This window comes from Pristiophorus japonicus, chromosome 2 (assembly GCF_044704955.1).
Source record: "Pristiophorus japonicus isolate sPriJap1 chromosome 2, sPriJap1.hap1, whole genome shotgun sequence".
Taxonomy (NCBI): domain Eukaryota; kingdom Metazoa; phylum Chordata; class Chondrichthyes; family Pristiophoridae; genus Pristiophorus; species Pristiophorus japonicus.
Genome location: NC_091978.1, coordinates 16,190,837 through 16,335,015, shown reverse-complemented (window position 1 = coordinate 16,335,015; position 144,179 = coordinate 16,190,837). Strand labels below are relative to the sequence as shown.

Genomic DNA, 144,179 nt, shown 5'->3' with positions numbered 1-144,179 from the left:
CTGTGCCAGCTCTTTGAACGTGTAATCCAATTAGTCCTACTCTTTTCCCATAGCCCTGCAGTGGGTGCAGCACAGGTTTACCGGAATGATAGTGGCCTGAAAATCCCGGCCTCCCCGGGTCCATATCTCCGGACCCGGGAAGGCATCACAAAAGCCAGTTTTCAGCGTACAATGCGCACGCGCTGAAAACCGGCTTTTCCGATCTGTCAAGCTGGAGCTTGACAGATCCAATGTATCTCGGGAGCGAGGACATTTGCAAGGGCAAGATTGCGGGATTTGCCCATATCTTGCCCAGCAAATGTCCTCAAAATTTTTGTGTGTAGCCCACTTTTACAGGTGTAAGAGTTTAAAAACACAAAAATATAGTTAAATTAATTTTTTAAAATACATTATTTTTACAAACTCTACATTACATTCATTTTTAATCATAATTACAAAAACTTCTTAAGAACTCGGTAAAAATGTTTTTCGCTAAGATATTTATTAACTTTAATTTCAATTAAATTTAATTGTGTGAGGTGTGCTTTTTATTTTTTATTATATATATGCACAGTGTGTTTGTTTTTTTTCTCATTAATAGCAATGAGAACTGGTAGATACGGAGTTCTCATTGCTATTAATGAGAAAGCTGTGGAACACTGTAGCTGATTGGTTGAGCACTCACATGTGACTGCACCTTCTGCGTGGGAACCTGGAGGACTGGAGCGCGCTTCACGTTCCTTTATCCTCAGGTAAATTCGTAGAAATGTTTTAGGTCGGAGGCAATTGCCCGCAGCAAGCCTCCGACCGCAATTTCAGCCCCATTGTTTATTCAAAGTATTTATCCAATTCCCTTCTGAAAGTTACCATTGAACCTGCTTCCATCGCCCTTTTCAGGCAGCGCTTTCCAGATCACAACAACTCGTTTGCCCACTGGATTTCTTTTGCCAATTATCTTAAATCTGTGTCCTCTGGTCACCGACCCTTTCTCCAGTGTAAACAGTTTCTCCTCACTCCCTCGAATCAAAACCCCTCATCATTTTGAAAACCTCTATAAATTACTCAGCTTAAAAAAAATGTTCGGCCTCTTTGAAAAATAAAAGGAAGGTGCAAAAGGAGGATGCCTCCAGCAGAGGGCAGCAGTGCGACTTACCACTGCTTGGCCTTCCTTGCAAACAACAAAAACACCTTGCATTTTTATAGCATAGTGAAACCTCCCAAGACACTTCACAGGAGTATTATGAGATTAAAAGCATTAGGACAGGTGACCAAAAGAGGTAAGTTTTAAGGAGCGTCTTGAAGGAGGAAAGAGAGGTGGAGAGGTTTAGGCAGGGAGTTCCAGAGCTTGGGGCCCAGGCAACCAATAGGCTACCAATAGTTGAGCGATTATAATCAGAGCAGAATTAGAGGAGCGCAAACATCTCGGGGGGGGGGTTGTGAGGCTGGAGGAGATTACAGAGATAGAGAGGGGTGAGGCCATGGAGGGATTTGAAAATAAGGATGAGAATTTTGAAATCAAGGCGTTGCTAACTGGGAGCCAGTGTCGGTCAGCGAGCACAGGGGGTGATGGGTGAGCGGGACATGCTGAGTTTTAGATCACCCCCAGTTTACGTAGGGTAGAATATGGGAGGCCAGCCAGGAGTGCATTGAAATAGTCAAGTCTAGAGGTAACAAATGCATGGATGAGGGCTTCAGCAGCGGATGAGCTGAGGCAGGGGCGGAGACGGGCGATGTTGCTGAGGCGGAAATAGGCGGTCTTCGTTATGCTGCGGATATGTGGTCGGAAACTCATTTCAAAGTCAAGTATGACACCGAGGTTGCGAACAGCCTGGTTCTGCCTCAGACGGAAGACGAGTAAACAGGGGCCGGAATTTACCGAGAGCGGCTGCTCCCGCCGAATGCTTGACGCAAAAGACCGCTCGCTAACGCGTCATTCCGGAATCTTCCATCTGAACCGACAATTTCTCTTGAAGAAATTCCCAGCAAGAATGTTTAAGGAGAGGAAAAGGACCATTGGTCCAGCTGCATCGATGCATTTCAACAGCACATCCCATCGTATCACTCAATCCATTCGCCCTCTGCAAACACTCCATTACCTCTCGAATATCTCCGGAAATTATCTGCTGCCAACTTCGATGTCCTTCCTACCTTGTCCGATAAACTCTGTTGCCCTTTGTGTGCAACGGTTCTGCTTGGCTTGCCTTCGAACTACCCCTAATATTTAAGGATGTGACTGCTGCCAACGAGGCCAGAAGTCGTTGTGCATGCGCAGTTCCAGTGTTTTATTTTTGTGGTCACTGGACTTCCCAAAATGAGGAATAAAGAATCGGAAACCAGAAAAAAACCTTGTTCGCTTGTAATTGAATTTATTAATTGTGCAAAGTGCAGGATTTATTCAGGGATGAGCCAGCTTGTTTGTGCACGAAATTGTGGTTGGCCAGAGCGGCAGCTTACAGGTGGGCGATAGTTTGGCCCCAGCACCGTCTTATTTTGCCTACGGGCAAAAATGTAACAAATCCACTGGCAGGATAGGCGCACCAACGTCAGCGTCCTCGCTCAGGCCAACATCTCCAGCATCGAAGCACTGACCATGCTCGACCAGCTCCGATGGACGGGCCACATCGTTCGCACGCCCGATGCTGGGACTCTCAACACAAGCGCTCGACTCGGAGCTCCGACACGGCAACGAGCCGCAGGTGGGCAGAGGAAACGCTTCAAGGACACCCTCAAATTCTCCTTGAGAACATTCCCACCGGCACCTGGGAATCCCTGGCCCAAGGCCGCTCAAAGTGTCCGGGAAGGCGCTGAGCACTTCGAGTCACTTTGCCAGGAGCACGCAGAAGCCAGGATCGTACGACAACCCAAGCTCCCCACCCACCCGTCCCTCCAGCCACCATCTGCCCCCATCTGCGACAGAGAGTGTGGGTCCCGCATTGGTCTCGTCAGTCACCTGAGAACTCATATTAGTGTGGAAGCAAGTCACCCTCGACTCCAGGGGGCTGCCTAAGAAGAAAAGCGTTAATATTTTGCAAATTACTGTTCTGAGACCAAGAAGCGTTCAGAGATTCCTGTAACAGTGGTGGGGATGGTAGATTGGGAATCTCTAACTTTAAGGGAACTTTATTAGTGAGGTGCTTCCGCACTTCTCTGTTCCGCCGCCTGCTGAGGTGAACATTATTTTTTGTAAATTTGAGACCTGACAGTTATCCGCAGAATCCTTCTGCGCAGCTTCCGGTAGCTTCCGGGTCGATGGCGGCAGTCACGCCGAAGTTTTAATGCATTTCCCCCCCAGGTCATGTGCCTTGTTGTTTGTGCGTCAGACTAAGGTTTTGGGGTTCAAAGCCTGACAAAGTTCACTCCACTTTCGTAAGAACAAGGTGTAGGCTATTCAGCCCCTCGAGCCTGTTCCGTAATTCAATGAGATCACGGCTAATTTCAAGGGAATGCAAGGCAGGCTTATCATAGAATCATAGAAATTTACAGCACGGAAGGAGGCCATTTCGGCCCATCATGTCCGAGCCGGCTAACCAAGAGCTATCCCACCTAATCCCACTTTCCAGCTCTTGATCCGTAGCCCTGTAGGTTATGGCACTTCAAGTGCACAACGAAGTACTTTTTAAATGTGATGAGGGTTTCTGCCTCTACCACCCTTTCAGGCAGTGAGTTCTAGACCCTCTGGGTGAAAAATCCCCTCTAAACTTCCTCATAATTACTTTAAATTTATGTCCACTGGTTGTTGACCCCTCTGCTAAGGGAAATAGATTCTTCCTATCCACTCTTTTATACACCGCAATCAGGTCTCCCCTCAGGCTCCTTTGTTCCAAAGCCTATCTATTGACTCTGGATCAGTTCCGAGGAACTGGAGGGTAGCTAATGTAACACCACTTTTTAAAAAGGGAGGGAGAGAGAAAACGGGTAATTATAGACCGGTTAGCCTGACATCAGTTGTGGGGAAAATGTTGGAATCAATTATTAAAGATGAAATAGCAGTGCATTTGGAAAGCAGTGACAGGATCGGTCCAAGTCAGCATGGATTTATGAAAGGGAAATCATGCTTGACAAATCTTCTGGAATTTTTTGAGGATGTAACTAGTGGAGTGGACAAGGGAGAACCAGTAGATGTGGTGTATTTGGACTTTCAAAAGGCTTTTGACAAGGTCCCACACAAGAGATTGGTGTGCAAAATTAAAGCACATGGTATTGGGGGTAATGTACTGACGTGGATAGAGAACTGGTTGGTAGACAGGAAGCAGAGAGTCGGGATAAACGGTCCTTTTCAGAATGGCAGGTAGTGACTAGTGGGGTGCAGCAGGGCTCAGTGCTGGGACCCCAGCTATTTACAATATATATTAATGATTTAGATGAAAGAATTGAGTGTAATATCTCCAACTTTGCAGATGACACTGAGCTGGTGGCGGTGTGAGCTGTGAGGAGGATGCTAAGAGGCTAGGAGGTGACTTGGACAGGTTAGGTGAGTGGGCAAATGCATGGTATAATGTGGATAAATGTGAGATTATTCACTTTGGGGGCAAAAACAAGAAGGCAGAATATTATCTGATTGGCGGCAGATTAGGAAAAGGGGAGGTGCAACGAGACCTGGGTCTCATGGTACATCAGTCATTGAAAGTTAGCATGTAGGTACAGCAGGCGGTGAAGAAGGCAAATTGTACGTTGGCCTTCATATCTACGGGATTTGAGTATAAGAGCAGAGAGGTCTTACTGAAGTTGTACAGGGCCTTGGTGAGGCCTCACCTGGAATATTGTGTTCAGTTTTGGTCTCCTAATCTGAGGAAGGACATTCTTGCTATTTGAGGGAGTGCAGTGAAGGTTCACCAGACTGATTCCCGGGATGGCAGGACTGACATACGAGGAGAGACTGGATCGAATGGGCTTGTATTCACCGGAGTTTAGAAGGAGTTTAGAGGGGAACTCATAGAAACATATAAAATTCTGACGGGACTGGACAGGTTAGATGCAGAAAGAATGTTCCCGATGTTGGGGAAGTCCAGAACCAGAGAACACAGCCTAAGGATAAGGGATAAGCCATTTAGGACTGAGATGAGGAGAAACTTCTTCATTCAGAGAGTTATTAAGCTGTGGAATTCCCTACCGCAGAGAGTTGTTGATGCCAGTTCATTGAATATATTCAAGAGGGAGTTAGATATGGCCCTTACAGCTAAAGGGATCAAGGGGTATGGAGAGAAAGCAGGAAAGGGGTACTGAGGGGAATGATCAGCCATGATCTTATTGAATGGTGGTGCAGGCTCGAAGGGCCGAATGGCCTCCTCCTGCACCTATTATCTAAATGTTTCTATGTTTCCTCATAACTAAAATTCTCCAGTCCAGGCAACATCCTCGTAAATCTCCTCTGTACCATCTCTGGTGCAGCCACACCTTTCCTGTAATGTGGTGACCAGAACTGCAGCTGGTGCTCACAATATAAACCTTTTAGCCCCGCCGGTATCGTTCTGGTGAATCTGTGCTGCGCTCCCTCCAAGGACAGTACATCCTCCCTGAGGAGCAGTGCCCAGAAGTGAAAACTATACTCCAGATGGGGTCTGATCAAGGCTGCGTGCAGCTAAAGTATCACTTCCTCCCCTCTGTATTCCAATCCCCTTGATATAAAAGCCAACACTCTGTTAGCCTTTTTGATTAGTTTTTTGTACCAGGCCACTCGCTTTTACTCAAGAACATAAGAAATAGGAGCAGGAGTAGGCCATTCGGTCCCTCGAGCCTGCTCCGCCATTCCACAAGATCATGGCTGATCTTCTACCTCAACTCCACCTTTCCGGCACTATCTCTATATGCCTAAATTCCCGTTCCAAAAAAGTATCGATCTCTGTCTTGAATATTTTCAATGACTGAGCCTCCACAGCCCTCTGGGGTCGAGAATTCCAAAGATTCACAACCCTTTCAGTGAAGAAATTTCTCCTCATCTCAGTCCTAAATGGTCCATCCTTTATTCTGAGACTGTGACCCCTTGTTCCAGATTCCCCAGCCTGGGGAAACATTTTCTCGCCATTAACCCTGTCAAGCCCCTTAAGAATTTTATATGTTTCAATTAGATAACCTCTCATTCTTCCAAACTATAGGAAATGTAGGCCTAGTCTATTCAAACTCTCCTCATAGGACAATCCCCCCATCCCAAGAACCAGTCTAGTGAACCTTCATTGCACTCCCTTACAGCAAGTATATCCTTCCTTAGGTAAGGAGAGCAAAACTTTATGCAATACTCCAGGTGCGGTCTCACCAATGCCCTGTATGATTGCAATAAGACTACTTTACAATTAAATATTGGGAAGACAGAAGCCATTGTCTTTGGTCGCCGCCACAAACTCCGTCGCTAGCTGCCGACCCCATCTCTCTACCAAGTATCTGTCTGAGGCTGAACTAGACTGTTCGCAACATTGCTGTCTTATCTGACCCTGAAATGAGCTTCTGACCACATATCTGCAGCATAACTAAGCCTGCCTATTTCCACCTCCTTAACATCATCCATCTCCGCTCCTGTCTCAGCTGCTGAAACCCTCATCCATGCCTTTGTTAACTCTAGACTTGACTATTCCAAAGCATTCCTGGCTGGCCTGCCACATTCTACCCTTCATAAACCTGAGATGACCCAAAACTCAGCTGCCCGTGTCCTAACTTGCACCCATCACCCTTGTGGTTGCTGATCTATATTGACTTTTGGTTAAGCAACACCTCGATTTTAAAATTTTCATCCTACGATTCATAAGAACATAAGAAATAGGAGCAAGAGTAGGCCAAATGGCCCCTCGAGCTTGCTCCACCATTCAATAAGATCAAGGCTGATCTGATCATGGACTCAGCTCCACTTCCCCGCCCGCTCCCCATAGCCCCTTATTCCATTATCATTTAAGAAACTGTCTATTTCTGTCTTAAATTTATTCAATGGCCCAGCATCCACAGCTCTCTGAGACAGCGAATTCCACAGATTTACAACCCTCTGGGAAAAGACATTTCTCCTCATCTCTGTTTTAACTGGGCAGCCCATTATTCTAAGATCGTGCCCTCTAGTTCTAGTCTCCCGCATTAGTGGAAACATCTACCTTGTCAAGTCCCCTCACCCCTCATTCTTCTGAATTTCAATGAGTAGAGGCCCAACCTACTCAACCTTTCCTCATAAGTCAACCCCCTCATTGCCGGAATCAACCTAGTGAACCTTCTCTGACCTGCCATCCTTTCATAAATATGGAAACCAAAACTGCACGCAGTATTCCAGGTGTGGCCTCACCATTACCTTGTATAGCCATAGCAAGACTTCCCTGCTTTTATACTCCATCCCCTTTACAATAAAGGCCAAGATACCATTGGCCTTCCTGATCACTTGCTTTATCTGCATACTATCCTTTTCTGTTTCATGCACAAGTACCCCCAGGTCCCGCTGTACTGCAGCACTTTGCAATCTTTCTCCATTTAAATAATAACTTGCTCTTTGATTTTTTCTGCCAAAGTGCATGACCTCACACTTTTCAACATTATACTCCATCTGCCAAATTTTTGCCCACTCACTTAGCCTGTCTTTGTCCTTTTGCAGATTTTTTGTGTCCTTCTCACATATTGCTTTTTCTCCCATCTTTATATCATCAGCAAACTTGGCTACGTTACACTCAGTCCTTTCTTACAAGTCTTTAATATAGATTGTAAATATTTGGGGTCCCAGCACTGATCCCTGCGGCACCCCACTAGTTATTGGTTTCCAACCAGAGAATGAACCATTTATCCTGACTCTGTTCTCTGTTAGTTAGCCACTCCTCTATCCATGCTAATATATTACCCCCAACCCCATGAACTTTTGTCTTGTGCAGTAACCTTTTATGTGGCACCTTGTCAAATGCCTTCTGGGAGTCCAAATACACTACATCCACTGGTTCCCCTTTATCCACCCTGTTCGTTACATCCTCAAAGAATTCCAACAAATTTGTCAAACATGACTTCCCCTTCATAAATCCATGCTGACTCTGCCTGACCGAATTTTGCTTTTCCAAATGTCCTGCTACTTTTTTTTAAATAATGGACTCCAACATTTTCCCAACCACAGATGTTAGGCTAACTGGTCTATAGTTTCCTGCTTTTTGTCTGCCTCCTTTTTTAAATAGGGGCGCTACATTTGCAGTTTTCCAATCTGCTGGGACCTCCCCAGAATCCAGGGAATTTTGGTAAATTACAACCAATGCATCTACTGTCTCTGCCACAACTTCTCTTAAGACCCGATGATGCAAGCCATCAGGTCCAGGGGATTTATCTGCCTTTAGTCCCATTATCTTACTGAGTACCACTTCCTTAGTGATTGTGATTGTGTTAAGTTCCTACCCCCTTATAGCCTCTTGACTATCCACTGTGGGAATATTGTTAGTGTCCTCTACCATAAAGACTGATACAAAATATTTGTTCAGAGTTTGTGCCATCTCCATGTTCCCCATTACTAATTCCCCGGTCTCGTCCTCTAAGGGACCAACATTTATTTTAGCCACCCTTCTCCTTTTTATATACCTATAGAAATTCTTGTTATCTGTTTTTATATTTTGTGCTAGTTTACTTTCATAGTCTATCTTTCCTTTCTTAATCATTTTTTTAGTCGTTCTTTGCTGGCTTTTAAAAGCTTCCCAGGCTTCTGTCCTCCCACTAGTTTTGGCCACTTTGTATGCACTTGTTTTTAATTGGATACTGCCCTTTATTTCTTTAGTTAGCCACGGATGGCTATCTTTTCTCTTACATTCTTTCCTCCTCACTGGAATATATTTTTCTTGAGGGTTGTGAAATATCTCCTTAACTGTACACCACTGTTCATCAACCGACCTACACTTTAATCTATTTTCCCAGTCCACTTTACCCAACTCTGCCCTCATACCTTCATAGTCTCCTTTATTTAAGCTCAGTACGCTGGTTAGAGATCCAACTTTCTCACCCTCCATCTCAATTTGAAATTCAATCATGCTATAATCACTCATTCCGAGGGGATCCTTTACTAGGAGATTGCTTATTAATCCTGTCTCATTACACAGGTCCAGATCTAAGATAGCCTGCCCCCTGGTTGGTTCCGTTACATACTGCTCAAGGAACCCGTCCCTTACGCACTTTATGAACTCCTCCTCAAGGCTACCCTGACCAATTTGATTTGTCCAATCAATATGGAGTTTAAAATCATCCATGATTATGGCTGTTCCCTTTTTACAAGCCCCCACTATCTCCTGGTTGCTACTGTTAGGGGGCCTATAGACTACGCCCACCAGTGACTTTTCCCCTTATTATTCCTTATCTCCACCCAAACTGTTTCAACACCCTTATCATTTGAGCCAATATCGTTTCTTACTATTGCAGTGATTCATTCCATCCTTTATCAGTAGAGCTACCCCACCTCCTTTTCTTTTCTGTCTGTCCTTCCGGATTGTCAAGTACCCCTGAATATTTAATTCCCAGTCCTGGTCACCTTACAACCCATCTCCCCCAGAAGCGGTCCCAATGCCTCAGGAAACTAAAGCCCTCCCGCCTGCACCATCTTTCCAGCCACGTATTCATCTGATCTATCCTCCTATTTCTGTACTCACGAGCTCGTGGAACTGGGAGTAATCCGGAGATTTCTACCTTTGAGGTCCTGCTTTTTAATCTCTCTCCTAGCTCCCTAAACTCTTCCTGCAGGACTTCATTCCTCTTTCTACCTATGTCATTGGTACCGATGTGCACCATGACCTCTGGCTGTTCACCCTCTCCCCGCTGAATGCCCTTCAGACGCTCAGTGATATTCTTGACCCTGGCACCAGGGAGGCAACATACCATCCTGGAGTCACGTCTGCTGCCGCAGAAACGCCTGTCTGCTCCCCTGACTATTGAATCCCCTACCACTATAGCTCTTCTATTCTTCTTCCTCCCCCCCACCCCCCGTGCAGCTGAGCCACCCGTGGTGCCATGGCTCTGGCTGCACTCCCCAGAGCCTCCATTGCCCCCACTGGTACTCAGAACAGAGTGCCGGTTGGAGAGCAAGATGGACTCAGGGGACTCCTGCATTACTTGCCTAGACCTCCTCTTCTGTCTGGCGGTCACCCACTCCCTTTCTGCCTGCACAATCTTAAGCTGTGGGGTGACCACCTCTAGAAACGTGATATCCACGTTGTTCTCAGTCTCGCGGATGCACCGCAGTGACACCTACCGCCGCTCAGGCTCCAAAACATGGAGCTCGAGTTGGTGCAGCTGGAGATACCTCCTGCACACGTAGTCGCCCTGGCTGCGCGAAGCACCCGGGACTTCCCACATGCCACAGGATGTGCAATCCACAGGGCTGAGCTGCCCTGCCATCCCTCTAGTTACACTCGCAACTATCGAGTAGAACTTAATTAGCTCAACACACCCAGTCGCTACTCAGCAAACAGCCGATTTAATTAACTGGCTCTCCTTAGATAATAAAGATCACATATATTTACTGGCAGATGCTACTTGCAACAATGCCAAAGGTTTCTGTTAGAAATGTAAACCTGTAAATACCTTGTTTAACCACCAGAGGGCTCATCCCCTGGAGTCCCAAGGAATCCCACAATCCCTTGGGAGCACCTTTACATAAGGAGGCCTCACAGGCTGGAGAGGCACTTTGGAGACCTGTAATAAAGGACTACAGTCACACCTTACTTTGAGCTCACAGTATCTGGTCAGACTCTTTATTCAATACATAACAACTGGTGACGAGATACAGATGACGAACCCCACTACAACCATGCAGAGAACAGTGGGCATCCTGAAGATATGATTTGGAAACCTTCGTGGAGCGACTCGACCAATACTTCGTGGTCAACGAGCTGGAAGGAGAAGCGAACGCTGCCAAATGAAGGGCGATCCTCCTCACCGTTTGCGGGGCATCAACATATGGCTTCATGAAAAATCTGCTCGCTCCAGCGAAATCCACAGAGAAGTCTTATGATGATTGTGCACATTGGTCTGGGAACATTTAAACCCGAAGGAAAGCGTTCTGATGGCGAGGTAGCGGTTCTACACGTACAAAAGTTCTGAAGGCCAGGAAGTGGCGAACTACACTGCCAAGCGAAAACGCCTTGCAGGACATTGCGAATTTGAAGGACACCTGGAGCACATGCTCAGGGACTTCTTTGTACTTGGCATTGGTCATGAAGTAATACTTTGCAAACTTTTGACTGTAGAGACCCCAACCTTGAGTAAAGCCATAGTGATAGCCCAGGCATTCATCGCCACCAGTGACAATACCAAACAAATCTCTCAGCACACGAGTGTTGCTGCAAGTACTGTGAATAAAGTAATGTTGTTTTCGAATCGTATCGTACAGGGCAGGCCTCACATGCCTGCGGTTGCACATCCACAGATGTCTCAGAGTCCACCATCAAGGGTGGTGAATACAAGGCCATTAACACTTTAATGGCACTGTTGGGGGTGATCATTGTTTCCATTCATGCTGCTTCAAAGGATACATTTGAAAGGACTATGGAACAATGCACACTTCCAATGCATGTGCAGGCGAGCTGCAAACCCTGCTAATCTGCAAACCACCATGTTGCAGAGGTGGACAGATCCATGGTGGATCACGACGAACCAGAGCCTCTGACCGAGGAGGCAGAGGTATATGGGGTGCACACATTTGCTGAATGTTGAATTAAATGGACTCCCAGTGTCAATGGAGCTGGACACGGGCGCAAGCCAGTCCATTATGAGCAAAAAGACTTCCGATAAATTGTGGTGCAGCAAGGCCTCAAGGCCAGTCCTGACTCCCATTCATACTAAACTGAGAACTTACATAAAGGAACTGATTCCCATAATCGGCAGTGCTACTGTAAAGGTCTCCTACGATGGAGCGGTGCACAAGTTACCACTCTGGGTGGTACTGACCCCACGCTGCTCGGCAGGAGCTGGCTGGGGAAGAAACGCTGGAACTGGGATAACGTCCGAGCGCTCTCGTCCGTCGACGACACTTCATGTGCGCAGGTCCTAAACAAGTTCCCCTCGCTGTTCGAACCAGGCTTCGGGAAGTTTCAAGGAGCAAAAGAGCAGATCCACCTGATTCCGGGGGCACAACCCATCCATCACAAGGTGAGAGCAGCAACGAGAGGGCATCATTTCGCCGATCGAATTCAACGAGTGGGCCAGTCCGATTGTTCCAGTCCTCAAGGAAGACGGCACCGTCAGAATCTGTGGTAATTACAAAGTAACTATCAATCGTTTCTCACTGCAGGATCAATACCCGCTACCAAAGGCAGATGACCTATTTGCGACGCTGGCGGGAGGGAAAACGTTCACGAAGCTGGACTTGACCTCGGCCTACATGATGCAGGAGCTGGAGGAATCATCGAAGTGCCTCACCTGCATCAACAAGCACAAAGGTCTCTTCATTTATAAAAGATGCCCATTTGGGATTCGATCAGCCGCGGCGATATTCCAGAGGATCATGGAAAGCTTGCTGAAGTTGATCCCGCGCACCGTGGTCTTCCAGGACGACATCTTGGTTATAGGTCGGGACACCGTCGAGCACCTGCAGAACCTGGAGGAGGTTCTTAGTCGGCTTAATCGCATGGGGCTCAGATTAAAACACTCAAAGTGCATTTTCCTGGCGCCTGAAGTAGAGTTCCTGGGGAGAAGAATCATGGCGGACGGCATCAGGCCCACCGATTCACAGACGGAGGCAATCGAGAACGCACCGAGACCATAGAACGTGACGGAACTGCGGTCGTTTCTTGGACTCCTGAACTACTTCTTGCCTGGTCTTAGCACACTGTTAGAACCACTGCACTCTTTACTGCGTAAAGGAGATGAATGGGTATGGAGTAAAAGCCAAGAAAATGCCTTTCTAAAAGCTAGAAAACTGTTATGCTCAAACAAATTGCTTGTGTTGTATGATCCATGTAAGCGTTTGGTACTAGCATGTGATGCGTCGTCATACGGTGTTGGGTGTGTATTGCAACATGCTAATGAATCTGGGAAATTGCAACCGGTTGCTTATGCATCCAGAAATCTGTCTAAGGCTGAGAAAGCCTACAGCATGATCGAAAAAGAGGCATTAGCATGTGTTTATGGAGTAAAGAAAATGTATCAATATTTGTTTGGACTCAAATTTGAATTGGAAACCGACCATAAGCCACTGATATACCTCGTTTCTGAAAGTAAGCGGATAAATACGAATGCATCAGCCCACATCTAGAGATGAGTGCTCATGTTTTCCGCATACAACTACGCCATCCGCCACAGGCCAGGCACAAAAAACTGTGCCGATGCTCTCAGTAGGCTGCCATTGCCCACCACATTTAGTTATGGTAATGGAAGCATTCAACAATGAGCAATCACCTGTTACCGCCCGACAGATTAGAACCTGGACAAGCCAGGACCCCTTACTGTCCTTAGTAAAAAACTGTGTGCTCCACGGGAGTTGGTCTAGTGTCCCATTAGAGATGCAGGAAGAAATAAAGCTGTACCAACGGCGCAAAGATGAAATGTCTACACAGGCAGACTGCCTCCTATGGGGTAATTGGGTAGTGGTGCCCAAAAAGGGCAGGGACACCTTCATTTGTGATCTCCACAGTACCCACCCAGGCATTGTAATGATGAAAGCGAAAGCCAGATCCCACGTGTGGTGGCCCGGTATCGATACGGACTTAGAGTCCTGCGTGCACAAATATAACACATGTTCACAGTTAAGTAATGCACCCAGGGAGGCACCACTAAGTTTATGGTCTTGGCCCTCCATGTCGACTATGCAGGCCCGTTCTTGGGAAAAATGTTCCTTGTGGTTGTAGATGCGTACTTCAAATGGATTGAATGTGAGATAATGTCGGCAAGCACATCCGCTGCCACCATTGAAAGCCTGCGGGCCATGTTTGCCACACACGGCCTGCCTGACGTCCTTGTGAGTGACAATGGGCCGTGCTTCACCAGTGCCGAGTTCAAAGAGTTCATGACCCATAATGGGATCAAACATGTCACATCTGCCATGTTTAAACCAGCGTCCAACGGTCAGGCAGAGAGCAGTGCAAACAATCAAGCAGGGCTTGAAGAGGGTAACTGAAGGCTCACTGCAGACTCGCCTATCCCGAATCCTGCTTTGCTACCGCATGAGACCCCACTCACTCACTGGGAATCCCCCCGCTGAACTGCTCATGGAAAGGGTACTTAAGACAAGGCTCTCGTTAGTCCACCCTGATCTACACGAACAGGTAGAGAGCAGGCGGCTTCAACAGAATACATATATTGATTGGACAAATGTGTTACGCGAAATTGAGATTAATGATCCTGTATTCGTGTTGAACTATGGACAAGGTCCTAAGTGGCTTCCCGGCACTGTCGTGGCCAAAGAGGGGAGTAGGGTGTTTCTGGTCAAACTTTCAAATGGACTCACCTACAGGAAACACTTGGACCAAACCAAACTCAGATTCACGGACTATCCACAATAGACTCTACCTTTTTTGACCCTCCAACCCAGCGGTTGACCATGAAGCAGAACGCATCACCCGCAGCAGCCCAGCAGGACTCACCGCGCCAGGCAGCCCAGCAAGGCCAGCTGCACAGCAGCCCAGCGAGGGCCCAACAAACAACTCACCAAAGCCAGCTTTCACACCAAGACAATCAACCAGGGAAAGAAAGGCCCCAGATCGACTCACCTTGTAAATAGTTACACTGTTGACTTTGGGGGGAAGTGTTGTTATATATGTAAACCTGTAAATACCTTGTTTAACCAGCAGAGCGCTCATCCCCTGGAGTCCCAAGGGATCCCACAATCCCTAGGGAGCACCTGTACATAAGGAGGCCTCACAGGCTGGAGAGGAACTCTGGAGACTACGGTCACACCTTACTTTGAGCTCACAGTATCTGGTCAGACTCTTTATTCAATACGTAACAGTTTCCAACTGAAAAGAAAAAGAAAAATACTCACCAATCCATCAGCCAATCACTTACCCACTTGGCTGTGATGTCACACTTCGATTTTGATTTTTTTTTTTACATTTTGTTCCTGGCTCCTCCGAACTGCTGCTGCCCTTTTTATGGGCCTCGATCTCCTGCTCCCACTCCTGTGGCTCCTCCCGAACTGCTGTTTCAAATCCCTCCATGACCTCGCCCCTCCCTCTCTGTCATCTCCTCCAGCCCCACAACCCCCCTGGAGATGTCTGCGCTCCTCTAATTCTGCCCCCTTGAGCATCCCTGATTATAATCGCTCCGCCATTGGTGGCCGTGCTTTCTGTTGCCTGCGCCCCAAGCTCTGGAACTCCCTGCCTAAACCTCTCCGCCTTTCTATCTCTCTTTCCTCCTCTAAGACGCTCCTTAAAACCAAGTTTTTGGTCCCCTGCCCTAATTTCTCCTTATATAGCTCGGTGTCAAGCCTTTGTCTTATAACACTCTTGTGAAGCGCCTTGGTTGGGCTGTTTCACTACGTTAAAGGCGCTGTATCAATACAAGTTATTGTTCTAGGCTGAGCTCCTCTCGGGATGTGGGGACTGAGTAATGCTTTCCACACTGTTGCATTACCTCCCGCTGTTCAGCAGTGGAAAGGAGGGCATCATCATCATAGACAGTCCCTCGGAATCGAGGAAGACTTGCTTCCACTCTTAACATGAGTTCTCAGGTGGCTGTACAGTCCAATACGAGAACCACAGTCTCTGTCACAGGTGGGACAGATGGTCGTTGAGGGTAAGGGAGGGTGGGACTAGTTTGCCGCACGCTCTTTCCGCTGCCTGCACTTGATTTCTGCATGCTCTCGGCGATGATACTCGAGGAGCTCAGCGCCCTCCCGAATGCACTACCTCAACTGAGGGTGGCCTATGGCCAAGGACTCCCAGGTGTCAGTGGGGATGTCGCACTTTATCAGGGAAGCTTTGAGGGTGTCCTTGTAACGTTTCCTCTGCCCACCTTTGGCTCGTTTGCCGTGGACGAGTTCCGAGTAGAGCGCTTGCTTTGGGAGTCTCGTGTCTGGCATGCGGACTATGTGGCCTGCCCAGCGGAGCTGATCAAGTGTGATCAGTGCTTCAAATGCTGGTGATGTTGGTCTGGACGAGGACGCTAATGTTGATGCATCTGTCCTCCCAGGGGATTTGAAGGCTCTTGCGGAGACATTGTTGGTGGTATTTCTCCAGCGACTTGAGGTGTCTACTGTACATGGTCCATGTCTTTGAGCTATACAGGAGGGCGGGTATTACTACGGCCCTGTAGACCGTCAGCTTGGTGACAGTTTTGAGGGCATGATCTTCAAACGCTCTTTTCCTCAGGCGGCACACTGGAGGCGGTGTTGGATCTCATCATCAATGCCTGCTCTTGTTGATAGGAGGCTCCCGAGGTAAGGGAAATGGTCCACGTTGTCCAGGGTCTTGCCATGGATCTTGATGACTGGGGGGCAGTGCTGAGCGGCAAGGACAGGCTGGTGGAGGACCTTTGTCTTACTGATGTTTAGCGTAAGGCCCATGCATTCGTATGCCTCAGTAAATACGTCGACTATGTCCTGGAGTTCAGCCTCTGTATGTGCGCAGACGCAGGCATCGTCCGTGTACAGTAGCTCAACGACAGAGGTTGGAGTGGCATTGGACCTGGCCTGGAGACGGCGAAGGTTGAACAGCTTCCCGCTATTCCTGTAGTTTAGTTCCACTCCAGCGGGGAGCTTGTCAACTGTGAGATGGGGCATAGCAGCGAGGAAGATTGAGAAGAGGTTGGGGCGATGACGCAGCCCTGTTTGACCCTGGTCCGGATGTCGATTGGGTCTGTGATGGATCCGTTGGTAAGGATCACGGCCTGCATGTCGTCGTGGGAGATACTGCACGCATGTTGGCATCCCTAGGTTAAATGTCACTGTGACACAAGAGCTCCTCGTGGCAGGAGCACATATCTGGAAGTCACAGATGCTCCCCAAATTGAGTGCGGCTATAGCACTTACCCTCTCATGTCTCGTAGCAGCTGTTGCCTACAGCTAATCTCTCGCATTGGTATTTGGACCTTACCCAAAGACAACAATTTGGGCCTGGTGCTGCCCATGCATTGCTTGCTGCGACAGAGACAGTGCTGAGCTCCCTCGAGTACCACAGACATTGAAATAACTTGCATTTATATAGCATCTTTGAAGTAGTAAAATGACCAAAGGCGCAAATGACAGGAGCATTAACAGACATAGTTTGACACCGAGCCCCATCAGGCGATATCAGGACAGGTGGCCAAAAGCCGGTCATAGAGTTAGGTTTTAAGGATGGTCTGAAAGGAGGTAAGAGAGGCGGAGAGGTTTAGGGAAGGAATTCCCGAGCACAGGGCCTAGGAAGCTTGAGGCACGGCCATCATTGGTTGGCCGATGAAAATCGGGGATGCTCAGGAGGGCAGAATTGGAGGAGCCCAGAGATCTCAGAGGGTTGTGAGGCTGAAGGAGATCACAGAGGTAAGGAGGGGGCGAGGCCTTGGAGGGATTTGAAAACAAGCGTGAGAATTTTAAAATCGAGGCTTTGCCGGAACGGGAGCCAATGTAGGTCAGCGAGCCCAGGGGTGATGGGTGAACGGGACCTGGTGTGAGTTCGGACACGGGGCTGCAGAGTTTTGGATGAGCTCAAGTTTATGGAGAGTGGAAGGTGGGAGGCCGGCAATGATACTCACTGAGGCACAGTTTCACCATAGCTGCTCACACTTCCTGGTACTTCACTTCAGCGACCATTCTTCATTTAGTGAAAGGAAATTTTAAAGAGGCCACTCGGAAAATCGTCTTTGTTCATCTGGGGTGAGCTATCGCTGTGTGACATCAACAACATCAAAACTTGTATTTATATAGTGCCTTTAACAGAGTGAAACTTCCCAAGGCGCAACACAGGAGTATTATGAGATTTAAAAAATTGACACTGAGCTGCACAAGTAGAAATTAGGGCAGGTGACCAAAAGCTTGGTCAAAGAGGTCGGTTTTAAGGAGCGTCTTGAAGGAGGAAAGCGAGGTAGAGAGGTTTAGGCAGGGAGTTCCAGAGCTTGGGGGCTAGGCCACAGAAGGCACGGCCACCAATAGTTGAGCGACTATAACCAGGGATGCTTACGGGGGCAGAATTAGAGGAGCGCAGACTTCTCGGGGTGGGGGGGCAGTTGGAGGAGATTAGGGAGAGGTGAGACCATGGAGGGTTTTGAAAAAAGGATAATGAATTCAGCAAAATGAATGCGTTAATGAGTCAAATGTCAACTTGATTCAGTGGCAGGACTCTCAGCTCTGAGCAGAAAGGCTGTAAAGTTCAAATTCTGTAATCTACGATCTAAAAAAGCTAGAGAAAGACGAGAAACGTTGGGCTAATCCTTGGCCTTCGCCGCCTGGGTGGTGATCAGTGAAATCGATCGTCTGCCTCTTGTAGAACCTACGTGATTTTGAAATCAATGGAATGAAGATCAGGTGGCTTCAGGTGATACGTTCCACCGGATAGATTATTGTCCAGAGGGCCCAGGCCAGAAGTTACATTATTGCGTCTGGGCTGACACTTCAGTGCCGTACTGAGGGAGTGCTGCGTTGTCAGAGGTGCCGTCCTCTGCAGGAGATGTTAAAACCGAGGACTCTCTACCAGTTCAGGTGGATATTAAAGATCCCATAGAATGATTTGACCTCAAAGGAGTCAACAGTATTTGAAAGACTCTGTCAGGCAAGGTGGTAGAACCAAGTACAGTGGGGGAGTCAGACACGGTAATGGGGGAGTGAGCATATGAGATAATGGGCAGAAAGGCCTTTTCTTATCCTTGGCTTTTCTGATGTTTGGGCCCAGACAGTGTGAGTCAGTCAGGTATTTAGGGTCACCAACCCTCTGGGATTGTGTTGGAGTCTCCAGGAATTACAGATTAATCTCCTGGACATTGCTGCGAACAACCTAGTGGGAAACATCACCGGAGCTTTAAACAAAATTGTGTTTTTTTCTTCATTTTCTTTCAACACATTCATTTATTACTAAAAATATTGGAGATGGAGGAAAAAAGGCTGTTTGACTGACAGTCTGGTGTCATCCAATCAGGTAACAAAGAGTCTGTTCGCTGTCCAATGGCGTTGGAAGGCGGTGCGTCGCGAGGATGGGTGTGTTGGACGGCTAATGGTGGGAGTGTGTGGGCGGGGCTGGTTGCAGCGGGAGATCATGTGATGAAACCTCCAGGAATATGTCCCATTGGAGTCGGTTTCTCTAAGGGCATTTGATTGCAACACTCCAACACTCATAGTCACACAACATCCTGACTTTGGAAATAAATTGGCCGTTCCTTCATCGTTGCTGGGTCAAAATCCTGGGACCCCCTCCCTAACAGCACTGTAAAAGTACCTTCACCACACGGACTGCAGCGGTTCAAGAAGGCGGCTCACCACCTCCTTCTCAAGGGCAATTAGGGATGGGCAATAAATGCCGGCCTTGCCAGTGACGCCCACGTCCTTGGAACGAATTTAACAAAAACTAGGGACGGCGAGAGAGAATCTTCGAGACTGAAGGACTTAGAATGAACCAAACCCATTGTGCCTCTCAATCACAATCCCACTGACAAGTTAAAGCAGTGCTTTATAATGATTCTACATGTAACATTTCATCCCGTTCCCTGCATCAGCAGCTCACCACAGATGAACATGATAAAGCCGTCACTTGTCTGCCAAAAACTATCTGCGGTTGTAGCAGCTTTTCCATTAACTGGGAATGTAAATAGTTACTTTGCAAATCTTTGGTGTCACACAGTCAATGGGAATTAATTGGACTCAATCGGACTCAGAATCTGTGGGCTCAGGAGGGAAAAATCAGCCAGGGTTCCCACCTCCGATGACCAGCCAGATGGTCCCCAGTGCCTTTTGTTTCTCCGACCCTATAGTCCATGATAGGATATGTTGTATTTCCCAGTCCTACACCCTCCCACCCACACAATCTCCCAGGCCTCCCTTCACCCCATCACGGGTGGCTGTGTCTGCAGCCACTTAGGTTCCAGTCTCTGCTTTTCCCTCTCATGCCCCTGCACCCCCCCACTTCCTTCCCGTCTGCTCGCTCAGGTGGACATAAAAGATCCCATGGCAATATTTTGAAGAGCAGGGCTAATATTTATCCCCCAATCAACATAACAAACCATGTAGTCATTATCACTTTGCTGTTTGTGGAAGCTTGCTGTTGCCAAGTTATCTGCTGCGTTTCCCACACTACAACAGTGACTACATTTCAAGAATACTTCATTGGCTGTAAAGTGCTTTGAGACGTCCGGTGATCGTGAAAGGCGCTATATAAATGCAAGTCTTTCTTTCTTTCTTCCTTTCTTCCTTCCTTCCTTCCTTCCCTCCTTTAAGAGCTGCTTTTAAAACCGGTCGCTCTGAACAATCTTTTGGTCACTGCCTAATTTCTGCTTCCTAGGCTCAGCGTCCATTTTTCCTTCTGTCTCCGTGAAGCGTCTCAGGGCCATTTGCACATTAAAGGGTCTGTAGAAATGCAAGTTGTTCATTCGGTTGTAGTTAATCTGTCTCGAGGGACGAGCATAACTTGCTTTCCTCCTCTCGCTCAGGAACTAAGAAGTATGCATAATAAAATAATATCAACAAACTAACGGACATAGTTGGCTCACAAGACCACAAAGTCCCGCAGAGTCGATGTCCCTTGGCCTGCTTGGGCTGGCACTTGTCCAGTTTGGCTCAGCTTCTGTTGCTTGTGGAAAGTGTCTCCTCGCAGACTTGATCAGTGAAACAGATGTGTGGTCCTTGTGATGCTTCTCAGCGATGCTTTCAACGGGCATGGGATTTTGTGGAACTTCGGAATCCAGTCATCCCTGCCTGCATCTATGGAAATATTCCCGCAACAATATCCAGCAGGACTTCCCAGAAGTGAATTCTGAATTCTGGTTATTTGCTATCTCATATATATAAAGGAGACTACAAAGGTATGAGGGCAGAGTTGGCTAAAGTGGACTGGGAAAATAGACTAAAGAATGGGACGGTTGATGAGCAGTGGCAGACATTTAAGGAGATATTTCATAACTTGCAACAAAAATATATCCCAATGAGAAGGAAAGACTGAAAGAGAAGGGATAATCATCTGTGGTAACTAAGGAAATAAGGGAATACAATGTGGCCAAGTCTAGTGGGAGGCCAGGGGTTGGGAAATTTTTAAAAGCCAGCAGAGAATGACTAAAAAAATGATTAAGAAAGAGAAAATAGATTATGAAAGTAAACTACCACGAAATATAAAAACAAATAGTCAGAGTTTCTACAGGTACATATGAAGGAAAAGAGTGGCTAGAGTAAATATTGGTTCCCTGGAGGATGAGACTGGGGAATTAATAATGGAGAACAGGGAAATGGCAGAGACGTTGAACAAATATTTTGTATCAGTCTTCACAGTAGAAGACACTAAAAACATCCCAGTAGGGGATAATCAAGGGGCCAAAGGTAGGGAGAAACTTAATACAATCACTATCACGAATGAAGTAGCACCAGGTAAAATAATGGGATTAAAGGCGATGTCCCCGGACCTGATGGCTTACGTCCTAGGGTCTTAAGAGAAGTGGCTGTAGAGATAGTGGATGCATTGGTTGTGATCTACCAAAATTCCCTGGATTCTGGGGCGGTCCCAGCAGATTGGAAAACCACAAATGTAACGTCCCTATTTAAAAAAGGAAGCAGACAAAAAGCAGGAAACTATGGACCAGTTAGACTAACATCTGTCATTGGGAAAATGCTGGAGTCCATTATGGAAGCAGTAGCGGGACATTTGGGCAAGCATGATTCAATCAAACAGAGTCAGCATGGTTTTATGAAAGGGAAATCATGTTTGACAAATTTGCTGAAGTTCTTTAAGGATGTAACGAGTAGGGTAGATAAGGGGGAACCAGTGGATGTGGTGTATTTGGATTTCCAGAAGGCATTCGATAAGGTGCCACATAAAAGGTTATTGCACCAGATAAAAGCTAACGGGGTTGGGGGTAATATATTAGCATGGATCGAGGATTGGCTAACTAACAGAAAACAGAGAGTCGGGATAAATGGGTCATTTTCAGGTTGGCAACCAATAATTAGTGGGGTGCTGCAGGGATCAGTGCTGGGTCCTCAACTATTTACAATCTATATTAATGACTTGGATGAAGGGACTGAGTGTAATGTAGCCAAGTTTGCTGATGATACAAAGATGGGTGGGAAAGCAAATTGTGAGAAGGACACAAAAAATCTGCAAAGGGATATAGACAGGCTAAGTGAGTGGGCAAAAATTTGGCAGATGGAGTATAATGTGGGAAAATGTGAGGTTATCCACTTTGATAGAAAAAATAGAAAAGCAAATTATAATTTAAATGAAGAAAAATTACAAAGTGCTGCAGTACAGAGGGACCTGGGGGTCCTTTGTGCATGAAACACAAAAGGTTAGTATGCAGGTACATAAAGTGATCAGGAAGACAAATGGAATGTTGGCCTTTATTGCAAGAGGGATAGAGTATAAAAGCAGAGAAGTCCTGCTACAACTGTACAGGGTATTGATGAGGCCACACCTGGAGTACTGTGTTTTGGTCTCCATATTTAAGGAAGGATATACTTGCATTGGAGGCTGTTCAGAGAAGGTTCACTAGGTTGATTCCAGAGATGAGGGGGTTGACTTATGAGAATAGGTTGAGTAGGTTGGGCCTATACACATTGGAGTTCAGAAGAATGAGAAGGATGTTATTGAAACATATAAGATAACGAGGGGGCTCGACAAGGTGGATGCAGAGAGGATATTTCCACTCATAGGGGAAACTGAAACTAGGGGGCATAGGCTTCGAATAAGGGGCCGCCCATTTAAAACTGAGATGAGGAGAAATTTCTTCTCTCAGAGGGTTGTAAATCTGTGGAACTCTCTGTCCTAGAGAGCTGTGGAGGCTGGGACATTGAATATATTTAAGGCGAAGATAGTCAGATTTTTGAGTGATAAGGGAATAAAGGGTTATGGGGAGCAGGACGGGAGTGGAGCTGAGTCCATGATCAGATCAGCCATGATCTTATTGAATGGCGGAGCAGGCTCGAGGGGCCAAATGGCCTTCTCCTGTTCCTATTTCTTATGTGCTTATTGTAAGAAGGAAAAGAAACAACTTGCATTTTTATAGCACCTTTCATGGCCTCAGGACATCCCAAAGCGCTTTGCAGTCAACAAAATACTTTTTCAAATGTAGTTACTGTTGTAATGTTCAGCCCAATCCTGAGCAACTTGCCACTCTCAAGTTGCTATCTAGTCACCTCCTGACGTGTGTGTGTGTGTGAGTGTGTGTGTGTGTGAGAGTGTGAGTGTTAGTGTGTGTGTGAGAGAGTGTGTGAGTGTGAGTGTTAGTGTATGTGTGTGAGTGTGTATGTGTGAGTGTGAGTGTTAGTGTGTGTGTGCGTGAGAGAGTGAGTGTTAGTGTGTGAGAGTGTGTGTGTGTGAGAGTGTGTGTGAGTGTTAGTGTGTGTGTGTGAGAGTGTGTGAGTGTTAGTATGTGTGTGTGTGAGAGTGTGTGAGTGTTAGTGTGTGTGTGTGTGTGAGAGAGAGTGTGAGTGTTAGTGTGTGAGTGTGTGTGTGTTAGTGTGTGTGATTGTGAGTGTGTGTGTCTGTGAATGAGTTTGTGTGAGTGTATATGTGAGTGTGAGTGTTTGTCTGTGTATGTGTGAGTGTGAGTGTGTATGTGTGTGAGAGTATGTGAGTGTGTGTGTGTGAGTGAGAGAGTGTGTGAGTCAGTGTGTGTGTGAGAGTGTGTGAGAGTGTGTGTGAATGCATGAGTGGGTGTGTGTGAGAGTATGTGTGTGAGTGTGTGAGTGTATGTGTGATGTGTGCGAGTGTGAGAGTGTGAGAATGTGTGTGAGTGTATGTGTGTGAGTGTGTGAGTGTATGTGTATGAGTGTGTGAGTGTGTGTGTATGTGTGAGTGTGTGAGTGTATGTGTGTGAGTGTGTGAGTGAATGTATGTATGAGTGTGAGAGTGTGTGAGTGAGTGTATGAGTATGAGTGTGTGAGTTTGTGTGCGTATGTGTGAGTGTGAGTGTATGTGTGTGAGTGTGAGAGTGTATGTGAGTGTGTGTGACAGTGTGTGAGTGAGTGTATGTGTATGAGTGTGAGAGTGTGTGAGTGTGTGTGTGTGAGTGTGAGAGTGTGTGTGAGTGTGTGTGACAGTGTGTGAGTGAGTGTATGTGTATGAGTGTGAGAGTGTGTGAGTGTATGTGTGTGAGTGTGTGAGTGAGTGTATGTGTATGAGTGTGAGAGTGTGTGAGTGTATGTGTGTGAGTGTGAGAGTGTGTGTGAGTGTGTGTGTGTGTGTGTATGTATGAGTGTGTGAGTGTATGTGTGTGAGTGTGAAAGTGTGTGAGTGTGAGTGTGTGAGTGTATGTGTGTGAGTGTGAGAGTGTGTGTGAGTGTGAGTGAGTTCGCTACCGCCCACCCAAGTATGATAAAAATTTTAATACAGGTTGAACCTTCCTTATCCTGCACCCTTGGGACCTGGCCTGTTCCGAATGAGGGATTTTGGCGGATGAGGGGAGGTCACGTGTTTGGGTGAAGTGCGCATTTAAGTGTTGTTGCTGGGGTAGGTATGTGCCGATTGGCTGGACCTACTGTCAGTCTGTCAGCCAATCAGTGTGCAGGGGCCCAGAAGAGCCGGCGTGCCTCAAAGCGTCGGCCCGACCCCCCGGAGGGAGCGCTGTGGGGAGGAGCGACCGGCCCGAGGACTGTGGCTGCAGGAGTTACAGCAGGGTGACGAGGAGGAGGCAGCCGATCGAGGAGAAAGGTTATATTGGTGAGTAGGATTTTGACCGACCCCGTTCTGCACATGTGCCACCCGACGGCCGGGAATGGTGTCGGACGAGGGGCAGTTCCGGATAAGGGAGTCCCGGATAAGAGAGGTTCAACCTGTACCTCCATCAGCCTCTGCACCGACCGACTTCCCATCCTCGGTGATTTCAACCTCCATCTCAATTCATTATGTTCTCTCTCCTCTGAGTTCACTGCTCTCCTGTCCTCCCTTAATCTCTCCCCAAGTCATATTCACGGCCACACCCTTGACCTTGCCATCTCTCCTGACCTCATTATTCCACCTGTGTCAATTACAGACAAGGCCATCTCTGACTACTTCCTTGTATCGCTGTCCACCCACATCCTCCTTCCCCCACCCAACCCTACTTCCTTCTGCATCCGCCTCTGGAAAAAACTCTCTCCAAACTCTCTTACAACTCCACTTATCAACTTCAAACAGTCCAGCCGTTGGCCCTCCATTCACCATGATATTTCTGCAGCCACTGATCTGCTCAATTACACCCTCACCACCACCTTTGCCCCAGTCCCTTTTAAAACTATTACTCTCTCCCACGCTGCCCATTCCCCCTGCTACAGCCCTCATCTTCATGCCCTCAAGTCCAAGGGGTGCAGACTTGAACGGATGTGGCGGACAACTGGTTTAGCCAACTGATGCATTCATAATAAAGGATGAAACTGAGTACTGTGAACAATTAGCAAGTGTGACCTTAGCTCCTTTAATAAGACTCCAGAATGCAGATACCTCGTGGGTGGTCTGCTTATATACCGTGCTCCCAAGGGATGCTGGGATCCCTTGGGACTCCAACAGATTGGTGGTGTAATACAGGTTACAAGGGGTTAAATACATAACATCATTCCCCCGTGAAGTCAACAGTACACTTATTTACAAGGTGAGACGATCTGGGGCTTTTCGCTCCCTTGTCGATCGTCTCGGTACAAATGCGGGTGTGGGTGAGTTGGTTAGTTTTTCACTGGGCTGCTGGTCAGCCGGCCTTGCCGGGCTGCGGGGGATGTTGAGTTCGGCTTCGTGGTCAACCATGAGGTGAGTTACCACTCGTGTGTGTGTTGGAGGGTCAAAGTTGGCGATGTCTTCATCGGGTTGTTCGTAGCTATTGGTGAACCGCAATTTGATTTGGTCCAAATGTTTTCTGCACGTTAGTCCATTGGCCAATTTGACCTGAAACACCCTACTCCCTTCTTTGGCTATGACCGTGCAAGCGAGCCATTTGGGACCATGTCCATAATTGAGTACAAACACGGGGTCATTGACCTCAATATCGCGTGACAAATTTGCGCGGTCATGGTACACACTTTGTTGATGCTGCCTGCCCTCCATGTGATCATGGAGATCAGGGTAGACCAGAGAGAGCCTTGCTTTGAGCACTCTTTTCTTGAGCAGCTCGGCTGGGTGATCCCCGGTGAGTGAGTGGGGTCTGGTGTGGTAGCTGAGCAGCACTTGGGACAGTCGGGTCTGCAGGGAGCCTTCCAACACACGTTTCAAACTTTGCTTGATGGTCTGAACTGCCCGTTCTGCCTGGCGATTGGATGCGGGCTTGAACGGGCAGATGTGACGTGTTTGATCCCATTGCGGATCATGAATTCCTTGAATTCAGCACTTGGTGAAGCACTGCTCATTGTCGCTGACTAGGACATCAGGCAAGCCGTGCGTGGCAAACCTGGCTCGTAGGCTTTCGATGGTGGCCGTGGACGTGCTTGCAGACATTATCGCAGATTCAATCCATTTTGAGTAAGCATCCACGACAACCAAGAACATTTTGCCTAGAATTGGGCCCGCATAGTCCACGTGGTTCCTCGACCACGGTTTGGAGGGCCACGACCACAAACTTAGCGGTGCCTCTCTGGGTGCATTGCTCAGTTGAGAGCAAGTGTTGCACTGGCGCACGCATGACTCTAAATCTGAGTCGATGCCGGGCCACCACACATGGGATCTGGCTATGGCTTTCATCATTACAATGCCTGGGTGGGTGCTGTGCAGTTCACAAATGAACGTTTCTCTGTCTTTCTTGGGCAAGACCACGCGATTACCCCACATCAGACAGTCCGCCTGCAGGGACATTTCAGCTTTGCGCCCATGGAGGACACAGTTTTTACCAAGGACAGTAAAGGATCCTGGCTGGTCCAGGTCCTGATCTGTCGGGCCATAACGGGTGACTTTTCGTTTTCCAATGCATCCATCACCAAGAGCAAGTCCGCAGGCTGTGCCATTTCCACCCCAGTGGTGGGCAATGGTAGCCGACTGAGAGCATCAGTGCAGTTCTTTGTGCTCGGTCTGTGGCGGGTTACAAAGTTGTATACCGACAGCGTGAGCGCTCATCTTTGGATGCGGGCAGAGGCATTGGTATTAATTCCTTTGCTCTCGGTGAACAGCGATATGAGCGACTTGTGGTCAGTTTCAAGCTCAAACTTGAGGCCAAACAAGTACTGGTGCATTTCTTTTACCCTGTAAACGCACGCCAGAGCTTCTTTTTCAATCATGCTGTAGGCCCTTTCGGCCTTGGACAAACTCCTGGACGCATAAGCGACCGTTTGCAAAATTCCCAATTCATTAGCCTGTTGTAACACACACCCTACCCCGTATGACGACACATCGCAAGCTAGCACTAATCGTTTACAAGGGTTAGACAAGACAAGCAGTTTGTTTGAACACAACAGATTCCTGGCTTCCTCAAAGGCAGCCTCTTGTGAATTCCCCCAATCCCAGTTGTCTCCCTTGTGCAGTAGCACATGTAGGGCTTCTAGCAGGGTGCTTAACCCGGGTAGGAAATTACCGAAATAGTTAAGGAGTCCCAGGAACGAGCGCAGGTCCGTCACTTTCTGTGGTCTCGGTGCGTTCTTGATGGCCTCCGTCTTGGCGTCGGTGGGTCTGATGCCGTCTGCTGCGATTCTTCTTCCCAAGAACTCGACCTCCGGCAGCAGGAAAACACATTTCGAACGTTTCAACCTGAGTCCCACACGATCCAACCAACTAAGAACCTCTTCCAGATTCTTCAAGTGCTCAATGGTGTCCCAACATGTAACCAGTATGTCATCCTGGAAAACCACGGTGCGAGGACTCGACTTTAGCAGGCTCTCCATGTTCCGTTGGAAGATTGCCGCGGCTGACCGAATCCCGAACAGGCATCTGTTATAGATAAACAGACCTTTGTGCGTGTTGATGCAGGTGAGGCCTTTCGAAGACTCCTCCAGCTCCTGCGTCATGTAGGCCGAGGTCAGGTCCAACTTGGTGAACGTCTTCTCTCCAGTCAGGGTCGCAAATAGATCGTCTGCCATGGATAGCGGGCACTGGTCCTGCAGCGAAAAACGGTTAATCGTTACTTTATAGTCCCCACAAATTCTGACCGTGCCGTCACCTTTAAGTACCGGGACAATCGGACTGGCCCAGTCGTTGAATTCCACCGGCGTGATGATGCCTTCTCGCTGCAGCCTATCCAGTTCAATTTCCACTTTCTCACGCATCATATGTTGGTGCCGCCCGTGCCTTGTAGTGGGTGGGTCATGTACCGGGAACCAAATGGATCTGCACTTTCACTCCCGAGAAGCTTCCAATGCCTGGCTCGAACAACGATGGAAACCTGCTCAGAACCTGGGCACCTGAGGCATTGTCGACGGACGAGAGCGCTCAGATCTCGTCCCAGTTCCAGCGGATTTTTCCCAGCCAGCTTCTGCCAAACAATGTGAGGCCATCCCCTGGCACAATCCACAGCGAGAGTTCATATACTGCTCCATCATAGGAGACTTTGACTTCTTCACTGCCAATTACAGGGATTAGTTCCTTGGTGTAAGTCCTTAGTTTGGTGTAGAAACATAGAAACATAGAAAATAGGTGCAGGAGTAGGTCATTCGGCCCTTCGAGCCTGCACCGCCATTCAATGAGTTCATGGCTGAACATGCCACTTCAGTACCCCATTCCTGCTTTCTCGCCATACCCCTTGATTCCCCAAGTAGTAAGGACTACATCTATGAATGGGGCTGAGCTTGGGCCTGTGTGCCTTGTTGCCCTACAGCCTGACGAAGACCTTTTTACTCATAATGGACTGACTTGCACGCCGTGTCCAATTCCATAGATACTGGAATTCCGTTCAGTTCAACTTTCAACATTATTGATGGACATTTCATGGTGAATGTGTGTACCCTGTACATTTCTGCCTCCTCGGTATGAGTCTCCAATTCAGCCTGATATACAGTGGATCTATCTTCCTCTGCAATGTGATGGTTTGCAGGGTTTGCAGGGTTTGCAGCTCGCCTGCACATTCGCTGGAGGTGTCCCATTGTTCTGCAGCCGTTGCACGCAAAATGCTTGAAGCGGCATTGATGGGGCCGACGATCACCCCCACAACGCCAACAAGGTGTTAACTGCCTCGCATTAACGATTGATGGTGGACTCTGGGTCATCTAATGTCGTGCAGCAACAGCCGGCGTGTACGTTCTGCCATATCGGGAGCAGCAACGGGAGCAGGCGGACCTGTGAGGGAAGCGGCGGCAGCAGAGCGCGTCAATAAAGCCCAAGGCTCGAGGCCCAGTCCGAGCTACTCGGGGGCAGCAGCGGGAGTGGGCGGACCTGTGGGGAAGAGCCGGCAGCGGAGTCAAGAGTAAGAGAGAAGTAAAAATGAATCAAAGTGTGGCGTCACAGCCAAGAGGGTAAGTGATTGGCTGGTTGAGTGGTAAGTAGTTTTCTTTTTCTTTATCTTTTTTCTTGTTCTTAGCAGTAAGAAAGCTTGTCATTGTTGCCAAATTAAATAATTTAAGAGTTAAGTCATGGCAGGAGAGCCCAGACTCGTGTCATGCTCCTCCTGTGCTATGTGCAAAGACAGGGATGCTTCCAGTGTCCCTGACGACCACATGTGCAGGAAGTGTATCCAGCTGCAGCACCTGACAGACCGCATTTCAGCACTGGAACTGTGCATGGGTTCACTCTGGAGCATCTGCGATGCTGAGGATGTCGTGAATAGCATGCTTAGTGAGTTAGTCACACCGCGGGTAAAGGTTACACAGGCAGATAGGGAATGGGTGACCATCAGGAAGAGCAGTGGAAGGAAGGTAGTGCAGGGGTCCCATGCGGTCATCTCCCTCCAAAACAGATACACAGTTTTGGGTATTATTGTGGGGGATGACTCATCAGGGGAAGGCAGCAGCAGCCAAGTTCATGGCACCGTGGGTGGCTCTGCTGCATAGGAGGGAAGGAAATTGATTGGGAGAGCTATAGTGAGAGGGAATTCTATTGTAAGGGGAATAGATAGGTGTTTCTGCGGCCGCACTCGAGACTCCAGGATGGAATGTTGCCTCCCTGGTGCAAGGGTCAAGCATGTCTCGGAGCAGGTGCAGCACATTTTGGAGGGGGAGGGTGAACAGCCAGTTGTCGTGGTGCATATAGGTATCAACGATATAGGTAAAAAACTGGATGAGGTCCTACAAGCTGAGTTTAGGGAGCTAGGAGTTAAATTAAAGAGTAGGACCTCAAAGGTAGTAATCTCAGGATTGCTACCAGTACAACGTGCTAATCAGAGTAGGAATCGCAGGATAGTGAAAATGAATATGTGGCTTGAGGAGTGGTGCAGCAGGGAGGGATTCAAATTCCTGGGACATTGGAACCAGTTCTGGGGGAGGTAGGACCAGTACAAACCGGACTGTCTGCACCTGGGCAGGATTGGAACCAATGTCCTGGGGGGAGTGTTTGCTAGTGCTGTTAGGAAGGGGTTAAACTAATATGGCAGGGGAATGGGAACCTATGCAGGGAGACAGAGGGAAGTAAAATGGGGGCAGAAGCAAAAGATAGAAAGAAGAAAAGTAAAAGTGGAGGGCAGAGAAACACAAGGCAAAAATCAAAAAGGGTCACATTACAGCAAAATTCTAAAGGGACAAAGTGTGTTAAAAAGACAAGCCTGAAGGCTCTGTGCCACAATGCGAGGAGTATTTGTAATAAGGTGAACGAATTAACTGCGCAGGCAGCTGTTAACGAATATGATATAATTAGGATTACAGACACATGGCTCCAGGGTGACCAAGGCTGGGAACTCAACATCCAGGGGTATTCAACATTCAGGAAGGATAGACAGAAAGGAAAAGGAGGTGGAGTAGTGTTGCTGGTTAAAGACGAAATTAATGCAATAGTAAGGAAGGACATTAGCTTGGATGATGTGGAATCGATATGGGTAGAGCTGCAGAATACCAAAGGGCAGAAAACGCTAGTGGGAGTTGTGTACAGACCACCAAACAGTAATAGTGAGGTTGGGGACAGCATCAAACAAGAAATTAGGGATGCGTGCAATAAAGGTACAGCAGTTATCATGGGCGACTTTAATCTACATACTGGTAGCAATGCGGAGGGGGATTTCCTGGACTGTATTAGGGATGGTTTTCTAGACCAATATGTCGAGGAACCAACGAGAGGGCTGGCCATCCTAGACTGGGTGATGTGTAATGAGAAAGGACTAATTAGCAATCTTGTTGTGCAAGGCCACTTGGGGAAGGGTGACCATAATATGGTAGAATTCTTTATTAAGATGGAGAGTGAAACAGTTAATTCGGAAACTAGGGTCCTGAACTTAAGGAAAGGTAACTTGGATGGTATGAGACATGTTGGCCTTCATAGCTAGGGGATTTGAATATAGAAGCAGGGAGGTCTTACTGCAGTTGTACAGGGCCTTAGTGAGGCCTCACCTGGAATATTGTGTTCAGTTTTGGTCTCCTAGTCTGAGGAAGGATGTTCTTGCTATTGAGGGAGTGCAGCGAAGGTTCACCAGACTAATTCCAGGGATGGCTGGGCTGTCATATGAGGAGAGACTGGATCAACTGGGCCTTTATTCACTGGAGTTTAGAAGGATGAGAGGAGATCTCATAGAAACATATAAGATTCTGACGGGACTGGACAGGTTAGATGCGGGAAGAATGTTCCCGATGTTGGGGAAGTCCAGAACCAGGGGACATAGTCTTAGGATAAGGGGTAGGCCATTTAGGACTGAGATGAGGAGAAACTTCTTCACTCAGAGAGTTGTTAACCTGTGGAATTCCCTGCCGCAGAGAGTTGTTGATGCCAGTTCACTGGATATATTCAAGAGGGAGTTAGATATGGCCCTTACGGTTAAGGGGATCAAAGGGCATGGAGACAAACAGGAAAGGGGTATTGAAGGAATGATCAGCCATGATCTTATTGAATGGCGGTGCAGACTCGAAGGGCCGAATGGCCTACTCCTGCACCTATTTTTCTATGTTTCTATGAATTGGCTGGAATAGACTGGCGAATGATACTTAAAGGGTTGACAGTGGATAGGTAATGGCAAACATTTAAAGATCACATGGCTAAACTTCAACAATTGTACATCCCTGTCTGGAGTAAAAATAAAACGGGGAAGGTGGCTAAACCGTGGCTAACAAGGGAAATTAGGGATAATGTTAAATCCAAGGAAGAGACATAAAAATGGGCCAGAAAAAGCAGCAAATCTGAGGACTGTGAGAAATTAAAAATGCAGCAGAGGAGGACAAAGGGTTTAATTAGGAGGGGGAAAATAGAGTATGAGAGGAAGCTTGCTGAGAACATAAAAACTGACAGCAAAAGCTTTGATAGATATGTGAAGAGAAAAAGATTAGTGAAGACAAATGTCAGTCCCTTGCAGTCAGAATCAGGTGAATTTATAATGGGGAACAAAAAACTGGCAGACGAATTAAACAAATACTTTGGTTCTGTCTTCACAAAGGAAGACACACATAACCTTCCGGAAATACTAGGGGACTGAGGGTCTAACGAGAAGGAGGAACTGAAGGAAATCCTATTAGTCAGGAAATTGTGTTAGGGAAATTGATGAGATTGAAGGCCGATAAATTCCCAGGGCCTGAGAGTCTGCATCCCAGAGTATTTAAGGAAGTGGCCCTAGAAATAGTGGATACATTGGTGATCATTTTCCAACAGTCTATCAACTCTGGATCAGTTCCTATGGACTGGAGGGTAGCTAATGTAACACCACTTATTTAAAAAGGAGAGAGAGAGAAAACAGGGAATTATAGACCGGTTAACCTGACATTGGTAGTGGGGTAAATGTTGGAATCAATTATTAAAGATGAAATAGCAGCGCATTTGGAAAGCAGTGACAGGAACGGTCCAAGTCAGCATGGATTTATGAAAGGGAAATGATGCTTGACAAATCTTCTAGAATTTTTTGAGGATATAACTAGTAGAGTGGACAAGGGAGAATCAGTGGATTCGGTGTATTTGGACTTTCAAAAGGCTTTTGATAAGGTCCCACACAAGAGATTGGTGTGCAAAATTAAAGCACATGGTATTGAGGTTATTGTATTGAAGGAATGGAGCATAATATCTCCAAGTTTGCAGATGACATTAAGCTGGGTGGCGGTGTAAGCTGTGAGAAGGATTCTAAGAGGCTGCAGGGTGACTTGGACAGGTTAGGTGAGTGGGCAAACGAGTGGCAGATGCAGTATAATGTGGATAAATGTGAGGTTATCCACTTTGGTGGCAAAAACATGAAGGCAGAATATTATCTGAATGACGGAAGATTAGGAAAAGAGGAGATGCAGCGAGACCTGGGTGTCATGGTACATCAGTCATTGAAGGTTGGCATGCAGGTACAGCAGGCAGTGAAGAAGGCAAATGGCATGTTGGCCTTCATAGCTAGGGGATTTAAGTATAGGAGCAAGGAGGTCTTACTGCAGTTATACAGGGCCTTGCTGAGGCCTCACCTGGAATATTGTGTTCAGTTTTGGTCTCCTAATCTGAGGAAGGATGTTCTTGCTATTGAGCGAGTGCAGCGAAGGTTCACCAGACTGAATCCTGGGATGTCAGGATTGACATATCAGGAGAGACTGGATCGACTGAGCCTATATTACCTGGAGTTTAGAGGAATGAGCGGGGATCTCATAGAAACATATAAAATTCTGATGGGACTGGACAGGTTAGATGCAGGAAGAATGTTCCCGATGTTGGGGAAGTCCAGAACCTGGGGTCACAGTCTAAGTATAAGGGGTAAGCCATTTAGGACCGAAATGAGGAGAAACTTCTTCACTCAGAGATTTGTTAACCTGTGGAATTCTCTACCTCAGAGAGTTGTTGATGCCAGTTCGTTAGATATATTCAAGAGGGAGTTAGATATGGCCCTGACTACTAAAGGGATCAAGGGGTATGGAGAGAAAGCAGGAAAGGGGTACTGAGGTGAATGATCAGCCATGATCTTATTGAATGATGGTGCAGGCTCGAAGGGCTGAATGGCCTACTCCTGTATCTATTTTCTATGTTTCTATGTATATTTCTGCTTGAAACCGACGTTACTTTGTGCACAGTACTGGCTGAAACTTCTTTACTCTGCAAAATCTGTTTGGTGTTGTCAGTGTACATAAATGCCTGGGCTACCGTTATGGCTTTGCTTAGATTCTGAGTTTCAACAGTCAACAGTTTGCGAAGGATTACCTCTTGGCGAATGCTCAGTACAAAAAAGTCTCGAAGCATTTGTTCTAGTAATCCCTCAAATTCGCAATGTCCTGCGAGGCGCCTTAGTTCAGCGACATAGCTGGTCACTTCCTGGTCCTCCGACCGTTGTCACGTGTAGAACCAATATCTCGCCATAAAAAAGCTTTTCTTAGGATTTAGGTGCTCCTGAACCAGCGTACACAATTCTTCATAGGATTTCTCTGTTGGTTTTACCGGAGCTAGAAGATCCTTCATGTGGCCATAGGTTGTTGCCCCACAGACAGTTAGGAGGATCGCCCTTCGTTTGGCAGCGTTCTCATCCCCTTCCAGCTCGTTGGCCACAAAGTATTGGTCGAGTCTCTCCACGAAGGCCTCCCAATCATCCCCTTCTGAGAACTTATCCAGGATACCAACTGTTCTTTGCATTTTCGCACTGTTGTTCGTTACCTCGTCGCCAATTGATGCGTTCATGATAAAGAATGAAACTGAGTACTGTGAACAATGAGCAAGTGTGACCTTAGCTCCTTTCATAAGACTCCAGAGTGCAGGTACCTTTTGGGTGGTCTGCTTATATACCGTGCTCCCAAGAGGTGCTGGGGTCCCTTGGGACTCCAACAGGTAGGTCCTCTGGTGGTCAGTTGATACAGGTTGCAAGGGGTTAAATACATAACATCATCAACCGTTGGATCTGGCTCGACCACATAAAATATTATCGGGTCCAACTCTTGTCTACAAAAGCTGCTTACTATTCCAGGATCATTCTGGAATGCAAAGATAACCCCAGCTACTATTTTCTACTGCTAACCGTCTCCTTAAACCCATCTCCTCTGTCTCCACCACATTCACCTCCAACAACAAGTGTGAGAAGCTCATGGACTTCTTTGTCTCAAAGATTGAGACCATCCGATCAGCTGCCTCTGTGAGTTCCCTTCCTTCCCCTAGCCCACAGGGGCAAACTTCCTCTGAGGCTCCCACCTGCCTCGCACCTGCCTCGTATCTGAACTCAAATCTTTCTCCAGTTTCTCTCTGATTTCCCCTCTTGACCTCTCCACGCTCATCTTGTCCATGAGACCCACTTCCTGCTCTCTCAACCCTATTCCCACTCAACTGCTGACTACCCAACTTCCTTTTCTGGCTCCCATGTTGTCTGATATTGGTAACGGTTCTCTCTCCTCAGCTACTGTTCCCCTCTCCCTCAAATCTGCCGTCATCACTCCTCTCCTCAAAAAAACAACCCTTGACCCCGCTCTTCTTGCTAGCTACCGCCCCATCTCCAACCTCCCTTTCCTCTCCAAAGTTGTTGAACGTGTTTTCGCTGCCCATCTTTCCTGGAATTCAATGTTTGAATCCCTTCAATCTGGTTCCTGCCCCTGCCACCGTACCGAAATGGCTCTCATCAAAGTCACAAATGACATCCTTTGTGACTGAGACAAAGGCAAACTATCCCTCCTCATCCTTCTGGACCTGTCTGCAGCCATTGACACAGTTGACCACTCCATCCTCCTCCAACGCCTCTCCACCGTTGTCCAGCTGGGTGGGGCTGCACTCGCCTGGTTCCATTCTTAGCTATCCAATCATAGCCAGAAAATCACCTGCAATGGCTTCTCTGCCCACATCGTTACCTCTGGTGTCCCCCAAGGATCTATCGTTGGCCCCCTCCTATTTCTCATCTACATGTTGCCCCTTGGCGATATCATCCGAAAACATGGAGTCAGTTTCCAAATCTACACTGACGATACACAGCTCTACCTCTCCACCACTTCTCTCGACCCCTCCATGGTTTCTAAATTGTCAGACATCCAGTACTGGTTGAGCAGAAATTTTCTCCAATTAAATATTGGGAAGACCGAAGCCATTGTTTTCGGTCCCCACCACAAACTGTGTTCCCAAGCCACTGACTCCATCTCTCTTCCTAGCATCTATCTGAGGCTGAACCAGACTGTTCACAACCTAGGTGTCATATTTGACCCTGAAATGAGCTTCCAGCCACATATCCGCAGCATAACTAAAACCGCCTATTTCCACATCTATAACATTGCCCGCCTCTGCCCCTGCCTCAACTTTTCTGCTGCTGAAACCCACAAGCATGCCTTTGTTACCTCTAAACTTGACTATTCCAATGCACTCCTGGCTGGCCTCCCACCTTCTACCCTAAACTTGAGGTCATCCAAAACTCTTCAGCCCGTGACCTAACTTGCACCACGTCCCGCTCGCTGACCTACATTGGCTCCCGGTTAAGCAATGCCTCGATTTCAAAATTCTCATCCTTGTTTTCAAATCTCTCCATGGCCTCGTCCCTCCCTGTCTCTATAATCTCCTCCAGCCCCACAGCCCCTCGAGATGTCTGCGCTCCCCTAATTCTGCCCTCTTGAACATCTCTGATTATAATCGCTCAACCATTGGTGCCTTCTGTTGCCTAGGCCCTAAGCTCTGGAACTCCTGTAAGTGGTTTTGCCATTGGTGGTTTCGAATCAGCCCCCTTACAACAGTTCTAGACCCGAAAATTATAGTTGTGAACCGAAATACACAGTTACAGCCAGATCTTTCGGTCTCAACCGTTACAATGCTTTTATTCAAGTTTAAGCACACACCTGTACCCAGTAAAACACAACCTGGTGGCATAAAACAAGCAAACACAGTACAACACACAACACTGGCCCATCTGAACAGGCCCCTAATGCGAAGTACCCACGACTAAAACACCCCTGCTTGGTTCGATAAGGCACCACTGACTCTGTCCAACAGAATGTGCATACACCTATGATCCTTGCGGAAAACCTCCCCACTAAACCCCTAAGGCTTGGTTGGGACACACAATACCCCTTCACACTATGCGGTGGTCTTAAAGATGTGTGGGCTGGGATAAATGCTCACCAATTACCCCTCTGGATTACTCGCTGCTTCTCCCGATTAGCCGTATCTTCTGGTTCTGTACCAATCTGTGGTATTCAAGTCCAGTCTCAAGGTCAGCGTCCCAGTTGAATTAGCGAGGCTCTCTTTCCTCGGAGATGGTGTTTCTTCTCTCCGTCCCATACATAGTGCTCAGTCCTTGTGCGTTGAACGAAGCGAGCAAGTGTAGAAGAGGAGAGAGAGAGAGAGATGGCAGCCAAAACTGCCTCTCTTATACCTGCAAAAATGCTTCTTCTCGTGCCAAAAGTTCAACTGTCCTTCGCCTGAGGCAGTACAACTAAAAGCAAATGTTACTGGGCTCTTCTGGGAATAGGGCTCCAACAAGTCTGGGTGGTTGTAAAGCTTCCTTTGTGTCTTGAGCATTGACCAATCTTCCTGATCTCTCACTGATAGGTTCCCATTACATGTCAAAGGCGCCCCCTCCCCCCACCCCCTCCTCCCACCATCAGCCATCTTCCTGCCATTTCAGCCATTGATCCATTCCTGCCCACCTGAGGTGCATTCCTGTGGGACATATTTGGATCTGTCCGATGTTATGCTGTCTGCCCTTCTGCAGTAACAGCCAAGTTAAAAGCAATGTCCAAAACTTAAAGTCCAAAAGTTTATGCTTTTGCTGTTGATGTTTTCGGCGAATCCTTATTCTCACTCCCTAAACCTCTCCCACCTCTCTACCCCTCATCCCTCCTTTAAGACGCTCCTTAAAACCTACCTCTTTGACCAAGCTTTTGGACATCTTCCGTAATTTCTTCTTGTGTGGCTCGGTGTCAAATGTATTTATTTGTTTTGTCATAATACTCCTGTGAAGCGCCCTGGGACGTTTTGCAAATTAAAGGCACTATATAAATGAAAGTTGTTATTTTTGTGTGTAAGTGCGAGTGTGTGTGTGCCTGTGTGTGAGTGTGTGTGTGAGTGTGTGTGAGTGAGTGTGTGTGTGCCTGAGTGTTTATGTGTGTGTGAGAGTGTATGTGTGAGAGTATGTGTGAGTGTGAGAGTGTGTGTGTCTAAGAGTGTGTAAGTGTGTGAGTGTGAGAGTGTGTGTGTGTCTGTGTGTGAGTGTGTGTCTGAGTATGTGTGTCTGTGAGTGTGTGAGAATGAGAGTCTGTGTGTGAGAGTGCGTGTGTTGTGATATATCCTTTCTACATCACTAACACAGCACACACACAAGATGGCTCTGAAACAGAAACCTGTCATCATGTGACTTTGCCACATGACCCTTTATTATTTACGTCAGTAGTTGCATTACCATAGTAGTGCACTAGGCGGAGCAGTGGTCCACTAGGTGGAGTTAACATAGACATAGACATAGAAAACATAGAAAATAGGTGCAGGAGTAGGCCATTCGGCCCTTCTAGCCTGCACCGCCATTCAATGAGTTCATGGCTGAACATGCAACTTCAGTACCCCATTCCTGCTTTCTCACCATACCCGTTGATTCCCCTAGTAGTAAGGACTTCATCCAACTCCTTTTTGAATATATTTAGTGAATTGGCCTCAACAACTTTCTGTGGTAGAGAATTCCACAGGTTCACCACTCTCTGGGTGAAGAAGTTTCTCCTCATCTCGGTCCTAAATGGCTTCCCCCTTATCCTTAGACTGTGTTCTCTGGTTCTGGACTTCCCCAACATTGGGAACATTCTTCCTGCATCTAACCTGTCTAACCCTGTCAGAATTTTAAACTTTTCTATGAGGTCCCCTCTCATTCTTCTGAACTCCAGTGAATACAAGCCCAGTTGATCCAGTCTTTCTTGATAGGTCAGTCCCGCCATCCCGGGAATCAGTCTGGTGAACCTTCGCTGCACTCCCTCAATAGCAAGAATGTCCTTCCTCAGGTTAGGAGACCAAAACTGCACACAATACTCCAGGTGTGGCCTCACCAAGGCCCTGTACAATTGTAGCAACACCTCCCTGCCCCTGTACTCAAATCCCCTCGCTATGAAGGCCAACATGCCATTTTCTTTCTTAACCGCCTGCTGCACCTGCATGCCAACCTTCAATGACTGATGTACCATGACACCCAGGTCTCTTTGCACCTCCCCTTTTCCTAATCTGTCACCATTCAGATAATAGTCTGTCTCTGTTTTTACCACCAAAGTGGATAACCTCACATTTATCCACATTATACTTCATCTGCCATGCATTTTCCCACTCACCTAACCTATCCAAGTCGCTCTGCAGCCTCATAGCATCCTCCTCGCAGCTCACACTGCCACCCAACTTAGTGTCATCCGCAAATTTGGAGATATTACATTTAATCCCCTCGTCTAAATCATTAATGTACAGTGTAAACAGCTGGGGCCCCAGCACAGAACCTTGCGGTACCCCACTAGTCACTGCCTGCCATTCTGAAAAGTACCCATTTACTCCTACTCTTTGCTTCCTGTCTGACAACCAGTTCTCAATCCATGTCAGCACACTACCCCCAATCCCATGTGCTTTAACTTTGCACATTAATCTCTTGTGTGGGACCTTGTCGAAAGCCTTCTAAAAGTCCAAATATACCACATCAACTGGTTCTCCCTTGTCCACTCTACTGGAAACATCCTCAAAAAATTCCAGAAGATTTGTCAAGCATGATTTCCCTTTCAAAAATCCATGCTGACTTGGACCTATCATATTACCTCTTTCCAAATGCACTGCTATGACATCCTTAATAATTGATTCCATCATTTTACCCACTACCGATGTCAGGCTGACCGGTCTATCATTCCCTGTTTTCTCTCTCCCTCCTTTTTTAAAAAGTGGGGTTACATTGGCTACCCTCCACTCCATAGGAACTGATCCAGAGTCAATGGAATGTTGGAAAATGACTGTCAATGCATCCACTATTTCCAAGGCCACCTCTTTAAGTACTCTGGGATGCAGTCCATCAGGCCCTGGGGATTCTATTATACTTCTCCCTCCTTAATGAAGAAGTAATCATAACAAAATAATCATCATTCATAACTTGCATAGTATACACAACAAAAGATGTTTACTTACTTTTCCATATTTACAAATCAAACTTCACCACTGGTTTTCTGTTTCGAAGAGGATACTTTCGCTCTCGAACAGAACTTCCCAAACTTGGTGTCGAACTTAGACTCATTCTCGGCTGAGCCTGAGGAGAGTTTTTCTCGAAGGGCAACCCTTGATCTACATTTGAACTCTCTACAACTTCAGACTGTTTGTCTGTCTGACTCAGACTCAGACTTAAATCCTGACTTTCTCTTGGACTTGTTTCTAGTACATCTGATGTCGGATTTGCTACTGGTGCTCTACTTGTAACAAGACTATCTGACTCATCAGAAATAAGTGAATCATTCCAACTTCCAACTCCTTCCACATCGGTAGGTAAAATATGATCAATGTGAACAAACCTAACCTTTCTATGATCAAACATTTTGACCAAATATAGGCGAGAGCCACATAGCTTCAGTATTCTGCCTGGTAACCACTTTAGCCATTCATTCTAACCTTCTGATTCAATTCCACACTTCTCTCTCTTACTCTATCTTTATCATGACTCTCTGCTGACTGTGCCAGGTTTGGCTTTAACAACAAGAACCTGGTTCATGGCTATAGTTTGAGAAACAACTCTGCTTGTGTTCTACCAGTAGTTGTATGAGGAGTATTACGATAAGTAATCAGAAATTTTCCTAGTTTGTGATCCAACAACAACTGCCATTTATTTGGATTTGGATCCAACATTTGGATGGAGGATTGCTGTCAGGGGCTTATGGGCAGTAACAATGGTAAAGTTATGAGCATACAAGTATTTGTGAAACATCTTGACCTCACTTCTTCCACCTTAGAGATAATGTTCTCAGTTTCTAGTCTTTTGAGTTCTTGCTCAACTTTCTCCTTGAGTGTGTATGGTATGGGACGTGGCTTACACTAAGCTGGGCTTGCATCCTTCTGCACTCTGACACTTGCCTTGAAGCCTAGGATCGGACGGCCTGTTTCACAGAACACCTTCGGATACTGCTTGATAATATCATCTTTCGATGCAAATTTCATATCCATGCGAAAAATCTCATTCCAATCCAGCTTCAGTGATCCCAACCAATTTATACCTATCAAGGCAGGCTTGTCATTTGCCACTACTGTGAGAGGCGAGCTCTGAAACTGATCCTTGTATTTCACCGGTATGATCTTACGTCCTACAACAGGGATTTGCTCTCCTGAGTAGCCTTGCAGCTCTTCGATTTCTCAGTCCAAAAGCACAGCAATTCTAGTACTACGCTCACACGGATGCACCAGTGTCAATTTCCATGGGTATCCTGGTTCCTGAAACATCTACGTGGATGACGATACATCGCAAATCATTGTTGGATACCCTCGTGCTCCTGATGACGTGTATCTCCAAAACCTCCTTGTGCTGTTGCTTATCTTCAAAGCTATGTAATCTCTGGTGATTTCTGCTTATAACATTGAAAGTTGGTTTAGCCTTCAGTCGGCATGCCTTCACAAGATGCCGTGTTTTCTTGCAGAAGAAACACTCTGCCTTCACATATGGATAACTTTGAGCAATGTGTTGTCCCAGACACCAATAGCATGACTTCAATGCACTGTTACCTTGGTCAGTTTCTGAGACCTTGGGGCCCAACTGCCTTTTGCTTTTAACCTACAGGCGATTCGCCTCGGTTTTCTGATGACTGAAAATGGCGTAAGATTCTTGGGAGTATTGGTCGGCCACATCCATCGACATAGCTGTCTGACACTCTAAATCAAAAGTCAAGTTGGGGGTTACCAGCAATTTTCTTCTGATTGCTTCATTTCTCATCCCACAAACAAAGCTGTCATGCAATACTCGGTCCTGAAAGTTTTGAAAAGTCAGTGAATGGATAGTTTTTTGAAAGCTATAATTTACTCACTGATACCCTTGTCAATGAATTGGTCTTGTATTCCAAAACAATAACTTTCAGCAATTTCCAGGGGCTCAGGTCTGTAGTGCTGTTCTAGCTTGGTTATAATCTCCATCAGTGGCGTGTCCTTTGGCTTGAAGGGAGCAAGCACATTTTTCAGGGTTTCTTACACCTCGGGGACTGCTTCAGTTAAGAAAATAGCAATGTTGACAGTTCAGCCAAGCGTGCTTGAAATGTACCTTGGATTTTTGGCTGTTCTGCAAAACAAAGGACCTCGCAAAGTTTTCTAGTTGGTTGGCTGGAATATCCACCAATAAAAATTTCAGCGAGGGAATCCAGAAATCCTATCTTCATCGTCAATATTCTTGCAGCATCACTAACACAGCACACGCGCAAGATGGCTCTTACACAGAAAACTGTCATCATGTGATTTTGACACATGACCCTTTTATTTTATTTACATCAGTAGTTACATTACATCAGTAGTCCACTAGGTGGAGCAGTAAAGTGGGAGCTCTATTACATGTGTGACTGTGAGAGTGTGTGTGTGTGTGTGTGTGTGTGTGTGTGAATGCATGTGTGCGTGTGTGTGTGAAAGTGTGTGTGCCTGTGTGAGTGTGTGTGTGAGCGTGAGAGTGTGCATGTGTGTGTGTGTGTGAGAGTGCATGTGAGCGTGAGAGTGCGTGTGAGCGTGAGAGTGTGTGTGATTGTGTGAGAGGGTATGTGTGTGTCTGTGTGCATCCAGTTGAGGTGAGGATCGGGCCCCACTGTAATGCCCAACATCGTGAATTAGGCTGCTAACTCGAGCAGTTGAAGCTCACCTGGGCAAGGTATTGGAGGGTTGCTACAGCATGTGGAATGGTACACTTGCAGGAGTCGGTATCTGCAGGAGAGGCGGGGGAGAAAAGAAAGAACTTGCACACCGAGCACCTTGCACAACATCAGTACTCTGCAGTGTAATGCAATGTCCAGAAACGCAGCAGACAACTTACGCACAGCAACATTGCACAAACAGTATTGTGATAATGAGCAGAGCTTTTACATTAGTTGAGGACACCCAGAGAGTGGATGGGGCCTCGATATAACGTCTCATCTGAAAGACCTATAACTAGGTTGCAGTCACTCAGCGAGAGAATTTTATTTCTCTGCACTCTGGAGCCCTCATCCCAGCGTGGTTGCAAGTCCTATTGGTTTGTTTGTCCTCTTTAGCTGCCAGTAATTATTCAGTCTCTGCGGCAATTGGACAGGTAGATTGACGTTTGGCGCTGTGCTGTGGCCGGTTTAAAGTGAAACTGTGGCCCACGTTTCTTCATCAACAACAACGTGTTGTATTTATATAGCGCCTTTCACGTAGTTGCACAGGAGTATTACGCGATAAAAAATATTGACACCAAGCTGCATAAATAGAAATTCGCGCAGGTGACCAAAAGCTTGGTCAAAGAGAGGTAGGTTTTAAGGAGCGTCTTGAAGGAGGAATGAGGGGTGGAGAGGCGAAGAGGTTTAGGGAGGGAGTTCCAGAGCTTGGAGCCTAGGCAACAGAAGGCACGGGCACTGATGGTGGAGCGATTATAATCAGGGATGCTCAAGAGGGCAGAATTAGAGGAGTGCAGATATCCCAGGGGGTTGTGGGTCTGGAGGAGATTACAGAGATAGGGAGGGGCAAGGGCCATGGAGGGATTTGAAAACAAGGATGAGAATTTTGAAATTGGGCCATTGCTCCAACAGGCATTATAGATTAGTCTAAAGTGGCCTCACATCTGGAGCAGGTTGCCCCACGAGCTAAAAGTAACTTCGGCTTTTTATTGGTTTGCATTTTTTTGCAATAAGTTCTTGTTATTAATTTATTGCAGCATTTCTATGAAAAAAAATCGACTTGTTTTGGAGAATCTTTTCTTCTTCATTTGATTTCAGAACTAAACTGCATGAATAATTCACCAGCCAGTCATCCGGAATGGAAATATTGAAAGGACTTCAGCAAAACAGGAAGAGCTGGAAATATGAAAGGAGATGCCTTTGATGCTGACAAATAAAGACAATGATGACTTCCAGATTGTCATAAATATGTATCTGGTCCATTATTGTCCTTCAGGGAAGGGAGTCTGCCAGAGAAGGGAGTTCTGGTCCACATGTGCCATCAGTCCCAAGTGGTCGATGCCAATGACTTCTGAAGTGGCCCAACAAGCCACTCAGTTCAGGGCAACCATGGAAATACACAAGAACATAAGAAATAGGAGCAGGAGTAGGCCATTTGGCTCCTTGAGTCTGCTCTGCCATTTAATAAGACCATGGCTGAACTGATCTTGGCCTCAAGCCATTTCCCTGCCCACTCCTCACAACCCTTCACTCCCTGATCGCTCAACAATCTGTCTACCTCCACCTTAAATATATTCAATGACCCAGCTCCACAGCTCTATGGGGCAGAGAATTCCAAAGATTCACAACCCTCCGAGAGAAGAAATTCCTCCTCATCTCCGTTTTCAATGGGTGACCCCTTATTCTGAAACTATGCCCCCTAGTTCTAGATTCCTCTACGAGAGGAAACATCCTCTCTGCATCTACCCTGTCGAGCCTCCTTTCAATAAGATCACCTCTCATTCTTCTAAACTGCTCAACCCCTTCATCTCAGGAATCAACCTCGTGAACTTTCTCTAAACTGCCTCCAATGCAAGTATATGATGGGAAATAACTGGCATTGTCCAGGAACAAATAGACCGCGTACTTTCACTGGACATCAGGAAGCATTAAATGACCTAGAATGTGTTGGCCTTAAAGAGGGTGCAGAAAAGATTTACAACAATGACGTGAGGAGGCATTTCTTTGCTCAGAGGGTTGTAAATCTGTGGAATTCTCTGGGTCATTGAATATATTTAAGGTGGGGATAGACAGATTTTTTTAGCGATAAGGGAATAAAGGGTTATGGGGAGCGGGCGGAGAAGTGGAGCTGAGTCCATGATCAGATCAGCCATGATCTTATTAAATGGCGAGGGACCGAATGGCCTACTCCTGCTCCCAAGGAAGGGGCATATAAATTGGCCAGAAAAAGAAGCAAACCTGAGGACTGGGAGAATTTTAGAATTCAGGTCAAAGGGTCTAATTAGGAGGGGGGGGGGAAATAGAGTATAAGAGTAAGCTTGCAGGGAACATAACAACTGACTGCAAAAGCTTCTATAGATATGTGAAGAGAAAAAGATTAGTGAAGACAAATGTAGGTCCCTTGCAGTCAGAATCAGGTGAATCAGGAACAAAGAAATGGCAGACCAATTGAACAAATACTTTGATTCTGTCTTCACGAAGGAAGACACAAATAACCTTCTGGAAATACTAGGGGACCGAGGGTCTAGCAAGAAGGAGGAACTGAAGGAAATCCTTATTAGTCAGGAAATTGTGTTAGGGAAATTGATAGGATTGAAGGCCAATAAATCCCCAGGGCCTGATAGTCTGCATCCCAGAGTACTTACAGAAGTGGCCCTAGAAATAGTGAATGCATTGGTGGTCATTTTTCAACTTCTATAGACTCTGGATCAGTTCCTATGGACTGGAGGGTAGCTAATGTAACCCCACTTTTTAAAAAAAGGAGGGAGAGAGAAAACAGGGAATTATCGACCGGTTAGTCTGATATCGTTACTGGGGAAAATGTTGGAATCAATTATTAAAGATGTAATAGCAGCACATTTGGAAAGATTTGACAGGATCGGTCCAAGTCAGCATGGATTTATGAAAGGGAAATCATGCTTGACAAATCTTCTAGAATTTTTTGAGGATGTAGCTAGTAGAGTGGACAAGGGAGTACTAGAGGATGTGGTGTATTTGGACTTTCAAAAGGCTGTTGACAAGGTCCCACACAAGAGATTCGTGTGCAAAATTAAAGCACATTGTATTGGGGGTAATGTATTGATGTGGATAGACAACTGGTTGGCAGACAGGAAGCAAAAATTAGGAATAAACAGGTCCTTTTCAGAATGGCAGGCAGTGACTAATGGGGTACCGCAAGGTTCAGTGTTGGGACCCCAGCTATTTACAATGTATATTAATGATTTAGATGAAGGAATTGAATGTAATATCTCCAAGTTTGCAGATGACACTAAGCTGGGTGACAGTGTAAGCTGTGAGGAGGATGCTAAGAGGCTGCAGGGTGACTTGGACAGGTTAAATGAGTGGGAAAATGCATTGCAGATGCAGTATAATGTGGATAAATGCGAGGGTATCCACTTTGGTGGCAAAGACAGGAAGGCAGAATATTATCTGAATGGTGACAGATTAGTAAGAGGGGAGGTGCATCATGGTACATCAGCTATTGAAAGTTGGCATGCAGGTACAGCAAGCGGTGGAGAAGGCAAATGGCATGTTGGCCTTCATAGCAAGGAGAATTCAGTATAGGAGCAGGGAGGTCTTACTGCAGTTGTACAGGGACTTGGTGAGGCCACACCTTGAATATTGTATACAGTTTTGGTCTCCTAATCTGAGGAAGGACATCCTTGCTATTGAGGGAGTGCAGCAAAGGTTCACCAAACTGATTCCCAGGATGGCAGGACTAACATAGGAAGAAAGACTGGATCGACTAGGCTTATATTCACTGGAATTTAGAAGAATGAGAGGGGATCTCATAGAAACATATAACATTCTGACGGGACTGGACAGGTTAGATGCAGGAAGAATGTTCCCGAATGTTGGGGAAGTCCAGAACCAGGGGTCACAGTCTAAGGATGAGGGGTAATCCATTTAAGACCGAAATGAGGAGAAACTTCTTCACTCAGAGAATTATGAACCTGTGGAATTCTCTACCACAGAAAGTTGTTGAGGCCAGTTTGTTAGATTTATTCAAAAGGGAGTTAGATGTGGCCCTTATGGCTAAAGGGATCAAGGGGTATGGAGAGAAAGCAGGAATGAGGTACTGAAGTTGCATGATCAGCCATGATCATATTGAATGGTGGTGCAGGCTCGAAGGGCCGAATGGCCTACTTCTGCACCTATAATCTATGTTTCCATGTTTCTATTATGTTCTTATCATATTGCTGTTTGTGGGAGCTTACTGTGCGCAAATTAGCTGCCGCATTTCCTACATTTCAACAGTGTCTTACTTCAAAAAGTACTTCGTTGGAGAAGGTGCAGAAAAGATTTACGAGAATGATTCCAGGAATGAGAGACTTCAGTTACATTGATGCCTTTAAAGGAAGGCTAGACAAGCATGTGAAGGAGAAAGGAATAGAGGGTTATGCTGATAGATGAGTTAGATGAGGAAAGATGGGAGGAGGCTCGAGTGGAGCATAATCGCCGGCATGGACTGGTTGGGCCAAATGGCCTGTTTTTATGCCGTATATCTTATGTCAGCTGGGGTTGTTCTCCTTGGAGCAGAGAAGGTTGAGAGGAGATTTGATAGAGGTGTTCAAAATCATGAGGGGTCTGGACAGAGTAGATAGAGAGAAACTATTCCCATCGGCATGGATTTTAGCAAGGCTTTTGATAAGGTCCCACATGGCAGACTGATCACGAAAGTAAAAACCCATGGGATCCAGGGCAAAGTGGCAAGTTGGATTCAAAATTGGCTCACAGGCAGAAAGCAAAGCGTAATGGTTGATGGATGTTTTTTGTGACTGGAAGGATGTTTCCAGTGGGGTTCCATAGGGCTCACTGCTAGATCCGTTGCTTTTGTGGTATGTATCAATTATTTGGACTTGAATGTGGGGGGGTATGATTAAGAAGTTTGCAGATGGTACTAAAATCAGACATGTGGTTGATAATGAAGAAGAAAACTGCAGAAAGATATCCATGGAATGGTCAGGTGGGCAGAACAGTGGCAAATGGAATTCAGTCTGGAGAAGTGTGAGGTAATGCATTTGGGAAGGTCTAAGATACTGAGAAGTGTAGAGGAACAAAGGGACCTTGGAGTGCATGTCCACAAATCCTTGAAGGTAGCAGGCCAGGTAGATAAGGTGGTTAAGAAGACATATGGCACAGAATATAAGAGCAGAGAAGTTATATTTGGGGTTAGACTTTCGGCACATCATCGCCCATTTATCGCCCATATCAGAGCTGAGATTAAGGCTGTCGCCCATATTTGCTGAAAAGTGGAAACTAGTGCCTGCTTATCACCAATTTATCGCCAGCGCAACTTTCGGCACTGCTGAATGAGCTGCATCGCCCAACCTACTTTGTAAAAAAAGAATATGACGTCATCCTCATGCAAGGCCGAGAATAGTGCTCACAATGGAAACTTGCGCCCAATTATGGCCCAGATTATGGCCAACCGCTACTTTCGGCATTTCGCCCACAATTGGCCCAAATGATCGCTCGCCCAAAAATAGGCTGAAGGAAAGCTGCAATAACTCAGCACTGCAAGGAGGATCTGTCGTAAAAGGCTGTCAGGAGAATCAATTAGTGAGCGATTTTAAGGGCCATTTTGATCTAATCACATTTGTATTTATTGAGGACAAATTAAGGGCATTTATAGTGATTAATAGTGATGGGGCCTGTAATTTCTCAACCAGTATTGATCACTAATCACATGCTGCAGAATAGAGATGGGAGAATAAAATAGTTACAAATCAGTACATTGCTGTAATGTCAGGGTTAATAAATCATGGATTCCCCCCCCCCCCCTCCCCCCTCTGGTCCACAGTACAAGTAGAAGCAGAACTAGGGTATGTCATCCCATGAGGAAGGAAATGGAGTTCACCTCAGTTGGCTGATAGATTTTATTTTATATCGCAACAGGGGCTAGAATAAAAGAAATGTTCTATAATGTTATTGATGGGACCAGGTCCCCTGTTCTCTCTGTCAAACCCTGTGGGAAAAGTTCTTTGCCTGAAAATAAAACGCGCATGCGCAGAATGGCCGTTGCTATGGACGCCAGCCTTGCACGACTGAATACATCGCTAAGGCCCATTTCACATCGCTAGGGCTATCGCCCAAATTAAAAAGGCGAAACTAGCGGTTTTTAAAATGGCCAATATTCCAGCAATCCTGAAAAATAAAAAAAGCACTAAGGCCAATAGCGACCATAGTGGAAAGTCCAGCCCTTGAAATGTATAAAACACTGGTTAGGCCACAACTGGAGTACTGCGTGCAGTTCTGGTCACCACATTACAGGAAAGATGAGATTGCACCAAAGTGAGTGCAGAGGAGATTTACGAGGATGGTGCCTGGACTGAAGAATTTTAGCTATGAGGAACGATTGGATAGGCTGGGGTTGTTTTCTTTGGAACAGAGGAGGCTGAGGGGAGACCTGATTGAGGTGTATAAAATTATGAGGGGCCTAGATAGAGTGGATAAGAAGGACCTATTCCCCTTAGCAGAGGGTTCAACAACCAGGGGGCATAGATTTAAAGTAATTAGTAGGAGGTTTAGAGGGGATTTGAGGGGAAATGTCTTCACCCAGAGGGTGGTGTGGGTCTGGAACTCACTGCCTGAAAGGGTGATAGAGGCAGAAACCCTCACCACATTTAAAAAGTACTTGGATATGCACTTGAAGTGCTGTAATCTACATGGCTATGTACCAGAGCTGGAAAGTGGGATTAGGCTAGATAGCTCTGTTGGCCGGCGTGGACAGGATGGGCCAAAATGTTATGGGGGCTGAAATTGCCCCCGCTGGAAACGGGGAACACTTACCCGACCGCAGTGGATGCGGTGGCCTCTTGCGTGAAATTCTGCTCTTTGGCTTTTTTTTTCAGCGGCCTGGAAGTCGGTCATAATGGGGGCGGAAGTGCGGTGGAGAGTGGAAGTCCGGACACTAGAGGGGCGGAGGTGGGATTGTCCGCCGCTGTCAGTCATCAGCGTAGCGCTGAAGACGTCACCACGTCTCTCCCCTTCATTTAAAAGGGAGAGCTGCTGAGAGCTCTGCGATTCTGTTCGTTCGGTCCACTGGGTCACCAGGGAGGGTTTTATAGGGCCAGCGGTCTGGCACTCAAGAGGGGGTGCCAGGCTGCCTGTTGGCGGCTCGGCCAAAACCTGGCAGTCGGCCAACAAATAAAATGAAGATGGTGGCTGCAGCAGTACGCCCTCCCCTTTTAATGGAGGCCGCACCGCCATTTTGAACACACTGCAAGCACAGTGCACCGACAGAAAAAGCTGTCGCTGGCACCGAGCGGTTGCAGCAAGATTTTGTAGGCGGAATTTTGCGTTCTTGTGGGGGAACATTGGCGGTGCTTGCTTTGATGACGCACTTAGGATGGATCGGCAGCAGCGGAGTGGTGGGGGCGGAGCAAGTCACCGCCAGGATACCGCAGGAGGGCAATTTTCAAAATGGCGGCCATTCCACGAAAAATCGGCGAGCGTTCCTCTCCGTAGAGTGGCCGCCGAGTTCCGGCGGTAACAGGCCTTAAGGGAAGGGGAAATTTTGACCCCTATGATTCTATGGCAGAAGGGTCGACAACCAGAGGGCACAAATTGGCAAAAGAACCAAAGGCGGCGAAGGAAAACACTTTTTTACGCAGCGAGTGGTTAGATTCTGGAATGCACCGCCTGAAAGGTGTATTTCACTGAACATAAGAAGTTGACCAAATACTTCAGTGATTTTCTTTTTTAAACTTGAATACATGAACGAACAAAGCTGCGCCATCGCTGGCCGCCACCTGCAAATGCAGCCACAACCACATTGACTTTAAGGGCCAATGTTACACTATATGTTTGAAGCTACCGGTGGAGGCAGATTCAAACATATCTTTCAAAAGGGAATTGGATAAGTATCTGAAGGAAAAAGATTTGCAGGGCTACGGGGAAAGGGCGGGGGAGTGGGACTAGCTGAGAGTTGGCATGGGCTCGAGGGGCCGAATGGCCTTCCGTGCTGTAACCATTCTATGATCCTATGACTTACACAGTGATTACATGAAAATAGGCCATTTGACCCAACCATTCCATGTTAGTGTTCATCCTTCACATGGGCGGTGGTCCTAATCGCCATGTGCTTGCCCTTCTTCCCCTATCATTATCACAGAATTATATCTCTCAGAAGAGTCCGTAGCAAGTCAGGTTCATACTGCTGTGAGTATTGAAGTAACAGCCGTGGCTCAGTTAGTAGCACTCTCGCCTCCGCATCAGAAAGTTGTGGGTTCAAGTGCCACGCCTGAGACTTGAGCATTTAATCTAGGCTGGCACTGGAGCGCTGCATTGTTGGAGGTGCCGTCTTTCAGATGAGACGTTAAACTGAGATCCTGTCTGCTCTCTCAGGTGGATGCAAAAGATCCCATGGCACTATTTTGAAGAGCAGCGGAGTTATCCCCGGTGTCCTGGGGCCAATATTTATCCCTCAATCAACATAATTAAAAAACAGATTATCTGCTCATCATCACATTGCTGTCTGTGGGAGCTTGCTGTGCACAAATTGGCTGCTGCGTTTCCCACATTACAACAGTGACTACACGCCAAAAGTACTTCATTGGCTGTAAAGCGCTTTGAGACATCCGGTGGGTCGTGAAAGGCACTATATAAATGCAAGTCTTTATTTCTTTCTATATGAATACAAGTTCCAGGATTTTAGAAACATAGAAAATAGGTGCAGGAGTAGGCCATTCGGCCCTTTGAGCCTGCACCACCATTCAATATGATCATGGCTGATCATGCAACTTCAGTACCCCATTCCTGCTTTCTCTCCACACCCCTTGACCCAACAACTATGAAGGAACGCCGATATATTTCCAAGTCAGGATAGTGTGAGAGTTGGAGGAGATCTTGGAGGTGGTGGTGTTCCCATGCGCCTGCTACCCTTGCGCTTCTATGACCATAGATGAACTGTGTTCGGAGTATGTACTACAATTGCCTCTGCACCCTTGTTCCAGGGAGGGGGAACAAAATCAGCCAGAGTTCTCAGTCCGAACTGCTATTCAGTTACCTATTGTGTACATGGATGCTGAATGACTGAGAAATGTTGGTGTTCAGAGGAACCTGGGTGTCCTTGTACACGAATCACAGTAAGTTATCATGCAGCTCCAACAAGCAATAAGGAAATCAAATGGTATGTTTACTCTTCTACTCCAATCCCTTTGTAATAAAGTTAAGAAACCTTACTGTAACTATATAGGGCCTTGGTGAGACCATACTTAGAGTAGTCTGTACAGTTTTTCTCTCCTTAAGGATATATTTGCCTCCGAGAGAGTGCAACATAGGTTTACCAGATAGATTCCTGGGATGGGGGATTGTCCTATGAATAGTGATTGAGTAGACTAGGCCTATAGTCCCTGGACTTTAGAAGAATGAGGTGATTTCTTTGAAAGATAAAATTCTTACGGGGCTTGAGGGCAGACGGTGTGAGGATGTTTCCCCTGGCTGGGGGGGTCTAGAATTAGGGTTCACAATCTCAGAAGAATGGGTGTGCCATTTAGCACTGAGATGAGGAGGAATTTCTTCACTCAGAGGGTGGTGAATCGTTGGAATTCTCTACCCCAGAGGGCTTTGGAGGCTCAGTCGCTGAGTATATTCAAGGCAGGTCAAGGGTTATGGGGAATAGTGCTGGAAGTTGGAGTCGAGGTAGAAGATCAGCCATGATCTTATTGAACGGCAGAGCAGGCTTGAAGGGCTGAATGGCCTACTCCAGCTATTTCTTACGTTCTTATGAGTGAGAAGGCAATTGATCTCAACTACAAGGACCCCCCTCCAGTGAAAGAGTCTGCTGACGTAGTCCAGTCTCAGGAGCAAGGGCGATAACTTCAGGAGATGGGGCTAAAAACTAAAGAGAACAAGCATCCGGTCATGAGAAACAGGTCGACTAAATGCAGACTGCTCGAACCAGCGAAACACGAAACAGCCCAGGAGTAATTCAATGGAGGTGAGGGGATTGACTTATGAGGAAAGGTTGAGTAGGTTGGGCCTCTACTCGTTGGAATTCAGAAGAATGAGAGGTGATCTTATTGAAACGTATAAGATTATGAGGGGGCTTGACAAGGTGGATGCAAAGAGGATGTTTTCACTGATGGGGGAGACTAGAACTAGGGGGCACGATCTTAGAACAAGGGGCCGCCCATTTAAAACTGAGATGAGGAGGAATTTCTTCTAGCAGAGGGTTGTAAATCTGTGGAATTCGCTGCCCCAAAGAGCTGTGGAAGCTGGGTCATTGAATATATTTAAGACAGAGATAGACAGATTCTTAACCAATAAGGGAGTAAGGGGTTAAGGGGTTATGGGGAGCGGGCAGGGAAGTGGACCTGAGTCCATGATCAGATCAGCCATGATCGTATTGAATTGCGGAGCAGGCTCGAGGGGCCGTATGGCCTACTCCTGCTCCTATTTCTTATGTCATGGAGAAATGAAATAATCAAAAGGACTTCATTGCTCAAATTTAATTACTTTTTAGACAAGGGGGTAAGAAGCTGAAGCATATTTACAGATCTTTCCATTGTAAAACTTAATTCCAGTCACTAACAACAATTAAAGTGGGACCTCTCTTATACACCGTAATGGCGAGGATTTTGTCCAGTGAAGATTCCAGTCACTAATCAGATTGGCAAAAATTGGAGTGTAGACAATGTAGATCCCACTGTTCTGCTCAAACATCCTTGTTCCGTGAACAGCTCTAGAATTTTTCCCAGTCCAGTCACTGAATGTACATATGGAAAATGCACTTCCTGATTTCATTCCTAAATTGGGTGCTCCGGTTTGTAAAGAGACACGAGGGAAAGCTTCCCACCTCGGTAGCAAGGCAGAGGAGGACTGATCTCTGGACATCAGAGAGCTGCGTTCCTTGGTAAAGACTGACCGGAGAAACCTGGGCACTCAAAGGTGGAAACTAAGAGGTGACGACACAGGCAGAGACGAACAAGCAAGCAGCTTCGAAATAAGCAGATTTAGAACATTATTTCAAGCTGAACCACGGGAGCCGGACAAGGTGACACTGGTTCAAAGCAGTAAAAAGCAAATTTAAGACTGATTGAAGAAAGTGTTCCTACAAAGAGTGATCAACGCATGGACTAGACTACTGAGTGGAGGTGAAAATCACAGTACTATTTACAAAAAAGTTAGGATGATCTTAGGGTAACTCTGAATAGATGAACTAAAATAGACCAAAGAGCCTTCCTCATCTATAATTATCTGGTAATCTTTGAGCTCACTCACTGGGATGGTCATTAATAGCTTCATGGCCAAGTCTATTTATTATAATGATATTAATCATACTTTGTGGCTCAGTGGGTAGCACTCCCACCTCTGAGTCAGAAGGTTGTGAGTTCAAGCCTCACTCCAGAGACTTGAGCACAAAAATCTCGGCTGACACTCCCAGGGAGTGCTGAGGGAGTGCTGCACTGTCGGAGGTGCCGTCTTTCGGATGAGACGTTAAACCGAGGCCCCGCCTGCCCTCTCAGGTGGACGCAAAAGATCCCATGGCACTATTTCGAAGAAGGAGCACAGGGGAGTTATCCCCGCTGTCCTGGCCAATATTTATCCCCCAAGCAACATCACTAAAACATTATCTGGTGATTATCACATTGCTGTTTGTGGGAGCTTGCAAATTGGCTGCAGTGTTTCCTAAATTACAACAGTGACTACACTTCAAAAAGTACTGCATTGACCGTAAAGCGCTTTGGGTAGTCTGGTGGTCGTGAAAGGCAATACAGAAATGCTAATTTTTCCTTCTTTATTCGCAAAAAAGCAACAAAAAAAACATTTTGATTTGAGCGGGACTGCTACTCAATGAATATTATCATTATTTGCTATGTAGAGTTCATGAACTCGCTTTGCTTTTTATGGTTGGTAGGCACCTGTTAACTCAGGCAGGTGGTACATCCAAACACTGAGCATCTGATTAAGTCTGGTGCCCAGGCTTGCTTGCAGTGTGCACTGCAGTGGTGTGGCATCGAGTCGAGTGCAGTGTCGCAGAATTGCTCCTGTAGGCCTGTCCCTGACCTAGTCTCAGGGCTAGCCAGGGTCTGCGTCGGGAGCACAACCTCACAATTACCCCTGTGCATGCCTGTTTGGTCTTACAGCAATTGAAAACCGGAACATTGCAGGGTAACATCTCAATGACACTCGGATAACCCTTCTCCCTCCATCACTTTCCCCGCAGAATCCCAACTTTCCTTGGTGTACAGATTTATTTTTTTAGAAAAAGAAAATGCAGGAAACTTCTGTGGATTATGGAAACACCCTAAAAGAGGTGCTTGCCACCTTGTGCTCAAGGTAAATACTGGATGGGAGAATGCAAGGGATGGGGGGGTGGCAGGGCAGGAGCTGGGATCACGTTCTGTTTTCTTTGCTTGATGGAAGTTCATGGATAACTACAGTAGCTAATGAAACCTCCATGTTAGAAGAGGTAGGTGTGACTGGAAAATTGAGCTTCCATTTTGATGGCCAGGATTTTGGTGACCCCGTTCGCAATTTCAAAGCCCTTATGTGCCTGAATCCGTCACGTAGGCCTCGTTTCTACGGTAACATATTGATGAATTTCTAAATGAGGCTGGAGGTGCTTGGCCCATCGAGCACAATGCACCATTTTTGATAGCCACGGCAGCTCTATCTATGCTTACAGTCCTAAATTCCCTGCCTTTTCGCTACAGAGCAAATTCAACAAGAGGCCAACCTGCGCGGAGCGGAGCCTTGCCAGACGGGAGCGTGAGGTCGTGATAGAAAATAAGTGCAGGAGTAGGCCATTCGGCCCTTCTAGCCTGCACCGCCATTCAATGAGTTCATGGCTGAACATGCAACTTCAGTACCCCATTCCTGCTTTCTCGCCATACCCCTTGATCCCCCTAGTAGTAAGGACCTCATCTAACTCCTTTTTGAATATATTTAGTGATAGGGGTATCGCACAGAAGGCTCCAGTTCTCTGGCCCGTGCTCCACTCTAAGACTACAAGCCTGCCTGAGTTTGCCTTCCTGTGTGGTAATTTCCAGGTAGGTACACCTTCCCGTTCTGAGCATCTCGCTTGACTGTGGTGGAGGATCGATTTTTGAACTTGTTACCCAAACGACGTTGCGGATTGGCCGCTGGTTACAGAAACCGTCCAGTTTACGGCCAATTCTCAACGCCTATTTTACGCCAGGGCGGCGCACCGAAGATCTGGCTTCTCCGTTAAATGGACCGTTGTTCCCAGCCCCCAATATGCTTACAACCCTTTGTGTAAAGATGGTTTTTCCGGGTTTCACTTTTAACCGGACTCAGCTCGAAATCTATGATTATTTTCCCTTGCTCTGGTTGCGTTTGTCTCTTCATTATATCATTATTGGTCAAGTGCCCAGCCGTCACCATGACAACACAACAGTTTTCCAAACGAGTCACCGGCATTCTGGAATGACGGGCTTCAGGGAAAAGTGAAGCTGGCTCCTGGCAAGACAAGACCCATAAGACCAGTGTCATGATGGACTAAAGCAGAGATGCCAACTGATATTTTCAGTCCTTGGATGTTATTTCTGTGTTTGGGGAAAACATGTTCCTGTAGCGTCTGTTTGAGGAAAGGACACACATAGCAGCCTAGTGGTATGGTGGTGGACTGGCCCTGGAAGTTTTGAGCATGTGCTGAAGTGAGCTGAGGGGTTGTCTTGAGGAAAGGTTGAGCAGGTTAGGCCTGTACTCCTTGGAGTTTAGAAGAATGAGAGGTGATCTTATTGAAACGTATAAGATTCTGAGGGGGCTTGACAAGGTGGATGCAGAGCGGATGTTTCCCCTCGTGGGGGGGAATCTAGAACTAGGGGCCATAGCTTCAGAATAAGGGATCGCCGATTTAAAACGGAAATGAGAAGGAATTTCTTCGCTGAGGGTCGTAAATCTGTGGAATTCTCTACCCCAGAGAGCTGTGGAGGCTGGGTCATTGAATATACTTAAGGTGGAGATAGGCAGATTTTTGAACGGAGTCAAGGGTCATGGGGAGCGGGTAGGGAAGTGGAGTTGAGGCCAAGGTCAGATCAGCCATGATCTTGTTAAATGGCGGAGCAGGCTCGAGGGGCCAAATAGCCTACCCCTGCTCCTATTTCTTATGTTATGATCTTATGAGCGGGTTCGCCTCCGAGGGAGATGGTGCAAGGGCATCAGAACGGTACCGTAGCATGAAGTGAACTAGCCTTGTGCTACAGTGGAGATAATTACAGAGGGAAGGACAAAGCCAAGATTTTTTAAAAAGGGAGGGGGGAAAGAGTCGACGGGCATGTAAACAGGGAGCAAGGTTACGGTAAAAACATTTAGAGTCTTTGCAACTTTATCGGGCTTCGGAGACATCCGTTTACAGGGCGGTCTCAAGTTCCGCACGTCGTCAAGCATCCCAGCACCTTCTTCCCGCTGAAGATCTACAAGGTACTTGCGGATGATGCAGCCAGTTTTTTGCCAATGTATATTCTAAAGTGGGAGATACAGAAATACAGATCAGAATCGAACAGTGTAAGTGGTGGTGGGGGGGGGGGAAAGAGAGGGGGGGGGGGGGAGAAAGAGCTGGAAGATCAGAAACTCATGGTTTATGACCAATAAATCAGTCTAAGTCTCGCTAAATCCCATTTGTTTTGTTAAAATTGGCTCACGGGATGTGGGCATCGCCAGCAAGGCCGGCATTTATTGTCCATCCCTAATTGCCCTTGAGAAGGTGGTGGTGAGCCGCCATCTTGAACTGCTGCAGTCCGTGTGGTGAAGGTGTTCTCACATATTATTGCTTTTCGTAGTTGTTTTTTTTTTTTTTTTTTTGAGTGGCTTGCTAGGGCAGAGGGCAGTTAGGAATCAACCACATTGCTGTCTGGAGTCACATAAACCCAGACCGGGTAAGGACAGCAGATTTCCTTCCCTAAAAGGACATTAATGAACCAGATGGGTTTTTAACAACAGCTTCATGGTAAGCAAGGTCACCATTACTGATACCAGCTTTTTATATTTATTGAATTAACTGAATTTAAATTCCCCAGTTGCCATGGTGGGATTTGAACTCACCTCTCTGGATCATTGGTCTAGGCCTCTGGATTATTAGTCCAGTAACAAAACCACTACACCACCACTAGCCTATAAGCCTACATAGAGCCTTAGTTAGACCACATTTGGAGCACTGTGTACAGTTATAAAAATGGATCTAGAGGCATTGGAGAATGTGCATAAAAGGTTTTACAAGGTTGATACCAGAATTGAGGGGTTATAACTGTCAGGAAAGACTGAACAGGCTGGGGCTCTTTTCTCTACAAAAGACGTGACTGGAGAGAGGTCTTTACAATGATGGAGGGGTTCAATCGGGTAGCTTTAGAGATGTTTCCACTTGTAGGTAATTCAAAAACTAGGGCCATAAATATAAGATAGTTACAAATAAATCCAATAGGGAATCCAGGAGAAACTTCTTTATCCAAAAAGAGTAGTGCGATTGTGAATCTCGCTACCACGGAGGGAAGAGGGAGGGGGTCTGTGCAGGGGGGGAGGGAGGGGGTCTGTGCGGGGGAGGGAGGGGGTCTGTGCAGGGGGGGAGGGAGGGGGTCTGTGCGGGGGGGAGGGAGGAGGTTTGTGTGGAGCATAAATGCCGGCATAGACCTGTTGGGCCGAATGGCCCGTTTCTGTACAGTAGACTCAATATAACTCAAAGTAACAGATAGTTAAGAGTAACAATTGTGGGTCAAATTCTGGTGGCCATGTGATGAAACAATCGAAGGACGAATTCTGTGAACCTTTGTGAAAGTACTATAACAACGCATGTGCAAGACAATCTCTACATTAATCGTGGACGTACCCAACTCCCAGCATAAACAGGTGAGTTATCAGGAGAGAGGGAATGAGGAACACTACGAACTCGGAACTAAAGATTCCTCCTTTCTTCATCACGCTGGTCTTCCGTACACTCAGACTCGAGGAATATTTAGGATGTTTGAACACAAATTCCCTAAGAGTGGCAGAAAAGAAGAAAAATCATTTGTCACATCTATTAAAGTTTGAGCATGACTTGGATATTTCACTTAATTTGAGCCCCAGTGTTAGATTTTGGACACACAAGTGTTCAACAGATAGTCCAATGCAGCTTCTCACAGGAGCGTTGATTTATACCAGAATTATACCCAGATTCCAAGGGTTAAATTACACAAATAGACTGATATTCTCTGGAATTTAGAAGGTGAAAGGGTGATTTCATCAAAACTTTCATGATATTAAGTGGAACTGATAGAGAAACTATTTCCGCTGGTTGAAGAGGCTACCATTAGTAGGCACAGTGTAAAAATTAAAGCCAGACCTTTGAGGAGTGAAATTAGGAAACACTTCTACACACAAAGGGTGGTAGATGTTTTGAACTCTCTTCCGCAAAGGGCAATTGATGCTCGGTCAATTGTTAATTTTAAATCCGAGATTGATTTTTGTTAATTAAGGGTATTGAGGGATATGGGGCAAAGGCGGGTATATGGAGTTAGGTCACAGATCAGCCATGTTCTCACTGAATGGTGGAACAGGCTCGAGGGGCTGAATGGCCTCCTCCTGTTACTATGTCGAAGGGATCCAAAGCTCCCGAATTATCAAATGGATAAAGACACCACATTCTATATACTAAGCTCATCATCATCATAGGCAGTCCCTCGGAATCGAGGAAGACTTGCTTCCACTCCTGAAGTGAGTTCTTTGGTGGCTGAACAGTCCAATATGAGAGCCACAGACCCTGTGGGACAGACATTCATTGAGGGAAGGGGTGGGTGGGGCTGGTTTGCCGCACGCTCCTTCCGCTGTCTGCGCATGACCTCTTCACGCTCTCGACGTTGAGATTCGAAGAGCTCAACGCCCCTCCCGGATGCACTTTCTCCACCTCGGGCGGTCTTCGGCCAGGGTCTCCCAGGTGTCAGTGGTGATGTCGCACTTTACCAGGGAAGCATTGAGGGTGTCCTTATAACGTTTCTGTTGCCCATTTTGGCTCGTTTGCCGTGAAGGAGCTCCGCATGGAGCATGTGCTCAGGGAGTCTCTCTTGTCTGGCATGCGTTCTATGTGGCCTGACCAACGAAGCTGATCCGAGTGTGGTCAGTGCTTCGATACTGGGGATGTTGGCCCGGGCGAGGACACTATCCTCCCAGGGGATTTGAAGGATCTTGAGGAGACATCGTTGGTGGTATACTAAGCTATGCAGACCCTGGCAACACTCATTTCTTGCTGAGTTAGGTGATCTCGACCAGAGTAGCAGTGAGGATTGGGCTCAGTGTCTCCAGGCTCGAGAGAGGAACAGACATCACTCGGGGCTCCCACTCTTGACTGCTATGCTGTGATTCTTACTTGAACATGAGCAAAAAGAAAGACTTGCATTTATATAGCGCCTTTCACGTCCTCAGACATCGGAAAGGGCTTTACATCGAAACATAGAAATTTACAGCGCAGGAGGAGGCCATTTCGGCCCATCGTGTCCGCGCCGGCCGACAAAGAGCCCCACGGCCCTCGGTCAGCAGCCCTGAAGGTTACATATAAACCTACGAACAATGAACAATGGCGGAAAGGTAAAGAGCACCCGGCCCAACCAGTCCGTCCCACACAACCGCGACACCCCTTGCACTGAAGCATTCTACACTCCACCACAACCAGAGCCATGTGAAGTGTAGTCGCTGCTTTAATGTAGGCAACACGGCAGCCAACCTGCGCACAGCAAGCTCCCACAAAGAACAATTGGATAATGACCAAACAATCAGTTTTTGTTAGGTTGATTGAGGGATAAATATTGGCCAGGACACCGAGGATAACTCCCCTGCTCTTTTTTAAAATAGTGCCATGGGATCTTTTACCTGCACCCGAGAGGGAACACGAGTTCTTGGTTTAACGCCTCACTGAAAAGGTGGTACCTCCGACAGTGCATTGCTCCATCAGTATTGCACTGCAAGTCTTGTGCTCAAGTCTCTGGAGTGGGACTTGAACCGACAACCTCTAAAACAGAGGTGCTGCACACTGAGCCACGGCTGACACTCAGCTGAATTTTCTTTTACAGGTGGATCTCACGTGAGGTCACAATGGGTCTTGCCCGAGTTATCCTCATGATCTTGCTGCGCACTAAAACTAGCGCTGTGATGAATGAAGAGCCTTGCCTCAGCCTCAAGGGGCAGAATGGCCCACTCCTGTTCCTGTGTAAGACAGGAGTAACGTGTCGGTCTGATCGGGTAGGCTGGGCCGGCTGCCTTCCATGCATCTTAGAAATTTACAGTGCGGAAGGAGGCCATTTGGGCCCATCGTGTCTGAGCCGGCCGACAAAGAGCTATCCAGTCTAATCCCACTTTCCAGCTCTTGGTCCGTAGCTCTGTAGGTTACGACACTTCAAATGTGGCGAGGGTTTCTGCCTCTACCACCCTTTCAGGCAGTGAGTTCCAGACCCCCACAACCCTTTGGGTGAAGAAACTTCCCTTCATATCCCCTCTAAACCTCCCCCAATTACTTTAAATCTATGCCCCCCTGGTTGTTGACACCTCTGCTAAGGGAAATAGGTCCTTCCTATCCACTCTATCTAGGCCCCTCACGTCAATAAGGTCTCCCCTCAGCCTCCTCTGTTCCAAAGAAAATAAACCCAGCCTATCCAATCTGTTCTCATAGCTAAAATTCTCCAGTCCAGACAACATCCTCATAAATCTCTCCTGTACCCTCTCTAGTGCATAAGAACATAAGAAATAGGAGCAGGAGGCGGCCATTTGGCCTCTCGAACCCGCTCCATCATTTAATATCATGGTTGATCTGATCATGGACTCAGCTCCACTTCCTTGCCCGCTCCCCATAATCCTTTATTCTCTTATCACTCAAAAATCAGTCTATCCCCGCCTTAAATATATTCAATGACCCAGCCTCCACAGCTCTCTGGGGTACAGAATTCCACAGATTTACAACCCTCAGGAAAGAAAATCCTCCTCATCTCAGTTTTAAATGGGCAGCCCCTTATTCTGAGACTATTTCTCCTAGTTTTAGTTTCCCCAATGAGTGGAAATATCCTCTCTGCATCCACCTTCTCGAGTCCCCTTATTATCTTATATGTTTCAATAAGATCACCTCTCATTCTTCTGAATTCGGATGAGTATATGTCCAACCTACTCAACCTATCTTCATAAGTCGACTCCCTCATCTCCGGAATCAACCTAGTGAACCTTCTCTGAACAGCCTCCAATGCAAGTATATCCTACCTTAAATACGGAGATCAAAACTGTACGCAGTACTCCAGGTGTGGCCTCACCAATACCCTGTACAGTTGTAGCAGGACTTCTCTGCTTTTATACTCTATCCGCTTTGCAATAAAGGCCAACATTCCATTTGCCTTCCTGATTACTTGCTGTAACTGCATACTAACTTTTTGTGTTTCATGCACAAGGACCCCCAGTCCCTCTGTACTGCAGCATTTTGTAATTTTTCTTCATTTAAATAATAATTTACCTTTATATTTTTTCTGGCAAAGTGGATAACCTCACATTTTTCCACGTTATACTCCATCTGCCAAATTTTTGGTCACTCACTTAGCCTGTCTATATCCCTTCGCAGATTTTTTGTGACCTCCTCACAACTTGCTTTCCCACCCATCTTTGTATCATCAGCAAACTTGGCTACATTACACTCGGTCCCTTCATCCAAGTCATTAATACAGATTGTAAATAGTTGAGGACCCAGCACCGATCGCTGTGGCACCCCACTAGTTACTGTTTGCCAACCGGAAAATGACCCATTTATCCCGACTCTCTGTTTTCTGTTAGTTAGCCAATCCTCTATCCATGCGAATATATTACCCCCAACCCCATGAACTTTTATCTTGTGCAGTAACTTTTTATGTGGCACTTTATCGAATGTCTTCTGGAAATCCAAATACACCACATCCACTGGTTCTCCCCTAACCACCCTGCTCGTTACATCCTCAAAGAACCCCAGCAAATTTGTCAAACATGATTTCCCCTTCATAAAACCATGCTGATTCTCCTTGACTGAATTATGCTTTTCAAAATGAATCCTGCTATTGCTTCCTTGATAATGGACTCCAATAATGACAGATGTTAGGTTAACTGGTCTAGTTTCCTGCTTTTTTCTGCCCCCTTTTTTAAATAGGGGTGTTAAATTCGCGATTTTCAATCCGTTGGGACGTCCCCAGAAACCAGGGAATTTTGGTAGATTACAACCAAAGCATCCACTATCTCTGCAGCAACTTCTTTTAGGATGCAAGCCATCAGGTCCAGGGGACTTGTCCACCTTTAGTCCCATTATTTTACCTAATACTACTTCTATAGTGATAGTGATAGTTTTAAGTTCCTCCCTACCTATATCCCCTTGATTATCTATTAGAAACATAGAAAATAGGTGCAGGAGTAGGCCATTCGGCCCTTCGAGCCTGCACCGCCATTCAAGAAGATCATGGCTGATCATTCACTCAGTACCCCTTTCCTGCTTTCTCTCCATACCCCTTGATCCCCTTAGCCGTAAGGGCCATATCTAACTCCCTCTTGAATATATCCAATGAACTGGCATCGACAACTCTCTGCGGCAGAGAATTCCACAGGTTAACAACTCTCTGAGTGAAGAAGTTTCTCCTCATCTCAGTCCTAAATGGCCGAACCCTTATCCTTCGACTATGTCCCCTGGTTCTGGACTTCCCCAACATCAGGAACATTCTTCCCGCATCTAACCTCTCCAGTCCTGTCAGAATCTTATACGTTTCTATGAGATCCCCTCTCATCCTTCGAAACTCCAGTGAATAAAGGCCGAGTTGATCCAGTCCCTCCTCATATGACAGTCCAGCCATCCCTGGAATAAGTCTGCTGAACCTCGCTGCACTCCCTCAATAGCAAGAACGTCCTTCCTCAGATTAGGAGACCAAAAGCGAAGACAATATTCCAGGTAAGACTTCCCTGCTCCTATACTCAAATCCCCTAGCTATGAAGGCCAACATACCATTTGCCTTATTCACCACCTGCTGTACTTGCATGCCAACCTTCAATGATTAATGAACCATGACACTCAGGTCTCGTTGCATCTCCCCTTTTCCTAATCTGCCGCCATTCAGATAATATTCTGCCTTCGTGTTTTTGCCCCAAAAATGGATAACCTCACATTTATCCACATTATACTGCATTTGCCATGCATTTGCCCACTCACCTAACCTGTCCAAGTCACCCTGCAGCCTCTTAGCATTCCCCTCACAGCTCACACGGCCACCCAGTTTAGTGTCATCTGCAAACTTGGAGATATTACACTCAATTCCTTCATCCAAATCGTTAATGTATATTGTAAAGAGCTGGGTTCCCAGCAGTGAGCCCTGCGGCACTCCACTAGTCACTGCCTGCCATTCTGAAAAGGATCCGTTTATCCTGACTCTCTGCTTCCTGTCTGCCAACCAGTTCTCTATCCACGTCAGTACATTACCTCCAATACCATGCACTTTGACTTTGCACACCAATCTCTTGTGCGGGACCTTGTCAAAAGCCTTTTGAAAGTCCAAATACACCACATCCACTGGTTCTCCCTTGTCCACTCTGCTAGTTACATCATCAAAAAATTCCAGAAGATTCGTCAAGCATGATTTCCCTTTCATAAATCTATGCTGACTTGGACCGATCCTGTCACTGCTTTCCAAATGCCCTGCTATTTCATCCTTAATGATTGATTCCAACATTTTCCCCACTACTGATGTCAGGCTAACCGGTCTATAATTATCGGTTTTCTCTCTTCCTCCTTTTTCAAAAAGTGGTGTTACATTAGCTACCCTCCAGTCCATAGGAGCTGATCCAGAGTCGATAGACTGTTGGAAAATGATCACCAATGCATCCAGTATTTCTAGGGCCACTTCCTTAAGTACTCTGGGATGCAGACTACCAGGCCCTGGGGATTTATCGGCCTTCAATCCCATCAATTTCCATAACACAATTTCCCACCTAATAAGGATATCCTTCAGTTCCTCCTTCTCACTAGACCCACTGTCCCCTAGTACATTTGGAAGGTTATTTGTGTCTTCCTTCGTGAAGATAGAACCGAAGTATTTGTTCAATTGGTCCGCCATTTCTTTCTTCCCCATTATAAATCACCTCAATCCGACTGCAAGGGACCTACATTTGTCTTCACTAATCTTTTCTCTTCACATATTTATAGAAGCTTTTGCAAGTCAGTTTTTATGTTCCCTGCAAGTTTCTATTTGTCCTATCCATTAACTGCTGTACTCTCGTACTCTATTTTCCCCCTCTTAATTAAACCCTTAGTCCTCCTCTGTTGAATTCTAAATTTCTCCCAGTCCTCAGGTTTGTTACTTTTTCTAGCCAATTTATATGCCTCTTCCTTGGTTTTAACGCTATCCTTAATTTCCCTTGTTAGCCACGGTTGAGCCACCTTCCCCGTTTTATTTTTACTCCAGACAGGGAATGTACAATTGCTGAAGTGCATCCATGTGATCTTTAAATGTTTGACATTGCTTATCCACCGTCAACCCTTTAAGTATTCTTTGCCAGTCTATTCTAGTCTCATACCGTCGTAGTTACCTTTCCTTAAGTTGAGGACCCTAGTTTCCGAATTAACTGTGTCAATCTCCATCTTAATGAAGAATTCTACCATATTATGCCCACTCTTCCCCAAGGGGCTTCGCACAACAAGATTGCTAATTAATCCCTTCTCATTACACATCACCCAGTCTAGGATGGTCAGCTCTCTAGTTGGTTCCTCGACATACTGGTCGAGAAAAACATCCCTAATAAACTCCTCCACCGCATTGCTACCTGTTTGGTTAGCTCAATCAATATGTAGATTAAAGTCGCTCATGATAATTACATCATATCCGTTAACTGCTGTCTGCGCAATTAATTCGTCCACCTTATTGGGATTTTTTTTAGTGTCTTCTATCATGAAGATCGATACAAACTATTTGTTCAAAGTCTCTGCCATTTCCCTGTTTCCCAATACTTATTCCCCAACCTCATCCTCCAAGGGACCAACATTTACCTTAGCCAATCTTTTCCTTTTTACATACCTGTAAAAACTCTTTTTATATTTCTTGCTAGTTTTAATTCATAATCTATCTTCCCTCTCTATTAATTTTTGAGTGCAATCACATCTTTCCTGTAATGTGGTGACCAGAACTACACACAGTACTCTAGCTGTAGCCTGATTAGTGTTTCATATGAAGGACATTAGTGAACCAGTTGGGACATTGGAACCGGTTCTGGGGAGGTGGGACCAGTACAAACCGCATGGTCTGCACCTGGGCAGGACCGGAACCAATGTCCTGGGGGAGTGTTTGCTCGTGCTGTTGGGGAGGGGTTAAACTAATATGGCAAGGAGGTGGGAACCTATGCAGGGAGACAGAGGGAAGTAGAATGGGGGCAGAAGCAAAAGAAGCAAAAGATAGAAAGAAGAAAAGTAAAAGTGGAGGGCAGAGAAACCCAAGGCAAAAAGCAAAAAGGGCCACATTACAGCAAAATCTAAAAGGGGCAAAGGGTGTTAAGAAGATAAGCCTGAAGGCTCTGTGCCTCAATGCGAGGAGTATTCGGAATAAGGTGGACGAATTAACTGCGCAGATAGCAGTTAACGGATATGATGTAATTGGCATCAGGGTGACCAAGGTTGGGAACTCAACATTCAGGGGTATTCAACATTTAGGAAGGATAGACAGAAAGGAAAATGAGGTGGGGTGGCATTGCTGGTTAAAAAGGAAATTAATGCAAGTAAGGAAGAACATTAGCTTGGATGATGTGGAATCTGTATGTGTGGAGCTACGGAATACCAAAGGGCAGAAAACGTTAGTGAGAGTTGTGTACAAACCACCAAAACAGTGGTAATAAGGATGGGGACAGCATCAAACAAGAAATTAGGGATGTGTGCAATAAAGTTACAGCAGTTATCATGGGTGACTTTAATCTACATATTGACTGGGCAAACCAAACTGGTAGCAATGCGGTGGAGGAGGATTTCCTGGAGTGTATTAGGGATGGTTTTCTAGACCAATATATCGAGGAACCAACTAGAGGGCTGGCCATCCTCGACTGGGTGATGTGTAATGAGAACGGACTAATTAACAATCTTATTGTGTGAGGCCCCTTGGGGAAGAGTGACCATAATATGGTAGAATTCCTTTATTAAGATGGAGAGTGACACAGTTAATTCAGAGACTAGGTTCCTGAACTTCGAGAAAGGTAACTTCGATGGTATGAGACGTGAACTGACTAGAATAGACTGGCGAGTGATACTTAAAGCGTTGACGGTGGATAGGCAATGGCAAACATTTAAAGATCACATGGATGAACTTCAACAATTGTATATCTCTGTCTGGAGTAAAAATAAAGCAGGGAAGGTGGCTCAACTGTGGCTAACAAGGGAAATTAAGGATAGTACTAAATCCAAGCAAGAGGCATATAAATTGGCCAGAAAAAGCAGCAAACCTGAGGACTGGGAGAATTTTGTAATACAGCAGAGGAGGACAAAGGTTTAATTAGGAGGGGGAAATGGAGTACGAGAGGAAGCTTGCTGGGAATATAAAAACTGACTGCAAAAGTTTCTATAGATATGTGAAGAGAAAAAGATTAGTGAAAACAAACGTAGGTCCCTTGCAGTCAGATTCAGGTGAATTTATAATGGGGAACAAAGAAATGGCGGACTAGTTAAACAAATACTTTGGTTCTGTTTTCACGAAGGAAGACACAAATAACCTTCCGGAAATACTAGGGGACCGAGGGTCAAGTGAGAAGGAGGAACTGAAAGAAATCCTTATAAAGCGGGAAATTGTGTTAGGGAAATTGATGGGATTGAAGGCCGATAAATCCCTGCGTCCCAGAGTAGTTAAGGAATTGGCCATAGAAATAGTAGATGCATTGGTGATCATTTTCCAACAGTCTATCAACTCTGGATCAGTTCCTATGGACTTAAGGGTAGTTAATGTAACACCACTGTTTAAAAAAGGAGGGAGAGAGAAAACAGGTAATTATAGACCGGTTAGCCTGACATCAGTAGTGGGGAAAATGTTGGAATCACTTATTAAAGATGAAAAGCAGCGCATTTGGAAAGCAGTGACAGGATCAGTCCAAATCAGCATGGATTTATGAAAGGGAAATCATGTTTGACAAACCTTCTGGAATTTTTTGATGATGTAACTAGTAGAGTGGACAAGGGAGAACCAGTGGATGTGGTGTATTTGGACTTTCAAAAGGCTTTTGACAAGGTCCCACACAAGAGATTGGTGTGCAAAGTCAAAGCACATGGTATTGGGTGTAATGTACTGACGTGGATAGAGAACTGGTTGGCAGACAGGAAGCAGAGAGTCGGGATAAACGGGTCCTTTTCAGAATGGCAGGCAGTGACTAGTGGAGTGCCGCAGGGCTCAGTGCTGGAACCCCAGCTCTTTACAATATACATTCATGATTTAGATGAAGGAATTGAGTGTAATATCTCCAAGTTTGCAGATGACACTAAGCTGGGTGGCGGTGTGAGCTGTGAGGAGGATGCTAAGAGGCTGCAGGGCGACTTGGACAGGTTAGGTGAGTTGGTAAATGCATGGCAGATGCAGTATAATGTGGATAAATATGAGGTTATCCACTTTGGGGGAAAAAACACGAAAGCAGACTATTATCTGAATGGCGGCAGATTAGGAAAAGGAGCAGTGCAACAAGACATGGGTGTCATGGTTCATCAGTCATTGAAAGTTGGAATGCAGGTACAGCAGGCGGTGAAGAAGGCAAATGTTATGTTGGCCTTCATAGCTAGGGGATTTGAGTATAGGAGTAGGGAGGTCTTACTGCAGTTATACAGGGCCTTGGTGAGTCCTCACCTGGAATAGTGTGTTCAGGTTTGGTCTCCTAATCTGAGGAAGGACGTTCTTGCTATTGAGGGAGTACAGTGAAGGTTCACCAGACTGATTCCCGGGATGGCGGGACTGTCATACGAGGAGTGACTGGATCAACTGACCCTTTATACACTGGAGTTTAGAAGGATGAGAGGGGATCTCATAGAAACTTAAAAGATTCTGACGGGACTGGACAGGTTAGATGCGGGAAGAATGTTCCCGATGATAGGGAAGTCTAGAACCGGGGACACAGCCTTAGGATAAGGGGCAGGCCATTTAGGACTGATGAGGAGAAACTTCTTCACTCAGAGAGTTGTTAACCTGTGGAATTCCCTACCGCAGAGAGCTGTTGATGACAGTTCATTGGATATATTCAAGAGGGAGTTAGATATGGCCCTTACGGCTAAAGGGATCAAGGGGTATGGAGAGAAAGCAGGAAAGGGGTAATGAAGGAATGATCAGCCATGATCTTATTGAATGGCGGTGCAGGCTCGAAGGGCCGAATGGCCTACTCCTGCACCTATTTTCTATGTTTCTTTGACCTGCAGCTTCTAGTTCATATCCATTCTGATGCCAACCCACAAGTGACCAGATTTATTGAAAGAAAGACTTGCATTTATATAGCGCCTTTCATGACCATTGGATGTCTCAAAGCGCTTTACAGGCAATGACGTACTTTTGGAGTGTAGTCACTGTTGTAATGTGGGAATATTGAATTCAATTTCACCATTTCCCACGATGGAATTTGAACCCATGACCTTCAAGTTGTACCATAGCCACAACATCATCGTGCTTAATAAACAGTACGCTACTCACTTTGGGGGTACATTTTCCGGTCGACTGGACCAGTACCAGATCCACTCAGCGTTATTCTTCAGTAATTTCTCAATCTCCCTACTCCTCTCTTGATTCTCTTCGTCAGACTGTGAAAAGACACGATCAAAGATTAATCTCCCCAGGGTGGGGCACAGTCTTGCCAAGCCCACTTCGATCATTTGGCAACTCTTCGATCATTTGGAGCGCGCCCAGTGAAAATCTGCTCACGGACAGGGTGTTTCTGAGATCTCCCAGACTGCGGGATATCCAGTTCCCGTGGAAACCGTCAACAATAAAATAAAAAGCAGCTGAGATGCTCTGAAATTCCTGGAGAAATGAACGGCACTTTAGTAATGATGCGAAGGCCTTCGAAAGAGTACGGAAAAGATTTACAGGAATGTCTCCAGGGATGGGGGGCTTCAGTCACTTCGGCAGAATGGAGAAGCTGGGATTGTTTCTCCTTGGAGCAGAGAATGTTCAGAGGAGATTTGATAGAGGTGTTCAAAATCATGGCAGAGCAGATAGAGAGAAACTGTTCCCATTGGCGGAAGGGTCGAGAAGCAGAGGACACAGATTTAAGGCGACTGGCAAAAGACCCAAAGGCAACAGGAGGAAAATCTTTCTGACGCAGCGAGTGGTTAGGATCTGGAATGCGCTGCCTGAAAGGGTGGTGGAGGCAGACTCAATCACGGTTTTCGAAAGGGAGTTGGATAAGTACCTGAAGGAAAAAAGATTTGCAGGGCTACTGGGAAAGGATGGTGGGTGGGGGGGGGGGGCGTGGGTGGGACTAGCTGAGGTACTCTTGCAGAGAGCCGGCACGAGCACGATGGGCCGAATGGCCTCCATCTGTGCTGTAACCATGCTATGATTCTATGAAATCTCCCATATTTTCAGAGGATCCCAGCGGCCATTTTGTTCCACCGTGTCTGGGGACAGCAAGGACTCAGGAATGGAGACGTGCCTGGATAAAGAGTGGAAGTGAACGCGAGGTGAGAAAAAAGAGTAAACAGTGGAAGAGGAAAAATAAAGAGTAACAAAAACAGCGAGGAAGAGAAAGTAAAACAAATCAAGAAAACACCTCAATGAATTAGATAGCCCATTGTTTCCAGTTATACCACTGTCCTTCCGGGGATGCCATGCTATCAGATCAGTTCATTGGTCTGGGTGTCTAATACGTGCCAGCGCCCCTTATCGTCCTTTACAGTCTCCAAACCAAATTCTGGAAAACCCCCACACAGTTAGAATTTCTGTTTGACTGATATAGTCTGAATTCGCTTACCAAAGCCAGAGTATTTCGACACAGGTTGTAAAGCGTTAAGCTTTAGGGATCTCCCCGTAAGTGTGGTATTAAAAGCAACCGTTGTTCCCTGGCTGGGAACTCCTTCTATCCCATCCAGGCCAGGTCTAGGGTTTCCCATTCCCAGAGATCTTCCTCAGATAGCAAAGGTGGTTCCCTGTAATGTATGTACCTGTGAGTATGCTCACAGATTCGTAGAGCTGTTGCATTGCGAGTGGCTTAGTTAGTCACATGATGTTCACAAGACTCAATAAAACCCCAGCCAGCTGGGTTCAGGGAATCCACGATGAGGCAGGTGGTTGTGAGCCTGGTGGATGAACTGGTAATGTGTAGTGTGATGGTTAAACCTTTGTTAATAAACCAACTAGTTCTTAATAGCAATGTGTTGCTCTGAATTCTTAAGCAAAGAACCCATGAAGCAAATAAATTACAGTCTCCATACCCAGAAATGGGAGAGTTACAGAAACGTTGTTACTTTAGTGGTTCTGTAATGTAATGGGGATGTTAGTCGCAGACGTTCCAATACCTCGCTCCCATTTCCCTCCCCGTCACTCCCTCGTCAAATCCGTACCTACCTGAGTGCTGTTGCTGTCTCCAATGCTCCCAGTTTCAAACTCGACAGGAACGTGAGGCATCTGGGGGCTCATCAGTAAGGGGGGGCTGTAAAACAGGGTAAACAACACTATAACTTGGGACTTGCTGCGCTGCTAATATCTTCCAGTCAGATTTTTTCGGAACAGCACAGGCAGTCAGCATGGTCAACTCTAATTTCCCCACCCAAATTACACACCATCCCGACTTGTAAATATATCGGCCGTTCCTTCATCGTTGCTGGATTAAAATCCTGGAACTCCCTCTCTAACAGCACTGTGGGAGCACCTTCACCACACGGACTGCAGCGGTTCAATGCGCCGGTTCACTTTCTCAAGGGCAATTAGGGATGGGCAAATAAATGCTGACCTTGTTAACGATGCCCGCATGCCATGAATGAATAAAACTCTTATGGCCTCACTTTCCAGATGATGGAGGTTAAGTTGTGTGGGTACACAAAACAGAAATAAGTAAATGTGTTACTTGCAACCTTCTACACAGCCTTAAACACACCCTCCCCCTCACATCATGACAAAGGGATCTTTTCAGTCAACCAAATACAGACTTGAAAGGTTGCATAGACGAGGCTTATATTCCCTTGAGTATAGAGGATTAAGGGGTGATCCAAGGTATTTTAAGATGATTATTGCCTCTGGTGGGGGAAGTCCAGAACAAGGGGGCAGAGCCTTCAAATTAAAGCTCGGCTGTTCAGGGGTGGCGACAGGAAGCACTTCTTCACACAAAGACTAGTGGGAATCTGGAACTCCTTCTCCCCCCCTCCTCCACAACCACCCCCCAACACCACCCTCCCCCACAACCCACTCCCCACCCCCACAACCCCTCCACCCTAACCTCCCCCACCCCAACCTCCCCCAACACCTCACAACCCCCATAACCTCAACCCCCACAACCCTCCACCCCCACCCCAAACCCCCCCAAACAACCCCCCCCTCACAACCCCCCCTACCCCCACCCCCCCACAACTCCACAACCCCCCCTCCACCCACCCTCACAACCTCCGCCTACCCCCCCAACAACCCCCACCCACCCCCACAATCCCCCCACCAACCCCAGAACCCCCCAACCAACAACCCCCACCAACAAATCCCACACCTCCTCTCCCCCCCTCCACAACTCCTCACCCCACCCCCCCACAACTCCTCTCCCCCCCACAACTCCTCTCCCCACCTCCCCCCACCTCCCCCCACAACTCCTCTCCCCACCCCCCCCCAACTCCTCTCCCCACCCCCCCCCAACTCCTCTCCCCACTCCCCCCCCCAACTCCTCTCCCCACCCCCCCCCAACTCCTCTCCCCACCCCCCCACAACTCCTCTTCCCACCCCCCCCCCCAACTCCTCTCCCCACCCCCCCACAACTCCTCTCCCCACCCCCCCCACAACTCCTCTCCCCACCCCCCCCACAACTCCTCTCCCCACCCCCCCACAACTCCTCTCCCCACCCCCCCCACAACTCCTCTCCCCACCCCCCCCACAACTCCTCTCCCCACCCCCCCCCCAACTCCTCTCCCTACCCCCCCAACTCCTCTCCCCACCCCCTCCCACAACTCCTCTCCCCACCCCCTCCCACAACTCCTCTCCCCACCCCCCCCCCAACTCCTCTCCCCACCCCCCCACAACTCCTCTCCCCACCCCCCCCCCCCCCCCCCAACTCCTCTCCCCACCCCCCCACAACTCCTCTCCCCACCCCCCCCCACAACTCCTCTCCCCACCCCCCCCCCACAACTCCTCTCCCCACCCCCCCCCCACAACTCCTCTCCCCACCCCCCCCCACAACTCCTCTCCCCACCCCCCCCCACAACTCCTCTCCCCACCCCCCCCCACAACTCCTCTCCCCACCCCCCCCCACAACACACTCCTCTCCCCCCCCCCCCCCCCACAACTCCTCTCCCCACCCCCCCCCCACAACACACTCCTCTCCCCCCCCCCCCCCCCCCACAACTCCTCTCCCCACAACTCCTCTCCCCCCCCCCCCCCCACAACTCCTCTCCCCACCTCCCCACAACTCCTCTCCCCCCCCCCCCACAACTCCTCTCCCCCCCCCCCACAACTCCTCTCCCCACCCCCCCACAACTCCTCTCCCCACCCCCCCCCAACTCCTCTCCCCACCCCCCCCCCAACTCCTCTCCCCACCCCCTCCCACAACTCCTCTCCCCACCCCCCCCCACAACTCCTCTCCCCACCTCCCCCCCCCAACTCCTCTCCCCACCCCCCCACAACTCCTCTCCCCACCCCCCCCAACTCCTCTCCCCACCCCCCCCAACTCCTCTCCCCACCCCCTCCCACAACTCCTCTCCCCCCCCCCACAACTCCTCTCCCCCCCCCCACAACTCCTCTCCCCCCCCCCCAACTCCTCTCCCCACCCCCCCCCACAACTCCTCTCCCCACCTCCCCCCCCCAACTCCTCTCCCCACCTCCCCCCCCAACTCCTCTCCCCACCTCCCCCCCCAACTCCTCTCCCCACCTCCCCCCCCCAACTCCTCTCCCCACCCCCCCCAACTCCTCTCCCCACCCCCCCCCAACTCCTCTCCCCACCCCCCCCCAACTCCTCTCCCCACCCCCCCACAACTCCTCTCCCCACCCCCCCCCAACTCCTCTCCCCACCCCCCCCAACTCCTCTCCCCACCCCCCCCCACAACTCCTCTCCCCACCCCCCCACAACTCCTCTCCCCACCCCCCCACAACTCCTCTCCCCACCCCCCCACAACTCCTCTCCCCACCCCCCCCCCACAACTCCTCTCCCCCCCCCCCCCCACAACTCCTCTCCCCCCCCCCCACAACTCCTCTCCCCCCCCCCCCACAACTCCTCTCCCCACCCCCCCCCCCACAACTCCCCTCCCCACCCCAAAGCTGTAGACGTTGAGACAATTGGAGGTTTCAAAACTGATTCATAGATTTGATTGGGACAAGGGTATTAAGGGCTGTGAAAGCAAAGTGTGTAAATGGGTTCATTTAAAGATCGGCCATGATCTAATTAAATGGTGGAACAGGCTCGATGGGACAGAATGGCCTAAAACTGTCGCAATCTTCCATTTGAAGATGGCAGCCAGTGTTCTGCTGAAGCGACAGTGATGCTTTGTAAATAATAATGTGTTGAAAAAGAATTAAAAATTCCCCGCTGTAATGCTGAGCTCTCTTACTTCAGTCACTTACAGACGCTCCCTTACATCAGTCACTGTTTCATATCAGTTTGAGTATCTAATTCGGAGTGGGTCCCTTAACTATCAATACCTGGCAATGTGAAGAGAGAGAGAGAAAGGGGTGACCTGAAAGAGATTATGAAAGGGTGTTACTGGGTAAACATAGAGAAGATGTTTCCAATTTTGTGTGTGGTGGGGTGGGGTTAGGGGGGGCGGGTGTCCAAAATTAGGGGTCTTAATATCCAATGGAGAATTCAGGAGAAACTTCTTTACCCAGAGAGTGGTGACAATGTGGAACTCGCTACCACAGGGAGTAGTTGAGAATAGCATAGGGGAGGCTGGATAAACACATGCGGGAGAAGGGAATAGAGGGTTATGCTGATAGGGTTAGATGAAGAGGAAAGAGGGGTGGGAGGCGGCTTGTGTGAAGCATATAAACACCAGCACGGGTCTGTTTCTGTGCCGTGAATTCCATGTAATTCTATGTAACGTGCCAAATAAGCAACTGGTTGCATTCTCGCTGAAGTCAATCATTCTGCAAGACGGGGCTTGTCGCAAGCACATGCTTCTCTACATTGTTATTTTAAACTATAATAAACCCAGATTCTTCTTCAAGGGTGGATTTTAGTGAAGTAATGCGAAATAAGAGCCTCATACCCACGAAGACTGCATTGCAATAGAGCATAGTAGGAGACCTTTCCGCCCATCGTGTCTGTGCCGGCTCTTGGCAAGAGCTGTCCAATTAGTCCCACTCCCCTTGCTCTTTTCCCCCATAGCACTGCTAAGTTGTCCTTTTCAAATACTGGACAAGCTTAACACAGACTTCAGTTAGGGCTACGATGGTGGTCATGTGGGTGTGGGTGTGGGTGTGGGTGTGGGGGGGGGGGAAATCAGGGGAGGGGTAGAAATCAAGCTCCTGGAGCAGGAGTGCAACCTGCTCTGAATATTCCCCAGCACAGTGGGACTGTCCCTTTAATAGCTTGGGAAACCACGGTACTGTCCCTTTACTACCTTGGGAAACCATGCAGGCTTCAGCCACCAGCAGATTTGATGAGATCAGCAATTTTAGTTCTGGCTATCTTGCCAGGCACAATTTCCTGACACTAATCCTTCTTTGACAAAGAGAGGAGGGCAGAACAAGCCAGGGCTTGGATTGAAAAAGTGCAGTGTCAAATCCTGTAGCAATCACTGGGCTGGCTTATTGAGAATGTGCTGGTGTTTAATGAACCGTGAATCCTTCCCATTCTGCTTCATTCAGCCACCCATTCAGAATCCGTTCTGCCATTTGAACAAAAGAACACAAGAATTAGGAGCAGGAGCAGGATATAGCACAGTAGGCCTGCTAGTGTGCAGGTATGGCTAGCAACAAGGAAGGCAAATGGCATGTTGTCCTTTGATTTGACAAGGTTCCCTTTAATGTTTAATTGTTAATTTGTGGGATTTGGTGCCCTTATAAAGGGGGCACTTGATTTGAAAGCGTTGTCGAGCTGTTGCATTGTGAATGGTTTAGCCAGTCACGTGATGTTCATAAGACTCAATAAAACCCCAGTCAGTTGGGTCGAGGTCATCCACGATGAGGTATGCAGTTGAGTGCCTAGTGGATGAACGGATAATGTGTAGGGTGATTGTTAAACATTTGTTAATAAACCAACTAATTGTTAATAGCAATGTGTTACATAAGAACATAAGAAATAGGAGCAGGAGTAGGTCATTCAGCCCCTCGAGCCTGTTCCGCCATTCAATAAGATCATGGCTGATCTGATCATGGACTCAGCTCCACTTCCCTGCCCACTCCCCATAACCCTTTACTCCCTTATCGCTCAAAAATCGGTCTATCTCCACCTTAAATATAGTCAATGACCCAGCCTCCACAGCTCTCTGGGGCAAAAAATTCCATAGATTTACAACCCTCATTATCCTATAAATTTCAATAAGATCACCCTTCATTCTTCTGAACTCCAGTAAGTATAGGTTCAACCTACTCAACCTATCCTCATAAGTCAACCCTCTCATCTCCGGAATCAACCTAGTGAACCGTCTCTGAACAGCCTCCAATGCAAGTATATCCTTCCTTAAATACGGAGACCAAAACTGTATGCAGTACTCCAGGTGTGGCCTCACCAATACCCTGTACAGTTGTAGCAGGACTTCTCTGCTTTTATACTCTACCCCCCCGCAATAAAGGCCAACGGTCCATTTGCCTTCCTGATTTCTTGAATTCTTAAGCAAAGAACTCATGAAGCAAATACATTACAGCTCATAAGAACAGAAGAACATAAGAATTAGGAACAGGAATAGGCCATCTAGCCCCTCGAGCCTACTCCACCATTCAACAAGATCATGGCTGATCTGGTCGTGGTCTCAGCTCCACTTACCCGCCCGCTCCCCATAACCCTTAATTCCCTTATTGATTAAAAATCTATCTATCTGTGATTTGAATACATTCAATGAGCTAGCCTCAACTGCTTCCCTGGGCAGAGAATTCCACAGATTCACAACCCTCTGGGAGAAGAAATTCCTTCTCAACTCGGTCCTAAATTGGCTCCCCCGTATTTTGAGGCTGTGCCCCCTAGTTCTAGTCTCCCCGACCAGTGGAAACAACCTCTCTGCCTCTATCCTGTCCATCCCTTTCGTTATTTTAAATGTTTCTATAAGATCACCCCTCATCCTTCTGAACTCCAAGAAGTAAAGACCCAGTCTACTCAATCTATCATCATAAGGTAACCCCCTCATCTCCAGAATCAGCCTCGTGAATCGTCTCTGTACCCCCTCCAAAGCTAGTATATCCTTCCTTAAGTAAGGTGACCAAAACTGCACGCAGTACTCCAGGTGCGGCCTCACCAACACCCTATACAGTTGCAGCAGTACCTCTCTGCTTTTGTACTCCATCCCTCTCGCAATGAAGGCCAACATTCCATTCGCCTTCCTGATTACCTGCTGCACCTGCAAACTAACTTTTTGGGATTCATGCACAAGGACCCCCAGGTCCCTCTGCACCTCAGCATGTTGTAATTTCTCCCCATTCAAATAATATTCCCTTTTACTGTTTTTTTTTCCCCCAAGGTGGATGACCTCACACTTTCCGATATTGTATTCCGTCTGCCAAACCTGAGCCCATTCGCTTAACCTATCTAAATCTCTTTGCAGCCTGTGTACTCTACACAACCCGCTTTCCCACCAATCTTTGTCTCATCTGCAAATTTTGTTACACTACACTCCGTCCCCTCTTCCAGGTCATCTATGTATATTGTAAACAGTTGTGGTATCAGCACCGATCCCTGTGGCACACCACTAACCACCGATTTCCAACCCAAAAAGGACCCATTTATCCCAACGCTCTGCTTTCTGTTCGCCAGCCAATTCTCTATCCATGCTAATACATTTCCTCTGACTCCGCGTACCTTTATCTTCTGCAGTAACCTTTTGTGTGGCACTTTATCGAATGCCTTTTGGAAATCTAAATACACCACATCCATCGGTACACCTCTATCCACAATGCTCGTTATATCCTCAAAGAATTCCAGTAAATTAGTTAAACATGATTTCCCCTTCATGAATCCATGTTGCGTCTGCTTGATTGCACTATTCCTATTTAGATGTCCTGCTATTTCTTCCTTAATGATAGCTTCAAGCATTTTCCCCACTACAGGATGTTAAACTAACCGGCCTATAGTTACCTGCCTTTTAATACCCTGGGATGCATTTCATCAGGACCAGGGGACTTGTCTACCTTGAGTCCCATTAGTCTGTCCAGCACTACCCCACTAGTGATAGTGATTGTCTCGAGGTCCTCCTTCCCACATTCCTATGACCAGCAATTTTTGGCATGTCCCCGACCAGCAGAACTAGTTTCTCACTATCTACCCTTCATATCTTGAAAACTTCGATCACATCATTCCTTAACCTTCTAAATTCAAGGGAATACAACCCGGGTCTGTGTAAGATGAATCTGGAACATGGGTTGTCTGTATGTCTCACCTACCCCACTCCCTTAACACAATGAATGATTGAGCGCACTTCGCAATCAGCTATCGAGTGAAAATGTTGTTTTACATTAACTTAAAAATAAAAATTTGGGATCCAATAACCGAGAACTTCCGAGAAGAATGCGTCAATGTGCTATTATCACCGAAACACCGCCGCTTTCGGCGAGCGGATGTGGAGCCACGGGACAGAATGGAAATCACGGCCAAGATCGTGTAGCCACCTGTCGCAGTGGGAGCTGGCCCGCGAGCTGTTTTTCTCCGACTCGTGCTGCGCGTCCAGCAGGATCTGCTCCATGTCCCCGTTGTGGATAGAGGTCGAGGAGGGGACATGCTCCAGGGCCCGTGGGCCACTGTGCTGACTGTAGTTTAGCTGCACCCATGAACCTGCGGGGGATGAAAGAGGGGACAAAATGAACGAGAGCCCATCTTGGCAACAATAATCGGCGGTTATTCCCAGAGCTCAAAACATGAGAGCAATGACGGACAGGTAAAGACCATCGAGCCTGTTCCACTCCATTGTGATTCCTTGTCTACAACACGTATACTTCACCCCACCAGAAACCACGTGATCTCCTGGGAGAGGCAAAAAAAAATTAAAAACACCCAAGCCAATTTGGAGAAAAGAAATCTGGGAAATTCCTCTCCATCCCATCTCGGCGATCGAAATGAGTTCAGGAGATCACTCTGGCCATTAAATTCCCTGCAGTACCTACCTTCTGTAAGAGGTGATCCTACAACTATTTTAGTTGAAACCATAAATCAAGTATTATTAAAGGGGGCACTAAAACCGACAAACAAACACATTAACTTTTTACTGTAAACTTAAATCAAATTAGAATTCCTACAGAAGGTAGGACATGTGACAGATTGTATAAGTTAAAATCACCCCCCACTAACCCAAACGGGTGGGAGCAGTTAAATGGTTAAAAATCGGAATCCCGCCTCCAAATCAGCCCATTCCCAGTTTTGATGGAGGCGGGATGGAATCAGGATGTGGTTGGGCAGCCATTCCGCTGCCAGGAGGCAGTATGTTAATTTAAATATTAGAATGAGGCTCGAAGCCACTTTTTTTAACCTCCAATTTGTTGTTAAATCTATCTAGTCAGGTTTGACATACTTTGTAAAACCCGTCAGTTGCACAAGGCGAGGACTGTTGCATCCTGGATAGCTCCCCCCCCCACACACCCACCCCCACCCTGCTTCCCACAATCATCCCTAGACAGGCGGTAGCAGCCCCATCTCCCTGGCAAAAACGCCATTTTGTGCTGTTAGTGACACATCTCCCCCCCACCACCCCCCCTCCTCTCCTCCCGGAGGCGCTAACAGGGGCAATTTTGCCCCCACAGTCTGTAACACGTGGTGCTGGGGGAGAGGGGTTACTGAGTGACAGTGTGAGGGAGCTGGATTAACATCAGTAGAGATACAGTCAGTAACACAGGGTGCTGGGGGAGAGGAGTTACTGAGTGACAGTGTGAGGGAGCTGGATTAACATCAGTAGAGATACAGTCAGTTACACAGAGCGCTGGGGGAGAGGGGTTACTGACTGTATCTCTACTGATGTTAATCCAACTCCCTCACACTGGATTAACATCAGTGCAGATACAGTCAGTAACACAGGACACGGGGAGAGGAGTTACTGAGTGACAGTGTGAGGGAGCTGGATTAACATCAGTGCAGATACAGTCAGTAACACAGGGCGCTGGGGGGAGGGGTTACTGAATGACAGTGTGAGGGAGCTAGATTAACATCAGTACAGATACAGTCAGTAACATCCCTCTCATTGTCACCCAATAATCACGTGGCCAGCAACCCGAAACCCTATGTGAACATCACGTGACTGGCTAAGCCACTCAACATGTAACAGCCCTACCCACCTGTGAGCACCCTCACAGGTTCATACATTATAATGACCCAGTTATTTACTGCAGGAATACCAACCGTGCCAGTGACGGCAACCATGGGGTCCCTTCGCCGCTGCCAAACCACCCCCCCCGCCCACGAACGGTGACATCAGCACGGTCAGAGAACATCTATTTCTGTCGCCCATCTGCATGAGTCCTATTTCAGCAGATTAAGCATTTCCCTTCCCTACCACCCTCCCCGCCCCCACCCCACCCCAATGTAACGTGCTGGCTGTCAAGCCATTTGGAAGGTCCACATTGGATGAAACCAAGCATCGAAATAGCCCCAGTCAATTTCATAACTCACTTCGGTTGCCTTAGTTGCCGAAGTTACAGCGAAGGTATACCAGAAACTCTCTGTCTCTCTGACTCCCTCCACCACTGTTGGTCGTGCCTTCAGGAATTCTCTTCCAATGCCCATCCCCTCATTATTGTAATGTCCTTACTCGATAGTATGAAACCACCACACGAGGCACATCCTGGGGACAAGGTCACACACAGACCTTCACTCTTTATTTACAGCACTAAGACAACCCAACCCTGCGTGGGACCTCCCTTTATATACCTGGGTGCCCAGCTATGGGGCAGTCTCCCACAAGTGCTCTTCTTGTAGTCAAGATGTGCATCAAGGTCAAGTGTGTACAGTAATACAGTGGTGTTACATACATGACAATTATCACATTGCTGATTGTGGGAGCTTGCGGTTTGCAAATTGGCTGCTGCGTTTCCTACATTACAACAGTGACTACACTCCAAAAAGTACTTCATTGGCTGTAAAGCGCTTTGAGACATGCGGTAGTCATGAAAGGCGCTATAGAAATTCTTTTCACGACCTCAGGTCATCCCAAAAGCATGTTACAGCCAATGAAACACTTTTGAAGCATGGTCACTGTTGTAATGTAGGAAATGCAGCATCAATTTGTGCATAGCAAACTCCCACACACGCAATGTGATTATGACCAGATAATCTGTTTTTAGCAATGTTGGTTGACCGATAAATATTGGCCCCAGAACACTGGGGAAAACTTCCCTGCTCTTGTTCCAAATAGCGCCAAGGGATCTTTTACATCCACCTGAGGGGGCAGACGGGGCCTCAGTTTAACGTCTCTTTTGAAAGACGGCCCCTTCCACAGTGCAGTACTCCCTCAGCATTGCACTGGGAGTGTCAGTCTGATTTATATGCACCAGTTCCTGGAATGGGACTTGAACCCACAAACTTCTGACTCTAGTGGCGAGTGCACTACCCACTGAGCCACGGCTCCTGATGCACGAGAGATTTAATTGCAAAATATCTGCTGTGGCAGTCAAATCCCTCCATGGCCTCACCCATCCTACAGTAAGGATCTCTCCCGGCTATATTTCCAGCACATGCCCTCCCCTCTACAACTATTTTTGTAAATCATTATTACAAGTGCCCCCTTATTAAAGGGGCACTAAACCGACAAATAAACAAATTAAACTTTTGGCATTAAATAAATCAAATTAAAATTTGGTTGCCGGGGCTGATGATGCACTCCAGTCCCTCCGGCGCCCACCTCTCGCGGAAGGCCGCGAGCGTACCGGTGGACACCGCGTGCTCCATCTCCAGGGACACCCTGGCTCGGATGTAACCGCGGAAGAGAGGCAGGCAGTCGGGCTGAACGGCCCCCTCGACCGCCCGCTGCTTGGACCGGCTGATGGCACCTTTGGCCGTACCCAGGAGCAGTCTTACGAGGAGGCCCTCCGACCTGCCCGCTCCCCTCCGCACAGGGTGCCCAAGGATCAGGAGCATGGGGTGGACACTTGTTTAGTCGCTGGTCTCCTGCCCTCTGCGATTCCAATTCCTATTGCCCTGCTTTCAAAAACATCTTTCAAACTCTTTCCCTTATGTCACGGTGAGAAATGGCAGCTGTAGTTGGAAACAATTACCTGACCAGAAATGCCTTGTTAACACACAATCACAATTCCTTCGATTATGTTGGAAGATGCAGAAGCTTTCAATACCAGCCTTCCTGCCTTGTCTGTTCTTAGACAAGCTAAAACCGCAAGATGATACATTTGGAGACTGGATTCAGATGTATTTTCCAGTGGTTCTGCCACTTTTGCTCCTGGTCACAGCTGCTAATTGAAACTTGCATTGTTGTAGCACCTTTCACGACCTTCGACCCAGATTTACAGCCAATGAAATACTTTTTAAAGTGTGGTCACTGTAGGCAGCGCGACAGTCAATTTGCGCACAGCAAGCTCCCACAAACTTGCTGCATGAAAAAAATTCTCCTCATCTCCACTCTGGTTCTTCTGTCAATGATCAAAACCTGCGTCCTCTGGTTACCGGCCCTCCTGCCAGTTTCTCCGTCTACTCTATCAAAATACTTCATTATTTTGAACACCTCTATTAAATATCCCCATAACCTTCACTGCTCTAAGGAGAACAACCCAGCTTATCCAGTCTCTCCACATAACTAAAACCCCTCATCCCTTGTACCATTCTAGTAAATGTCATCAGCTCCCTCTCCAAGGCCTTGACGTCCTTGCTAAAGTGTGGTGCCCAGAACTGGACAACAAACTCCAGCTGAGGCCTAACCAGTGATTTATAAAGGTTTAGCATATTCTATGCTTCTATTTATAAAGCCAAATGAACTTGTATATAGAGTGAGAATTATATTGATGGGAGAGTTAAGGCACTAAATGGATGAATTATGTCGACCTTGGTTCTATAATTATTGTGGGTGGCTTCTTTCGGCCTACTTCCAACACAAATAGGCCCAGCTCTGTCACACGATACAAAAATTGGCCGTGTGGTTGATAATGAAGAAGAAAGCCCTAAGACTGTAGGAAGATATCAATAGACCGGTCAGGTGGGCAGAACAGTGGCAAATGGAATTCAATCTGGAGAAGTGTGAAGTAATGCATTTGGGGAGGGCTAACAAGGCGAGGGAATACACATTAAATAATTGGACACTGAGAAGTGTAGAGGAACAGAGGGACCTTGGAGTGCATGTCCACAGATCACCGAAGGTAGCAGGACAGGTAGATAAGATGGTTAAGAAGGAATACGGGATATTTGCCTTTATTAGCCGAGGCACAGAATATTATAGAAATGTATAAGATAATGAGGGGGCGCGACAAGGTGGATGCAGAGAGGATGTTTCCACTCGTGGAGGAATCTCGAACTCGGGGGCATAGTTTCAGAATAAGGGGTCGCCCATTTTAAACTGAGATGAGGAGGAATTTCTTCTCTCTAGAGGGTTGTAAATCTGTGAAATTCTCTGCCCCAGAGAGCTGCGGAGGCTGGGTCATTGAATATATTTAAGTTGGAGAGAGACAGATTTTTTAAACGATGTGAGTAAAGGGTTATGGAGAGTCAGCAGGGAAGTGGAGCTGAGGCCAAGATCAGTCATGATCTTATTAAATGGTGGAGCAGGCTCGAGGGGGCAAATGGCCGACTTCTGCTATTGTTATTGTTCTTATAAAAGCAGGGAGGTTATGCTTGAACTGTATAAAACACTAGTTAGGCCACAGCTAGAGTACTGTGTGCAGTTCTGCGTACATTACAGGAAAGATGTGATTGAACTAGGGCAGGTACAGAGGTTATTTACGAGGATTTTGCCTGGACTGGAAAATTTTAGCTATGAGGAAAGATTGGATAGGCTGGGGTTGTTTTCTGTGAAAAAGAGGGGGCCGAGGGGAGATCTTATTGATGTGCATAAAATTATGAGGGGCCTCGATAGAATGGATAGGAAGGACCTATTTCCCTTAACAGAGGGGTCAACAACCAGGGAACGTAGATTTAAAGTAAGGCAATGGCAGACATTAAAAGATCACATGGATGAACTTCAACAATTGTACATCCCTATCTGACGTAAAAATAAAATGGGGAAGATGGTTCAACCGTGGCTAACAAGGGAAATTAGGGATAGTGTTAAATCCAAGGAAGAGGCATATAAATTGGCCAGAAAAAGCAGCAAACCGGAGGACTGGGAGAAATTTAGAATTCAGCAGAGGAGAACAAGGGTTTAATTAGGAGGGGGAAAATAGAGTATGATAGGAAGCTTGTTGGGAACATAAAACTGACTGCAAAAGCTTCTATAGATATGTGAAGAGAAAAAGATTAGTGAAGACTAATGTAGGTCCCTTGCAGTCAGAATCAGGTGAATTTATAATGGGGAACAAAGAAATGGCAGACCAATTGAACAAATACTTTGGTTCTGTCTTCACTAAGAAAGACACAAATAACCTTCCGGAAATACTAGGGGACCGAGGGTCTAGCAAGAAGGAGGAACCGAAGGAAATCCTTATTAATCAGGAAATTGTGTTCGGGAAATTGATGGGATTGAAGGCCAATAAATCCCCAGGGCCTGATAGTCTGTATCGCAGAGTACTTAAGGAAGTGGCTCTAGAAATAGTGGATGCATTGGTGATCATTTTCCAACATTCCATAGACTCTGGATGAGTTCCTATTCATTGGAGGGTAGCTAATGTAACACCACTTTTTTTAAAAAGGAGGGAGAGAAAACAGGGAATTATAGACCGGCTAGCCTGACATCAGTAGCGGGGAAAATGTTGGAATCAATTATTAAAGACGTAATAGCAGCGCATTTGGAAAGCAGTGACACAATCAGTCCAAGTCAGCATGGATTTATAAAAGGGAAATCATGCTTGACAAATCTGCTAGAATTTTTTGAGCATGTAACGAGTAGAGTGGACAAGAGATGTGGTGTATTTGGACTTTCAAAAGGCTTTTGACAAGGTCCCACACAAGAGATCAGTATGCAAAATTAAAGCACATGCTATTGGGGGTAATGTATTGATGTGGATAGAGAACTGGTTGGCAGACAGGAAGCAAAGAGTAGGAATAATCAGGTCTTTTTCAGAATGGCAGGCAGTGACTAGTGGTGTACCGCAAGGTTCAGTGCTGGGCCCCCAGCTATTTACAAGATACATTAATGATTTGGCAAAGGAATTGAATGTAATATCTCCAAGTTTGCAGATGACACTAAGCTGGGTGGCAGCGTGAGCTATGAGGAGGATGCTAAGAGGCTGTAATTGGATAGGTTAGGTGAGTGGGCAAATGCATGGCAGATGGGGTATAATGTGGATAAATGTGAGGTTATCCACTTTGGTGGCAAAAACACGGAGGCAGATTATTATCTGAATGGTGACAGATTAGGCAAAGGGGAGGTGCCACGAGACCTGGGTGTCATGGTGCATCAGTCATTGAAAGTTGGCATGCAGGTACAACAGGTGGTGAAGAAGGCAAAAAGCATGTTGGCCTTCATAGCTAGGGGATTTGAGTATAGGCGCAGGGAGGTCTTACTGCAGTTGTACAGGGTCTTGGTGAGGCCACACCTTGAATATTGTGTTCAGTTTTGGTCTCTTAATCTGAGGAAGGACATTCTTGCTATTGAGGGAGTGCAGCGACCGTTCACCAGACTGATTCCCGGGATAGCAGGACTGACATATGAGGAGAGACTAGATCGACTAGGCTTATAATCACTGGAATTTAGAAGAATGAGAGGGGATCTCATAGAAACATAGAAAATGCTGACAGGATTGGACAGGTTAGATGCAGGAAGAATGTTCCCGATGTTGGGGAAGTCCAGAACCAAGGGTCACAGACTAAGGATAAGTGGTAAGACATTTAAGACTGAGATGAGGAGAAACTTCTTCACTCAGAGTTGTGAACCTGTGGAATTCTCTACCACAGAAAGTTTTTGAGTCCTGTTCATTAGGTATATTCAAAAGGGAGTTAGATGTGGCCCTTACAACTAAAGGGATCAATGGGGTATGGAGAGAAAGCAGGAATGGAGTACTGAGGTTGGTTGATCAGCCATGATCATATTGAATGGTGGTGCCGGCTTGAAAGGCCGAATGGCCTACTCCTACACCTATTTTCTATGTTTCTATGTAATTAGGGGGAGGGTTCGAAGGGATTTGAGGGGAAATGTCTTCACCCATGGGTTGTGGGGGTCTGGAACTCACTGCCTGAAAGGGTGGTAGAGGCAGAAACCTTCAATACATTTATAAAGTAGTTGGATGTGCACTTGAAGTTTCATGACCTACAGGATTACGGACCAAGAGCTGGAAAGTGAGATTAGGCTGGATAGCTCTTTGTCGGAAGGCGCGGACACGATAGGCCGAATGGCCTCCTTCCATCCTGCAAATGTCTATGGTTCTATGATCATGGCAGTTGCATTGAGCTGAATCTCCTGGCTGGGCTTTTACTTTTCCTGTTTAGCAGCGAACACCCGCAGGGGTTGGTGTATCCTGGGACTGAACTAGAAACTGAGCTTAGCGCTAGGGACAGTGAAACAAAAACAAAATGTTGGAAATGCATAAAAAAAAACATTTCTCGGCCTTTCCTGTTTTCACGCGTTGGTGAATCTGCTACGTATTTCAAGCATTTTCGTGATTTTTGTTTTTGCCTTTGATATTTTTCACCCCCCTTTCCAGTTGTTCTGGCTGTGAGAGACGCTGTTGGAACTCACTGATCAGATGGGCAGTGTCCCGAGATCCTGGGGCCTATCTTATGATTGGACGGTACTGGAAAGGGTTGGGGGCCAGCTGGCTGTTCACACATAGTGGGCAAATTTAACTAGACCAGCCACCTAAACACTGCAGATACAAGAGCAGATAAGAGGCTGGGTATTCTGTGGCGAGTGTCTCACCTCCTGACTCCCCAAAGCCTTTCCACCATCTACAAAGCACAAGTCAGGAGTGTGATGGAATACTCTCCACTTGCCCGGATGAGTGCAGCTCCAACAACACTCAAAAAGCTCAACACCATCCAGGACAAAGCAGCCCGCTTGATCGGCACCCCATCCACCACCTTCAACATTCACTCCCTCCACCACCGGCGCACCGTGGATGCAGTGTGTACCATCTACAAGATGCACTGCAGCAACTCTTCGACAGCACCTCCCAAGCCCGTGACCTCTTACCACCTGGAAGAACAAAGGCAGCAGGCGCGTGCGAACACCATCACCTGCAAGTCATACACCATCCTTACTTGGAAGTATATTGCCGTTCTTTCATTGTCACCGAGTCAAAATCCTGGTAATCCCTCCGAAAGAGAGTGCCTGAACAGAGAGACCAGGGGGTATATGTGCACAAATCGTTGAAAGTGGCAGGGCAGGTTGAGAAAGTGGTTAAAAAAAAATAATACAGGATCCTGGGCTTCATGAATAGAGGTGTAGAGTACAAAAGCAAGGAAGTTACGATGAACTTTTATAAAACACTGGCCTGAAATGGAGTATTCTGGGCACCGCATTTTAGGAAAGTTGTGAAGGCCTTAGCGAGGGTGCAGAAAAGATTTAGAAAAATGTTTCCAGGGATGAGGGACTTAAGCTGCGTCTTAAAGGACTATGGGCTCAATTTTCCCCAGTTATTTGCGCTGTTTTTTTGGTGCGCGCCACTTTTTTTGGCCTAAATTTAAAAATCCAAGTTTCCACAATCTTTGTGTGCCAGCGTAACTCAGTTAGTTACAATTTTTTTAGGTTAAGTTTTTTTTTTGTGTAACCTGACGTCTGCACCAGTTTTTCACAATTATGGAAGTTTGGCCAATTTAAATTTCTCCGAGGTCGGTGTATGTGACCACTCCCGAAAAACCTGCTGGGCACTTAAGAGAAACCAGCGCACATTAAAAAATCGTCGCAGAAAGACGCCATTGTTTTTATGCAAAGTTTTGGAGGGAGTCAAGAACACACAAATATCCATAAGCAAGCTTACATTTTTAAAACTTAAAACACAGGAAATGAAAATTTAATGGCATTCTTTTAAGTTTTCATTTTTAAAAAACTGAACCGCCACCACCGAACGTCTCCAAACCAGGCTCGAGGGTCGGAGCATCGGCCGGCAGAATCAGTCCCTCGCCCGGATACAGGGTCTCGGCTTGAAAAGAAGCCCAGGGGGGGGGGGGGTTGGGGGACTGTGGAAGGCGAACGGAAGGCATGAGAAGCCTACACCACACATCAAATGAAGCCCGGGGTGGGGGGGGCGGGTGTTCCGATTATTGCACCTGCTCAGACCTGGGTGTGGTCCATATTAAGGCGTTGATCTTGGGGAGAGAGAACAAAGAACCTTATCCTGCCTGCTGTTTTGAGCTTCTTGCAAAGGTACAATTTAATCATGGGGGTAATACTGACAATGCCATACCTCATGCAAGCCTTCTGCATGGTGGTGCTGCGGAGTTGACAATGGATTCAACATCATCGCATGAGGAACCTCAGAGCACGTAGGGTGATGGGCAGGAGGCCTTACCCACATCGGGTATATCGAGACAGGCATTCGTATCTGCACCCGAGTGATGCAGATTGTGTCAGAAGACTCCGTTTTTGCAAAGAAGTTGTCACTGAAATCTGTGAGTTAGTAAAAGCAGACTTGCAACCTAGAAGCATTGGGGAAAATTGAGCCCTTAGGCTGGAGAAGCTGGGATTGTTCTCCTTGGATATATTCATTAGTTATATTCGAGAGGGAGTTAGATATGGCCCTTACGGCTAAGGGGATCAAGGGGTATGGAGAGAAAGCAGGAAAAAGGTACTGAGGGAATGATCAGCCATGATCTTATTGAATGGTGGTGCAGGTTCGAAGGGCCAAATGGCCTGCTCCTGCACCTATTTTCTATGTTTCTAGAGCAGAGAAGATTGGGAGGAGATTTGACAGAGGTGTTCAAAATCATGAGGGATCTAAAGAGATAGAGAGAAACTGTTCCCATTCCCATTGGCAGAAGGGTCGAGGACCAGAGTACTCAGACTGAAGGCGATTGACAGAAGATCCAAAGACCAGCATGAGGAAAAACTTTTTTTACGCAGCGAGTGGTTAGGATCTGGAATGCACGGCCTGAAAGGGTGGTGGAGGCAGAGTCAATCGTGGCTTTCAAAAGGGAGTTAGATAAGTACTCGAAGAAAAACAAATTTCAGGGCTACGGGAAGAGAACGGGGGAGTGGGAATAGCTGAAGCGCTCTTGCAGGGAGCCGGCATGGGCTCGACGGGCTGAATGGCCTCCTTCGGTGCTGTAACCATTCTATGATTCTATGGGGCTAACAAATGGGCCTAGGAATTGGGCCACAGCTATTTGTGGACACGTGAGGGGTGTCGTTATGGCCTACAACCCCCACTGCCCCCCCACCCCCCCCCCAGTCAGTACTGCCTCAGAGCAAACCAATCTTGGAGAGGGGACATCAACCTAGCATTATCTGCATGTGCAAAGGGCTCCAGATGTGGGTTTGGCCTTGCCCAATATGGCGTGCGGTGCAGCTCCATCCGGAAAAATCCTTGCAGGCTTCTCGCATGCCATGTTGGGGCCTTAGTAGTCTAAGTAGTGCCTGAAAAACAAGCGCTGCATGAACCAATTCCCAGGCCATGCTGTTTAATGTTGTTTATTTGTTCGAGGAAACATTTATCGCCTACCTCACTTGTCATTATTTGTTCTGGGGACAAGGACGACCCATCCCAAACTGCCAGTGGGCATTAAAGGACAACTGCACGGTTAAAATTGGGACCATTGTTTCATCAGTGGCATTAGCCAAGGCATGGAACTATTGAGCGGTCAATGGGCGGAATGGAAATTCTGCCTGTACTCGTTTCTGATTTAATCTTCTACCCAAAGCCTCGCTTTAATAAACAGGGAGATCCAATTCTCAGGGATGCTAGGCGTTCCTGTGTTGGAAGCAGCCTTGATGAGGCAGTGTCTGGAATTGTTCACATTCAAAGACCGGAGCTTAAAATAGTATTGGGTCATTGAAATGCGAATAGCTTGCTGCCATGTACAGCAGCATAGTGGTTATGTTACTGGACTAGTAATCCAAAGCACAGACTAATGATCCAGAGACGCGACTTCAAATCTCACCACCACAGCTGGGGGAATTTTAGATTCAGTTAATTAAATAAATTTGGAACTAAAAAGTTAGTATCAGTAACAGTGACCATACCGGATTGTCGTAAAAACCCAACTGGTTTACTAATGTCCTTTAGGGACGGAAATCTGCCGTCCTTACCTGGTCTGGCCTATATGTGACTCCAGACCTACAGCAATGTGGTTGACTCTTATATGCCCCTTTGAAATGGCCTAGCAAAGTTAGCACTATGGGAGCACCTTCACCACACGGACTGCAGCGGTTCAAGAAGGCGGCGGCTCACCACCACCTTCTCAAGGGGCAATTAGGGATGGGTAATAAATGTCGGCCTTGCAAGCGATGCCCACATCCCAGGAATGAATAAATTAAAAAAATAAATAAATAAAATGTATTGCGCTGACTCTACAATCAGGGGGCTTCCAGCAGTGACTGCCTCTCACTGGAGGCTACATCTCAGAAATGCAGAGAGGCATGCACACCTGTGACACATTCCCTACTCCCAATGAATACCACAGCTTGGGGACCATCCTTTATAGAAAGAAAGACTTGCATTTACAGAGTGCCTTTCAAGACCTCAGGATGTCCCAAAGTGCTTTACAGCCAATGAAGTACTTTTGGAAGTGAAGTCACTGTTGTGATGTAGGAAACGCGGCAGCCAATTTGCGCACAGCAAGCTCCTCTCAGGTGGATGTCAAAGATCCCATGGCACTACATCAAAGGTGTGCTGGCCAGTGAAAGGCGCTATATAAATGCAAGTCTTTCTTTCATTTCCCCCGCCCCCGTCACAAACAGTTTTAAGATAAATGGCCACATAATCTGTTTTAGTGCTGTTGATTAAAGAATAATCACATAAAGGATTATAGTCCAGAACCAGGGGTCACAGTCTTAGGATAAGGGGTAAGCCATTTAGGACTGAGATGAGCAGAAACTTCTTCACTCAGAGAATTGTGAACCTGTGGAATTCTCGTCCACAGAAAGTTGTTGAGGCCAGTTCGTTAGATATATTCAAAAGGGAGTTAGATGTGGCCCTTACGGCTAAAGGGATCAAGGGGTATGGAGAGAAAGCAGGAATGGGGTACTGAAGTTGCATGATCTGTCATGATCATATTGAATGGTGATGCAGGCTCGAAGGACCGAATGACCTACTCCTGCACCTATTTTCGATGTTTCTATAAATATTGGCCAGGACAATATTGGCCCTGCTCTTCTTCAAAATAGTGCCATGGGATCTTTTACATCCACCTGAGAAAACAGACAGGGCCTCGGTTTAATGTCTCATCTGAAAGACGGCATCTCTGACAGTGCAGCACTCCCTCAGCACTGCACTGACGTATCAGACTAGTTTTGTGTGCTCAAGGTTCTGGAGTGGGACCTGAACCCACAACTTTCTGACTCAGAGGCGAGGGTGCTGCCCACTGAGCCACGCCCCCATTTCTTCCTCAGGAGGGGAGGAGGCTGACGGTGCATAATGCTCCTTTCCCATGCTAACCCTGATTGGTCACTGCAGATGCCTGTCAAGCCCCAGTGTTCAACGTTCCAAGTTTGGCTGATGGGGGCCTCGGGGCATTTACACACATTCCGTTACTCTACCCAAGCCCACCCACCCTCCATTTCAAGTAGCTCAGTTCTTCCTCTTCAAATACTTATCCAATTCCCTTTAAAATGACCTCTAGACTCTGCCTCAATCACCACTTCTGGTAAGTCATATCATGGAATCACAAAAGGAGGCCATTTGGCCCACTGTGGCCATGTCAGTTGAAAAAGAGCTACCCAGCCTAATCCTACCTCCCAGCTCTTGGTCCATAGCCCTGTAGGTTACGGCACATCAGGTGCACATCCAAGTACTTTTTAAATGTGGTGAGTGTTTCTGCCTCTACCACACTTTCAGGCAGTGAGATCCAGACCCCCACGCCCCTCTGGGTAAAAAAAGTTCTCAACTCCCCTCTAAACCTCCTGCCAATGACCCGAAATCGATGCCCCCCGGTTGCTGACCCCACTACTAAGGAAAATAGATCCTTCCTATCCACTCTATCTAGGCTCCACATAATTTTATACCCCTTAATTAAATTTCCCCTCAGCCTCCTCTGTTCCAAAGAAAACAACCCCAGCCCTATCCAATCTTTCCTTGTGGCTAAAAGCATCTGGTGTTTGTATGGTCATCTGTCTCACCTCTCCAATCATTCTTCGAATGCTAATCCTGACTCATCGCCTCGTGCCATCCATTCACCAGCCAGTGGAGACAATCTTTCACTGTTTACCCTCCATGAACCTTTCATACGATTTTAGAAGGTCTCTATTCATGATAAAGAGCAGCTAATTATGTAGAACATTGCATCATGCAGAAACCCCCTGTGCAGAATTCTACTGGCGAAAAGATTAATTTGTACAGGGACTGAAAAAAATCTGTTCTTGCTACTTGTGCCTGAAGCAAACACAGCAATCAAAGGTGATAAGCGCACACACACACATCCAGGGACATATACACATACAAATACAAATATACATCATCATCATAGGCAGTCCCTTGAAGTCAAGAAAGACTTGCTTCCATTCTAAAAGTGAATTCTCAGGTGACTGAACAGTCCAATACAGGAATTACAGTCTCGGTCACAGGTGGGACAGACAGTGGTTGAAGGAAAGGGTGGGTGGGGAGTCTGGTTTGCCGCACGCTCCTTCCGCTGCCTGCGCTGGTTTTCTGCAGGCTCTCGGCGACGAGACTCGAGGTGCTCACCGCCCTCCCGGATGCTCTTCCTCCACTTAGGGCAGTCTTTGGCCAAGGACTCCCAGGTGTCGGTGTGGATGTTGCATTTTATCAATGTGGCTTTGAGGGTGTCCTTGAAACATTTCCTCTGCCCACCTGGGGCTTGCTTGCCGTGTAGGAGTTCCGAGTAGAGCGCTTGCTTTGGGAATCTTGTGTCGAGCATGCAGACAATGTGGCCCGCCCAACGGAGCTGGTCAAGTGTGGTCAGTGCTTTGAATGTTGGCTTGATCGAGAACACTGACGTTGGTGTATCTAGCCTCCCAGGGGATTTGCAGGATCTTGCGGAGATATTGTTGATGGTATTTCTCGAGATTTGAGGTGTCTGCTGTATATGGTCCATGTCTCTGAACCATACAGGAGGGCGGGTATTACTACTGCCCTGTAGACCATAAGCTTGGTGCCAGATTTGAGGGCCTGATCTTCGAACACTCTCTTCCTCAGGCGGCCGAAGGCTGCGCTGACACATTGGAGGCGGTGTTGGACCTCGTTGTCGATGTCTGCCCTTGCTGATATTAGGCTCCCGAGGTATGGAAAGTGGTCCACGAATATACGCACAAACACAGGCACACATGCAAGCACATATATACATACATACACAGACACCTGCACACGGACACACACACACACACATGCTCACAAGTACACACCCATACACAAGAACATAAGAAATAGGAGCATGAGTAGGCCATTCGGCCCCTCGAGCCTGCTCCGCCATTCATTATCATGGTTGATCTTTGACCTCAACTCCACTTTCCCGCCAGATTCCCATATCCCTTGATACACACCCCCCCACCCAGAGTCCAAAAATCTATCTATCTCAGCTTTGAATATACTCAACGATTCAGCATCCACAGCCCTCTGGAGCAGAGAATTCCAAAGATTTACAACCCTCTGAGTGAAGAAATTCCTCGTTAGTTCAGTCTTAAAAGGCCGACCCCTTATTCTGAGACTGTGCCCGAGTCCTAGACTCTCCAGCCAGGGGAAACAATCTCTCAGCAGCTACCCTGTCAATTTGCCTCAGAATCTTATAAGTTTCATGAGATTTCCTCTCATTTTTCTAAACACCAGAAAGTACAGGCCCATTCTACTCAATCTCTCCTCATAGGACAACCCTCTCATCCCAGGGATCAATCGAGCGCACACGCACATTCATGCATACATAGAGGGAGTAGAGTACAATTGTGAATAATACAAATCTTGTCAATGTAGTAAATAGTAAGAAAGAGGGTGCAGAGTCGATTTACAAGGCTGATACCAGAAATGCAAGGGTAGACCTATCAGGAAAGGATGAACAGGCTGTGCCTATTTTCTCTTAAAAAAATAAGACTGAGGGGTGATCTAATAGAGCTCTTTACAATTATGAAATGTTTTGATAGTATGGATAGAGAGAGAATGTTTCCACTTGTGGGGAAGAGCATAATTAAAGGCCATCAATTTAAGATCGTCACCAAGAAATCCAATCGGGAATTCAGAAGAAACTTCTTTACCCAGAGAGTGGTGAGAATGTGGAACTCGCTACCACAGGAAGTGGTTGAAGCGAATAGTATCGATGCATTTAAGGGGAGGCTAGACAAGCATATGAGGGAGAAGGGAATAGAGGGTTACACTGATAGAGTTAGATGAGGAAAGACGGGAGGAGGCTAGAGGGAAGCATAAACGCCGTCATGGACTGGTTGGGCCAAATGGTCTGTTTCTGTATTGTATATCCTATGGAATCCTATATTAAGGCTCGGTGAAGGTGTTGATGATGGCTTGAAGTTCAGCCTCCGAGTATGCGCAGACGCAAACGTTGTCTGCATACTGTAGTTTAATAACAGAGGATGGGACGACCTTGGATCTGGCCTGGAGGCAGTGGAGGTTGAACAGACTCTCATCTGTTCTATAATTTAGCTTCACTCCGGCTAAGGGTGAGATGTAGCATTGCAGCGAGGAACATCAAGAAGAGCGCTGATGAGATGACGCAGTCCTGCTTGACCCCGGTCCGGACGTCGATCCGTTGGTCAGGATTGTGGCTTGCATGTCATCATGGAGCATGGTGACAAACTTTGGAGGGCAGCCAAAACAGAGGAGGACGCTCCATAATCCCTCACAGTTGACAGTGTCAAAGGCCTTTGTGAGGTCAAAAGGTGGCCATGTACAAGGGTTGGTGCTGTTCCCTGCATTTCTCTTGTAGTTGTCGCGTGGTGAAGATCATGTCCGTGGTACCCCTCAGCCATCATCAACACCTTCACCGAGGCGTACGAGAGCATGGACCTTACGCTAAACATCCGTAAGACCAACCTGATCCCGCCACACAGCACTGCCCCTGATTATCAATATCCACGATGAGGCCTTGGACAACGTGGACCAGTTTCCATGCTTCTGGAGCCTACGATCAGCAAGAGCAGATATTGACGATGAGGTCCAACACTGCCTTCAGTGTGCCAGTGCAACCTTCGGTCGCCTGAGGAAGAGAGCGTTTGAAGACCAAGACCTCAAACCCGGCACCAAGCTCATGGTCTACAGGGCAGTCGTGATACTTAACCAGTTTATGGGGAGTGGGCAGGGAAGTGGACCAGAGTCCATGATCGGATCAGCCATGATCGTATTATATGGCTCAGAGACGTGGACTATATACACAACAGACACCTCAAAGCGCTGGAGAAGTACCGCAAGATCCTGAAAATCCATTGGCAGGACAGACGCATGAACGTCAGTGTTCTTACTCAGGCCAACATCGAAGCACTGACCATGCACGATCAGCTCCATTGGGCGGGCCACATTGTCCGTATGCCCGACATGAGACTCCAAAAGCAAGCGCTCTACTCGGAACTCTGACACAGCAAGTGAGCCTCAGGTGGGCAGAGGAAACGTTTCAAGGACACCCTCAAAGCCTCCTCGACAAAGTGCAACAACCCCACCGGCACCTGGGAATCTCTGGTCCACGACCGCTCAAAATGGAGGAAGAGCATCTGGGAGAGCGCTGAACATCTTGAGTCTCGTCGCCGAGAGCATGCAGAAAACAAGCGCAGGCAGCGAAAGGAGCGTGCGGCAAACCAGTCCCACCCCCCTTTTCCTTCAACCTCTGTCTGTCCCACCTGTGACAGAGATTGTAATTCCCATATTGGACTGAAATCACCTGAGAACTCACTGAGAGTGGAAACAAGTCTTCCTCAATTTCAAGGGACTGCCGATTATGATGATGATGATGATGTAAAGGCTAGCAGCAGACTTCAGGAGGACACAGACAGACTGGTGAAATGGGCAGATACATGGCAGATGCAATCTGATGCGGCTAAGTGTGAAGTGGTGCACGTGGTAAGGCAGTATAATTAAAATGGTACTATTTTGAGGAGGATGCAAGAGCAAAGGGGTCTGGGGGGGTAAATATTCCCAAATCTTTGACGATTCCAAGGCAGTTAAGAAAGCTTTTGGGATATTTGGCTTTGTAAATAGGGGCATTGAATACAAAAGCAAGGAAGTCGTGCTGAACCTTTACCTGGTTAGTCCTCAGCTGGAGTATTGTGTTCAACTCTGGGCACCACATTTTAGGAAGGATGTCAAGGCCTTGGGGATGGTACAGAGGAGGTTTACCAGAATTGTACCTGTCATGTATTTAACCATCTTGCAATGACAGTCATGTAACTGTAACTCATGTACTCTGTACCTGTACCCTAGAAATGCACACCCTGACCACAGGGGGTGAACTTGCAGGAGACACTCCTCACCTGGGTTTCCAGGTATAAAAGGGGAGGTCCCATCCAGGGTCAGCGCTCCTTGGTCCTGGCAATAAAGGTGAAGGTCACAGAGTGACCATGTCTGATATATCCATGCCTCGTGTGAGTTAGTAGTAAGGTGCAGGGACACTACATTTGGCGACGAGAAACGGGAATCACCGAACCACGAGGATGGCCACCGGTGGCACAGAGGAACGTTACTGTGTGGGTGAAGACTGGGACGACCGTGGAAATACTCCAGCAGAGCTTTGTCACGAAGGACTGGCTGGGAGCGACAGCGGCTGACAAGCGGAGGGCGCATCTACTGACCACCTGCGGACCACATACGTATGCTCACAGCCCAAAAGCCGGCGGACAAGTTTTTTGAAGAGCTCAGCCAGCTGATCAGTGAGCATCTCAAGTCGGCGAGTAGCGTACACATGGCCCGGCACCAGTTCTACACACACCGGCGTCGGGAGGGACAAAACAATTTGGACTTCACGGCGGAACTGCGGCGCTTGGCCAGTCTCTAAGTTCACAGACGCCTGCAGGGGGGAGATGTTAAGGGACTTTTTCATTGAGGACATTAATCATGCCGGCATTTTCAGGAAGCTCATAAAGACTAAGGACTTAACTTTAGAAGGGGCGGCATTGATAGCTCAGACCTTCATGGCAGGGGAAGAGGAGACCAAGCTAATTTACGCACACAGCCCTGGTCCAAACGTGGCTACGGACCAGGGAGTTAACATGGTGAAAGCGGCTCGGAACCCCACAGGCAGGCAAGGGCATTTCGAAACCGCCCAGGCAGCAACAAGCTCTAGGGTGGCCCTGCAACAAGGACAATGGAAAGGGGATCGGCAAATCACGCCATCTCGAGGAACAATGCGTCCCGCGATGGGATCATTAACACCCACCATCAGAGTGCCTAGAAACAGCCAAATAGGCAGAGAGGAATGTCTGGTAATAGTCCTTTTGTTAACAGCAATCTCAATCTCAGCTCATGCTGGAGGTGAGGGGGTAGACACACTGCGAGAAGCTGCAGGTTCCAGCAATATACCTGTAGGATTTGTAATGTCAGTGGACACTTGGCCAGGATGTGCAAAAAGGCAGTAGCGAGGCTAATCTGCGAGACAGAGGAACCAGACAAGGGGTCTGCTATGCTGGATGAGACCTGGGGTAAAGCCATAGATGCTGAAGTTCAGCGGATTCATGTGGCTGACGTTCACAGCTCATACACTAAAACGCCACCCATGATGATGAAAGTCTTACTGAATTGCATCCCGGTGCACATGGAGCTGGATACGGGAGCTAGCCAGTCACTCATGGGCGCCCAACAATTTGAGAGACTATGGCCACACAGAGCTAGCAGGCCCAAACTGGAACGCATTGAGACGTAGCTACGGACGTACACCAAAGAGATCATCCCAGTGCTGGGCAGTGCAAACTTGGTGGTAACACATAATGGATTACAGAACCGGCTGCCACTCTGGATCGTCCCGGGAAATGGCCCCGCGCTCTTGGGGAGGAGTTGGCTAGCTGAGATGAATTGAAAATGGGGGGGGGGGGACGGGGGGACGTGCACGCCATTTCATCTGTGGAGCGAAGTTCATTCTCACAGGACCTGCAAAAATTGGGGTCACTGTTTCAACCAGTTGTCAGAACGTTCAAGGGCACTAAAGTAGTGATACGCATCACTCCGGACGGCAGACCAGTGCACCACAAAGCCAGAGCGGTGCCATATGTGATGCGTGAAAAAATTGAATGTGAACTGGACAGGCTGCTCAGAGAGGGCATAATTTCAGCCGTTGACTTCAGCGACTGGGCAAGTCCCATCGTTCCCGTCCTCAAAGCAGATGGCTCAGTTAGGATTTGTGGCGACTACAAAGCCACCATCAACTGAGTGTCGCTGCAAGACCAATACCCGCTCCTGAGAGCAGAGGACCTTTTTGCCACGCTGGCAGGTGGCAAGCTGTTCACGAAGTTGGACCTCACTTCGGCCTACATGAACTGGCTGAAGAATCCAAGCTTCTGACCACCTTCACGATGCACACGGGATTATTTGTCTACAACAGGTGTCCGTTTGGCATTCGTTCGGCAGCAGCCATCTTTCAGAGAAACATGGAAAGCTTGCTCAAATCCATTCCTGGAATGATCGTATTCCAAGACGACATTCTCATAACGGGTCGAGACACCGAAGAACACCTCCACAATCTGGAGGAGGTGCTACGCCAATTGGATCGGGTAGGCTTGCGGCTGAAAAAGGCCAAGTGTGTGTTTTTGGCCCCAGAGGTCGAGTTTTTGGGCAGGAGGGTTGCCGCAGACGGGATCCGGTCCACTGAATCAAAAACGGAGGCGATCCGCCGGGCGCCCAGGCCCGGCAACACGTCGGAGTTGCGATCATTCCTGGGACTTTTCAACTATTTTGGGAACTTCCTGCCGAACTTAAGCACATTGCTGGAGCCGTTACACATGCTCCTGCATAAAGGTTGTGAATGGTTTTGGCGGGACTGTCAAAAACGGACTTTCAATAAAGGCTAGGAACCTGCTGTGTTCCAACAAACTGTTGACTTTGTATAACCCTTGTAAAAAAACTGGTCTTAACATGCGATGCATCATCCTACGGGGTTGGGTGTGTCTTGCAGCAGGGTAACGATGACGGCCGACTCCAACCGGTGGCTTACGCCTCCAGGTCGCTCTCCCAGGCAGAGCGTGGATATGGCATGGTCGAGAAGGAAGCACTCGCTTTCCACCAGAGCCACAACTGAGACGCTCCACAAGAGAGCGCCGACCACCTGACAGACTTAACCTCTGAAACAAAAGGACTTAAGGTGGGAGGTGATGTCATGTATTTAACCATCTTGCATGGACACTGTACCTGTACCCTAGAAATGCACATCCTGACCACAGGGGGTGAACTTGCGGGAGACACTCCTCACCTGGGTTTCCAGGTATAAAAGGGGAGGTCCCACCCAGGGTCAACACTCCTTGGTCCTGGCAATAAAGGTGAAGGTCACAGAGTGACCGTGTCTGATATATCCATGCCTCGTGTGAGTTTGTAGTAAGGTGCAGGGACACTACAGTATCAGGGATGAGGGACTTGAGAAGCTGGGACTGTTCTCCATCAAGCGGAGAAAGTTAAGGGGAGACCTAATTAGAGGCATTCATAATTTTGAGAGGTTTTGATAGAGCACAATGGGAGAATTTGTTTCCTCTGGTAAGCAGGTCAGTAATCAGAGGTAAAAGATTTAAAATAATTGGCAAAAGAACGAGAGGGAAAATGAGGAGAATTGTTTGCACAGAGGAGTTGTTAAGATCGACAATGAGCTACCGAAAGGGGGGTGGATTCAGATTCCAGAGGAAATGTCAAAAGGCAATTGGACATGTAGAAGAAAAAGACAGACTTGCATTGCTATAGCGCCCATACAGCCAATGAAGTACTTTTGGAGTGTAGTCACTGTTGTAATGTGGGAACTGTGACAGCCAACTTGCACACAGCAAGCTCCCACAAACAGCACTATGATAATGACCAGATAATCTGGGGTTTTTTGTTATGTTAATTGAGGGACAAATATTGGCCAGGACACCAGGTATAATTTCTTCAAAATAGCACCATGATATCTTTTACCTCCACTTGAGAGGGCAGACGGGGCCTCGGTAATGTCTCATCCAAAAGACGACACCACCGACAATGCGTGCTCCCTCAGCACTGCACTGGAGTGTCAGCCTAGATTTTGTATGCTCATGTCTATGATTCTATACACACACACACATACCAGCACATCCATATAAACACACAACATGTACATACGCATCCACATGCATGCACGGGCATACTTCAGCGCAAGCACATGCACATATACACACACAGAAAAAAATAAAGAATCAAAGATACTGCAACACGGATCTCTCCGGCCGGGTATTTACTGTAACCCCGTCCCACCCCCTCCACCACTGTAAGTCTAGACACTGGGTGCCGGCGAGCAGTTTGACCACAAACATCCCCTTCACTCCACCAGTACTTCGGCAAAGGAACTAGTTAAACCTCTCTGCTCTGCCGTTCCTCAGTGGACTGAAATCCCGCTGTGTGATCCTGAAGGAAGAAAGACTGGGATTTATAATTGCAAGTCGCACATCCCTCAGAAACAGCTCAAATTGTTTCATCGCCAATTAATTCCTTTGGTGTGCACGTACTGTTGCCACACCAGGTCCCATAAATAGCAGCGCGATTGACAGCCCAGTTAATCCGAGTTGATGGAATGTTTGCTGAAAACACTGGCGGGAGGGCTCTGTTCTTCTCCAAAACATGTCCACCTGACCAGACTGACTCCGCCTCGGTTTTAGATCCTCAGTTAAACGCCAGAGCGGTTATAGCACTCTCGATTCTGAGTCAGCAGATCGTGGGATCAAATTCCACTCCAGGGACTTGAGCACATAAATCTAGGCTGACACCCCCAGTGCAGTGCTGAGGGAGTGCTGCACTGTCGGAGGTGCCGTCTTTCAGATGAGACGTTAAACCGAGGCCCAGTCTGCCCTCTCAGTTGGACATGAACATTCCCAAGGCACTATTTCTAAGAAGAGAAGGGGGGTCTCGCCAGTGTCCTCTGCCAACAATATCATCATCCTAGGCAGTCCCTCGAAATCGAGGAAGACTTGCTTCCACTCTAAAGTGAGTTCTCAGGTGACTGAACAGTCCAATACGGGAATTACAGTCTCTGTTACAGGTGGGACAGACAGTGGTTGAAGGAAAGGGTGGGTGGGGAGTCTGGTATGCCGCACGCTCCTCCCGCTGCCTGCGCTTTCTGCATGCTCTTGGCGACGAGACTCGAGGTGCTCAGCGCCCTCCCGGATGCTCTTCCTCCACTTAGGGCGGTCTTGGGTCAGGGGTTCCCAGGTGTCGGTGGGAATGTTGCACTTTATCAAGGAGGCTTCGAGGGTGTCCTTGAAATGTTTCCGCTGCCCACCTTTGGCTCGTTTGCCGTGAAGGAGTTCAGAGTCGAGCGCTTGCTTTGGGAGTCTTGTGTCTGGCATGTGGACAATGTGACCCGCCCAGCGGAGCTGATCGAGTGTGGTCAGTGCTTCAATGCTGGGGATGTTGGCCTGGTCGAGGACGCTAACGTCGGTGAGTCTGTCCTCCCAGAGGATTTGCAGGATCTTGCGGAGACATCGTTGGTGGTATTTCTCCAGCAACGTGCGGTGTTTACTGTACATGGTCCATGTCTCTGAGCCATAAAGGAGGGCGGGTATTAGTACAGCCCTGTAGACCATGAGCTTGGTGGCAGATGTGAGCACTCTCTTCCTCAGGCTGCCGAAGGCTGCGCTGGCGCATTGGAGGCGGTGTTGAACCTCGTCGTCGCTGTCTGCTCTTGTTGACCCGGAAACTGTACCCGTTTCAACATTATCCCACCCCACACCCCCCCCCCCCCCTTTTATCGGAGATGGTCCGGGTCTCAGAGACCCGGGTCATGGCCCAGGCCAGCACGCGACACTAAAGAGTGCGAGTGCTTTGGCCGGTATGCCTGTGATCCCTGGGTTTATGACCTGCGGTGCGCACGCGCAGGTAGGCCGTCTCCGATCACGTGACATTCACTCACACACGGGACCAGACGGCGGTAACAGCGCCCTCTGGGGAGTCGCCGCAAGGGGGTTGGTCCGGCTTCGCTCCGCCAAGACCGGGACTCAAAAGGTCGAAACACCGTGAGTGATGGAGTCTGCCCCGATTATTAGAAGCGAGCTACATTCTCCTGGTAATGCGGAGTCCATTTGTGGCCTCCAGACTCAAAATATTCTTCTTCTTCCTCGGCGATCCCTCGTGTTGAGGATGACTTGCTTCCACACCAAAAAGGGATGAGTTCACAAGTGTTTTGATGAAGGACCTAATATTCCAGATCCCCACGTGTGGTGGTCACTGCACACCAGCCACCACCATCATCATAGGTAGTCCCTCAAAATCGAGGATTGCTTCCACTCTAAAAGTGAGCTCTTGGGTGACACTGGACAGTCCAATACAGGAATTACAATCTCTGTCACAGGTGGGACAGACAACGGTTGAGGAAAGGGTGGGTGGGGAGTCTGGTTTGCCGCACGCTCCCTCCGCTGCCAGCCACCACACGGGCTTGACAGAGCTAGGTCTTGGTCCAGTGGCAAGAATTAACCAGGACGACTGGAGACCAAGCTCTGCTGCACGGACCTAGCGCGTACGGTGCTGAACTGCCACTCTAAAGAAAGAAAGACTTGGATTTATATAGCGCCTTTCACAACCACCAGACGTCTCAAAGCGCTTTACAGCCAATGAAGTACTTTTTGGAGTGTAGTCACTGTTGTAATGTGGGAAACGTGGCAGCCATATTGCAGTGGGCCCTCACCTCTTCTGGGCCCCGATCACATCCCTCTGCAAACTCTCGCCGCTCCTTCGCCCTGACCTCGCCGCTCCTGCTGTACCTGCCCGCACTGCAATCAGCCGTCGCCCTCCTGCAGCAGCACGCGCTGCTCCCTGCAGTGGCATTCCACCGCACCCTGCTCCCTCTAATGGCCCCTGCCCTATTCCCCGACTACGTTCAAGGCACTACATCAATGCAAGTGGTTGTTGTTGCTGTGCCCTCGTCCATCTCCGCCAGCCTGTCTTGTGTAGCAGAGACATGGGCTCCCTCTCCGTCTGAGTATGCAGCACACAGCCTGCCATGTGTGACGTAGTCAAGGCTCTCTCACTCTCTGTGCAAACAACTCCGACTAGGCTTTGCGTCTCTGCTCTCCCTGGCCTGGAGCCCAGCAGTGGCCTGGACAATAACTGATGGACACATGAAAGGAAGGAACTTAATCAGCACAAAGGGCCTTGTCTGCGAGGCTAAACCGCAGATTGTCCGCATCAGCCAGTTGCAAGTGGAATTACCTTCAACTCTGCCCCCATCCCGTTGAAGCAGACTCAGTGGCTGCTACCTTGAAACATAGAAACATAGAAATTAGGTGCAGGAACAGGCCATTTGGCCCTTCGAGCCTGCACCAACATTTAATAAGATCATGGCTGATCATTCAACCTCAGTACCCCTTTCCTGTTTTCTCTCCATACCCAGAAAAGGTGATAAAAGCTCATTGACCTGAAATGTTGGCCGCCGCAATGGACAGGAAAGGATCCGGGGCGGGGGGGTGGGTGGGGGGGGCGGAATTTAAAGACTTAATATAAGGAACATGTCCCCAATATACTGTGACTGGCCTGCTGCCTTTTTTGCGACAGTGGATATCGATGCGTCCGAGTGTCCTGTCATGGAGAGGCAGAACTCTTCATTAACATATTCAATCATGCTCCCACTGTATAATTCGGAGCCTAATTAAAAATTCACTGTTGCTGCGCAGTTTTCCCAGGGTTTGGGAAACCCAGCTGTGAAAGGGAGGCAGGCGCTGCCGGCATCTCAAGGAAAATACCTTTTCCAGAACTCCTTCTGGGCCAGGAGGAGCAGGACTGCTGCCTCAGGCCCCTCAAGGAAGCATTCAGCCTCCCCACTGCTGATCGCGACCTCTCTCTTCCTTCCTGCCATATTTGCCAATCTCCCCCAGTCCCTATACAGTCACTGGCACATAGGACCAGATGCAGGCCATTCAATTAGAGCGTGGCTGATCTGTATCTTAACTCCATTTACCCGCCTTGGTTCCGTAAGCGTCAATACCTCTTGACTAGCAAAAATCAAACAATGTCAGCTTTGAAATTTTCAATTGACTCCCAGCCTCAGAGGCTTTTTGGGAGAGAGAGAATTCCAGATTTCCACTACGCTCAGTGGACAGCACTCTTGCCTCGGAGTCAGAAGGTTGTGGGTTCAAGTCCCATTCCAGTGAATTGAGCCCAAAAATCGAGGCTGACACTCCAGTGCAGTGCTGAGGGAGTGCTGCACTGTTGGAGGTGCCGCCTTTAGGATGAGACGTTAAACCGAGGCCCTATCTGCCCTCTCAGGTGGACGCAAAAGATCCCACAGCACTATTTTGAAGAGGAGCAGGGGAGTTAGCCCCGGTGTTCTGGCCAATATTTATCCCTCAATCAACATATCAAAAAACAGATTATCTGCTCATTGTCACGTCGCTGTTTGTGGGAGCTTGCTGTGCACAAACTGTTGCCGCGTCCTCTACATTACAACAGTGACTGCACTCCAAAAAGTACTTCATTGGCTGTAAAATGCTTTGAGACGTCTGGTGGTCGTGAAAGGGGCTATATAAATCCAAGTCTTTCTTTCTTTAGAGTGGCAGTTCAGCGCTGTACTGACAGGAGCGTTATTGGAGTTACCATCTGTTCCTATTCCATCCCATCATTTGAGGAAGAGCTAATTGTCTTTGGGGCCAACATTCGTCTTTCAACCAGCACCATCAAAACTGGTCACCCATCTCGTTTGCTGTCTGTGGGATCTTGCTGTGTGTATAATTAACGGCCAGGTTTGTCTACATAATCAGTAACTGTGTCTGTACTTTAATAAAGTATTTCAGTGATTTTAAGATCTGGTGTGACTCCAAGCTCCTCGTTTCCATGTTACAGAAAGGTTATAGAAGCACTGATAAAAGTGCAAAAAGTGATTTACAAGGAGGATACCAGAACTGAATGGGTACAACTATCAAGAAAAACTAAACAGGCCGGACGGGCTCTTTTGTCGATCAAGGAGAATGTGGGGGGGGGGGAAGTCCAGACCTAGGGATCATAAATATAAGATTGTCACTAATTAATCCAGTAGGGAATTCAAGAGAAACTTATTTTACTTAGCGAGCAGTGAGAATGTGGAACTCACTACCACAGGGACTAGTTGAGGTAGTAGTGTAGATGCATTTAAGGGGAAGCTGGATAAACACGAGGGGAAAAAGGAATAGAAGGACGTGCTGATAGGGTGAGATGAAGCGGGGTGGGAGGAGGCTCGTGTGGTTCACAACCTGTTGGGCCAAATGGCCTGTTTCTGTGATGCCATTCAGCCCCTCTAGCCTGCTCCGCCATTCAATGAGATCATGGCTGGTCTGCAACCTAATTCCATGTGTAATGGTATTTGTGTAATAAGGATCTTGAATGTACCGGTCTTTGGCCCATATCCCTCAATACCTTTACCACCCTTTGAGTGTAGAAGTGTTTCCTAATTTCACTCCTGAAAGGTTTGGCTCTAATTTTTTGACTCTGCCCCCTCGTCCTCGACTCAGAAATAGCTTCTCTCTATCTACCCTATCTGTTCCCCTTCATATCTTGAAAACTTTGATTAGATCATCCCTTAACCTTCTAAATTCTAGGGAATACAACCCGAATTTGTGTAATCTCTCCTCCTAACTTAACCCTTGAAGTCCGGGTATCATTCTGAGTCAGAGGTTGCAGATTCATGTCCCACTCCAGTGACCTGAGCACAAAAAAAAATCTAGGCCGACACTTCAGTGCAGTGCTGAGGGAGTGCTGCACTGTCGGAGGATGCCATCTTTCAGATGAGATGTTAAACCGAGATCCCGTCTGCTCTCTCAAGTGGAAGCAAGAGATCCCATGGCATTATTTTGAAGAGGAGCAGGGGGGGAGTTACGCCCGGTATCTTGGCTGTTTGTGGGAGCTTGCTGTGCGCAAGTTGGCTGCCGTGTTTCCCACATCACAACAGTGACTGCACATCAAAAGTACTTCATTGGCTGTAAAGCGCTTTCAGACGTCTGGTGGTTGTGAAAGGCGCTATATAAATCCAAGCCTTTCTTTTTTTTCTTTCAGCCTACGCTGCACCCAACATTCTGTGTAAAGCTGTTTTCTTGCAGGTCATGAATTGGGGGAAGTCCGAAACGTTTGTTCACACTAATCAAACACAGAAGGGAGTTGTTTAACTGTCCGAGGTGAGGCGGTTTTAAATGAGTACAGAACTGCAGCTGCCACCAAACATTAGCGAATAATTAAGAGATAACAACTGATATAGAATCTATCATGAGCTTAACTGCTTCAGCATGTGCTTCCCAGTTGGCCCGCTGACACCTCATTGGGATTCACCTCACATCCCGTGAAGGCGGCCAAGCACTCGTCTCCCAAATTGATTGCATTTATTTTCAGGACGTTCAGCAGTTTTCCACACGCAGCTCCCTGTTCATTTGCGATAAAAGAAAAAAAAAAAGAGGACATTTCTGGAACTACTCAGCAGACCCATCAGCATCTGTCCGCGAGAAACGCCTCCATCAGTCGAGGAGAAATGCTTTTCGCAGCGAGTTGCTGAGATCTGGCAGAGGAAACGGGTTCAATCGCAACTTTCAAAAAAGGGAGTTGGATCGCCACTTGAGCAGGAAAAATGTGCAGGCCTGTGGGGAAAAAGCGGGAGCGGGTGGGGAAGTAGGATTCACTGGGTAGCTTTTTCCAAAAGAGTCGGCACAGGCACGATGGACCGAACGGCCTGCTTCTATGGTACTATTAAACTTTGTGCGACATTGCGTGCACTCAACTGATGACCATCATTTAAAACTGAGAGGAGGAGAAATTTCTTCTCTCAGAGGGTTGTAAATCTGTGGAATTCTCTGCCCCAGAGAGCTGTGGAGGCTGAGTCATTGAATATATTTAAGGCGGAGATAGACAGATTTTTGAACGATAAAGGAGTAAAGGGTTATGGGAAGTGCAGCTGAGTCCATGATTAGATCAGCCCTGATCTTATTAAATGGCGGAGCAGGCTCGAGGGGCCAAATGGCCGGCTCCAGCTCCTATTTCTTATGTTCTTATTCTTTTTTTCAGGATAAGGGGGCCAGTTAAGACCCAGATGACACATTTAAGGGGTGCTTGGATGTGCACTTGAAGTGTTGTAACCTGCATGGCTACGGGAATTAAGGGTTACGGGGAGAGGGCGGGTAAGTGGAGCTGAGTCCACGGCCAGATCAGCCATGATCTTGTTGAATGGCGGAGCAGGCTCGAGGGGCTAGATGGCCTACTCCTGTTCCTAATTCTTATGTTCTTCTGTTCTTCTGGACCAAGAGCTGGAAAGTGGGATTAGGCTGGATCCCACGATGGGCGCTGACACGATGGGCCGAAATGGCCTCCTTCCGTGCCGTAAATTTCTATGATTCTATGAGGAGAAATTTCTCCTCTCAGGGGGTTGTGAATCTTTGGAATTCTCTGCCCCAAAGAGCTGTGGATGCTGAATCTCTGAGTATATTCAGGGCTGAGATCGACAGATATTTGGACTCGAGGGGAATCAAGGGATATGGGGATCAGACGGGAAAGCAGAGGTGGATGATCAAGCATGATCTCACTGAATGGCGGAACAGGCTCGAGGGGCCGAATGGTCGACTCCCACTCCTATTTCTTGTGTTCTTTTATATACAATAATGGCGATAGAGGTATACGACAGACTTTAGAAACTTGCTCCGCAGAGCCACCTAGTAGCCAGAGTCTCCAATTACACTGATATTTGACAAAAAAAACTGATAGAGGAATTTCTTTCAAAAATTGATTCTCGTGAAGTGGATGTCATGAACCAGCATTTATCCCTCGTTTCCATGAGAAGTTTGTGGTGGGCTTTCTTCTTGAACCGCACAGGTTGAACTTCCCTTATCCAGAACCACCCATCGTCCAGAACCATTCCTAGCCACCGGGTGGTGCATGCGCAGAACTCCGACATGAACAAATTGAAGTCCTTCCTCACTGCCAACTCCCGCAATCGCTGGCCTGAACCCGTGATCCACCACACCCCCACCCCCCATGATCGCTCTGACGCACACCCAGCCCCAAGCCAGAGAGCCCCGCTATCCCCTTGCTCAGTACCTGTACTATCCAATTTAACGTGACCACCCCTCGTCCGGAAAAATCCCTTATCCAGAACAGGCCAGGTCCCGAGGGTTCCAGATAAGGGAGGTTCAACCTGTACATCCAAGTAGATTACTGGGCCACTTCAGAGGGCAGTTAAGGGTAAAATTTGTTGTGTAGAAGAATGAGAGGTGATCTCATTGAAACATACAAAATTCTTGCAGGGGCTGGACAGGGTAGATGCAGGGAGGATGTTTCCCCTGGCTGGGGAGTCTAGAACCAGGGGTCACAGTCTCAGAATAAGGGGTCAGCCATTTAGGACTGAGATGAGGAGACATTTCTTCACTCAGAGGGTGGTGAATCTCTGGAATTCTCTACCCCAGAGGGCTGTGGAGGCTTAGTCTTTGGGTATATTCAAGACAGAGATCAATAGATTTTTGGATATTAAGGGAATCAAGGTATATGGCGATAGGGCAGGTAAGTGGAGTTGAGGTAGAAATTCAGCCATGATCTCATTGAATGGTGGAAGGAGCTCGAGGGGCCGAATGGCCTGCTCCTGTTTCTAATTCTTATGCTGGTGAGAGGCCAGACCAGGTAAGGACGGCATATTTCCTTCCCTAAAGGGCAGTAGTGAACCAGATGGGGTTATATGACAATCTGACAGTTTTGTGGTCACTTTTACTGAGACCAACTTTTTTTTTGTAGATTTTTTTTTAAATGAATTAAAATTCTCAAACTGCCGTGGTCGGATTTGAATTCTTGGTCTCTGGATTACTCGTCAAGACCTCTGGATTTCTAGTTCAGTAATATAACTGTTACACTAGATTAATGTAGCAATTCACAATGGTAAACATTGAAACAAAAACCAGATCAAAAATTAGGACAATTTGCAACAGCATGCTCCATGCAAATTTTTATAATATAGAGATATTGGAATGTGTTTTCCAAATTAGGGTTCTCATGGCTGCTGATAACAGCCTGCCTGGTTCAGAAACATGCTGTGTCGTTTCATTCGCAATCTTAAAACAGAGTTTTGTTTTACACAATATTTTGGGGCACAGCCTGATTCGGTTTAACAGATTGCCTTTCTTTTCACACGGGTCAGTGAGTGCATAGAATAGACCGTCCGGGTAGACAATGCGGGGGAACAGTGCTGGAAAATTCAAAGAGGAGCTGGATAGATATTTGGCAGAGAAAAGGATTGCAGAGTTCGAGATCGGGTAGTGTATAGGAATTTTCTTTTCTGAGCTTTGGGACTCCTCGGATTCTGCAATGTTCTCTTCCCGTCCTCTACATTCCTGTGCTCTTAAATATTTGTATCCTACTTAAGATATAGTTGAGCAATCTGTGTATTGGGTCTTCCCCTCCCCCACCATCTTAGGCAGTCCTTCGGAATCGAGGAAGACTTGCTACCACTCTTAAATGAGTTCTTAGTTGGCTAAGAATACGAGAGCCACAGACTCTGTCACAGGTGGGACAGATAGTCATTGAGGGTAAGGGGTGGGTGGGACAGATTTGCCGCATGCTCTTTCCGCTGCCTGCGCTTGATTTCTGCATGGTCTCGGCGATGAGACTCGAGGTGCTCAGTGCCCTCACGGATGCACTTCCTCCACTTAGGGTGGTCTTTGGCCAGGGACTCCCAGGTCAGTGGGGATGTTGCACTTTATCAGGGAGGCTTTGAGGGTGTCCTTGTAACATTTCCTCTGCCCACCTTTGGCTCGTTTGCCGTGAAGGAGTTCCGAGTAGAGCGCTTGCTTTGGGAGTCTCGTATCTGGCATGCGAACCACGTGGCCTGCCCAGCGGAGCTGATCAAGTGTGGTCAGTGCTTCGATGCTGGGGATGTTGGCCTGGTCGAGGACGCTAACGTTGATGCGTCTGTCCTCCCAGGGGATTTGCAGAGACATCGCTGGTGGTATTTCTCCAGCAATTTGAGGTGTCTACTGTGCATGGTCTATGTCTATGAGCCAAACAGCAGAGCGGGTTTTACTACAGCCCTGTAGACCTCGAGTTTGGTGGCAGTTTTGAGGGCCTGGCCTTCAAATATTCTTTTCCTAGGCAGCTGAAGGCTGCACTGCCGCACTGGAGGCGGTGTTGAATCTCGTCGTCAATGTCTGCTCTTGTTGATAAGAGGCTCCCGAGGTATGGGAAATGGTCCACGTTGTCCAGGGCCACGCCGTGGATATTGATGACTGGGGGGGCAGTGCTGTGCGTCGAGGACAGGCTGGTGGAGGACCTTTGTCTTACGGATGTTTAGCATAAGGCCCATGCTTTTGTACGCCTCAGTAAATACGTCGACTATGTCCTGGAGTTCAGCCTCTGCGTGTGCACAGATGCACATACAGAGCACCAGCAACTGCACGTCTCAAGCATGGACTAAGCTTATATTTGCTTAAGTATCGGAGATATAAAGGAGTGATCTAATTAAGGTGGTTAATATGATTAAAGGAGTTGACGGGGCCGGTGGAGAGAAACTATTTCCTCTGGTTGGGGGGGGGTTGCCCAGAACAAATCGGCATCACCTTAAAATTAGAGCCAAGACATTCAGAGGTGATGTCAGGAAGCACTTCTTCACACAAAGGGCAATGGGAATCTGGCACTCTCCACAAAAAGCTGTTGAGACTGCTTGTGGGGAGGGGGGGGGGAAGGAGTCAATTAAAAATTTTAAAACTGGAGATTGATAGGTGTCTTGTGTAAGATTATTAAAGGATATGGAAAGATGGAGTTAAGATACAGATAAGCTATGATCTAATTGAATGGCGGACTGGGCTCATGGGGCTGAATGGCCTCCTCCAGGGTTCCCTCTCCTGATTGCTAAACAGTGATCCCGGCTGAAAAGTGTGTGTTTGGACAATTGGTGAGAATGGGGCAGGGATTGGCTAGTCTGTCCTCCATGTGAAAAATGGCTCCTTGGCCAAGTGCAACCATGAAACACCAGCACACATAACAATAAAGCTCCTTTCGCATTGACCAATCAAACATGCCCAGGGCAGGTACAGCACAGGTTAGATACAGAGTAAAGCTCCCTCTACACTGTCCCATCACACACTCCCAGGGCAGGTTCAGCACGGGTTAGATACAGAAGTAAAGCTCCCTCTACACTGCCCCATCAAACACTCACATACTATGTATGTGAGCCATACCTCTGTTAGTATCACTCCAGGGACTTGAGCACAAAATCTAGGCTGACACTCCCAGTGCAGTACTGAGGGAGTGCTGCACTGTCGGAGGTGCCGTCTTTCGGATGAGACGTTAAACAAAGGCCCTGTGCTCTCTCTCAGGTGGATGTAAATGATCCCATGGCACTATTTCGAAGAAAAGCAGGGGAGTTTACGCCAGTGTCCTGGCCAATATCAATCCCTCAACCGACATCACTAAAACAGATGATCTGCTCATTGTCACATTGTTGTTTGTGGGAGCTTGCTGTGTGCAAATTGGCTGCCACACTTTCTACATTACAACAGTGACTACACTCAAAAAGTATCAAATCGGCTGTAAAGCGCTTTGGAATATCTCACGGTGATGAAAAGCGCGGTATAAATGCAAGTCTTCCTTTCAATTGGGACTTAATACCTCTACAAAATAACACATACACACACAAGCAAGCTGCAAGCGCAAGTAAAGATTCTCCAAGGAGAAGCAGCCTGTTATATGAATCTTCACACACTGCCGCAGGAGGTGGCAGGCCGTGAATAAGCCGACTTCTTTCACTGAACTGCTCAGAAGCATTTTGTTTTCCCCACCCACCATTTCCTGGCCAATGCCCGAGGGGGACAAGCAGGCCTGCTGTCAGGCCTCTGGCCAACTCCTCTTCTGCTCCTTATAACGTCAGTGACTCAAGGCAGCAGAAGGGTTTCAGGTCCACAGATGCCATCGGCCCTCTGGCATTTGACATGCGAGAGCCCAGAGGGTGACCGTTGACAGGCAAAGCCATGAATGTAGGGACATAGGAACAGGAGTCGGTCAGTTGGCCCCTCGGGCCTGTTCAGCCACGATCTCGTTGACCTACGATTCTACGAGTCGTAGGGATCTTCCTGAATGCATCTGCCCGCGTTACAAGATTCACCGCACCTCACCTCAACATAGCTCATTGGATGAGAAGCCACCCGAGACCTCTCTGCCAGATGTGACACGGTAAAAGATAAATGCAAGTATTTTCATTTTATTTCTTTTAAGTGAGCTTTAACTGACATCAAGGAACATAGGAAGGAAGATGGGAGCAGGGGGAGGCCGTTCAGCCCCTCAAGCCTGTTCTGCCAATCGATGAGATAGAAACATAGAAAATAGGTGCAGGAGTAGGCCATTCGGCCCTTCGAGCCTGCACCACCATTAAATATGATCATGGCTGATCATTCACCTCAGTACCCCATTCCTGCTTTCTCTCCATACCCCTTGATCCCTTTAGCCATAAGGGCCATCTCGAACTCCCTCTTGAATATATCCAATGAACTGGCATCAACAACTCTCTGCGGTAGGGAATTCCACAGGTTAACAACTCTGAGTGAAGACGTTTCTCCTCATCTCAGTCCTAAATGGTTTACCCCTTATCCTTAGACTGTGTCCCCTGGTTCTGGACTTCCCCAACATCGGGAACATTCTTTCTGCATCTAACCTGTCCAGTCCCGTCAGAATCTTATATGTTTCTATGTTCCCTCTCATCCTTCTAAACTCCAGTGAATAAGGCCTAGTCGATCCAGTCACTCCTCATATGTCAGTCCTGCCATCCCGGGAATCAGTCTGGTGAACCTTCGCTGCACTCTCTCAATAGCAAGAACGTCTTTCCTCAGATTAGGAGTCCAAAACTGAACACAATATTCCAGGTGAGGCCTCACCAAGGCCCTGTACAACTGCAGTAAGACCTCCCTGCTCCTATACTCAAATCCCCTAGCTATGAAGGCCAACATACCATTTGCCTTCTTCACCGCCTGAAGCACCTGCATGCCAACTTTTAATGACTGATGTACCATGACACCCAGGTCTCGTTGCATCTCCCCTTTTCCTAATCTGCCGCCATTCAGATAATATGCTGCCTTCGCGTTTTTGCCCCCTCACATTTATCCACATTATACTGCATCTGCCATGCATTTGCCCACTCACCTAACCTGTCCAAGTCACCCTGCAGCCTCTTCGCATCCTCCTCACAGCTCACACTGCCACCCAGCTTGGTGTCATCTGCAAACTTGGAGATATTACACTTAATTCCTTCTAAATCTAAATCATTAATGTGTATTGTAAATAGCTGGGGTCCCAGCACTGAACCCTGCTGCAGCCCACTAGTCACTGCCTGCCATTCTGAAAAGAACCCGTTTATCCCGACTCTGCTTCCTGTCTGCCAACCAGTTCTCTATCCACGTCAATACATTACCCCCAACACTATGTGCTTTAATTTTGCACACCAATCTCTTGTGTGGGACCTTGTCAAAAGCCTTTTAAAGTCCAAATATACCACATCCACTGGTTCTCCCTTGTCCACTCAACAGCATGATTTCCCTTTCATAAATCCATGCTGACTTGGAACGATCCTGTCACTGCTTTCCAAATGCGCTGCTATTACATCTTTAATTGATTCCAACATTTGCCCCACTACTGATGTCAGGCTAACCGGTCTGTAATTACCCATTTTCTCCCTCCCTCCTTTTTTAAAAAGTGGTGTTACATTAGCTATCCTCCAGTCCATAGGAACGGATTCAGAGTCGATAGACTGTTAGAAAATGATCACCAATGCATCCATTATTTCTGGGGCCACTTCCTTAAGTACTCTGGGATGCAGACGATCAGGCCCCAGGGATTTATCGGCCTTCAATCCCATCAATTTCCCTAACACAATTTCCTGCCTAATAAGGATTTCCTTCAGCTCCTCCTTCTCACTAGACCCTCGTCCCCTATTATTTTCGGAAGGTTATTCGTGAAGACAGAACCAAAGTATTTGTTCAACTGGTCTGCCATTTTTTTGTTCCCCATTATAAATTCACTTGAATCTGACTGCAAGGGACCTACATTTGTCTTCACTAATCTTTTTCTCTTCACATATTTATCGAAATTATTGCAGTCAGTTTTTAATGTTCCCGGCAAGCTTCCTCTCATACTCTATTTCCCCTCCTAATTAAACCCTTTGTTCTCCTCTGCTGAATTCTAAATTTCTCCCAGTCCTCAGGTTTGCTGCTTTTTCTGGCCAATTTATATGCCCCTTCCTTGGATTTAACACTATCCTTAATTTCCCTTGTTAGCCACAGTTGAGCCACCTTCCCCGTTTTATTTTTACTCCAGACAGGGATGTACAATTGTTGAAGTTCATCCATGTGATCTATAAATGTTTGCCATTGCCTATCCACCGTCAACCCTTTAAGTATCATTTGCCAGTCTATTCTAGCCAAATCACGTCTCATACCATCGAAGTTACCTTTCCTTAAGTTCAGGAGCCTAGTCTCTGAATTAACTGTGTCACTCTCCATCTTAATAAAGAATTCTACCATATTATGGTCACTCTTCCCCAAGGGGCCTTGCACAACAAGATTGGTAATTAGTCCTTTCTCATTACACATCACCCAGTGTAGGATGGCCAGCCCTCGACATATTGGTCTAGAAAACCATCCTTTATACACTCCAGGAAATCCTCCTCCACCGTATTGCTACCGGTTTGGTTAGCCCAATCTATATGTAGATTAAAGTTGCCCATGATAACTGCTGTATCTTTATTGCATGCATCCCTAATTTCTTGTCTGATGCTGTCCCCAACCTCACTACTACTGTTTGGTGGTCTGTACACAACTCCCACTAGCGTTTTCTGCCCTTTGGTATTCCGTAGCTCCATCCATACAGATTCCACATCATCCAAGCTAATGTCCTTCCTTACTATTGTGTTAATTTCCTCTTTAACCTGCAACGCTACCCCACCTTCTTTTCCTTTCTGTCTATCCTTCCTGAATGTTGAATACATCTGGATGTTGAGTTCCCAGCCTTGGTCACCCTGGAGCTATGTCTCCGTGATTCCAATTATATCATATTCTTTAATTGCTGCCTGTGCAATTAATTCGTCCACCTTATTACGAATACTCCTCGCATTGGCTGATCTGCGATCTAACTCCATAGACCCGCCTTTGGACCATATCCCTTAATACCTTTGGTTAACAAAAAGCTATCAATCTCAAACATAAAATTAACAATTGACCTAGCATGAACTGTTGTTTGCGAAAGAGTTACCAACTTCTACCACCTTTCGTGTGTAAAAGTGTTCCCTAATAGCACTCCTGAAAAATCTGGCTCCAATTTTTAGACTATGTCCCCTAGTCCCAGAATCCTATCTGTTCCCTTAATATCCTGAAAACTTCGATCAGATCACCCCTTAACTTAAATTTCAGTGAATACAACCCTAGTTTCTGTAATCTCTCCTCATAATTTAACCTTTGGAGTTCAAGTATCACTCTGGTAAATCCAAGGAAGCTTGGTCAAAGAGGTAGGTATTAAGGAGCGTCTTAAAAGGAGAAAGGAAAGGTTTAGGCAGGGAGTTCCAGAGCTTAGGGCCCAGGCAATAGAAGGCACGGTCACCATTGGTGGAGCGATGAAAATCGAGGATGCTCAAGATGCCAGAATTGGAGGAGTGCAGAGAACTCAGAAGGTTGTGGGGCTGGGGGAGATCAGAGATAGGGAGGGGCAAGGCCAATGAGAGATTAGAAAGCAAGGTTGAGAATTTTAAAATCAAGGCGTTGCTTAAATCGGGAGCTAATGTAGGTCAGCGAGCACAGGGGTGATGGGCGAGCCGGACTTGGTACGAGTTAGGACACGGGCTGCCGAATTATGGATGACCTCAAGCTTTCAAAGCAAGGATGAGATTTGTTTTTAAACTGAGGCATTGCTGGGCCGGGAGCCAATGTAGGTCAGCAAGCAGATACGGAAAGGCGATGCCGTGGAAGGATTTGAAAACCCGATAGTGTAAGTGGCCCTGTCTCTGCGCTGGAACATTCTGTTCTTCCAGAGGTGTTGTGGGATCCCCAGCGTCTGCCCGAGCAACCTGACCAGCAAGGAGAATGTTGGAAGAGTCAAGTCTCGAGGCAAGTGAGCTGTGGATGATAATCCAATCGCCTTTCAATATTTTCCTTTTTCAATCCAGAAAAGTTGAGGTTCTGACCAACATTCCTCCGTAAACTTAAAAAAATAAGATGAACTGGTGAGATGAGGCAAAACATTTTAGTGCGCAGAGTTGTTATGATCTGGAACGCATTGCCTGTAATTGTGGTGGACGCAGATTCAATAGCAGCTTTCAAAAGGGAATTGGATAAAGGGGACAAAATAGCAAGGCGAGGGGGAAAAGGCAGGGGAGTGGGACTACATGGATATCATGTTCCAAGGGTCGAATCGTCTCCTTCTTGCGGTAAGATTCGCTCTTTACTTGGATCGTGCTATGCCTAAATGCATTTGCCGACACAACAATAAGTCACCGTACCTCAAAGTAACCCGCTTTACGTGAGGGCGTACGAGACCTCTCGGCCAGATACGACACTGCACAAGGTAAATGGAAGTCTTTTCATTTTATTTCTTTAAAGTGAGTGCCAATGACATTATTGGAACATGGGAATGGGAGGAGGCCGTTCAGCCCCTCGAGCTTGTTCCGCCTTTCAATGAGATTGTGGCTGATCCGTAGCCTAACTCCATAGACTCTTTGCCCTTTCCCCCATATCAGGTCAATGGAGGATAAAGGGCCAGTGATAAACCAACAGGCGTTGGTGAAGTGGTATGATCCCTGACAAAACCAACGTCAATGGCTTTACTTCCTTGATTAGAGTTAAGTTTATTTACACTGTTCGGCTAACTGCCAATTGCATCAATGATGTCATTGTCACACACTATTTAACTAAATACATTTCAAAAATATCCAAAGAGACTGGCAGTGGTGTTGAAACTGCTGGCAAATCTTTGCACCTCTTCGCTTCTGAAAACAAGGGCAAAAGTCACAACAACAACACGTTGCAGTTATATAGCGCCTTTAACATAGTAAAACATCCCAAGTCGCTTCACAGGAGCACTATCAAACAGAATTTGACGCCGAGCCACAGGTAGGTTTTAAAGAGCATCTTCAAGGAGGAGAGAGAGAGGTAGAGAGGCGGAACATAAGAAATAGGAGCAGGAGTAGGCCATTCGGCCCCTCGAGCCTGCTCTGCCATTCAATAAGATCATGGCTGATCTGATCTTGGCCTCAATTCCACTTCCCTGCCCGCTTCCCATAATCCTTGACGCTCCTATAGTTCAAAAATCTGTCTATCTCCACCTTAAATATATTTAATGTCCCAGCCTCCACATCTCTCTGAGGTTGAGAATTCCACAGAATCACGACCCTCAGAAGAAATTCCTCCTCATTTCCATTTTAAATGGGCGACCCCTTATTCTGAAACAATGTCCCCTCGTTCAAGATTCCTCCACGAGAGGAAACATCCTCTCTACATCTACCTTGTTGAGCCCCCTCAGAATATTATACGTTTCAATAAGCTCACCTCTCATTCTTCTAAACTCCAAGTATAGGCCCAACCTGCTCGACCTTTCTTCATACGACAACCCCTTCATCTCAGGAGAGGTTTATGGAGGGAATTCCAGAGCTTAGGACCTAGGCAGCTGAAGGCACGTCCACCGACGGTGGGGTGGTGAAAAGCGGGGATGCCCAAGGGGTCAGAATTGCAGGAGAGCAGGGGGTTCAGAGTGTTGTAGGGCTGGAGGAGGTTGTCTGTTCCTGCAACCATCAGGCGTTTTTTCTTCACTTCCACTATCTTCCCCGCCCGGCCACGCCCCGTCTCCACCCCCTCCCCCAAATCCCTCCTCCCCGTCTTCCCCACTCTCCATCAGGCACTGGGCATGAGCAGAGCTGGTCAAACAGGCGGCAGTTCTCAAGAGCCATGCGAGAGTGGGTTGCCGCAGGCTCTTTTCCCCCCTGGGTTTTCCCCTCAAGGGTGTGATAACATCGGTCTTAAAACACCTCAGATATGACCTGCACAACCATCGAACGAATGATGCCTGCTTCTGAACTACTAGACTATTACATTTATGAAATATTCAGACTTTTCCACCCAGCCTCTGCCGATGTTTATTCTCCACACTAGCTTCTTCCCACCCTTCTTCGTCTCACCCCATCACCATATCCTCCGATTCCTTTCTCCCTCATGTACATATCCTGGCTGGCCTGCCACATTCCAGCCTACGTAAGCTAGAGGTGATCCAAAACTCGGCTACCCACACCAAGTCCCATTCACCCATCACCCCCTGTGCTCGCTGACCTACATTGGCTTCCGGTTATGCAACGCCTCGATTTCAAAATTCTCATCCTTGTTTTCAAATCCCTCCATGGCCTCGCCCCTTTCTATCTCTGTAATCTCCACCAGCCCCACAACACCACCCCCCAACCCCCCCCTCCCCTCCTCCCCCCCGCCCTGGCACAAGATGTCTGCGCTCCTCTAATTCTGCCCTCTTTAGCATCCCTGATTATAATCGCTCAACCATTGGTGGCCGTGCCTTCTGTTGCCCAGGCCCCAAGCTCTGGGACTCCCTCCCTAAACCTCTCCGCCTCTCTATCTCTCTTTCCTTCCTGAAAACCTACCTCTTTGACCAAGCTTTTAGTCATCTGCCTTAAATTTAACACCGAGCCAAAAAGAAGAAATTACATTTTGTCTTGTAACACTGCTGTGAAGCGCCTTGGGATGTTTTACTACAATAAATGAGCTATATAAATAAAAATTATTATTATTTCCTAATAGGTATAATCTCTCAGTTCTGGTAGAGCATTCAGAACAAATAGAAAGAAAAACTTGGATTTATATAGCGTCTTTCATGACCACCGGACATCTCAAAGCGCTTTACAGCCAATGAAGTACTTTTGGAGTGTCATCACTGTTGTAATGTGGGAAACGCGGCAGTCTATTTGCGCACAGCAAGCTCCCACAAACAGCAATGTGATAATGACCAGATAATCTGTTTTTTTGTTATGTTGATTGAGGGATCAATATTGGGCCAGGATACCGGGGGAAGAACTCCCCTGCTCTTCTTCGAAAGAATGCCGTGAGATCTTTTACATCCACCTGAGAGAGCAGACGGGGCCTTGGTTTAACGTCTCATCTGATCGACTAATTATGCCACAAAACACACCACACCCACACTGAACACTAAGCTAAGGTTCTTCTCTAATATCAACCCGGTGAACCTTCAGGAACACGAGGTCAGCACAACACAACACAGATGGTGAGCGGTGAGTTATATAGAGGGTTATAAAAGTGATAGAAACAATGGCATAGCATTGTGAGATCAGACTGCATTGTAAAGCATGAGTAAGAGCGATGATCACTGAGGAAAGATTAGGGTAGCTTAACCTTTACAATCCACAAATAAGGTGGTTAACGGAGGGCCTCAGAAAAGGTAAATACAATTACATGTTCTCGATCGAGGCAATCTTTATGTTATGAATCCAAAGGGAACCAAGATAGTAGGGCCAGAGGGCTTGAAGGGAAATTAGTTCAAAGTATATTTAGAAGATGTTGTCAGATAAAATTCATAAAAACTGCCATAGATTTACAATGATGATAGCTTCAGCAGATGAGGTAGCAGAGTGGTTATGTTACTGGACTAATGATCTGGAGACTCGAGTTCAAAACCCACCACGGCAGCTGGGAGGAATTTAAATTCAGTTAATTAAACAAATTTGGAATTTAAAAAGCCAGTGTCAGTAATGGTGACCATGAAACTGCCAGATTGTTGTAAAAACCCATCTGGTTCACTAATGTCCTTTAGGGAAGGAAATCTGCCGTCCTTACCCGGTCTGGCCTATATGTGACCCCAGACCCACAGCAAAGTGTTTGACTCTGAACTGCCCTCTGAAATGGCCCAGCAAGCCACTCAGTTGTACCAAACTGCTTCGACAAAGTCAGCACTGCGGGAGCACCTTCACCACACGGACTGCAGTGGTTCAGCCATGATCATATCGAATGGCGGTGCAGGCTCGAAGGGCCGAATGTCCTGCTCTTGCACCTATTTTCTATGTTTCAAGATGGCGGCTCACCACCACCTTCTCGAGGGGCAATAACTGCTAGTCTTGCCAGCGACGCCCACATCCTATGAAGGAATATAAAAATATATATATCAGAAATGCCAGGGTATACATATCAGGAAAGGATGAACAGGCTGGGTCTCTTTTCTCTTGACAAAAGGCTGAGGGATGACCTAATAGAGGTATTTAAAATTATGAAAGGCTTTGATCGAGTGGATACAGAGGGAATGTGGGGAAGAGCATTAATACAAGATAGTCACCAAGAAATCCAATTGGGAATTCAGAAGAAACTTCTTTACCCAGAGAGTGGTGAGAGTGTGGAACTCGCTACCACAGAATAGTGTTGATGCATTTAAGGGGAGGCTAGACAAGCAGCTGAGGGAGAAGGGAATAGAGGGTTACGCTGATAGATTTAGATGAGGAAAGACGGGAGGAGGCTGGAGAGAAGCATAAACACCAGAATAGACTGGTTGGGCCGAATGGCCTGTTTCTGTGCCATGTATCTTGTGTAATCCTATGTCGAATTATACAGCACAGAAGGAGGCCTATCGTGACTGTGCCGGCTCTTTGAAAGAGGGATCCGATTAGTCCCACTCCCCATAGCCCCTGCAAATTTTTCCTTTGCAAGTATATATCCAATGCCCTTATGAAAGCGATATCTATAGTAATATAATAAAAATGGCACAACTAACATACATACTGACAGGTAGGGAATGTATGTTAGATGAGCAATCAACAAGTGAAATCTATTAAAAGGCACAGTCGATATGCAACACACTCAAAACTGCAGCAATCATTTGCAGTTTGCAGAGAGTATCGCAACAAACAGAAGTACCTTTATTGGCACAGGAACCAGAACCTGTGTGACCCCAGGTTGAGTTTATGAATAGAAAACAATTAAGAGCAATATCACTCTGATCTCACTCACTGGTTACTTAACAGCTATTAAACTCAGTCATTTTTAAAGGGACACAACTTCATAGAATAGAATCATAGAATGGTTACAGCACAGAAGGAGGCCATTCGGCCCGTCGAGCCCGTGCCGGCTCTCTGCAAGGGCATTTCAGCCAGTCCAACTCCCCCGCCCTTTCCCCGTAGCCCTGCAATTTTTTTTCCTTCAGGTACTTATCCAATTCCCGTTTGAAAGCCATGATTGAATCTGCCTCCATCACCCTTTCAGGTAGTGCATTCCAGATCCTAACCACTCGCTGCGTAAAAAAGTTGTTCCTCATGTCACCCTTGTTTCTTCTGCCAATCACCTTAAATCTGCATTCTCTGGTTCTCAACCCTTCCGTCAATGGGAACATCTGTTCGGTCATGATTTTGATCACCTCGATCAACTCTCCTCTAAACCTTCTCTGCTCCAAGAAGATTAACCCCAGCTTCTCCAGTCGATCCACGTAACTGAAGTCCCTCATCCCCAGAACCATTCTTATAAAATCATTTCTGCACCCTCTCTTAAGGCCTTCACATCCTTCCTAAAGTGCGGTGCCCAGAATTGGACACAATACTCCAGTTGTGGCCGAACCAGTGTTTTAGCAGCTGAATGATGATGATATTAGGTTGATTCCAGAGATGAGGGGGGTGACTTATGGGGATAGGTTGGGCCTCGACACAATGGAGTTCAGAAGAATGAGAGGAGATCTTATTGAAACTTCTAAGATAATGAGGGGGCTCGACAAGGTGGATGCAGAGAGGATATTTCACTCATAGGGGAAATTAAAACTAGGGGATACAGTCTTAGAATAAGGGGCCGCCCATTTAAAACTGAGATGAGGAGAAATTTCTTCTCTCAGAGGATTGTAAATCTGTGGAATTCTCTGCCCAGAGAGCTGTGGAGGCTGGGTCATTGAATATATTTAAGGCGGAGCTCGACAGATTTTTGATCCATGATCGGATCAGCCATGATCTTATTGAATGGTGGGGCAGGCTCGAGGGGCTGTATGGCCTACTCCTATTTCTTATGATGATGACGAACATGTTATGCATTACGTGGTATAACTTGTTGTCTGACTTACAAGCAATACCACAGGGCATCTGCTGATATATACATAACATCTCGCAGTACTGTACATCCACAACACGTTGGCTGCCAAGATTTTGTCACGCCTTATATCTTGATTTTGCCATGTCATAAGTCACAACTGAGCAGATCGGAAACCGAGCAATCAACAAGTGAAATCTATTTAAAGGCACAGTCAATATGCATCACCGTCGCTGGGTCGAAATCCTGGAATTCCCCCCGCCTCATTACGCTGTTGGAGCGCCATCACCACTTTCTGGGGGGGGGGGGGGGGGGGGCAATAAAATGCCAGCCTTGCCAGCAGCATCCTGAATTAAAAAATGATATAGCAAAAGGAGAAAAGCCCGTTATTATGCACTGGATCTCTGCTAGCCTTGTGGAAGGCCCTGGGATCTACAAGCAACCGCCAACATACAGAGAAACTCTCCCAGCTGAAGTGTGACAGAAAACAATGTTTACTGGAAGTGCTACATGTAAGGCTTCTAATATATTATCGATACAGGGCTAGACTTTCCACTTGCTGGCTATCGCCCAAAAAATGGGCAATGTCCCAGCCTTAGCGATATGTCAGCTTTCATGATCGTCGGAACACCGCCCATTTTTAGGATCACGACTTTCGGCCCAGCGATGCGGAAGGCAAAGCTTCCCTAGCAACGGCCTTCTGCGCATGAGTTTTATTTGTAGGTTGACAGGTTTAGCTGCGTTTCGGGAGGTCAGGGGTCATCCACACATGCGCAGAAAGCAAAGGGAGGGAGAGAGAGGTGAAGGACAGGAAGGCATGTGTTAAAGATTGTAATACTCCAGTTTATATTACAAAATTAATCTGAGAGTGCATTATTGTTTAAGTGCTTGCTCTTGGCAAGTGGAAGCATATATTGAACAATGGGAGCATAGTGTGCGCAAGAATCTTCCCAATGTGTCCCCAGCAGTTGCGGGTCTGCTCTGGAATTGGGCACATGCACAGTTTAGGCTTGTGTGTGCAGAGGTATCGCACGTCATTATTATTTTCGTAAGTTAGATCTCATTTCCCCATTCCACCAGCCCCCCTGCCCTCCCTGTCCCCAGCCACCCCGCCCCCCCCATCATCCGTGGCTCAGTGGACAGCACTCAGCACTCTCGCCTCAGTTAGAAAGTCGTGAGTTCGAGACCCACTTCAAAAGACTTGAGCACAAAATCTGGGCTGAGACTCCCAGTGCAGTGCTGGGGGGGGGGGGCTGCAGTGTCGGAGGCGCTATCTTTCGGATGAGACGTCAACCCAAAGGTCTCATTTGTCCTGTCAGGTGGACCTAAAAGATCCCGCGGCACTATTTCGAAGATGAGCAGGGGAGTTCTCTCCGTTGTCCTGACCAATTATTTAACCCTCGACCAACATCACTAAAAACATAGAGTATCTGGTCATTATCACATTGCTGTTTGTGGGAGCTTGCTGTGTGCAAATTAGCTGCCGCGCTTCCCACATTACAACAGTGACTACACTCCAACAGTGCTTAATTGGCTGTGAAGCACTTTGTGACGCTGTGAAGCCATGAAAGGGGCTATAGAAATGCAAGGGGCTAGAAATTCAGTGCACCTGCGCCTCCCGTTGGCTGCAAACGTCTTACCGCCCGGGCGTGGCGCCGGCAACGACTCCTGCCATATTGGGCGGACCTTTAGCGGCGGCGCTACAGCGCTTGGCGTCCTGATCTCCCGCGCCCGGAGATCGTGATGTAATCACCCCGCTAGCGCGCCACCCCCCCCCGAAATTCACGTCCGCCCCCTGTAACAGCGCCGGGCGAAAAGACCGGCAGCTGCAGGAGGCGCGGATCGGGCGGCCGGCCGAGGGAAATTGCAAAAAAAATATATCGTTATCTTGGTTTTCCCGCCGCTGATCCGTTTTCTTCGCAGGGCCCGGGCCGCGATCGCTCTGCTCGAGAGCCGGGTTAATCGCGCGGCACCTCCCCTGCTCACTCCATGGTCCGGGTCCGTCCCCTATTACATTCGCAGGGTCTGCAGCGTGCGCTTTTCCCTTTAAGTGAGGGAAGCGGTCCCACTGCACAGCGCTGCTGCGGCGTCCGACCTATTCGCTCCTGATTTAGCACTCCGCTTCCCTTCCGGGGAGGCGATAACCCGAATTTTGGGAGAGGGGGCGAGACTTCAGCGCCTGGCACTCACTGAGTCTGGCGATTCCCAAACCGAATGAATTTCACCCCACAAGGTTTTGATTTCTTTCAAGCACACTGTTGCTTTAAGTTGCCATTTAAAGCAGGACCCTCCCACCTGGTCTGGTATCAGTCTGTTTCACCCATTCATAAAGACAGCAGCAACTGGAAAATTTGGAACAGCAGCAACAGTGTACAATACCGACCCAGTCAGTTCACCACTGATTCAACTTACCATATTAAAAAAAAATCACATGAATAAACCAAAGAACACGTCAACCAATTAATTAAAAAGACACATGAATAAATGAATCAGGAAAAAAAAAACATGGACCAAAAACGAATCTGGAGTTGAACGAAAAAAAAATGTCGATTTAAAATACAGCTGTTTAATTTAATACCTTCAATCAACTATTAGCAAATTATTTTAAAGGATGCATACAGCTTAAATAAAGCCTGACCCTGCAGCAGCAAACAAATATGTTATTCATCTCTGTGCTGTCACAGAGAATGTTCATCTGAATTATTCAAACCAACATTGGACAATGTTAAATACAAAAACACAAAATATTAAACAGAACAGTGGAGTGCTCTTTGGAATCATTGGCAATACTCACTGTGCAGGCTCTCTTCTGCAAGACTGTAATCTGACATTGCTCTTTCTCTCTTTTATAAAAATATTTGGCTCTTATTTCCTCTTTAATCTGGAAGGGCTAAGTCAGGAATCTGCTGCACGCCTGAGGTTGTTTTGCTAAGAATAAAAGACTCCCCCTTTTTGCTTCACCCTCTTTGCCCACCCCAGTTGCTTCTCTCCCTCTCTCTCTCTCTCTCTCTCTCTCTCTGTTTTTTTTCTCTTTCTCTCCCTCTGTCCAAGCTTTGCTGAAGCATTTACAAAAGAGAGGAACGTGCAAAGAAGCACGTCAGTCCCTGCACTGCCCAGCTCCAGCGGATCATGTGAGCACAGCAAATGATCAGCTTGTAAACAAAAGGCTAAGGGAGCGTCTCACAAAAGAGTCTCAAACACACAAAAAAAAGCCTCCCAGTCTGCACAACACAGCTCCAGACTGGACACAGTTGTCAAAGAAAGGGGTGCTCTGTTTTATAAGGGGAGCAGAATAAACCTAAAATAGTATTTTAAATACAGGCTAAAAGATCATTATGAGACTCTGTGCGGAAGTTCTATTCAGAAAGGAATTTAAAGCTGATGTTTTAATTTTTAAAGCACAATTAATTAATTTATCTACTAATATACCTGCTGAGATTTCCAGCATTTTCTGCTTTTATTTCATATTCTAGCATCCGTGGTATTTTGCTTTTGCAATAGATTAATATATCTTACGGGAGACAAATTAAACTTCAGTTTTTGGTGTTAAGGGGTGGAGGAATGACTGCGCAGAGCTCTCTGGTGGAATAGATTTGTATCAGATCACGGAGTAATCACAATGTTCCAAATGTTTCAAATATTGAATAATTCTAAATTTAAAAGAAACGGTAATGTTGTTGGTCTAGCAATCCAAAAAAGTACTTAATTGGCTATAAAATGCTTTGAGGCGTCCTGAGGTTGTGAAAGGAGCTATATAAATGGAAGTCTTTTCTTTTTTTACTGTTTACATTCTGTGTCATGTATTCAACTATCATTGTAACCCATGTATAAGCTGACCTAAGTTGTACACCTTGAAAACACTGACCACAAGGGGGTGAACTTGTGGGAGACACTCCTAACCTGGACTTTCAGGTATAAAAGGGAAAGCTCCAACCACCTTCATCACTTGAGGTCTTGGTAATAAAGGTAACTGGTCACAGAGTGACCTTCTCTCAAGTATGGGCCTCGTGTGCATTTATACTGTATAGTAAGGACATATCATTGGCGACGAGAAACTGGGATTTAAACCACGCGAGCATGGCCACTAGCAGCACAGAAGAGAGGTACTGTGTTGATGATGATTGGGATGACTTTATTGGGAGACGACAGCAAAGTTTTGTCACTAAGGAATGGTTGGGACAGGATTCGGCTGACAAACGCAGGGCTCATCTCCTGACGGTTTGTGGATCCAGAACATACTCCCTGATGAACAACCTTCTAGCACCAGAGAAGCCGGCGGACAAGACATTCGAAGAGCTCAGTAATTTGATCGGGGAACACCTTAAACCGGCGAGCAGCACGCACATGGCGAGACACCGGTTTTACACGTACCGGCGGTGAGAAGGGCAAAGTGTTCCTGACTTCGTGGCAGATCTCCGACGACTGGCGAGCCGATGTAAGTTCACAGATGCATGCAGAGTGGAGATGCTGCGAGACTTTTTTATTGAGGGCATCGGGCACGCTGGGGTTTTCAGGAAACTGATTGAGACCAAAGACTTGACCTTGGAAGCGACCGCTCTGATAGCCTAGACATTTATCTCAGGGGAGGAAGAGACCAGAATGATGTATGACAAAAATCTTGGCTCAAATGCGACAACCGACCAGGGAGTCAAAATTGTTAACGCAACACACAGTTCCCTAGGCAAACAAGGGCAATCGGACATGCCCCAGCATGTAGTCAAACCCAATGGGGGAATTCAACAGAGACAATGGCTAGCTGAATGGCGATTCATGCCATCGCAATGGACAGTGCGGCCAGTAATGGGGCCAAAACACCTAATGGTGCACTTAAGGACAGTTACAGAGACAGTCAGAGACAATCGACTGGTAATGGACCTTTTGTTTCCAACAATGGGGCCTCCAGCTCATGCTGGGAGGTGTGGAGGTAAACACCCAGCCAGAGCTTGCAGATATCAGCAATATACCTGCAGAAACTTCAACGTCAGCGGTCACTTGGCGTGTATGTGCAGGAAGCCTGCAGCCAGGTTGATGTACGAGGAGGACGGGCCCGATGTAAGCCCTACGAGGCCAAATGAACATTGGGGGAAATCGCTGGAAGCTGAAGTTCAGCGCGTTCATGTCGAACACATATATAGTTCATATACCAGGACGCCACCAATAATGATGAAAGTGCTCCTCAATGGCATCCCAGTATTAATGGAGCTAGACACGGGGGCCAACCAGTCCCTGATGAGTATCAAACAGTTCGAAAGGTTGTGGGTGTCCAAGGACAGGGGGCCAAAATTATTGCCGATTGACGCACAGCTACGGACATATACAAAGGAGATCATTCCGGTGCTAGGCAGCGCCACGGTAGTCGTGACCCACAAAGATTCGGATAACAGGTTGTCCCGGGGGACAATCCCGCACTATTGGGGAGGAGTTGGCTTGCTGTCATGAACTGGAAATGGGGCGATGTCAATGCAATTTCTTCTGTGGAGTGAGTATCATGCTCACAGGTCCTGGACAAATTTGACTCATTATTTCAACCCGGCATCGGCACTTACATGGGGGCCAAGGTAGTGATTCACATAAACCCAGACGCCAGACCAGTACACCACAAGGCCAGAGCGGTGTCGTACGTGATGCGGGAAAAGATAGAATGCGAATTGGACCACCTGCTGAGGGAAGGCATCATCTCGCCAATCGAATTCAGTGACTGGGCGAGCCCGATCATGCCGGTGCTCAAGGCAGATGGGTCGGTCAGGATATGTGGCGATTACAAGGTTACCATCAATCGGGTGTCACTCCAAGACCTGTACCCGCGACCGAGAGTGGAGGACCTCTTTGCGACGCTATCTGGTGGCAAACTTTTTTCAAGATTGGACCTGACCTCAGCTTACATGACCCAGGAGCTGTTGAGTGAGTCGAAGAAGCTGACCACCAACACGACACACAAGGGGTTGTTTGAGTATAACAGATGTCCGTTCGGGATTCGTTCGGCCGCCGCGATCTTTCAGCGAAATATGGAAAGCCTCCTCAAGTCGATGCCAAGGATGCTGGTTTTTCAAGACGATATCCTCATCGTGGGTCACGATACTGAAGAACACCTCCACAACCTGGAGGAGGTGCTACGCAGACTGGACCGGGTGGGGCTGCGACTGAAAAAGGCAAAGTGCGTCTTCTTAGCTCCAGAGGTAGAATTCCTGGGGAGGAGGGTAGCAGCAGACGGGATCAGACCCATTGCGTCCAACACGGAAGCGATCCAGAGGGCACCCAGCCCCCGTAACACGATGGAGCTGCGTTCATTCCTGGGGCTCCTGAACTATTTTGATAACTTTCTTCCCAAATTGAGCACGCTGTTATAGCTGCTACACATGCTCCTACGCAAAGGTTGCGATTGGGAAAGGGCTTTTGATAGAACATGCAACTTGTTATGGTCCAACAAACTGTTAAATTTATATGACCCGTGTAAGAAACTTGTTCTGACGTGCGATGCGTCGTGTGTGTTGCAGCATGTGAATGCCAATGGTCAGTTACAACTGGTAGCTTATGCCTCCAGAAGTCTGTCCCAGGCAGAAAAGGGTTATGGGATGGTAGAAAGGGAAGCGCTAGCATGTGTATATGCAGTAAAAAAAATGCTTCGCAGGAAATTTGAGCTGGAGACAGATCACAAACCCCTAGCGTCCCTTTTGGCCGACAACAAGGCCACAAATGCGAATGCATCAGCCCGTATACAGAGGTGGGCACTTACGTTAGCCGCCTATGACTACACAATTCGGCACAGACCGGGCACTGAAAACTGCGCCGATGCACTCAGCAGGCTCCTACTAGCCACCACTGAGGGGGCAACTGAGCATGCTGCTGAGATGGTCATGGCTGTTGAAGCTTGCGAAAGCGAAGGTTCACCTGTGACAGCCCGTCAAATTAAAGTCTGGACAAATAAAGACCCGCTACTGTATTTAGTTAAGAAATGTGTCCTGAATGGGGACTGGGCAGCCACGTACAGGGCATGCCCTGAGGAATTTAAACCGTTTCATAGACGCAAGGATGAACTCTCGATTCAGGCCAGTTGCCTACTGTGGGGAAACCGAGTAGTCATGCCCCAGATGGGCAGAGAGGTGTTTATCAGAGAACTTCACAATGAGCACCCGGGCATTGTCATGATGAAGGCAATTGCCAGGTCACACGTTTGGTGGCCAACGATAGATGCATACCTGGAACTTTGTGTGCAAGTTCCAGGTATGCTCAGCTGGGCAACACACCCAGGGAAGCCCCCCTTAGCCCCTGGTCCTGGCCCGCCAAGCCATGGTCACGCATCCATGTGGACTACACAGGTCCTTTCATGGGAAAAATGTTTTTGGTTGTAGTAGACGCCTACTCCAAATGGATTGAGTGTGCCATTTTAAATTCAAGCACATTCTCTGCCACGGTAGAAAGATTATGGGCAATGTTCGGCGCCCATGTCTACCAGATGTCTTGGTCAGCGACAATGGCCCGTGCTTCACAAGCACTGAATTCCAGGACTTCATGGCAGGTAATGGAATTAACCATGTCAGAACGGCACCATTCAAACCGGCCTCAAACGGCCAGGTGGAACGAGCAGTGCAGATAATCAAACAGGGGATGCTCAGAATCCAAGTGGGTTCCCTACAAAGCCGCTTATCACGCCTCCTGTTGGCCAATAGATCCTGACCACACTCGCTCACAGGGGTTCCACCCGCAGAGCTGCTAATGAAAAGGACGCTCAAAACCAGATTATCCCTTATATTTCTTTATGAAAGAAATTGTTGAGAGCAGGCGTCAGTCACAATGTGACTACTATGACAGGAATGCGAGGGCGCGATGTATTGATGTCAATGACCCTGTTTTTGTCCTTAATTACGCTGCAGGGCCCAAATGGCTTGCAGGCACTGTGATTGCCACAGAGGGGAATTGGGTTTTGGTAGTTAAACTTACCAATGGACAAATCTGCCGCAAAGACGTGGATCAAAATAAAAGGAGGTTCAGCAACCCCATAGAAGAAGCAGAGGAAGAACACGACGTAGAGTTTACTCCACCACAGGTGACCGAACACCGGAACCAAGTGGAGGAGAGCCTAGTCACTGAGGGCAGTCCAGACAGGCCTGAGGCACCGCAAACAGCAGACACTCAGGCCAGGGCCCAACAACCGGAGCCCCAACTCAGGCGCTCAACAAGGGAGCGTAAACCACCAGAGAGACTTAACCTGTGATCCCAATAAGACTTTGGGGGGGGAGGTGATGTCATGTATTCAACTATCATTATAACCCATGTATAAGCTGACCTAAGTTGAACACCTTGAGAACATTGACCACAAGGGGGTGAACTTGTGGGAGACACTCCTAACCTGGACTTTCAGGTATAAAAGCGGAAGCTCCACTCACCTTCATCACTTGAGGTCTTGGTAAAAAAGGTAACTGGTCACAGAGTGACCTTCCCTCAAGTATGGGCCTCGTGTGCATTTATACTGTATAGTAAGGACATATCATTCTGAATCAATGGTGTTAGCAGTTACTCGCCCTCCTGCCCTGAGGTCAATGACTCCTGTTGGGGAACTGTTGCTTCAGTACGTCAGTGTCATTTGTGGCTCAGTGGGCAGCCCACTCACCTCTGAGTCAGAAGGTTGTGGGTTTAAGTCCCACTCCAGAGACTTGTAGTCCACAAATCTAGGCTGACACTCCAGTGCAGTGCTGAGGTGCCGTCTTTCGGATGAGCCATTAAATCAAAGCCCCATCTGCTCTCTCAGGTGGATGTAAAAGATCCTACGGTCACTAGTTCGAAGAAGAGCAGGGGAGTTGTTCCTGGTCCAGGCCAATATTTATCCCTCATTCAATATAACAAAATCTGTTCATTACCATTGTCACATTGCTGTTGATTGCTGTGCGCAAATTGGCTGCTGCGTTTCCCACATTACAACAGTGACTACACTCCAAAAGTACTTCATTGGCTGTAAAGCGCTTTGAGACGTCTGGTGGTCGTGAAAGGTGCTATATAAGTGCAAGTCTTTCTTTCTTTACATTGAGCAAATTGACCAGTATCTGAGTGTCAACTTGGATACTTATCCATGAGTGCACACAGACGATCCCAATCCTGTTCGCACGCACATGTGCAACCTGGGCTCACTGTCTACACCCATTTTAATATAACACAATTTCTTCCCATCTCTCTGAAAGTGCTGACTGATGTTGATAGAGAATACAAGCAAGTTGCAAAGTTGGGAGGAAACACAGACAGCAGTTAGATTGTATACGTTTGAAATGGCACGATGAATTAAGCCATCAATCATGCTTGACATCTCAGGACTTTGGGCTGAGAGCCAACCATGGGTTAACAACTCATACTGTTGAGTCAGTTGAGCCACTAGTATCAAAGGGGGCCGAGTTCATTGTTGTAAGTTGATCCGATATAAATTCAGCCATTTTAAGACATGTGCTCGAGTACACCAAAGAGCTGGAACTCTGTCAGAAGCTGCTGCTGCTGCTGAAATAAAGTTACTTTAAACCTACTACCGGATTTCAAATCTCATTGAAAATTAAGAGATCTTACAATTTTTGGCATCACAAACAGGATAGCTGAGGGAGGAAACTTAATTTTGGACATCGGACCTACATACTGAGGTAAGGACTCCTCTTTATAAAAGTCTTCGGTCAATTGTCTAAATTTACCCCCCCTCTACGCGATTCCGAAAGCCTCCGGTTTGCGAACCCTCCGGTTGGTGTTCGGCTCAAGGTCCCATATAGACGTCTAAACTTCGACGGTGTGTTAGTTAATTAATTACCGACCCACTGACCCGGCTGGAAAGCCTACGACTCGAGACCCCAGTAAAGAAATCATTACTATGGCAGCAGAAGATAAGAGCAAAGAATTGCCTACAACTGTTAAAGGTGGGCAGGCACCACCTGAGGTTTCGATAGATGAAATCCTCCAACAGTTGAAAGAATACATAGAGCAACAATCTGACTTATCTAAAACCTGTATCAAGATTGAACAAAAGTACGGTACCTCCAAAGGACAATGGTCCTTGGATGAGTTCAAAAGTGTCTGGGGAAAACGACCCGTATGAAAAATAAAGAACGAACCAGATGGTCCCTAGCCGTTATGGGACAGATCCGACAGCGGAATGAAATCATGATGCGGTCCCAACATGATACGGACCTGACCAGTACATAAGACCAATTGCAAGCGGTTTGTGAACAACTAAGACAGAAAAAACTTGAACTTGAAAAGTCGGAAGTGGAAGTTAAAGATCTTAAAGGTGAAATTAAAGAATGGGAAAAATCATTAGGTCAAGAGACAGTAATAGGAAAAGGAATATGTATCGGTCAATTCCCAGGGTACCCATGTTTGGATAAATTAAAAGCGCAAACCCGAAGACTCGTCCAAGGAATAGATACGGATTCTGAGTCCTCCGACAATACAGGATCGGAGGATGAAAAATTAGGGGTGTGTTTTGCCCCGCTTAAAATAAAATGAGTTGTAGTCAAATCAGAAGCGACTACGGCTGAGGACGGAAACAAAAGAACGAAGAAAAGGGAGTATACAAAATACTTAGTTCATGATCCGGCGGACCCAGAGAAAATTGATAAATGGTCCAAGAAGTTGCCCAATCCAAAGAAAGGGGGAGTGAAAACGTGGGAACAATTGGACCGCTTAAGAAATATATATCAACTTCATCCCTAGGACGGAGTGCAAATTTTGACCATAATGGTGCCAAAAACACAAGAAAGAAAATTGCACGCCAAGGTAGAAGAAGCTTTGGGGCAGGATGAGCAAGAATTAAACGCAGAGTGGGATGCGATTAAACACTGGCTGCAAGCCTACAGTCCAGCTAAGACAGACTGGGGAAAAATTGTGGACTGCCAACAGAAAGGAACAGAGGAGATCCTGGAATAGGACGAGCGGTTTAGATGCACGTGGTTAGAACATTCGGGTATGAATAATACGGATGAGGAAATGGATGAACAAGTGTTTGGACCCCTGAAAGCAACTTTCATGGCAGGTCTAAAGCCAGAACTGTCCAAAATGCTTAAGGCAGTGTTACCAGACTGGGAAGGTGGAGGAACCAACTTTGCAGCATTGGTGGATCGATGTAACCAATTAGATCGGGATATGGGAGCTAAAGTCCGAGCCCTACAGGCTATGGAATGGAAATCCCAGGATTCCGATAAACAGTCATTCGGAAAATTACCCGGAAAATATCATTATTGTGGGAAAGAAGGTCACTGCAGGGTGAAACAGCAAGGTAGTGGCCGGGGAAGAGGACGTGGTCAGGGATACAACTCAGCCAACAAACCAGGCTTGTCACAAGATAACGATCTCATGGAAGCATTTAAGCAACTGACAATACAACAACAGAAAGAGTTACTTGGGATAGCAAAAAACGATTAGAGCCCACCCTGGCTCCACTCATCGGACTAATACAACAAAGGGGAGATGGGCTATAAAAACTGTGAGGGTGGGCGATAAGGATGTGGACTGTCTTTTAGACACAGGGGTGGAATTAACATGCTTACCCTTACAATATGGAGACTCTTTGCCGTTGGATGGTAGGGCACGTACAGCCTATGAAGTTGGGGGCCATAAAATGGAAATTAAAAGGACAACACCGGTACTTATAGGACTGAACAGAAGAACATAAGAATTAGGAACAGGTGTAGGCCATCTAGCCCCTCGAGCCTGCTCCGCCATTCAACAAGATCATGGCTGATCTGGCTGTGGACTCAGCTCCACTTACCCGCCCGCTCCCCATAACCCTTAATTCCCTTATTGGTTAAAAATCTATCTATCTGTGACTTGAATACATTCAATGAGCTAGCCTCAACTGCTTCCTTGGGCAGAGAATTCCACAGATTCACAACCCTCTGGGAGAAGAAATTCCTTCTCAACTCGATTTTAAATTGGCTCCCCCATATTTTGAGGTTGTGCCCCCTAGTTCTAGTCTCCCCGACCAGTGGAAATAACCTCTCTGCCTCTATCTTGTCTATCCCTTTCATTATTTTAAATGTTTCTATAAGATCACCCCTCATTCTTCTGAACTCCAACGAGTAAAGACCCAGTCTACTCAATCTATCATCATAAGGTAACCCCCTCATCTCCGGAATCAGCCTCGTGAATCATCTCTGTACCCCCTCCAAAGCTGGTATATCCTTCCTTAAGTAAGGTGACCAAAACTGCATGCAGTACTCCAGGTGCGGCCTCACCGATACCCTATACAGTTGCAGAAGGACCTCCCTGCTTTTGTACTCCATCCCTCTCGCAATGAAGACCAACATTCCATTCGCCTTCCTGATTACCTGCTGCACCTGCAAACTAACTTTTTAGAATTCATGCACAACCCCCAGGTCGCTCTGCACTGCAGCATGTTGTAATTTCTCCCCATTCAAATAATATTCCCTTTTCCTGTTTTTTTTCCCAAGGTGGATGACCGCACACTTTCTGACTTGTATTCCATCTGCCAAACCTGAGCCCATTCGCTTAACCTATCTGAATCTCTTTGCAGCCTTTCTGTGTCCTCTACACAACCCGCTTTCCCACTAATCTTTGTGTCATCTGCAAATTTTGTTACACTACACTCTGTCCCCTCTTCCAGGTCATCTACGTATATTGTAAACAGTTGTGGTATCAGCACCGATCCCTGTGGCACACCACTAACCACCAATTTCCAACCCGAAAAGGACCCATTTATCCCGACTCTCTGCTTTCTGTTCGCCAGCCAATTCTCTATCCATGCTAATACATTTCCTCTGACTCCGCGTACCCTTATCTTCTGCAGTAACCTTTTGTGTGGCACCTTATCGAATGCCTTTTGAAAATCTAAATACACCACATCCATCGGTACACCTCTATCCACCATGCTCATTATATCCTCAAAGAATTCCAGTATATTAGTTAAACATGATTTCCTCTTCATGAATCCATGCTGCGTCTGCTTGATTGCACTATTCCTATCCAGATGTCCCGCTATTTCTTCCTTAATGATAGTTTCAAGCATTTTCCCCACTACAGATGTTAAACTAACTGGCCTATAGTTACCTGCCTTTTGTCTGCCCCCTTTTTAAACAGAGGCGTTACATTAGCTGCTTTCCAATCCGCTGGTACCTCCCCAGAGTCCAGAGACTTTTAGTAGATTATAACGAATGCATATGCTATAACTTCCGCCATCTCTTTTAATACCCTGGGATGCATTTCATCAGGACCAGGGGACTTGTCTACCTTGAGTCCCATTAGCCTGTCCAGCACTACCCCGCTAGTGATAGTAATTGTCTCAAGGTCCTCCCTTCCCACATTCCTGTGACCAGCAATTTTTGGCATGATTTTTGTGTCTTCCACTGTGAAGACCGAAGCAAAATAATTGTTTAAGGTCTCAGCCATTTCCACATTTCCCATTATTAAATCCCCCTTCTCATCTTCTAAGGTCCACATGAACTAACCACGCCGGTCTGGATAGGCCCAGTAGATCAACCCCTTTTGGGAATGGACGTTCTAATCCAAATAGATTCATCGTTCTATTTCGAGAATGGTCGGGTGACATGGTCAATTAGAACTTTGAAGAAAGAAGAATTGAAGGAACACCCGTTATGGGCTAAAGATAAGAATGATTGTGACGTACTCCAGATAGAGTCTGCGTCATTTACCGGGACCAAGCCTCCATGCACTAAACAGTATCCCATCAGTCCAACTGCCATCGTGGGAATCTTACCGATTATTCAGCAATTGGAGAAACAAGGGGTGCTTAGTAAAACGCATAACTCCTCCAATAGCCCCGTGTGGCCGGTACAGAAATCTAATGAGACTTGCCGTTTGACTGTCGATTATAGGAAAGCTAACCAGTGTATTGATCAAAAAGCTCCTTTGGTCACAGATCCCTCCACCACTTTTAATGCCCTCAAACCGGAACATAAATATTTCTCAGTTAGAGATATGGCCAACGGATTTTGATCGGTGCCTCTGGCACCGGAGGTTCGACAGTGGTTTGCTTTCACAGTCCAAGGGCAACAGTATACTTGGACCCGGTTACCGCAGGGTTTCCACAACAGCCCTACGGTATTCCACATGGCTTTACAAAGCCATTTGTGAGAATTACCTCCCCTGTCATCCACAGTCATCCAATATGTAGACGATATCCTGCTCGCTTCTAACACGGAAGAACAGCATGAACAAGATCTACGAGCTCTGCTGGACCAGCTTTGGCTGAAAGGACATAAAGCCAGCATCGACAAAGCATAAATATCCCAAGAAGAGGTTGTATACATGGGACAAAAGATTTCACAAGGAAAGAGCGAACTTACCCAGGAAAGAACTGCAGCCATTTGGGCTGCGAAAAAACCCACCACTATTCAGGAACTAAAGTCTTTTTTGGGATTTTGTAACTTTAACAGAAATTGGATTGACTCCTTCACACAGCTTGCTCAGCCACTGAATGATATTTTAAAGGGGAAATGTGCCTCTAAAGAAGCCATCACCCTCACTAAGGAACAGCAAGAGGCCTTCCTGAGTTTGAAAAAGGCTGAGTGTTTGGCACCGGCTCTGGGAATCCCCGACAGTGGTAAGCCATTTACCCTGTTTGTCCATGAGAAAGAAGGATATATGACAGCTATACTGACACAAGAACATGGGGATCGGTAAAGACCTATTGGCTATTATTTGGAAAAACTGAATGTGGTAGCCCTCAGATGGGGAAGTTGCCTAAGGACCATGGAAGCTACATGTCGAGCGGTAATGATCACTGCGGGTCTAGTCCTCGACCAAAAGCTGATTGTCAAGTGTCCCCACACCGTACACACCTTACTGTCTATGAATAGATTGTCCCAGGTGATGGCAGCTAGATGGACCCGCTGGACAGCAGTTTTGGAAGCTTCTAATCTCCATATCGTCCGGGCCAGCCCGGTTAATCCCGCAACTATGCTCCCGATGTCAGAATCGAGGGAGCAAGAGGGGGGAGAATGTGAAGAGCATGACTGCGTGGAGATTTTAAAAGAAACAGAAGAAGCAGCCTTTGCAGCAGAGGAGCCTCTGCACAACCCAGACCTCATCCTGTTTACAGATGGTTCCTCCTTTGTTGACAATGGGACCAGAAAAGCAGGATGTGCAGTTACAACTTTATATGAGGTAGTGGAATAAGGATGTTTACCTTCAGGAACGTCAACACAACAGGCCGAGTTACGGGCCCTGTCAGAAGCATGTTGAATAGCAGAAGGACAGACAGCTAATGTCTACACAGATTCGCATTATGCTTTTGGAGTCGCTCACGACTTTGGTCTGTTATGGCGGAAAAGAGGATTCCTCACTGCTGCTGGTACACCTATCCGAAATGAAAAAGAAGTCCGAGACTTACTAGAGGCCATACAATTACCTCAGGAAGTATCCATCTTGAAGTGTAAGGCCCATACCAAGAAAAATACCACGGAAGCATAGGGAAATGCTCTAGCCGACCAGGCAGCTAAAGATGCCGCCTCACAGGGCGTTCCTCCAGAAGAACCAACACAGATGTGCAGATTGAAAGCACTCAGGACTCTGACACGAGACCTTCAAACAAGGCGAGTGCTCCCGAGAGCAAAAATGGACATGGATCGAAGCAGGAATTAAGCTATGTGAAGATGGTGTCTGGAGACAAAGAATTACCGACAAGCCAGTCGTGCCACAAGTGCTTATGCCTTTTTTAGCCCAACAGATCTACTCGTGGGGATACTTGGCCTCACAACAGATGATGGCACGGTTCCAGAAAAGCTGGTGGGGTCGGGGATTTAAAAAACACGCCCCGCTGTGTGATCTGCCAGAAAAATAATTCTGGACCCATCACGGTAATGCCCCAACTGAGGCCCCCTGCCCCTGTCGGACCATTCCAGCATCTGCAGGTTGATTATATATCTCTCCCTCCATGCCAAGGAGACACTAACATTCTTGTCATGGTTGACAGATTCTCTAAATGGGTAGGAGCTGTCCCAACTAAAAGAGCCACAGCCAATCACACTGCAAAGGTCTTGTGTAAGGATTACATTCCTCGATGGGGAGTCCCGAGTAGCATTGACTCAGATCAGGGAACCCACTTCACAGGTGCTGTCTGCCAAGAAGTCTAAAGGTTACTGAACATTACGTGGGATTTACACTGTCCTTATCACCCACAATCATCAGGACAAGTAGAACAAATGAATCAAACTCTGAAACAACGGCTTGCCAAATATCACCAAGAAGGAACACCATGGCCCCAGGCACTACCAATAGTGCTATGTAGCATTAGGGCAAACCCGAACAGAACTACAGGTCGAAGCCCATTTGAAATTATAACAGGAAGACCCATGTCGCTGCCAGGAACTATCGATTTACGGAAAGCTGATGTTCACTTAATGAGTGACACTTTGTTATCATACTGTCAGAACTTAACCAATGCTATTAGTTCTGTTTCCCAACAGTTATCGGCAGCTTGGGGTAATCCACCTGAAAGAGGACATGACATCATCCCGGAAGTCTGGGTTTATGTGAAAAAGTTGCATAAAGAACCTTTTGGGTGCCAAGTGGGAGGGACCTTACCAAGTGTTATTGACCACCCAGGCTTTTAAAGTCCAAGGAAAGAAAACCTGGATCCACGCCTCACACATTAAACAAGCACCCTAACTGAAGCCGAAATCTGATCAGGACAATTACTTCTTGCCAAAATGTATACATTTACTGTACTACTGACTGTAGGTATTCTAGGCATTTACCTACTTCTTACTAGCCAACCCTCTGCACCAAAGGGAAATAGTAGAGTACCCAGAGAATTACATGTAAATACCTTTTTACATATGTCATACATTTATGCCAAACAAGGTAACATTTCCAATTATTGGGTGTGTGCGCATATTCCTATTCACTCAAAGGGAGGGATTCCCTTGAGGCCAATTCCCTTGAATATCTCGGAAATGGCTGAGTGGATAATTAATCAAACCAAAACAGGCAATGCGTTTCAGGATACGGAAGACTTGGCACCTAAATGGAAGTCAGCAGATTACAATCTGACTACCTTTGAAGGGGGGGTACCAAACGTGCTACAATAATTCCAAATGGCCCCCATTTTTTGTTATCATTAATACAACGGGAGTAGGAAGACCGGGGGAATCGGTCTGTCTGATTAGAAACATGATGGGGGGCCAAAATATGGGGTATAGTAACAGCTCCCGGAATTATAATGTAATCAAGCCCCGGAACTGTCCAAACTGGGCCGATGTGGGAGTTCTTAACATAACGGGGATTCTGAATAAAACAGATGGAAAGGCCTGGATAGGCCCCGGAGTGTTGATGACAAAGAAACAGCTGACATTCATTGCCTATAATGGCACCTATTGGGTGTGTGGCCACAAGGCCTACCCTTGGCTACCCCAGAATTGGACGGGATCCTGCTATTTAGCCTACATTGTGCCATATGTGTATCATATAAAGTCCCTGTCGGAACATGTATGCCGTCCTAAGAGAGCTATCACAGAAACAGAGAGGTTCTTTGCCATGCTGGTCCCTGGGTATGAGACCGTCAGACTGGAAGGGAATCCATTAACATGGCATCCGTTGTGGAACAGGTAGCCAATGATACTTCAGAGTCCCTAGTTAAAATCAATGCAGAAATGGTAGCAATCCGCACAGTAACCCTACAGAATAGAATGGCCCTTGACTACATCTTGGCTGTAAAGGGAGGTACTTGCGTCCTACTCGGAACTGAGTGTTGCACATATATCCCAGATAGCTCCGAAGAAATTCGCGGAGCATATCCAAAAGGAGGTAGGAAAACTTAAGCAACCCCCATCATTCACTTTGTGGAGCGGAGCCACTGAATGGCTAGGTTCAATAGGAACTTCATTGGTGGAAGGTTTAATTCTATTCGTTGAAATTATTTTACTTTTATATTGTTTGTTTATGTTGATTAAATGCTGTTGCGACCAGGTGGCTGTAGCTGCTGTCCCACAGGTGAGACGCCTTGCAGGTCCCAGCAGACCGTCTGTACGTGGCACAGGGGTATGTTATCTTTAAGGGAAGGTTGTTTACTGGTTGAATTAAGATATTGATTTGGATTAAATTGGAATGAGGTTAATTAACCTACTAAAACCAGACTTTCATTGTGGCCATGATGGAATTCGGGTTGGTGTAAATTTGTGTGGAAGTTACTAGTCTGGACATGTGGTGAAACACATCAACAAATTTTAGAATTAAACTCTATTAACATGTATGACATTATTTTGTCGAATGTTTAACCGGTGATACCTGATGTTTTATAATTCAGTTTTTGAAAGAATCAAAGGGGGGATTGATAGAGAATATAGGCAAGCTGCAAAGTTGGGAGAAAACACAGACAGCAGTTAGATTGTGTACGTGTGAAATGGCACGATGCATTAAGCCATCAATCACACTTGACATCTCAGGACTTTGGGCTGAGAGCCAACCATGGGTTAACAACTCATATTGTTGAGTCAATTGAGCCACTAGTATCAAAGGGGGCGAGTTCATTGTTGTAAGTTGATCCGATATAAATTCAGCCATTTTAAGACATGTGCTCGAGTACACCAAAGAGCTGGAACTCTGTCAGAAGCTGCTGCTGAAATAAAGTTACTTTAAACCTACTACTGGATTTCGAATCTCATTGAAAATTAAGAGACCTAACAGATGTTCAGAGAACAGTTCCGTCACTCTCTGTTAGGGTTGTACTCCCTGGAATTTAGGGGGTTAAGGGGTGATCTGATTGAAGTTTTCAGGATATTAAGGGGAACAGATAGCGTAGATAGAGAGAAACTATTTCTGCTGGTTGTGGAGTCTAGGACTAGGGGGCATAGTCTAATAATTAGAGCCAGACCTTTCAGGAGTGAAATTAGGAAACACTTCTACTCACAAAGGGTGGTAGAAGTTTGGAATTCATTTCTGCAAATGGAAATTGATGCTAGATCAATTGTTAATTTTAAATCTGGGATTGATATATTTTTGTTAACCAAAGGTATTGAGAGATATGGGCCAAAGGCAGGTATATGGAGTTAGGTCACAGATCAGCCATGAGCTCATTGAATGGCGGAACAGGCTCGAGGGGCTGAATGGCCTCCTCCTGTTCCGATGTTCCTATGCTATGTTGTACGGGTGGTAATTCTTCACATATGAACCTAGACAGTGAGTAGGATGGGAAACCCAACCGTGAAGTGCATCACAGCTGGACCCGATGCAGTTCTCAGGCCTTATCCAAACATTTCGGCAAGAGAGACCAGGAATATGAACGATGGCTAATTTTTCCCATTACCCTCTCTCCCATCCTAAGGACACTAAAATCCAACTGGCCCCTAACTGCGATCAGCAAACTCAGCACAGAGTGGGTACATTAATTGATCTGCATTTTTAAAAATTTGTTCCTGGGATGTGGGCGTCGCTGGCAAGACGTGGATTTATATATCTCATTTCACGATCAACGGACGTCTCAAAGCCCTTTACAGCCAATGAAGTATTTTTGGAGTGTAGTCGCTGTTGTAATGTGGGAAATGCGGCAGTCAATTTACGCACAAGCAAGCTCCCACAAACAGCAATGTGATAATGACCAGATAATCTGTTTTTGCTTATGTTGATTGAGGGATAAATATTGGCCAGAACACCGGGGATAACTCCCCTGCTCTACTTCAAAATAGTGCCATAGGATCTTTTACATTCACCTGAGAGAGCATACAGGGCCTCGGTTTAACGTCTCATCCGAGTTAAGAGTCAACAACATTGCTGTGGGTCTGGAGTCACATGTAGGTCAGACCAGGTAAGGACGGCAGATTCCTTCCCTAAGTGACATTAGTGAACCAGATGGGTTTTTATGACAATCCGGTAGTTTAACGGTCACCATTATTGATAATAGCTTTTTGATTCTAGATTTATTTAATTAACTGATTTTAAATTCCCCAGCTGCTGTGGTGGGATTTGAACTCGCGTCTCTGGATCATTAGTCCAGGCCTCTGGATTACTAGTCTAGTAACATAAACACTTTGGTACCGTATGCTATGAGGCTGCAGAGTGACTTGGATAGGTTAAGTGAGTGGGCAAATGCATGGCAGATGAAGTATAATGTGGATAAATGTGAGGTTATCCACTTTGGTGGTAAAAACAGAGAGACAGACTATTATCTGAATGGTGACAGATTAGGAAAAGTGGAGGTGCAACGAGACCTGAGTATCATGGAACATCAGTCATTGAAGGTTGGCAAGCAGGTACAGCAGGTGGTTAAGAAAGCAAATGGCATGTTGGCCTTCATAGCGAGGGGATTTGAGTACAGGGGCAGGGAGGTGTTACTACAGTTGTACAGGGCCTTGGTGAGGCCACACCTGGTGTATTGTGTACAGTTTTGGTCTCCTAACTTGAGGAAGGACATTCTTGCTATTGAGGGAGTGCAGTGAAGGTTCACCAGACTGATTCCCGGGATGGCGGGACTGACATATCAAGAAAGACTGGATCAACTGGGCTTGTATTCACTGGAGTTCAGAAGAATGAAAGGGAATCTCATAGAAACGTTTAAAATTCTGATGGGTTTCGACAGGTTAGATGCAGGAAGAATGTTCCCAATGTTGGGGAAGTCCAGAACCAGGGGTCACAGTCTAAGGATAAGGGGTAAGCCATTTAGGACCGAGATGAGGAGAAACTTCTTCACCCAGAGAGTGGTGAACCTGTGGAATTCTCTACCACAGAAAGTTGTTGAGGACAATTCACTAAATATATTCAAAAAGGAGTTAGATGAAGTCCTTACTACTAGGGGGATCAAGGGGTATGGCGAGAAAGCAGGAAAGGGGTACTGAAGTTGCATGTTCAGCCATGAACTCATTGAATGGTGGTGCAGGCTCGAAGGGCCGAATGGCCCACTCCTGCACCTAGTTTCTATGTTTCTATGTTTCTATGTTTCTGTGTTTCTATGTTTCTATGTTTCTATGTACCCGTGCATGGCTAAGTGTAGGCCGAAAGGCCTCCTTTTTGTGCCGTAAATTTCTTTGATTCTGTGATAAATACTCTTTTAGGCAGCTCCCGTGCGCCCGAGCCATTAAGCAGCTCAGATCGTCAGTTTGACATTTGATAGTTGCTCTCATGCAGGTCGGGCAACATCTGTGGAGAGAGAAACAGAGTTAACGCTTCAGGTCGCCGAACGTTCAACAGAATTGGAAAAAGCTATAGGTGTAACAGGTTTTAAGTAAGCGCAGAGGCTGAGAAAGGGGGGTGTGGGGGTTGGGGGGTGGGAGAGAACAAAAGGGACAGTCTCTGATCGGGAGGAAGGCAGGAGAGATTAAACGACAAAAGGGATGATGGTGCGAGTCAAAAGAAGATGGCAATGGGACAAGTAGAGTAACAAAAGATGGGTCTAGAGGCGGTATAAACGGAAACAGCAGAATCATCAGTCGCTGCCGTCTGAAAGAATGGAGGAGGGGGGTGGGCAGAGGCAACATTCCCTTTAAGTTGCCTGTTCAGGGCCCGCACAGCTGGCTTGCTGACTTTTAAATAGAAAAAACGCGCATGCGTTTAAGGGCAACCGCAGGCCAAACAAAAATTAGAGGTTACATTGGGCAGAGGTTATGATCTAAAATTGTTGAATTCAATATTGAGTCCGGACAGTTGTAAATTGCTTAATCGAAAGATGAGGTGCTGTTCCTGGAGCTTGCGTTGAGTTTCATTGGAACAGTGTCGGAGGCCGAGGACGGAGAGGTCAGAGCAAGAGCGGCGCGTGGAATTAAAGCGACAGGCGAATTATTATTTCAGATTTCCAGCATTCACAGTACTTTGTTTGTGAGTTGCTCTCGAGCATGGTTGATAGCAAGTTACAAGCAGTAAAACACCCACACGGATATAGGGATCATCCCTTCAAAGTATCAGTTGTAGCGATGTGGAACTGTTCTATCCTTAATCAGAAATGAATGGTCAGGGGAATCTACGAAGGATTAACAGACGGTATTACACGTAACACACAGAGGGCCCGAAATTGGTGAAGGCCCCCGCCCGCCCAAGTGCCGC

At 47.1% G+C, this 144,179-nt stretch overlaps 1 protein-coding gene across 1 annotated transcript; it reads right to left on the bottom strand.

The window, feature by feature from the left end:
- Positions 1-53,115: 53,115 nt before the first annotated feature.
- On the bottom strand, positions 53,116-125,325 carry LOC139236038 (BCL2/adenovirus E1B 19 kDa protein-interacting protein 3-like). Its single transcript, XM_070866793.1, has 6 exons — positions 125,002-125,325; positions 78,538-78,700; positions 71,158-71,242; positions 69,286-69,392; positions 58,467-58,616; positions 53,116-57,109 (listed from the first exon to the last, which is right to left on the bottom strand). The coding sequence occupies exons 1-6, from the start codon at positions 125,036-125,038 to the stop codon at positions 57,061-57,063; spliced, it is 591 nt and encodes a 196-aa protein (XP_070722894.1). The 5' UTR covers positions 125,039-125,325; the 3' UTR covers positions 53,116-57,060.
- Between the last annotated feature and the right edge of the window lie 18,854 nt (positions 125,326-144,179).

Bases quoted from the DNA above. Each gene is read 5' to 3' on its own strand.
- LOC139236038 (XM_070866793.1), bottom strand. From the start codon at position 125,038: ATGTCAGATTACAGTCTTGCAGAAGAGAGCCTGCACA. The intron at 71,243-78,537 runs GTGGCTACACGA...CCTGTTTTACAG, and splicing joins GCCAGCTCCCACTGCGACAG to CCCCCCCTTACTGATGAGCC. The intron at 58,617-69,285 runs GTGAGTAGCGTA...TGCCACTCTTAG, and splicing joins CCGGAAAATGTACCCCCAAA to GGAATTTGTGTTCAAACATC.